This window comes from Haliotis rubra, unplaced genomic scaffold (assembly GCF_003918875.1).
Source record: "Haliotis rubra isolate DU_JTF1 unplaced genomic scaffold, ASM391887v1 Scf361, whole genome shotgun sequence".
Lineage (NCBI taxonomy): Eukaryota > Metazoa > Mollusca > Gastropoda > Lepetellida > Haliotidae > Haliotis > Haliotis rubra.
Genome location: NW_025767037.1, coordinates 816,022 through 947,330, shown reverse-complemented (window position 1 = coordinate 947,330; position 131,309 = coordinate 816,022). Strand labels below are relative to the sequence as shown.

At 40.3% G+C, this 131,309-nt stretch overlaps 5 protein-coding genes and 1 pseudogene across 5 annotated transcripts; 4 read left to right on the top strand and 2 right to left on the bottom strand.

The window, feature by feature from the left end:
- Positions 1–20,536: 20,536 nt before the first annotated feature.
- Positions 20,537–22,219, bottom strand: LOC124285530 (polyunsaturated fatty acid lipoxygenase ALOX12-like). The gene is made up of 2 exons (XM_046721772.1): positions 22,060–22,219; positions 20,537–20,821 (listed from the first exon to the last, which is right to left on the bottom strand). Exons 1-2 carry the CDS (start codon positions 22,209–22,211, stop codon positions 20,707–20,709), a joined length of 267 nt encoding a protein of 88 aa, XP_046577728.1. The 5' UTR covers positions 22,212–22,219; the 3' UTR covers positions 20,537–20,706.
- Positions 22,220–30,495: 8,276 nt separating this feature from the next.
- Positions 30,496–41,418, bottom strand: LOC124285520 (allene oxide synthase-lipoxygenase protein-like). The gene is made up of 15 exons (XM_046721761.1): positions 40,939–41,418; positions 37,683–37,727; positions 37,244–37,372; positions 36,842–36,939; positions 36,523–36,658; positions 36,225–36,320; positions 35,187–35,283; positions 34,915–35,032; positions 34,304–34,396; positions 33,950–34,010; positions 33,364–33,469; positions 32,965–33,056; positions 32,342–32,515; positions 31,307–31,470; positions 30,496–30,877 (listed from the first exon to the last, which is right to left on the bottom strand). The coding sequence occupies exons 1-15, from the start codon at positions 41,410–41,412 to the stop codon at positions 30,763–30,765; spliced, it is 1,998 nt and encodes a 665-aa protein (XP_046577717.1). The 5' UTR covers positions 41,413–41,418; the 3' UTR covers positions 30,496–30,762.
- Positions 41,419–67,006: 25,588 nt separating this feature from the next.
- LOC124285533 lies at positions 67,007–67,095 on the top strand (annotated as a pseudogene).
- A 3,494-nt stretch (positions 67,096–70,589) lies between these two features.
- Positions 70,590–77,620, top strand: LOC124285516 (serine/threonine-protein kinase PRP4 homolog). The gene is made up of 5 exons (XM_046721757.1): positions 70,590–70,613; positions 71,998–72,230; positions 73,111–73,571; positions 73,897–75,900; positions 77,124–77,620. The coding sequence occupies exons 1-5, from the start codon at positions 70,590–70,592 to the stop codon at positions 77,618–77,620; spliced, it is 3,219 nt and encodes a 1,072-aa protein (XP_046577713.1).
- Positions 77,621–78,805: 1,185 nt separating this feature from the next.
- On the top strand, positions 78,806–80,266 carry LOC124285515 (micronuclear linker histone polyprotein-like). The gene has a single exon (XM_046721756.1). It carries the CDS (start codon positions 78,806–78,808, stop codon positions 80,264–80,266), a length of 1,461 nt encoding a protein of 486 aa, XP_046577712.1.
- A 12,676-nt stretch (positions 80,267–92,942) lies between these two features.
- Positions 92,943–131,064, top strand: LOC124285526. The gene is made up of 12 exons (XM_046721766.1): positions 92,943–93,024; positions 119,171–119,231; positions 119,637–120,871; positions 123,468–123,555; positions 123,751–123,786; positions 123,917–124,078; positions 124,374–125,476; positions 125,765–125,861; positions 128,642–128,692; positions 129,023–129,094; positions 130,061–130,237; positions 130,454–131,064. The coding sequence occupies exons 2-12, from the start codon at positions 119,174–119,176 to the stop codon at positions 130,876–130,878; spliced, it is 3,504 nt and encodes a 1,167-aa protein (XP_046577722.1). The 5' UTR covers positions 92,943–93,024; positions 119,171–119,173; the 3' UTR covers positions 130,879–131,064.
- Positions 131,065–131,309: the final 245 nt, after the last annotated feature.

Sequence of the window (131,309 nt, the reverse complement as noted above, 5' to 3'; positions counted from 1 at the left end):
AGAATTCAGTCAGGAGTTGGAATTGATCACAAGACAGGGGCGGGGAGACCAAGGAAGTGTTGTACTAAGGATCGCCGGTGACTTTGTCAGGTTGTGAGTAGGGGAAAATTGCTAAGCATTGCTAAACATTGTTAGAAGTTTACGGGGGAGCATTGGGATTCCTGGGGAGGATCGGGATTCCTGGGAGAGGATTGGGATTCCTGGGAGAGGATTGGGATTCCCATATAGACATATAAGAAGTATGGGTGTATATATTCCCCGGAAAAAACCAACCATGCCACCAAAAAGAGATTTGTCTTCGGACAAGATCCAAGAAATATGCTCCCTTCGGGGGGTGCTCCAATCAAGCGAGGTCAAAAAGCGCTTCGGTATTGGGTCCACAAGACTCTACGACATATGGCGAGATCCGATCGAGGAAACCATACCACCAGTCGAAGAAGAAGTATCATTGCCGGTCGACGAACCACAAAAGGTGACTCAGGATAGATCGAAAGTAGCAATACCCGGTAGTACGTTACCAACCATCCAGGACTTCTACGATCGCCTGGGGAGTCTCGAGACTCGTGTGGAGCAAACCACGAATACGTCGTCGACTACCACGAATTTGTTGGTCGAAATCCTGTCGAGGTTGGACAAGGACGATGATGACAATGACGAAGTCCTGGAGGAAATAGAAGAGGAACAAGAAGACACCCCGTCTGGATATTCAGAAGGTGCGGCAGATGGTAGAATCAGTCCGAAGGTTAACCTATGTTTCGATAGCTACCGTGTTACTCTGGAAGGTCATGTACAAGACCTGGAAGCACAGCAGAGCAGTTTCCTCCTTTAACACACCAGCCGACAAGCCAGCAACCCCCAAGCCCAAAACCCCGAACCCCTTCCACATGTAGTAACATTCATTTAGACATTTGACTTCACATAAGGTATACAACATGTGGCCCGTGGGAGACCTCAAACTCCGAGCTAAAGTAGGGGGATTGAAGGGTTATTCCCGCATGAGAAGAGCCGAGCTGATCACCTTGCTGGAAGACACCAGGCCAGTCGAGTTGAGATTCGTGCCGACGGAGCACGCCGTGGGTAAGTTTCTCCGGGGCTGGAAAATGACGGTTGATTCCAATATCGATACCGATACAGTCAAACCCCCCATCGCCAGTAAACTCCGCGAAGAACTAGGCGACTTGAAAAGCATCAAGTACCAACTGACGATGAAAATGGAGCTCCAAAAACAGCAGACGGACGGCAGTACCGAGTCCGTTGTACCTTATTTCAGAGGCAAACAGGAAGCCCTAACCCAACCAGAATTGATTGAATCCTCCATCGACGCGTCGTTGCAGAAAATACAAGAGTCGTTGATATACCCACATGCGCTCTGGATGGGTGGTAGACAAAATCAACACCGTTTATCTCGACATAGCGAACTACATGCCGCTCAGAGGTGGGTCTCACATACCGGTGCCCAAGCATTTCAGGACCAAAAAGGCCCTTGTTAACCCCGAAACCAAAGGCGACGATGTTAACGATTACTGTGCGGTGGTGGAAGTCATAGCTGCTACGCATGAACCAATGGGTAATCCGTGGAGGCGTTCCAGCTATCCATTGATCGAAGAATCTGGGTTCGACTTCACGGGTGTAGAACGCTTAACACCCATCTCCTACTGGGCACGATTCGAAAAGCAAAACAAGGTGGCCGTCAACGTGTTCGGTCACGAAGGCGACAAAACCATCGTGCATAGGATAAGCCCTGTGGGTGATAAAACCGTGCGTAGAACCAATATATTCCTCATCTAAAAAGACGGCCAGAATCACTACAAAGCAATAAAAAATCTGAGCCGGTTGTTGCACGATCAATCGATGCATAGAGAAAAGAAACACTTCTGCGAGCTGACCTGCAAGCGCACCGGGGGGATTGCCTAGGTGTGGGAGAGACGGCGATCCGAATCGACATGCCTAAGTAAGGCGACAACATCTTGAAATTCACCAACCACAAACATCTGATGCCTGTGCCTTACATGATCTATGCGGACTTCGAAGCCCTCATCAAACGGGTCGACCACGACGTGCCCAACACGACTGAGCAAAGTTTTACGTGCAAGACCCAAGAACACCAAGCCTGCGGGTTCGGGTACGTGGTGGTCCGATGCGATGGACAAATGAACGCTCCAGTCATCTACCAAGGCCCTAGCGCGGCCGAACGATTCCTCATGTGTTTGAAACAGGAAGAGAAAATCATTAGGAAAAGGCTGTACACCTCCGCCCCCATGCGCATGACGCCGAAGGACAAAGTCGCTCACAAGCATGCTGAGAATTGCCACGTATGCCAGGGACCCCTGAACGGGGATGTCGTGAGAGATCACTGCCACATCACCAGCCGATACCGAGGTGCCACCCATAACGCGTGCAACCTCCAGCTTAGAATCAACCCTAAAACAATCAACATCCCCGTGGTCTTCCACAATCTGAGAGGGTACGATGCCCACCTGATCATGCAGGCCATCTCGAAGGTCGGTGGTGATATCAAGTGCATCCCCAACAACATGGAAAAATACATCTCGTTCTCGCTCAACGGTCTGAGATTCATGGACAGCGCTCAGTTCCTCCTGTCGTCGCTCGATAGTTTGATTAAGGCCAACGACACCTTCCCCATCACTGATCGATACACCGACGCCGAGACTCAGCCCCTGCTGATGAGGAAGGGTGTGTACCCATACGAGTACATGGATGATTGGTCTAAGTTCGACGAGACCCGCTTACCTCCCATCGGTCGATTTTACAGCAACCTGACCGAATCCCATATCTCCCAAGACGATTACGACCACGCTCAGAACGTGTGGGAAAAACTAGGATAGCCGACGTGTTCGAGACGTTCAGGACGATGTGTTTGAAACAGTATCAGCTCGACCCTGCATGGTACTACACCAGCCCCGGTCTATCGTGGGATGCGCTGCTGAAGAAAACCGGAGTTAAGCTGGAACTCCTCACCGATTACGACATGCACCTGTTCATCGAGAAAGGATTGCGAGGTGGGATTTCCATGGCCGCCAAACGGTACGCAAGAGCCAACAACAAGTACGTGGAAGGCTACGACTCTAGCAAGCCCACCAATCATCTCCTTTATCTCGACACCAACAACCTGTACGGCTGGGCTATGAGTCAGTGTCTGCCTACGGGTGGGTTTGAGTGGTTGGACGATGAGATCGATATCACGAGCATCGTGCCGGATTCGGGGAAGGGTTACATCCTCGAAGTGGATCTGGAGTATCCCGAGGCATTACACGCTACCCACAACAGCTACCCGCTGGCCCCCGAACGGTTGATGGTCTGCCGAGACTGGATGTCCGACTATCAGCGGGACTTGTTGGGTGAGAACACCCTGGCTCGGGTGGAAAAACTTGTCCCGAACTTGATGAACAAGACCAAGTACGTCGTGCACTATCGCAACCTGCAGCTGTACCTATCGTTGGGTATGAAGCTGAACAAAATTCATAGGGTGCTCAAGTTCAACCAAAGTCCTTGGATGGAGCCCTACATCAGAATGAACACGGACCTGCGAAAGGTGGCCACCAGTGACTTCGAGAAGAACTTGTATAAGCTCATGAACAACTCGGTGTTTGGTAAGACAATGGAGAACTTGAGGAAACGGGTGACGATCAAACTCAGGAAACTGATCGCTAGCCCGGCCTTCAACCGGAGCAGGTTATTCGATAACGACTTTGCGGCGCTGCACATGAAGAAAAGTCACACCAAGCTCAACCGGCCCGTCTATGTGGGGATGAGCATCCTCGACCTGTCCAAACATCTCATGTATGATTTCTGCTACAACCGGCTCAAGAAGCAATACGGTGATCGATGCGGGCTGCTGTACACGGACTCCTTGTTGCTGGATATACGCACCGAGGACGTGTACGAGTACATGAAGAAACACATACACCTGTACGACACCAGCGATTACCCTAAAGACCATGCCCTACACAGCACGGCCAACAAAAAGGTCCTCGGCAAGATGAAGGACGAATGCGCAGGCACACCCATCGCCGAATACGTCGGCTTGAGGCCTAAGATGTACTCCATCCTGAAAGCTGACAAGGGTGAGATCCGAAAGGCATAGGGGGTCAAGAAATACGTGGTGAAACAACACATCAAGCACGCCCTCTTCAAAAAAGCTCTGTTCAAGAATAAGACATTCAAACACCGAATGAATGCGCTGAGAAGCGACAAACACAACATCTACGGCATCACCCTCAACAAGACATCGCTGTCGCCCATGGACACCAAACGGTGGATCGCCACCGACGGCGTCACGACTTACGCGTACGGGCACACGCTCATAAACCACTGAAACGGCCACACCCCACTGGGTGGGAGTTTCTGAGGCCCACCAGGTGGCTGTACATTGAGTGACGAAATCGTTAATTTTTACTTGGAATTGGCATATAATGACGCTCTTAGTTGGCCTGTAACAGAACCCCACACTTGGGGGAGTTTCTAAGGCGCATGTCGGGGTCTGGTCTGTGCATCGAATGATGTCTTTGCTCGAAATCGTTAATTTATACTTGGGGCTCGACCCTCGTCGAGGGTACAGCTACTAAAAATCGCAGTTAATAATCATATACTACCTAGCTATAAAATAACACTATGTACACCAAAAATGTGTCACTCGGTTTCATTCCTTTTTAAATATTTCATTATTAAATGATAACTAATATTATTAAAAGGTTGACGACTTGAATTATTTATCCCTTTTGATGGAAAGGTAAAAACAGTCGCACTTACACATGCGCATTCAAATTAATTCCATAACACAATTGTTAATTTATGATTAGTCTTTATAAGTCGACATGGAACACACTCAAACGCACATAAACACAAGTACATAAATACACAAAGCCTATCAAACAAGGCACGTGGGAAGACGACCCTCTTTGCTACAGCGGTAGTATAGATAGAAGCGACAAACCCATTTCCACATTCACAAGAAACCTCTGCCAAAAGCAGGGTCGATTGTACAATCATGACTATACAGAGGTAGTGTAGACAAAGAATGGTATCATAACACGTTAAATTGATTAACTGTATCATGACATGTTTCCAATTTTACCGTGGCCAAAGATATCAAGTTCTATCGACAACGGCTACTGGCGTCACGTCAAAATCAGTTGAACATTTCAGTTAAAAGTTAATGTAAAAAAAGATAATTATGTTTAGTAGCCTGGAGGCACGAAAGCTAATTTGAAAATATTACGAAATACATCAGCAATATCTTGTTCAGTGTCATAAACTATGTTATTGGAGACAATTGATGGAAACGACGATTTAATAGAATTTGTTTTGATGTAATTCGTACCTAATCGCCACCACATTGTAGTACCAGGAGTGATAGGTATAGATTCATCAACACTTGCATCAAAAGCACGTTTTGCATCAAAATTGTTGATATTACTTTGCTACGAAACGTTCTGAACTTAGTCCCAATCATTAGGAAGATCTCTTTGTTTTCGCAATCTTATGTACACGATACAGTTTCCTTATCAATGATCTGATTTCGTTATTCATCCATGCCGCATCTTTGGTTGTAATTGTTACAGTTTTATTTAGAATATTTTCATTCACGATATTCAAGAATGTAAGGTTTTTAGTGATATTATCTACGTTCTGCGGCGAGAAAAATATATCTGAGTTTAACTCTTTGATAGTTTCATTCATACCATTAACGTCCATTAACAGCGTAACTTGTTCAAAATACCCCCAAGCCATACTTTGTCGAATGGCTTACTTATATCTCCGAACACTACCGAAACCTATTTATAACCATTGATAGGAGCATAGACCTTATTGTACAAGCACTTTGCACAGCTGCCTCAGGTATGAAAAAACGAAATGGTAAGAGAGGAAACAGAGCTCAAACTTGGCATGATGCAGAGTGTGATAAACTGAAAAAAGAAAGATGCAAATATTTAAATAGGTTTCGTAAATCTTAGGATGTTCGAGCTCTAGAGGATTACCATTGCATTAGAAATAAGTATAATACAGTTTGTAAACAAAAACGAAGTGACTATTTGAAACTGAAACAACAACAATTAGAAAATAGTGTTAACAATTCTAAACAGTTTTGGTCTTCGCTGAAAAAATTGAATGGGAAAGCAAGACAAACAAATGATATTGAGATCAATGGATGGTATTCCTATTTTAAAGAATTGTTTTCTACATCTGAAATTAATGATGCCATGAATAACTATACAGCCAGTCAGGGCGATAAATATAATTGTCAAAGATGAGATATAAATAACTCAATGACAAATGACATACTTGACGCTCCAATAACTCGAGAAGAAATCATAAATAGTATTAGACAATTGAAGCTGAACAAATCGCCAGGAATAGATGATACTATCTCCGATTTTTTTTACACTCATCTGATATTCTACTCCCATATCTTGAATTATTGTTTAATGTCATTCTGGAAAATGGGTTTTTTCCACATTCATGGTCGATTGGTATCATTGTACCTATTCATAAGCATGGCGATAAAAATCAAACTGAAAACTATAGAGGGATTACTCTTCTAAGTGTCTTTAGTAAAATATTCATTGCCATCATCAATAAACGTTTAGTATTCTGGGCAGAATCCTTTGATAAGATAAGCAAACAACAACGTCAATAAGAACATAATAGAGTCCCTGCATCAATACATCTTTAAGTCTAAACGATTTGACAAATTATACTAACAATTATATGCAATCAATTAATGAAGTGTAGCTGCAAGCTCAATGTATATAAGCACCTACAACGCACATATATGATTTAATTTGTCGGGTTTTTTTATCCAGTTCTTGTGTATTTGTTTAAATGATATATGTACTGGTGAGGTATTGATATAAGCAGATTTCTGCTTGTTTACCAAACCAGATTCTCTAGGAATAAAAATATGTTTAAACCATAAGATAAGCGAATCCCAAGCTGGCTTTAAAAGAGGATATACTACTACTGACAACATATTTGTTTTACATTCACTTATACGGAAAGACTTAAATAAGAAAGGTACCAAATTCTATGTTCTCTTTGTAGATTTTGCAAAGGCTTTCGACTCTGTTCAAAGAGAAAAGTTATGGAATCTTCTAGATAATCATTCCTTAAGCAGTAAAATTAGTAAACTTTTAAGAAGTATTTATGATAACGTAAAGATGTGTGTGAGAAACAATAATGAATATCTGAAACCTTTGAGAGCCAAATAGGAGTAAGACAAGGTTGTATCTTGAGTCCAGTTCTATTTTCTTTCTTTATCAATGAACTAGCAATACAGATTCATGAAAACTGTTCAAATGGTATTCAGCTACATCCAGATATAGCACAGCTATTTCTTCTATTATTTGCTGATGATATCATACTTCTCTCTAGCACTATTCGCGGATTACAAGCAGAAATAAATGAATTAGAAACATACTGTCATGAATGGATACTTACCGTAAATAGAGATAAAACTATAATAATTGTGTTCAAGAATGGAGGTAAACTTGCTGCAAAAGAGAAATGGTATTATCAAGGTGAAATGATAGAAACAACTACGTCTTACAAATACTTAGGAGTTTACTTTACAAACCACCTATCGTGGTCCTTACATGTCAGAAATGCATCGATGCAAGCAAAGAAAATACTAATTGGTATTATTAGATATATTTATATTCTAGGTGACTCACACAAATGATATTTTAGAATCTTTGATGCTAAGATTAGTCCTATACTTCTATATGGTTCTGAGGTTTGGGGACTACAAACATTTGATACACTAGAAAAAGTACATTTATATGCAATCAAAAGGTTTCTTGGGGTTAAAGTTCAAAGATAATGGTTTATGGTGAATGTGGTAGGTTTCCAGTATTTGCTGGATCTAAAATGAAAGTAGTAAAATATTGGTTAAAAATCTTAAATATGCCATCTTAAAGATTATCCAAAAAATGTTACAATATGATGATTTTGTACGATAGAAATGGAAAACGTAATTGGGTCACAGATGTCAAAAATTTACTATTTTCTACTGGTTTCGGTAATATATGGCTACAACAGTGCATAGACTCGCATCCAAATTTTCTCATATCCATTAAACAAAGGTTACAAGATATATATCTCCAGACTTAGCTTGACCAATTTTCTGTATCAAATAAATGTTTCTATTACAGAATGTTTAAGCAATCTATATACAATCAAACCTATCTATCATATTTGAATATAAGGAAATATAGAATCACGCTTACACAATTTCGTTGCTCCTCCCATGATTTGTAAATAGAAACAGGTAGATATACTGGAATAAAAAAAGACGATAGAATATGTGAAATGTGTGACTCGAATCTAAGTGCAAACAAATAAAGATTATTTACCTTTATCTACAAGTGTATCAATCCATCCATTGATACTCTACACCCTGATTGCATCTAACTTATTTTACTGCCGTCTTTGAAAAGGTTATATGCAAAATGCATATACTCACAATCACTTTGATTTAAATTTTGGGACTAGATGTTGCCAGATCATGGATTGTCGCCTCAAGCACGGCTGTAATGATGTAAACGCAGAGAGATATAATCGACATTAATCGGAAACAGCCAAATGTCCATGTTGTCAATATAACGAAGACGTCATTCACTACCTTTTTACATGTCGGAACTATAAAAAAATTAATCATTTTTATATTCAAGAATACGATGTTAAAACTACGGCGCAATGAATAATTCAACTAATAGTGATATTCCGAACTCATTAGGTGCCTGACTCTGAGGGTGTGGCCTGGAACTTACTGACTTGAGTTGAAGTATTTCTCAGCGTGTGCTGATCTTAATGCTGCTTTTTTCCGAATGGACGTTTGAAACGAACGTGTTATGAAGTTTGCGTGAATGAGCTGGTCTAGTTAACCGACATATGAGGCTTTTAGGGGCGCTTTGTTGGATTAGTAACTGAAAGTTTTGAGTGCTGTGGTTTATAACAAAAATTATAACGATTACAGAAATTGAAGGGCAGTATACTAATATGAGGTAGTGTTTATACAGTTGAGTGGATTGTGGTGGCGTTACAATGGCGTGGAGAAGGCTGTTAAGTACACAAAGAGGTTGATCTTGGGACAGAAGAATATAAACGGCTTAATGGGATAAGGCAGTAGTATAAACACATTGGTAAACAAAGGGATTTTGAATCTTTGACAGATACATTGCATTACAGAAATAACATATCACAAGAATTCAAGAAGATGTTATTCTACGAATTGCTAATTATCGTGGCTTCCTCATTTAAACTAATCTCCAAAGCAAACCGCTCTTGTCAATCTTTTGGCAACAAACATTACCCGACAAAAGGCTATTTGTCCGCGTGCGTTGGTCACATTCAACCGTTCACGTTTAATCTCTTTGACAATGGGCGTCTTCCAAAATCATCCGTAAGCCAAACTGCAGTTGAATTGATTGACTGAACTCAATCAACACCCGTCACCTCCAATAAGGTATAAAAGACGTGAGTATATCTCACCTCCCATCAGATACCATCACATACACAATACTAAATAAACTACCTCCCAACATGCTTAACCTCACACTCACCCTCTTCAACCATATCTGGACCACAGGAACTATCCCCAACAGCTGGAAAACAGCCAGAGTGGTACCAATCCTCAAACCAGGGAAACCCAAGAACGAGCCTGATTCATACCGCCCGATCTCACTTACCTCCCACCTCTGTAAAACTCTTGAAACAATTATAAACAACAGGCTCAAACACCTTATTTTAACCAACAACTTACTTAAGGAGGACCAGAGCGGCTTTACTCCAAATCGACAAACTTTAGACCACATTTTACATTTAGAACAAGATGTTAAAGTAGCACAAGCACAGAAACAATACACTATGGCCATTTTTATTGACTTCAGCAAGGCATTCGACATGGTTTGGCATAACGGCCTTCTACAAAAAACTTCAAAAACATGCCATTCACGGTCGAATACTAAATTTCATTCACTCTTTTCTAAACGAGAGACAAATAACAATCAAATCTCACAACACCATCTCGGACCCATACCCTCTAGAAAATGGAACCCCCCAGGGGAGCATATTATCCCCAACTTTATTCAACTTTATGATTAATGACATTTTTCCAGATAAATGGCCTGAAATCACTACAGCCAAATTCGCAGACGATATTTCATTTTGGACTTCCTCAACCTCAGTTAAACAGGCATCACTCAAAATTCAAAAAATGCTAAATTCCATTCAAAATTGGGCCCAAAAATGGGGGTTCCACATCAACGTTAAAAAAAACGTGGGCATATTATTCAAACGACAGCATATGCAAAATTATACCCCCAAACTACACTTAAACAACCAAGAAATTGAATTAAAAAAAGAAGCGAAATTTCTAGGAGTGACTTTCGACCACCACATGACATGGACACCCCACATTAATAACTTGGTCAATTCATGTCAAAAAGATCTTAACTTAATGCGAGCCATCAGCGGCACAAATTGGGGTGCCGACAAACATACCCTCATCAATATATACAAAACTCTCATATTATCGAGATTGGACTACGCCGCACCGGTTCTCCACTACCTCCCCTCCCACAATCTTCAAAAACTTAATTCCATCCAATTTAAAGCCCTTAAACTAGCCCTCGGCGCGAGGAGTGGTACCTCTCTTAACACTACTTCTTCTCACAGGCACCTCTTCAATCACACAAAGAATAAACCAAACCACACTCACTTACTGGGCTGGGGCCCAACACAACCCCATATTTAAATTAATCACAAACAAATATAAAAACATTAAAAAAATCTACACTTAAAAAATTCAAATCAAACCCACTTAAAGCATCATGCCTTACCCACCTATACAGTCTGCTACATGCACAACAGCTAATCACCTTACAACACACACCTCCCATTACAAGCTACATTCACGACAAACCCCCACCCATCACAGACATGTCCCTTGACACAATCCTCAAACAACTACCTAAAAACACCCGTCAAACCACCATAACTAATATCACAAACAACTACTTAAATACAAACTACCCCAATCACACACACATATATACAGATGCACCAGTCAGCACTAACAAATCCACAGGCCTAGCATACACGTTCAACAAACCCCTCCCATCACAACAAATTTTCACTACACCAACTACACCACAATAAACACTGCCGAATTAACTGCCATTCTCACTGCACTACACCTAATACCCTCCCTTCCCCAAACAAACTTCCTTATACTATCCGATTCACTCAATTCTATCAAACAACTTCACAACATGCATTCTAAATCGCGCCCAGACCTCATACACAATGTAATAATCCAAACAGACTCACTCACACGCTCAAACAAAAATATCACATTCACATGGATCCCCAGCCACTGAAAAACATCACAGGAAATGACACCGCCGATACAGCAGCCAAACTCGCCACATCCCATATATCACCAAACCTCAACTTCCACACATCCAAATCAGAAATAAAAAAACTCATTAAAACAAACATATCAAATTCCAACTTTCAACACAACATCAGCACAAACAAATCAACCTGGGTCACATCCATTATTAAATCCCCAATAAGAAAAATTCCCACATATTCAAACATCAAAAACATTGACACGGCAATAACCAGACTAATCACAGGCATCACTAACTTAAACTACACACTCTATAAACAAAACAGACATCCAGACGGATTATGCACACACTGCAACACTCAGAAAGACATAAACCACATATTCACACACTGCCAGCTGCAACAAACAAACATTAAGCAATTACACAACAACATTCCCACAAAATACCACAATAACATACCCCTCCTTCTCAACCCCCACAACCCACCCATTATATTCCATGCCATAGCCACCTTCCTTGAAAACTCTAACTTACTCCAAAAAATTTAGAACCTCCCAAACAAACCCTCTCATTACCACTCACTTCTAGCTTATATATTTAGATCAGGCGTCAAAATTCAATTTACCCATACTATCACTCTATCACCAGCACGTGCCTACACATTTAGACCTGGGAGTCAATTTCATTCATCTATAGTGCTCTAAACCCGCTGCGAGGTCCGCGCCCATCCCCTAGCCAATCACAGTCCACTAAAACGTAAACAAAGCAGCCCAACCCCTCTAACGCAAGGTCAATGCCATCCACCCAAGCCAGCTTACCTGCAATCTTTACCGACAGCCACGGCCCCTTACCCACAGCCTTCTTCGCTCCCTTACCCCCAATCCCCACCCCCCACCAACTTAACCCATTTTTCTTTCCTTATTAAATCCCCTTATATTAATCATGCAGCTTACCTGCATTCCTATACATGCCCCACTATGCTATACTTCCTTATCACCTCCTCCCCCCACTACCCCCACCCCACCACCATAGGCCCAACATTTTCACCATTACTATTTAGTTATAACTCTATCTCTTACCACTTATAAATTCAAGTGTATTGCTTTTTCTTTTTCTCTCCCTTTCCCTTCATAATATCGGCTTTTTATTTACTTTTTCTCATGTTTTTAAAGTTTTTCACTTCAAAATCCCACTTAGGTTAATGCCCCATCATTTATATTTTTTTGGGTACGGTGGTTTACTCCTTATTTTAAACCTATTTCTTATTATCCTACCCACCACCTACCCCGTCGGCGACATTGGCTACAGCTAAAAGCCGACGTTAAACCCCAAATCATCATCATCACCTCCCATCACCCATGAATCAGCAACCCTTGCCCCTTGACTCGTTTTCAAAGATGGCAAAATCATACTCCGACCACTCGATCAGCACAATCCTTGGCTTGCACAAAGGTGAGTATTCACTCATAGTAAATTAAGGATTAAATCGTCAAATTGAGTTCAGTGGGATTTCAAATCATGACAGCATCTGATATTAAGACAGATGTAGTTCACTGAACGTGTGGGAACAATACCCTGATGTTACTTGATCCCCGTGAATTTCTATTATGTACTTTTTTCATTCAGAGTTCCCACGAACATCCAGTACAACAAGATGCCGGACGGTCCCAGAAAGACGACGTACCATGTACAGTCAACATGCGCTTGATAAGATGGAGGCGATCTTTGAAAAGAATCCCTACCCAGATCTTGACATCAGAGAGAATCTTTCACAAGAGTTCGAGGTCCCCGAGTCGAAAATACAGGTGCGTAGTTATGACGTAATTAATAATTGTGTAAATCAACTTAGAAATTGAATTCAATTGCACTGAAGAAGATGCTTTACTGAGTGATGCTCACCAAATTCTTTTTTTATATTTCCAGGTGTGGTTTCAGAATCGTCGTACTCGCCGAGGACGTACCAAGACCCGACGTGGACCCTGTAGCACCAAACAGACGACCAGTAAACCGCCATACTCTCATCCCATACAGCCTCTCCCCTACTGCAACCCCCTATCATGCTTCCACGCTCCATCACCCTTGCTGCCAGATCTTCTACCCGTTATTCCCCAACAGCTGACCACTTTATCACGTCTCACTCCGGAGCCCAACACTTGAAATCACAGCAACAAGACCATCTGAGAGAACTGTTGATTGGAGAGTTGAGGGCCTACGAGGTCAAAGCTTCCAGCTCCACGGTATCTGATGGTGATTCCAACTTAACTTTAGATATTTGCTGACCTCACAAGCGAAGTATCATTATAGTGCTATCCGTTGCCGAGAGAACGATCTGTGGGTTAGTGCTACAAACAATGAAAACCCAGTCAATGTTCAGGCGTTTATGGTGCTACTCCTGGGACAACTGCCTATATTCGAACCGCCTTCTTGAAATCTGTAATAAAGAGTCTCCATTCCACGGATTTTCATGTCGTTTGTTTGTGGCATGTCTCTCATTTGTTGATAATGTAAATGATCACTAGACGATCACCATGTAATAAAGACAAGGGCGTCATGCTGGGACTATAATTGGATGGGGTATAGGTACTGTTCAGAGCTTTCAAGACGTAATAGGGTCTTGCGATACATATCTTAAAACTGCCTGACTTAAGAATATATTTCAACATAAAACTTGTGAAACATTGTAATGAAGTACTGCGTTGTCGCATACATTTAGAGTGCACCATAACAAAGTAGACGTATATATTGCAACATCACACCAGTATTTATTTGGCAACATATTTGTTTAACCATGTAATTATCAATGGCAGTCTGACTGCGATACAGGGATGAGATTTTGGGCATCATGTGCAGCCGTTCATTCAAGAGACGTAACAGCACGCTTCAGCAAGATAATGCCCGTCCACATGTCGCTCGTGTTGTGATAGATTTCCTGAGACAGCATTCTGGTACTCCTCTGGCCATTTGTCTCCTATCGAGAACGCTTGGGATGAAATGGAGCGACAGTTATGTAAGGCCCAGAATCAGCCATTGACGTTAGCTGAATTGGGACAAGCGTTGGTTCAGACATGGAATAATATACCCCTTCTTCCATTGCTTAGTGTTGCTTGTGCGTCTTCGTTGTCAAGTCTACATCGACGCCAATGGTGGACACACACGATACTGAATTTGTGAACTGAATTTTGGCACCACATCTCTTCAAGGGCGTGTCACGATGCCTCATGTAAAATCATACAGATTTCGATATTATCCTGTCAGCGGTTAAACAGTGATTAATGAAAACACCACAAATCATGTTCATATCTTTTTGCAGTAAAAATGGCATAATATCAAATAAGACGACTCCAAAATCCTTGTTCCATTTCCTGTCTTCTGTACAATTTTAACTTTGTGTATGTACACAGTCTTAGAATGTTATCATGTATGTCACATATATATTTGACATATCCGAGTTACATAACAATATCTTTCTTCAAAGGATCTTATTTGAGCTACGTATATGGTATTTGTGATAGAAAACCCCGCCTCGGTGTCACAGAGGAGGTCAGTTGATGATCAAAAGCCTTTAGGCATTCGAAAGATGTTTTATTTTGCAATTTCAGGTGATATTCAGAATATATAATCCCATATCTTGCTGCGTACATGAGATGTACTAATTATTCCATACATAACGATGATACTAACAATGTAATAATACTGGAACTACGAATAGAATAGAATAGAATGATACAATTGCCTTTTCATGAATTTGTCTTGCATCAACAGAGCTACTGACACATCAGAGAGATACGAATACATAACATATTTGGTTTAAACATATTTTTATTTCGTCAATGCAGAAATCTGGATAGGCGAACAAGCCTAGTGGCTTATATAAACGCCGCTCCAGTACACGGTTCCAATATAGCTGGATACATATTTGAAATAGACGGACAAGAAAAGAATTATATTGAGACAAAATTACACTCAGAAAAATGATTGAATAATAAATATTTGGTTATGGTGTTGGTTGTGCCTAGCAACGAAAAGAGCTGCCGCAGAAAATCAAGTTATATAAATCTTGTCTTGCATTGAATATACATGTATATGTAGAGATGATAATCACTGGAAGCGCTTACTTTTAGAAATGAACTGGTGTAATGAGTTTAGAATGTCACAATTTGTTGAGTTATCCAATGTGTCGTTACCGTATAATGTAGTTTTCACATCGTATCCTTGAATATAAAAATACACCGTTGTTCTTAAATTTTGATAGTTCCGACATGTAAAAAGGTAGTGAATGACGTCTTCGTTATAATGACCACATGAACACTTAGCTGTTTCTGATATATGTCGATTATATCTGTCTGCGTTCAGATCACTACAGCCGAGCTTGAGGCGACAATGGATGATTTGACAAAATCTAGTCCAAAAATTTAAATCAAAGTAGTTGTCAGTTTCTGTTGGATTTATCATGGTTTTAAACTGCCTCACAGAAATAGCGTTAACAGCTCCATCGGGCAATGAATTCCACGACATAATCGCGCTCGGTAAGAATGATTGTGAATATCTTTGTGTTCTACAGTTAATAGTTTGAATGGAAGTACTATCTCTAAGATTATAGTTGCTTTGTTGAAATACTCTACCTGGTACAAGATCATTCAGATAATCAGGAGTCAGACCATGATACATTTTATAGAAAATTATAAGTTTAGAGCGATATCGTCTTTGTTTCAGTGTGCTGTAATTGGTTTCCTTGTATATTTTATCATGACTGGTGCCACGAACCGCACCGCATATAGTTCTTAATGCGTCTAAGTGTAAATTTTCCAGTAAAATCGCCTGTTCAATCGTACAATTATCCCATATATGACCACAGTAATCAAAAAGTGGTAAGATAAAGGAGTTATATAAAGTATTTAGCGTTTTCCGAGATAAACGATATTTCAAACTTCTCAGACAATTGATCATTGGACTTATTTTCTTTACCATGTCACCTATATGAACTTTCCAAGAACAATCGCTTTGAAGTGTTATACCTAAGTGTTTATGGTTATCAACTTCTTTAATAGTCTCGCCATTCATTAGTAAGTTCGGCCTGGCATAATTTTTCGTTTTACGAGTGAATGTTATACTCTCAGTCTTACTAGGATTAAAACTTACCTGCCACTTTCTGGCCCAGTCTGAAATTTTTGCCAAATCATTGTTTATAATTGCGGCTGCTGTAATATGATCATCTATTATAGCATATATTGATGTATCATCAGCAAAAAGGCGAATGTTACTGTCTATACCATCTACAATGTCATTAATATAAATGATAAACAGAAGTGGTCCTTATACGGAACCCTGGGGTACACCAGCTTCCACAGATTTGATACCTGAACTATATCCATTTATTACCACTTTCTGCATTCTACTATCTAAATAACTTACAAACCACTCCAAAAGTTCTCCCTGTATACCATAAGCATAAAGTTTATGAATAATACCTTTGTGCCAAACTTTGTCAAAGGCTTTACTTACATCGCAGAATACCGCTCTGATTTCCTTTCCTTGGTCTACGGCACTTGCGATAAAATTATAGAGATAAGTTAGTTGATTTACTGTAGAATCACCAGGCATAAATCCAGATTGTAAGTTTGATAAAATATTGTTATCCCTGAGGAAGTTGAAGACGTATTTAAAAATGCATTTTTCAAAAACTTTAGCGACACAGCTTGTTAACGCTACAGGTCTATAGTTTGAGCAATCGTGTTCATCACCTTTCTTATGAAGCGGAATCACCGAAGCTAGTTTCCAAGAAGTAGGATACGTTTTATTACGAAGGGAGATGTTGAACAACTTAGCTAACAACGGGGTTAAAGAGGTTGCAGTTAGTTTCAGTATTATGTTTCCAATGCCATCAGGCCCCGTGGCTTTCGATGTATCTAGACTCAGAAGAATATCGCGAACATCTACATTACTTATTGTGATAGATGACATAGGATGATCGATTTCACGCAATGCGAAATCAGTCAGATCGGCGTTAGGGTCAGCAACTTGGGATTGTTCTGAGAAAAATGAGTTGAGTACATCAGCAATATCTTGTTCATTGTCATAAACTATGTTATTGCTGACAATTGATGGAAAGGACGATTTTATCGAATTTGTTTTAACATAATTCTTAACTAATCGCCACCACATTTTAGTACCATGAGTGTTATTTATAGATTCATCAACTCTTGCATCAAAAGCACGTTTTGCATTTCTAACTGTTGCTATTACTTTGTTCCGAAGTGTTCTGAACTTAGTCCAATCTTTAGGAAGGTTTCTGTTTTTTGCAATCTTATGAACACGATTTCGTTTTCTTATTAAGGATCGGATTTCGTTATTCATCCACGCGGGATCTTTGGTTCTAATTGTTACAGTTTTATTTGGAATATGTTCATTCATGATATTCAATGACAAGGATGTAAGGTTTTCAGTGTTATTATCAACGTTCCCCGAAGAGAAAAATATATCTGAGTTTATCTCTTTGATAGTTTCATTCATACCATTAACATCCATTGAAGAATAATCATAGATTGTCCTTTTGAATGAATTCTTGTGCTGCATCATTTCTGTTATGTTAACAAATACGGGGCAGTGATCGCTGCATATGGGATCTAATACACCAGAATCTTTGACAACGTCGACGCGAGAAACAAATATCAAATCGATCAAAGTTTTACTACTTGCGGTTATTCTAGTAGCATCCGTGATTATTTGTCGAAGGCCGTAGTAACTTTGTATAAAGTCTATCTTTTGATTATTGCCATGAAGAACGTCAATATTGAAATCACCGGTTATAATTGTCTGCATATTAAGATCAACTGCGTTACCTATTGATTCGTCGATCAAATTCCAATATTCGGAGCTCTTTTCGGCGCGATAAACAGTTCCAATCAGGTAGTTTCTTGTTTTACATTTAGTCTGTATCCATATCGCCTCAAGTCCGACTATGTCTAAATCAGACATCAACAACGCACAAATAGTATCTTTTACATAGACTGCTACACCGCCACCGCGAGTTTGTCTGTCTTTACGGAAAGGTAGATGGAAGCCAGGAATTTTTATATCAATGTTATTTGTATGGGAAGTTAACCAAGTTTCGGTTAGACATATCACATCATAACATCCAAGTTCAACTCTTAAAATATCTAATTTCTCCTTAAGACTACGTACATTTAGATGGACTATCCTTAAAGCATTTGTGCATTTAGGTCCTGGATTAGGATGAATATCTCCACAGCACATTAACAAAAGTGAAATCATTATGGAAACACAACTGCCATACAGACAACGAAATTTGAATAGATGTTGATAAAGAGCAAATTTACCTGAGTGTTTAGAATGAAGTGCTGCAGCAAATGTACCCACTGCCTGTCTATACTGTGATATTTCAACCGACATCGAAAATTAGAAACTGGTGACAAATATAGTAGACAGTGGGTCTTGAGGATGCAAAACTTCATAGGCACACACCAACATCATAACTTAATGATATAATACGTAAACAAAACAAGGGCATTCTTTTCTTGTCACATTCATAACAGAAATAATCAAACAAACAGAAGAGGAAAGGGTAAAAAAGGAAAGACAAAAACATTTGTCTAGTTAGTGAAAGGAAAATTCGAGAAAATTTCATATATATAATGTTTTCAAATTGCCTATAAATGAAAGTCATATCAATTGCCCAAAATATCTACATCAAAACATAGTTAACATAACATATTTACATACATTCATGAATTTAAGCATTTTCACATTTGTTTGAAAGAGATATGGTACTTGGATGTACGTGCTCTCTCAGTTTTCACAATTGGAACTTTATAGCGGCTCCCTGAATTTTGACAGCTTGATTCACGACTTTTGCCATCATATATTGATGATAAACATTCAAATCCGACTCCAGCTATTTTACTTGCAGTGTTAACAATTTTTGTCTATTTTAGATTTCAGAGCACTGAGAGAGACCCGTACCAACAATGGAAGGAACATGTTATAATGCTACAACCCAACCTTTCAACCTGTAAAACATATGCGCTATATGACCGTTACATAAATAAATAACAATACGCACATCGGTGTATATAAAACGTATATTTTATGGTTGCGTTCCTTTTTAAAATTGGATTGACATATCAAAACAAATAAATTTATAACGGTTACAGAAGTGGAACTGGACTGATTGACATACATGTGTTGGCATATATGGCCATATTTCTCATTTTGAACTTACAACATATATCGAAATTAGTCAGAGGTTGACTTTTATCGTGTGTTGTTTTTGAAAACAATGAAAATATCGTCTCGATTCACGATGAAGTTTTCCGAAGTTTGAGGTCTTTTACTTGTGTGTATATGTTGTCCACCCTGACAGAAACTCAAAATGAATGACATCAGTAATACATGCCAGAAAGTTACACATTGCGATACTGAAATATATCATACTGAATAATATGGTAATCTAAACATAGCGCCATCAGGCAAAGCTTTGAGACAAAGACAAACGGCAAATGTACACCTTCGCCAAAACGCTTCTATGTGCAAACCATGTACTCACTGTACATGCGCTATAAACACAAGAGAGATTTATATATCTCGTGTGCAAGATTTGCAAGATTTGTGTGCAAGATTTTCGTTTATTCTGCCGCAGACGACTCTGCCATATCTTTCACCACAGGCCGTGTGGCAGCCATTCCCCAGTGTCCGAGTCCTACCCTCTTGCTTCCATGGCCAAGACATATCAGGCAGCGCCGCTTATCTGCAATGTCTGCACTTCCGACTTTCGTCATTCAGCTGCTTTCAAGTGACGCATTAAAGTGACGCATCCTTCAAATGTCACCAGCAAAGTTTGCGCTTCTGTGCTTCTTTTTTTTATTCACTTGATGTACACTTCGTGTTGTTGTAAGGCCAAAACTCACAAACGTTAAAAAGACGAAACGCTTTTCTTCGTGCATACCCATGTCCTTCTCATGTCCCAACCATTGTCATGTTGAACGACACTGAGGCAGTTGGCTCACCAACAGTGCAATGCATGAAATGATATAATGGTTTCTTCCAATGCATACCTAACCTGACTACGTGTTTAAAATGATTTCCACTGGTGTGTATGCACTTTCAAAAGTTTACAAAATATCCAAACTGTGTATTTTGTTAAATAGTGCGTAGAACCTAGTGTTAGTGATCTCACATCAGGGTACATTTCCATTACATCTAACGTAGTGCTTACTCTGTGCTCGTCGGTACACTACATTACCTTCTGCCATTTGAAGTAAATGCTAATTGTTCAAACTAGTTCACATATTCATGAACAGTAATACCGGGACGGCTAGATACTGATAGAATTTGGGATAGCGTCGGGATGAAGATAGTCATAGGTCGGGTTCCGTGTCTTATTTCGCTCCTCAATCACCCTCCCGACTTCTTTAAGATCTGCCCGGAATCTGTAAGAGAATAATTAATCAAATGACACGTGTTAGACACGACAGATAAAGAATTAAACCTGTTGGAGAAATTCAATATGCCGACACCATTTATACACTACTGGCGCTGGTGTACACTGTAACAGAATCATCAACAAGGCGACACCATTTAGACATTACTGACCGGATGGTGTACACTTAAACAGACCCATCAACAAGTCGACACCATTGACACATTACTGACCGGATGGTGTAAACTGTATCAGAATCATCAACAAGGCGACACCATTGAGACATTACTGACCGGATGGTGTAAACTGTAACAGAATCATCAACAAGTGGATACCATTTAGACATTACTGACCGGATGGTGTAAACTGTATCAGAATCATCAACAAGGCGACACCATTTAGACATTACTGACCGGATGGTGTAAACTGTAACAGAATCATCAACAAGGCGACACCAAACATTACTGACCATCAACAAGTCGACACCATTTAGACATTACTGACCGGATGGTGTAAACTGTAACAGAACCATCAACAAGTGGACACCATTTAGACATTACTGACCGGATGGTGTAAACTGTAACAGAATCATCAACAAGGCGACACCATTTAGACATTACTGACCGGATGGTGTAAACTGTAACAGAATCATCAACAAGGCGACACCATTTAGACATTACTACTGGGATGGTGTAAACTGTAACAGAATCATCAACAAGTCGACACCATTTTGACATTACTGACCGGATGGTGTAAACTGTAACAGAATCATCAACAAGGCGACACCATTTAGACATTACTGACCGGATGGTGTAAACTGTAACAGAATCATCAACAAGGCGACACCATTTAGACATTACTGACCGGATGGTGTAAACTGTAACAGAATCATCAACAAGGCGACACCATTTAGACATTACTGACCGGATGGTGTAAACTGTACCAGAATCATCAACAAGGCGACACCATTTAGACATTACTGACCGGATGGTGTAAACTGTAACAGAATCATCAACAAGGCGACACCATTTAGACATTACTGACCGGATGGTGTAAACTGTATCAGAATCATCAACAAGGCGACACCATTTAGACATTACTGACCGGATGGTGTAAACTGTAACAGAATCATCAACAAGGCGACACCATTTAGACATTACTGACCGGATGGTGTAAACTGTAACAGAATCATCAACAAGTCGACACCATTTAGACATTACTGACCGGATGATCTCATCCAATACTCACTCCTCTTGAACAACAGTCGCTTTTGGATCAAACACATATTGAACCTCGAAGTCCCCCAGACTCTTGACACCCTTGCTGCTGAGCAGTTTGGTGACAACCATAATATCAAAGGTTGTTTTCTTGTCTGGCAGAGCGTGCAGGACATCAGGCATCTTCAGTGGGGACTGGAAGAACAGACTAAATGGTAATCTGTAGGCAAATCAGTAATTAAACACCTGGGAAAACGTGAAATTTCAAAATGTTAACCTATCAATTCATTATAACTGTGAATATCATAATATTCGTTGTCCTGCCACATTCAGTTGCTGTACATACCGGATGTGGTCAGGAGAATAATTAATAACTGAAAAGCATGTACCTTCTGAAATACTTTCTATCTCGCTATGCCACGGTTGTTCTCAGTGGACATTTATCAACTATGTTTTTGAATAGTAAACGAGCTCTGTTCTTGGTCTTGGATTCAACATGGTCCGAGCGAACATCTTGGAATTTGTTTCTGATGTAACTTCGTTACTTTTCAAAACAAATGATTGAAATTGGGCACTATGCAGCGACTTGGCATGCTAGACATTTGTGATATGTTTGGTGGCCAAAATTGATTTCTAGTAATTTCTATTTATAATGCTACATCTCTATGGCATGTCTCTGCAAACGTGAAAGGGTCACTCGTTTAACGACAATACACACTAACAATAACGCGTCATAATGTCAAATACAGACAGGGCTGTCGTTTCCGCATCATCAAAGTTTGTTGTAAATAGATGACTACATTTCCCTTTGTTAGATACCGATTCCATTATTTCAAAACGTATATACAGCACAAATGAATTGAACGGTATCCAACGGGGACGTAGTGGACTTGAATAATCTATACTGGAGCGGAAAGGCATAGTAGTCGTACTGGGGGAAATTGACGGCAGCGTGCTGGACGCTGCAGGTGAAGATGACCGACGTCAATGTCTGGATGAGGTCATTCAGGTATCGGAATTCACTACTGCCGGGAACACCCTGTGTACAAACAGACCAAACTATACCTGTACATTGTGAGCCGATGATAATGCTGCTGATGATGATTTAATGAGCGCCCGTCCACATAGACTACGCTATTTATCAACGTTTTACCGATCGGTATCCATGGTATGTCAGCATGTCAATTCAAATTGAACAATACACAATTTACATGAAAAAAACTGAAATAAATTTCCAGTGCTATCTAATGTTTCCCGATGCTTTGTAGAACTATCTAGTGCCTAAAGTTTCAACAGATTTCCAATTTAGGAAATATCAGTGAAAACAAAACACGTTTTTCCCTGGTTTAGAAATGTTGGACAGATCAGACTTTCCATGATTATTCCAAACTTGGGAATTTATTTTTTTCTATGTATGATACCGTTGTTTCACTATTCAGTGATTATTCAGTTTTGAATGATAATATTAGTGATACATATACTGATCATATCTGAAAAAGATATTACAAACAGCCGCTTACCATTTTGACGTTATCTATATCTGTCACAATAACGTGAACATTTACCCTGTCTTGGTCCACCGATGTCGTCGTGGTTCCAGTTCGCCTTCTAGGTTTCCATCTAGTTCATTTCTTCTTCTCTTCAGGATTATGTATGTGTGCCCATTCACGCAGAAGTATCTTAGATCTCAAAATGTCGGAAGAAATTTGTAATCTAACTGTACGTTTGCCATGGCGAAAGTGATGCATTGACCTCCATTTGTCAGATTTATGTGGTACATTTCTTGACACCGATTAATTTACTCACCTATCGGTGTATAGTTATCAGAATGAACATATTTTATGAAACCAATCAACACTGAAAACAATTTCTGAGTGAACTCACCCACCTATCATAGTCTCATGCTTACCAGAGTGAACAGCTAGAGTTCATGAAACCTTAACAATTCCGGTTAAAAGTTCACATTTAAACACTTCCCGACCAGTTAATCTCTTACAAAAACAACAGACCACATCAAGTTACACCGTCTGTCCACGTCCTGCGAGTGCAAAATGTCAGGTTGTCCACGTCCTGAGAATGAACCGTTCGCCTATCCAGGTTTCAGTTGTGGTGAAATCTAAATATGTTTAAACCAATATATAACAATTTCATTCTTTTACACTGACCTTTTATGTATAGGAATAACTGATTTTTATTCACATCGATAGCATGAAGACACGGGCTGAAAATCTAGAGGGGACACTATGCTTTTCGCAACACATTACCAATTCTATATGAACCAGTGACGTTATTTACGTCAAACGAGAGTAGAATATCTATGGAGAAGTAATGGGTTTTTAGAAGGGACTTGAAAGAGTTCAGTGATTCGGCACATTTGATGTCAACTGGCAGTGAATTCCAAAGCAATGCTGCAATGTAGGCAAAGGTCCTCTGACCATAGGAGACAAGTCAGTAAGTGTTGATTCTGGGATCTTAGACATCGTGCAGGGGTATACAGTGTGAGAAGTTCAGATAGATACTCTGGAGCTTGACTGTGGAGACATGTATATACTAGGCACAGGATTTTGAAGTTGACACGGTACTTAACAGGGAGCCAATGTAGGAAAATGAGTGATGGAGTAATGTGATCTCGCTTAGATTTCAGACATACAATACGGGCAGCAGTATTTTGAATTGTTTGGAGTTTCTGTACTTGCATAGAGTTCAATCCAGAGTGAAGGCTATTGCAATAGTCAAGTCTAGAAAGCACAAGAGATCTTACTAAGGCATGGGCACAGTCTGTGGTGATGTATCGTCAGATTGAGCTAATGATTCTGGGATGGTGATGGCAGACTTTACGTAGATGGTTAATGTGGACATCGAGTGAGAGATTAGAGTCTATGTACACACCACGGTCCTTGGCAACAGAGCAAGGTTGAATGACAGAGGATGTCACCTTGACACCAGAGACTGATACTCCCTGCAGCTGCCTGTGGCTGCCGGCTATCAACAGTGCAGTACCATCATTGAGCTGCAGCATTCTAGATGTCATCCATCTCTTTATGTCAGACACACTGTCATCCACAATCTGAAGGTCTGCCAGAAGTGAGCTCCGTGTCAAGATGGTAGTGAGCTGGGTGTCATCTGCATATCCATAGTTGCTGCAACCATGCTTGTTGATAACTGCTGGTAGTGAAAAGGTTATTAAGAACTATTGCTATAGATATAGGATCATCTTATACTTTATTTTTGGAAGTACATGTAATAGGTAGGAGGAATACACGTTTCTTTGCTCTTTAGGTAATTTATTTATCAAATGCCATGGTTCTCGCTAATCTTGGAATCTATTTTTGAGCAGTAAGTTTCTATAGTTATAACATATACTGCTATATTTCTCAACTTTCTTTCCAATTTATAGTTACTTGCTTTGGTTTAAATATATATATTTCCACAAGAGGAACCGGTTTGGTAAACAAGCAGTATGTTGCTAAGTTTATGTTTACGATTATGTTTACGAATTGATTTACGAATGTCAATGTCAAGGTTTAACTTTGCTTCAAATCTTGATAATCTTGTTTGGAATAAATATCTCATAAATATTGATAAACACACGAGTAAACCTAATACTACTAAGTTATATTATATGTATCATATAATGATGAAGTATGTTTTCAGCAGTCGCATGCCATTTGTTACGTTTTTAAATGAGTCTCTGTGTCTCAGGTGTTATGAAGTTTGTGTGAATATGTTGGTCTTGTTTACCGGGATATGAAGCTTTTAGGGGCGCTTTGTTGGATTTTTAAGTGAAAGTTTTGAGTGCTGTGGTTTACAACAAAAATTATAACGATTACAGAAATTGAAGGGCATTACACTAAGATGAGGTAGTGTTTATACAGTTAAGTGGATTGTGGTGGTGTTACAATGACGTCGAGATGGCTGTTAAGTACACAAAGAGGTTGATCTTGGGACAGAAGAATATAAACGGCTTAATGGGATAAGGCAGTAGTATAAACGAATTGGTAAACAAAGGGATTTTGAATCTTTGACAGATACATTGCATTACAGAAATAACATATCACAAGAATTCAAGAAGATGTTATTCTACGAATTGCTAATTATCGTGGCTTCCTCATTTAAACTAATCCCCAAAGCAAACCAGCTCATGTCAATCTTTTGGCAACAAACATTGCCCGACAAAAGGCTATTTGTTCGCGTGCGTTGGTCTCATTCAACCCGTTCACTTTTAATCTCTTTGATATCGAGCGTCTTCCAAAACCATCTGTAAGCCAAACTGCAGTGGAATTGATTGACTGAACTCAATCAACACCCGTCACCTCTAATATGGTATAAAAGACGTGAGTGTATCTCACCTCAAATCACCCATGAATCAGCAACCTTTGAACTTGACTCGTTCTCAAAGATGGCAAAATCATACTCCGACCACTCGATCAGCACAATCCTTGGTTTGCAGAAAGGTTAGTATTCACGCATAGCAAATTAAGGATTAAATCGATTGAATCGTCAAATTGAGTTCAGTGGGATTTCAAATCATGACAGCATTTGATATTAAGATAGATGTAGTTCGCTGAAGGTGTGGGAATAATATCCTGATGTTACTTGATCCCAGTAAATTTCTATTATGTACTTTTTTCATTCAGAGTTCCCACGAACATCCAGTTCAACAAGATGCCGGACGGTCCCAGAAAGACGACGTACCATGTACAGTCAACATGCGCTTGATAAGATGGAGGCGATCTTTGAAAGAATCCCTACCCAAATCTTGACATCAGAGAGAATCTTTCACAAGAGTTCGAGGTCCCTGAGTCGAAAATACAGGTGTGTAGTTAAGATGTAATTAATAATTGTGTAAATCAACTTAGAAATTGAATTCAATTGCACTGAAGAAGATGTTTAACTGAATGATGCTCACCAAATTCTTTTGTTATATTTCCAGGTGTGGTTTCAGAATCGTCGTACTCGCCGAGGACGTACCAAGACCCGACGTGGACCCTGTAGCACCAAACAGACGACCAGTAAACCGCCATACTCTCATCCCATACAGCCTCTCCCCTACTGCAACCCCCTATCATGGTTCCACGCTCCGTCACCCTTGCTGCCAGATCTTCTACCCCGTTGTTCCCCAACAGCTGACCACTTGATCACGTCTCACTCCGGAGCCCAACACTTGAAATCACAGCAACAAGACCATCTGAGAGAACTGTTGATTGGAGAGTTGAGGGCCTACGAGGTCAAAGCTTCCAGCTCCACGGTATCTGATGGTGATTCCAACTTAACTTCAGATATTTGCTGACCTCACAAGTGAAGTATCATTATAGTGCTATCCGTTGCCGAGAGAACTACTTATGGGTTAGTGCTACATACAATGAAAACCCAGTCAATGTTCAGGCGTTTATGGTGCTACTCCAGGGAAAACTGTCTATGTTCGAACTGTCTTCTTGAATTCTGTAATAAAGAGTCTCCATTCCATGAATATTCATGTCGTTTGTTTGTGGCATGTCTCTCTATTGTTGATGATATAATGATCACTAGACGATCACCATGTAATAAAGACAAGGGCGCCATGCTGGGACTATATTTGGATGGGGTATTGGTACTATTCAGCGCTTTCAAGTCGTAATAGGTCCTTGCGATACACACCATGCAAAGACACAATAAGTCGTATCTCCAAACTGCCTGACTTAGGAATATATTTCACCATAAAACTTGTGAAAGTATATATAACATTGTAATGAAGCATTGCGTGGCCGCATAAATTTAGAGTGCACCATAACAAAGTAGATGTATATATTGCAACATCATACCATCATTCATTGGCAAAATATTTGTTTAACCTTGTCATTGTCAATGGATTTCCTGAGACAGCATTCTGGTACTCCTCTGGCCATTTGTTTCTCGGGACCAGTCTCCCTTCGAGCACGCTTGAGATGAAATGGAGAAACGTTTACGTAAGGCCCAGAATCAGCCAATGACGTTAGCAGAATTGGGACAAGCGTTGGTTCAGACATGGAATAACATACCCCAAGCTTTCTTCAATTGCTAAGTGTCGTCTATGCGTCTTCGTTGTCAAGCCCGCATCGACGCCAATGGTGGACACACACGATACTGAATTTGTGAACTGAATTTTGACACCACATCTCTTCAAGGGCGTGTCACGATGCCTCATGTAAAATCATACAGATTTCGATATTATCCTGTCAGCGGTTAAACAATGAGTAATGACAACACCACAAATCATGTTCATATCTTTTTGCAGTAAAAATGGTATAATATCAAATAAGACGACTCCAAAATCCTTGTTCCATTTCCTGTCTTCTGTACAATTTTAACTTTGTGTATGTACACAGTCTTAGAATGTAATCATGTATGTCATATATATATGGACATATCCGAGTTACATAACAATATCTTTCTTCAAATGATCTTATTTTTCTACGTATATGGTATTTGTGATAGAAACACCACGCCTCGGTGTCACAGAGGAGGTCAATTGATGATCAAAAGCCTTTAGGCATTCGAAAGATGTTTTATTTTGCAATTTCAGAAATATTCAGAATATAAAATCCCATACCTTGCTGCGTGCACATAAAACTCGAAGAAAACATGAGATGTACTAATTTGTTCATACATAACGATGATACTAATAATGTAATAGTACTGGATCTACGAATAGAATAGAATAGAATAGAATAGAATGATACAATTGCCTTTTCATGAAATTGTCTTACATCAACAGAGCTACTGACACATCAGAGAGATACGAATACATAACATATTTACATACATTCATGAATTTAATCATTTTCACATTTGTTTAAAACATATATGGTACTTGGAATAAAGGATGTGCGGGCTCTCTTAGTTTTCACAACTGGAACTTTGTAGCGGCAGTCTGAAGGGAGGAGGTTGTATTCCGAATTTAAGTAGTGAGTTGGGTCAGATATAATTTTGACAGCTTGATTCACGATTTGCCGTCATATATTGATGATAAACATTCAAATTTGACTCCAGCTATTTTACTTGCAGTGTTAACAATTTTGTCTATTTTAGATTTGAAATGAACTGAGAGAGACCCGTACCAACAATGGGAGGAATATGTTAAAATACTCTGATAAAAAAATGTTGTATAAAAAGATGACATCACAGATGGTTAATATTAAAAGATCTGAGTTTACGCATGGGATGAAACTGTTGCTGACATTCGTTGTATAGAGCTTCAGTGTTAGAGATCCAGTTCAGCTTAGAGTCAATGAAGGTTCCCAGATACTTATACTCCTACACTGTCTCAACACATTCACCGTTCATTATCACTGGAGGCATTTCTGTGGGCTTGCTCCGAAAGTATATATAAATAGTGCTAATACTATTGCAAATACAAAACACTAATAACAATGTGTCAGGACCACCCAACCTTTCAATCCTGTAAAACATATGCGCAACTTGACCGTTACATCAATAAATAACAATACGCACATTGGTGTATATAAAACGTATATTTTATGGTTGCGTTCCTTTTTAAAACTTGGATTGACATATCAAAACAAATATATTTATAACGGTTACAGAAGTGGAAATGGACTGATTGACATACATGTGTTGGCATATATGGCCATATTTCTCATTTTGAACTTGCAACATATATCGAAATTATCCAGAGGTTGACTTTTATCGTGTGGTGTGTGACGTTTGAAAACAATGAAAATATCGTCTCGATTCATGATAAAGTTTACCGAAGTTTGAGGTCTTTTACTTGTGTATACTTGTTGTCCACCCTGACAGAAACTCAAAATGAACAACATCAGTAATACATGCCAGAAAGTTACACATTGCGATACTGAAATATATCATACTGAATAATATGGTAATCTAAACATTGCGCCATCAGGCAAAGCTTTGAGACAAAGATAGACGGCAAATGTATACCTTCGCCAAAACGTTTCTATGTGCAAACCATGTACTCACTGTACATGCGCTATAAACACGATTTGTGTGCAAGATTTTCGTTTATTCTGCCGCAGACGACTCTTCCATCACAGGTCGTGAGGCAGCCATTCCCCAGGGTCTGATTCCTACCCTCTTGCTTCCATGCCCAAGACATATCAGGCAGCGCCGAGTATCTGCAATGTCTGCACTTCCGACTTTCGTCATTCAGCTTCTTTCAAGTGACGCATTAAAGTGACGCATCCTTCAAATGTCACCAGGAAAGTTAGCGCTTCTGTGCTTCTTCTTTTTTAATCAGTTGATGTACACTTCGTGTTGTTGTAAGGCCAAAACTCGCAAAACGTTAAAAGACGAAACGGTTAGTAACGCAATCGAACTTCCCTTATCCTTCATGACACGAATTCTTTTTCATTTTCTTCGTGCACAACCATGTCCTCCTCATGTCCCAACCATTGTCATGTTGAACGACACTGAGGCAGTTGGCTCACCAACAGTGCAATGCATGAAATGATATAATGGTTTCTTCCAGTGTATACCTAACCTGACTACGTGTTTAAAATGATTTGCACTGGTGAGTATGCACTTTCAAAAGTTTACAAAATATCCAAACTGTGTATTTTGTTAAATAGTGCGTAGAACCTAGTGTTAGTGATCTCACATCAGGGTACATTTCCATTACATCTAACGTAGTGCTTACTCTGTGCTCGTCGGTACACTACATTACCTTCTGCCATTTGAAGTAAATGCTAATTGTTCAAACTAGTTCACATATTCATGAACAGTAATACCGGGACGGCTAGATACTGATAGAATTTGGGATAGCGTCGGGATGAAGATAGTCATAGGTCGGGTTCCGTGTCTTATTTCGCTCCTCAATCACCCTCCCGACTTCTTTAAGATCTGCCCGGAATCTGTAAGAGAATCATTAATCAAATGACACGTGTTAGACACGACCTATAAAGAGTTAAACCTGTTGGAGAAATTCAATATGTCGACACCATTTAAACACTACTGAGGCGCTGGTGTACACTGTAACAGAATAATCGATATATCGATACCATTTAGACATTACTGACCGGATGGTGTAAACTGTAACAGAATCATCAACAAGGCGACACCATTTAGACATTACTGACCGGATGGTGTAAACTGTAACAGAATCATCAACAAGGCGACACCATTTAGACATTACTGACCGGATGGTGTAAACTGTAACAGACCCATCAACAAGTCGACACCATTTAGACATTACTGACCGGATGGTGTAAACTGTAACAGACCCATCAACAAGTCGACACCATTTAGACATTACTGACCGGATGATCTCATCCAATACTCACTCCTCTTGAACAACAGTCGCTTTTGGATCAAACACATATTGAACCTCGAAGTCCCCCAGACTCTTGACACCCTTGCTGCTGAGCAGTTTGGTGACAACCATAATATCAAAGGTTGTTTTCTTGTCTGGCAGAGCGTGCAGGACATCAGGCATCTTCAGTGGGGACTGGAAGAACAGACTTAATGGTAATCTGTAGGCAAATCAGTAATTAAACACCTGGGCAAAACGAAACATGAAATTTCAAAATGTTAACATATCAATTCATTATAACTGTGAATATCATAATATTCGTTGTCCTGCCACACAGAGTTCAGTTGCTGTACATTCCGCAGTCTGTGGTGGTAGTACAGGAGTAAATATATGTTGTAAAACGGCGTAAAACCATACCCACTCACTCACTCTGCAGGTAGATGGTGATTACATGTTCTTAATGGTAATACTAGATAGGTCAGGAGAATAATTAATAACTGAAAAGCATGTACCTTCTGAAATACTTTCTATCTCGCTATGCCACGGTTGTTCTCAGTGGGCACTTATCAACTAACGAACTTGAAGAAGCTGGATCAGATGTTTTTGAATAGTAAACAAGCTCTGTTCTTGGTCTTGGATTCAACATGGTCCGAGCGAACATCTTGGAATTTGTTTCTGATGTAACTTCGTTACTTTTCAAAACAAATGATTGAAATTGGGCACTATGCAGCGACTTGGCATGCTAGACATTTGTGATATGTTTGGTGGCCAAAATTGATTTCTAGTAATTTCTATTTATAATGCTACATCTCTATGGCATGTCTCTGCAAACGTGAAAGGGTCACTCGTTTAACGACAATACACACTTACAACAACGTGTAATAATGTCAAATACAGACAGTTTGTTGTAAATAGATGACTACATGTCCCTTTGTTAGATACCGATTCCATTATTTCAAAACGTATATACAGCACAAATGAATTTAACGGTATCCAACGGGGACTTAGTGGACTTGAGTAATCTATACTGGAGCATCATGAGCTGGGGTATCAGTGGAAAATCTACCTTCCGAGATGGTGGTGACCCGTTCAGACCAGCGGGATAGGCTGGCGGAAAGGCATAGTAGTCGTACTGGGGGAAATTGACGGCAGCGTGCTGGACGCTGCAGGTGAAGATGACCGACGTCAATGTCTGGATGAGGTCTTTCAAGTATCGGAATTCACCACTGCCGGGAACACCCTGTGTACAAACAGACCAAACTATACCTGTACATTGTGAGCCGATGACAATGCTGCTGCTGCTGATGATGATTTAGAGATTTAATGGGCGCCCGTCCACACAGACTACGATATTTATTAACTTTTTACCGATCGGTATCCATGGTATGTCAGCATGTCAGTTCAAATTGAACAATACACAATTTACATTCATTTTGAAGCAAGGGTACGATCGAAAAACCATCGGCCTATTCCTAGACACACAATCGTGCACACACGCCATGAACGTACAAAATCACCATGTGAAATCCTCCCCCCCAAAAAGCCCAGCGGTAACTGTGCCGCTGTCTTGAAATGCATGTTCATAACAAGTATGATTGGTGACGTAAACCCATTTCATTCTATATTTGTTGATAACAAACTGACCCGGAAGGTTCCATAGCTCTGATGTTGCTCTGATGTTCCACTCACCTTCATCCCAATGCCACCATGTTCTCTCGGCGCCACCAGCTCCTTGGCCCAGGCCTGGATCTCCCAGTCAGCAAGCAGAACATCGTCCGTCTCTGGAGTAGACGTTGCATATTTTGTCACAAAGTAGATGCCAAGTGTAAATTCCATGTGATTCTCACAGTTTCTGGATTCACGATCCATATAACATGTTAGGTTTGGCTTGAGGAGATTAACATTTAGCGATTTGCATTTGATGCTGTTAACGTTGATGTGATTAGAAGGCAGCAGTATGGTGTCGTAACGACAGTCCCATAGGTTTCCAGTTGAGCTTCTAACAGATTTGAAAACGGGAGGTGTCCTTTCTCTCACTAGTAGAAAGATTATTTATGTTTGTGACAGTAAACATCCAGTGGAACTTACCATAGTACAAGTGGGCATACTTGGTGACGTACTTGTTGATTGTGTCATACAAGAGTAATCCATCATCCCGATAGTGGAAGTTAGGCAGTACATCCTTGTCGTACACCTGCAACACCAGGTCCTTGAACTACACAGGCGCGACCAATATTATCAAGGCTTTTTAAAACACAGAAAAAAGTGTTTGTAAATTACCCATACAGAAAGTATAAAGAGTAAAACACGCACGTAGACGTTGAATAGAATCATGTTCCTTATGTCGAGGCCACATCAGCTGCATACAATCATGCAGGCAGATTGCTGTTGTGAGGTCAATTTACTATTTGATATCCTTAACTCTACACATAATTTACATACAATATGTTGGCTTACTGACAAAGGTGCAAATGGGCGGACATTTGTCTTTCGTCACTCTTGCGATACCCAACCTGCTATCCTTTGCTGCTTTTCTCAAGGAAACCATGTCGATTCGAAGTTTTGCTATGTTCGTAGATGTGTGTTTAACCTGCTTTGTGTTGGCCCAATTCATTCATATAGGCACCCACTACAGGTCTTGGGCCCCTGGGCTCCCTGCTAGCCGCTCACTCACCCCTCTCTTTTTTAGGTCCTCCGGGAGATTTCCGTCCTCATCTAGCCGCCATTGTGATACTCTGAACAACACAGGTATAAGTCATGATTCACATTAGACACACGTAGTGTACCGACCATGCTAGTTCTAAAACAGGTACGTGGTCAAGAGATGCTGGAATTAGGGTGGGCCACGATGCACTACCAGTATTTCCGAGATTATATTTAATTATATAGTACATATAGGTGTTGAGTATGCTGGTTATTCAAGTTATACACATACGTAATACAGCTAACGAAACTGACTGTGAGATAACAAATACCATGAAGTATGTTTAATTCAGTTTATGTTGTAATGACACAATTCATATCTTACCCGAGTTTCACAAGGTTCAGAACTCCATTTCTGCCAACAGTCATAGTGTTTTGAATCCACCCGTCCTGAGCCAACAACTTCTCTATAGCGCGACTGGAGGAGAAAAAGTGACTTCATACACATTTGGCTAAATTGAATACAATTTTAGTGGTCACACAAGATGATTCCCCGCGTCTCATAACAGTTAAAATTGGAATACATAAGCTGTAACAGCCAGTCTAATTGATCAGGAGGTCAAGCTTGGTGACTTGACCGTGTGCCATTTTCGAAAAAAGTTAAACTATCTCGCATCAAGTATCATCACAAATATTTGTATAAGCTTGTAGCGTTATTATAAGAAACGGATATTGCCTCCTTCATGTTTCAGGTGTTTGAAATATTTACATTCAGCGTGTATTCATCTTGAAAATGGTGGAGTGCGGAAATGAACGTCAAACCAAGATAAGACAATCCTGTCGTACCAACCTCATTCCATGTCATGTTATAATGTAATTACCAACAAGTATGATATAGTTTAAGTAATGGTACTCCTTAATTGGCCAGGATAAATATATGTGCTATAAATTCTATTTCAAAACGGGGAGACTTTGCACACCACTTGACTGAAGTACCTGTTAATAGCTAGGATGTAGAGCAGGTGCGGCGCCAGGAGTTTGTAGATTGGGTGGGAGACGGACAGACACCTGTTGATACTCAGACTTACTCCTTCCATCGCGAGATGTGTGAACCCTGACATATGAAAACGGCTTTGTTAATCTAATGCTTGAAAATCAGTTAATACTATGATATAATATCAGCGTGTTTAAGACAGTTCTGCAAAGATACTCTACACGAATGCTGTTGGTTTAAACTGACTGTGAGGATGTACAAGATAGGAACCTACCAAGGTGAACCAAGGACTGGTGGTATGATGTCTCTGCATGGTTGTACCACATTTTCACCAGCAGCCATAAGTACTGGTCATCTGACGGCAGGAACACCTGGTGGAAGGAAACACCTGTCATGGGTTTGGCATTTATGGCAAATGTATTTAGGTTTACTTGTGGTCATGGAACACCGATGGATGGGAAGATAGATGTATTACAAACATACAACCTATATCAGCACCGACACTGGTGTGTCGACTAATCCGGCATTTCGGTAAAAACGTTTTATTTCGGTTCCGTGGGGTGCCGGTTTAGACAAGTTTCACTGTATGTTACAATACATTTTAGGTCATATATGAGTGTATTTGATACGTTTGTCAATAACTGGGTGTGGCTAACAGAATCTTATTATTACACCATAGTAATATAAATGAGTTCATGTTTGAAAATTATATAACTAAACAAATCCGCCTTGGTAGACGACCTTTCCCAAATGTCACGTTGAATGTTAGAAATAACAGCTGTCAAATACAACTGTGAAAATGCCATAGATGTAAAAGGCTCACTGCTGATTGCCGCTAGCGAGGCTTCCGCCACATGTATAGCTTGTTCACATATATCGTGGTCTTTCATGCAGCAACAGACACATTACACTGACCCAGGTTAGAATGTAATTCATCTTAATGATGCTCACATGCCATTACATATCACTGTTTGAGTACGTTAAGTTGAGATGTTTTAGAAAGTGCAACCAACACCACGCACATTCCTCCTGATAGATTTAAGTTAGTTTATGCGATGTATGGTCGTGGTGGAATTCAGAGACACGCGTTCACCCATTGCTTGTCTTCCACCATTGCACTACGCAGTAACTGCTGGCCTTGTCGTACAATATATATATGTCGACAGCTCGGCTCAAATTGTCGGCTACTTAACTGCAGTAACGAGAGCACGTTACTGTCTGTTACATAGCTGCGTTTAGTCGTAATCGTCGAGTACAGCTTGCAATAATAAACTCGTCTGATGTGATATCTGTTAGAAGGTGGTCACATTACCGGGTTGTCTGACCCTGGTTCCTGGAACAGCTGGATGGCGACTGGAAGGAGCTGGCCACTGTTGGTTTGGTACAGCAACAGGATCGGGGCACATACCTACACAGGCGGTAAAAATAACGGTATATATGGAACTTGTTTGCCTGGATTAAGGGCATATTGTCATTCATCTATACATTGTCAAATGTGTCATTAATAGGAAAATTCAACCCTGTTCAGTGTACAAACAGTTTCTCTTTACAAGACAACCTGCACACGAGTCATATAATGAAGGCCATGAACTTCTGACACAGTAACAAACCCTGAGTTCTTTGCTTTTTGCGGGGAAGTTGTGCAAAATGGCAAGGTCACAGCAGAACAGCCTCTTGTTGGTCAGAGCCTCTTTCATAGTTTGTCCCTCTAGGAATGGCAGCAAGTCTCCCTCGACAATGCCTAATCTGAAAAGAGCAATAATAAAAACCCTGTGATAAACGACAGTTAAGAGGTCTACACTGCCTTTAGTAGTTACTCCGCAAGACTGGGGTCTGTAACACTGATAAGCTCAAAAGTAATATTCTCCTTCACAAAATGGGTGAGTTAGGGTGAGGAACAATCTCACGTTACCAATTAGTGGAACTTACTTTTCCGGAACGCATGTGCAGAGATGGATCAGGGAAGGGCAAAGTCCAGCAATCCTTTGGTGGCCGAAAAACCAGTCCTCTTGCCACACCCTGCTGCTCTGTTGATGATATTTAAGAGTAAAGCAGTTCATTTAATTGCTATGCATGTGTCGTACCAGAAATTTACCCCCTAGGGAATCGAATTAAGGTATCAGGATCACCCTGTCGATTCTTAGGAATTGTTTTAGTATGTAGGCTGGAGTAACTTAGTATTTTGAGTGGTTTTTAGTCTTGATGAGATGGCATATTATATGGGAATTACCACACCAGCAGAGAGGTGGTATATATAGTAGCATAGTTGCTGGCTTATACAGCTCAATAACCTGAATAACGCCAGCTATGACTTATTCCCTTCCACATTACTTTTGGTTCGTTGAAGATGTCCATGACGTAGACGTTTCTTATGTCGTCCAGAGTTTTCCATCTTCCTGATGTAATCATGGTTATTTTGCTTTGAATTATCAGGTTCAGTTTCAGTTTCTGCAAGTCCCACTAGAACGAACAGCAAAGCATGGTTGAGTGCATTGGTAGGTTGACGACATATACAAAGTACTCATTACATTAGTATTCAGTGGTTACATTAATGAAGCAATAATATCATTATCCTATTATTTCCTGAGAGGCTTCACCATTCGTATACGAAAACCTTAGAACACAGTGCGATATCCCTTACAAATACCAGAAGCAACTGGAAAAATCTCAGTTCATGAAAATTCCCTCACATCGCCAAATGAGATATTAACAAATATTGGCAAGACACCCATCATTATAAGGAGAACCACAAAACTGTTAGCATACGTACACGATACTGGCCTGAAAACATTTCATCCACAGGCAGGCTTGTAATCTGAAATAGAACGAGACGCGTTGGCTTTATCAGGACATATAGTAATTTAGTCTTAAATTCAGAATTGACATGATAGGCAATGGTGATTCATTCGTTGGTTAACACCAGCATATTACTGTCTGGGAACACGAAGTCGGGGCCGGGGGCTTTCATAATTATTAGTGTTCGAAACTGCTCTGGGTTCATATTTTTACAAATATATGTGTACGAATAAGGGAGAATATTAACGCCAATTCATTTTTTCATAGACAAAAATTGAACAAAAAGTTTGTGAAATGGCAAAAGTATTCGTATTTCCGCCTGTTACGGAAAGACCAGTTAATGAGCAGAAGCCGGTATCACGTGACATGACGTTATATATGCCTATTGCTGATGGCTTCCTCTTTGATTTTAAGTTTGATGACGCTGCATCCCAAAGCAACACAATACACCATCTTACTATCTTAAGAAAACGACAGAACATAGCGGTTTACATAACTATTATAGGACTTGGTCTTATATCTTGTTAGAAATATGCTCGACTTCAGTCACATATGACGTCACGAGCGGAAAGGTCACGTGGTGCTCAGCGGAATATGCATAATGGGAAACTGTTTTCGCCATTAAAAATATATAGAGAGATACTTTTGCATTAAACTGGGGTTCATGTTTGTGATGACTTTGTCTTTCAAGGGGAACGAAAAAGGAAGGAGGGCTAACTGTAATTGACGCCTGTAACTGATCTCGACTCATATACAACAAGCTTTGAGTCATGAAGGCCTGTTCTAACCAAGAATCACCATGGTGGACGAATGTAAGTAGATAAGTAATCTTATATTCTTTGAATCCACAGATATATACATTTATCATATGCTTAGCAATAACATGGACCATTTTGCACATACAATACTGGCTGTAGACATATGCCCATTTTGACCACCCGGGCCGAAAATGCATATCAGCCATATCAGCCCTTGGGCCGAAAATCCATATCAGCCGTATTGCCCGGCTGCTAAACTGGTACGGAATGAATACACGCAAACGCTCGAAACTTCAACAGACGGGTCCTGGTTTTGTTACGTCCCTTGATGTGGTATATGATTAAAGGGTTATGATATGACAGTTTCTCTTACGCCAGCCATATCAGCCCTCGACTACCATATCAGCCCTCGGGCCGATGTGACTGGCGAAAGAAAACTATCATGTAATAACCTCTTAACATTGCATCGGGCGGAATATCGACAATGCATATTCGACTGTCAGGTATCCACTGTTGATATCGACAGCTAGAAATACCTGGGAGAGTTCATCCTTGACGTATATATCCATTAGCCCAGGTGCTTGTTGTGCCCGGTCAGTTCCCGTGTTGTGTTCTACCGTCGCAATGGCCCCCCTGTCTAGCCACCGTGTGTTAATGTACGCCAGTCAATGATGCGGAAGATAGAATTAAGGTTTGCCCAGTTACATTCAAAACACTTTCTTAGTTGGGACGCTGACGGGTGTTTCTATTACATGGTTTGGAGAGATACGACAGATAAATCTTCAAAAGGAACCATTTGAACATACATGTACTTTAAAAATGATTTCCTAAGTTTTGAAAATTACCTGAATCTGCCAGAAAACGTTTGGCGTGTATTGTTAAAATTCAGAACCAACAATCATAATTTGTCCATTGACTGGCAGATGGATAAATACCAGTATCGGAAGGAAATTGCCCACTTTATAAATTAGGTGATTTAGCTGATTTCATTACCTATTTATCTGTCTAGTTTTTTAAATGAGTAAAACAGCAATTTCACAAATATTTCTACACTAAATTAAATTTCTTTATAATTAATTTACTTCATAATAGACAAAAAGTCCATTACACTAAACTAAACTTCTTTACAATTAATTTACTTCATAATAGTCGAATAGTAGGAACTGAACGAAAATTATCCAAAATGTGAAAAATCTAACACAAACAACATGTTTCGCAACTGAATATTGTACTCTGATAGCTATTGCCCCAGAAGTTGTTGATGCATATTTAATACCTGCACATCAAGATATATTTTATATAAATGTTGTACCTCCAATGCCGCTGAGGGCGGCCTGAGTGTGTATACAGTACAGTTTAGGCAAGACCTGTTATTGAAAAAGCTCAAATGTTTTAGGTGTGTGTGTGCGCGTGTATGTGCACTTGTGCAACGCGACAACTGTACTACATTAAATGTGTTTAGTACTGAATGCTTAATATGCTGCTACATACAACAGTTATTTTTCTGTAGCATATGACCACAGTATACAACTGTTATTTGTTTGTAGTATATGATCACAGTATACAAGTTATTTATTTGTGGTATATGATCACAGTATAAAACAGTTATTTGTTTGTAGCATGTGATCACAGTATACAACAGTTATTTGTTTGTAGCATATGATCACAATATACAACAGTTATTTGTTTGTAGTATATGATCACAATATACAACAGTTATTTGTTTGTAGTATATGATCACAGTATACAACAGTTATTTGGTTGTAGCATATGATCACAGTATACAACAGTTATTTGTTTGAAGTATATGAGCACAGTATACAACAGGTATTTCTTTGTGGTATATGATCACAGTATACAACAGTTATTTGTTTGTAGCATATGATCACAGTATACAACAGTTATTTGTTTGTGGTATATGATCACAGTATACAACAGTTATTTGTCTGTGGTATATGATTACAGTATACAACTGTTATTTGTTTGCAGTATATGATCACAATATACAACTGTTATTTGTTTGTAGCATATGATCACAGTATATTATTTGATATGATCACAGTATACAACAGTTATTTGTTTGTTATGATCACAGTATACAACAGTTATTTGTCTGTGGTATATGATTACAGTATACAACTGTTATTTGTTTGTAGTATATGATCACAATATACAACAGTTATTTGTTTGTAGCATATGATCACAGTATACAACAGTTATTTGTTTGTGGTATATGATCACAGTATACAACAGTTATTTGTCTGTGGTATATGATTACAGTATACAACTGTTATTTGTTTGTAGCATATGATCACAGTATAGAACAGTTATTTGTTTGTGGTATATGATTACAGTATACAGCAGTTATTTGTTTGTAGCATATGATCACAGTATAGAACAGTTATTTGTCTGTGGTATATGATCACAGTATACAACATTTAATGTTTTTTAGCATATGATAACAATACATACCGATGCTGGCAGCTTCAGATCGACGGTTTTAATCATGTACAGTTTGCGTTTCTCCTCCAAGTCCAGCCTCCTCTGCTCCTGTTGGGCATCGTTCTGTGGAAGGAAGGTGTCATTTTCCCGAAACACGTAGTGGTAATGAGGTCGCAGCCACCTGAACACGGGGAAGATGTACACGTCGCCGTTAGACTTGTTCTCAACTGTGATTCTTTCAACGTACCAGGAACTTCCAAATCCAGAATCGTCACGGAACACTTCAATCTTACCGAGCTTGCAAAGCATTTTTGTTTGTGCCCGCTGCAGCTCGAATGTGTCGGTATTTCCTCTCTCAAAATCATCTCTGAAGAAGTGGTTGAGGTTGATTTTGGGCGAAGTCTTGCCCTGAATATCATGGAGGATTAAAGAAACATTGGCGTTGGTCCCAGCACCCTGGATATCCCCTGTTCGGACAGAGACAACGAGAGGGCCGTCAGTCATGTTGACTTTCTGTTTCAGAACTGACTGCCTCAGTGATCAGCAACACAAATGTGACCTCGTTTTTCTTGCATACGGGCTTCGACTCACTTGACCTGCCACACGTGGTATATGATGTTTGTGTGTTATACTCCTGAATCAGTCTTGTTGTGGACTGTTCAAACCTAGAATTATTTCGGGGAATTAGTTCCAGGATGCCCACGCCTTCAAACACAAACAGAGAGGATTTCAGGCAAAACAGGAGTCTATATTAGATATATATGAGTGAGTGAGTGAGTGAGTATGGTTTTTCGCCGCTTTTAGCAATATTCCAGCAATATTACGGCCGGGGACACCAGAAATTGGCTTCACAGATTGTACCCATGTGGGGAATCGAACCCGGGTCTTCGGCGTGACGATCGAACGCTTTAACCACTAGGCTACCCCACCGCCCCAGATATACATGAAGGCACAGACATTCGATTAACTGGTAATTCTGAATAATAATTATAAGACAAATAAATATATTATTAACGCTGAAACTATTCAATAGGAATTACAAACTGTATGACATAGACCGAGATATAGATTCATATAATAAACATGTTGAAGTCAGAATGTAAACGGCATACAAGGTGGATTGGACAAGTGCTTATTGTAAGCAACCACGACCCCCTATACTAAAGGGACCTATATCTTTAAACTGTACAAAATTGGCATACAGGGAACGAACGGTAATTTCGAACAGCATGTTAGATTAAAGTAATATGATTTCATTGTTCAAGTAGAGTAGCACGGTTAGAAGGACTTAAGGCAAATTTTACCAAATGACAAAGTAACAAGTAAAGGTGACTTACCTTCAAATACAAAGAGAGAAGATCTCAGGCAAAACACGCAAAACAGGAATAACTACCCCAGTATTTATACCCATGATCTGTCCGAATTTGTAAGCAAGTTAATGCCTGCATGACGCGCTGGTAATACTAGTATTACGCAAGTTTGACAATGCAATGCAATGCAAGCTGGTTAGGATTTATGCCCCGGAGTGGCCTTTCCCACAGTGGCCCCTGAGTTTTCACGCCTTGTTAACAACTCATCCCAGAGTGGCCCCTGAACACTTAAGTGTTCCCGATCTGTCGATCTGTCGACAAATGAAAAGATGATGTTGCAGAATAAAAAACCCGGAGAGTCGACACCGCGTGGTCAACATACCGTGACGGTGTTAAGTAATTAAAGAGAATGTTTGCTTAGTGATTTGCAAGTGGCTATGGTGGCTATACTCGTATCATGAGTAAATGAATTAAGTTAATTACAGAGAATGTCTTTTTAACAATTTGTAAGAGAATTAAGGTTGCAAACGGACTATTATTTTACGTTATGCGAGTGGAAGGATTACCATTTTGGAGTTTAACATGCAAAAACAACCATTACTACCACCTGGGTTGAAGGTCCATGGACTCTGCCAACATTGGAATCAACTTGGAATCATTCTTTGTAAAGTACAGATTCTAAAACTGTTGTTGGGTTGAGCTTCCACCGGTGGAAGCCGCGGTGGCTGAGCGATCTGGGCGTCTGACTTTGTGTGCTGGCGATTAGGTGTCTGACTCTGAGGATGTGGGTTCGAATCACGGATGGGACTCAACCCAACAAAAGTACTAGAATCTGTACTTTATAAACAAAGTGTAATCCCAAATATAACATAGATATATCGTTTATTCGTTTTTTAGGCCATCGGTCCATGTACATCGTTGAATAATAATATATGATGATATAGTGAAAGTGACAATGATTATACATTGCGGAGAGGCAAACAATGTTTAACATATTTTGCTACATTTAGAATAATTTCATGATCTTTACTGCGAACTAGTAACTTATAAGAATAAGAAGTAGGGTTATCAGAACATCTAGATGGTATATATTTTCTCCTTATCAAATTATACATTGGGCATTCAAACAAAAAGTGTATAACATCTTCAACTACATTATCATTACAATTCTTCCAGAAACACAAACATTTATCTTTACCCTGCCTATGACCAATAGTTGTTTGAATAGATAACTCGTCTAATCTAAGCAAACATAAATATCTCCTCAACTCCCAGTTTCTAATATTCATGATATAATATTCTGTATCAAAACACGATTTTAACTGGAGATAATATTTTAACCTATCAGATGTACTTATGATATTAAAAATTACCTGTAAATTACTTTCACATATGCGTTGCTTAAATAGCATTAAAAACATATCCACATTACCAATATCCTGAAACAGCCACACATCACCAAATCCCAAACTGAAAAGTAATTACCTTACACCACTTGCCCATGTTGTCCTGCCAGATTCATCGAGCTGTTTCATTAAAAGATAACTCTGTCTGGGATACCTACTATTATCCATCCTCAAAAGTTTGCACCAATACTTAATACATTTAACATGATAATCTACATACAATTGATATCTACCACACTCCGCCCAAACAGCATTACTAGAATTATATTTGCTATGTTACATTTGACCACTTTCTAAATGGCACTGTGTATTTAATCATTTGGACGGTTGCCACAACAAAATCAACAAGTATGCCATGAAGACACATCTGAATGTGTTTGAGGTTGTGCGAGGTTTGCTGCAAAAGGAACAGTCAGCACCTGCAGAAATCACTTATTTATAACACACACACACACACACACACACACACACACACACACACACACACACACACACACACACACACACACACACACACACACACACACACACACACACACACACACACACACACACACACACATTGTGTGATATTTAAGAAATATATATACAAATATGTTAACTACACAGACCATGTGTCAGAGTTGCTTCATCTTGGCTGAACATTCAGATTACTTTAGTGCAGATATAAAGGAGTTTTGGCAAGAAGAAATAACTCAACTCATCTTTTATATATTTATTACGTATTTATTACACCTGCAGTAATCACTCATTTATATAATACACAAACACACAAATATACTGTGTGATATTTATGAAATATATATACAAATATGTTATATTGTGTGACATATGATGCATACATGTTGTTATATTGACTAAATAGATATAGTGTCTACTTTTTATATCGCACTCTGTTTTCAATTGGTTTATTAATTTCAAGAACACTGGGCGTGAAGTCACTCATGTAGAATATCAACTCCTTTTCCCCGGAAAAAGGGCAGTTTATTTGTTGTTGTCGACGGTAACCCCCGATTACCCCTACATGCCACTACCCCTACAGCTTATAACAACATAGTTTACGGTCTGTTGCACTGTTAATCCACTGCCTGTTACCTATTCCACACAATGGACTTATCCACTTAAGAGACATAACAACACACAACTAAAAGGTTGAGAGAATGATTTTAATGAAAAGTGATCATCATTTGTCATCAAGATTTTAATAAGAATTAACAATAATTCGTCATCATGATTCTTTGATGGACATTAACAATTAATTGTTAACATTCAGGCTCGTCGTTGTAGATGGTGCGCATCTGTGTTGACTCCTCCCCTGGCTCTCTTCCTCAGGTTGCTGACAAACCGGACCTTCTGACTATCCTCTGGTGGGTGATTATGTTCTGTCGTATTCCTTACAACATTGCCAACAGTTGTGACTCTTCCTCTGCATGTTGACTGAACACACTTCCAGTGTACACAAGACTGTCTCTCGACATTCTTAGTGTGAAGATAACCGTCAAATAGGACTTGGGGGCTACCTCTCCGTGACATAACAAACTCAACATTACGCAGACCAGCCATGTTGATGCCATGTTAGTTTGTTGTCAACAGCTATATACTATACCGAACTATCTCAATTTACTTTCTCGTCTCACCTTCTCATTTCCCTCCACTTCTCAATAATACTGTGTATCTTTTATCATGGCACTAAAACAACTTAATTTCAACATTTAACAACCTACACATTATCCAATTTGTAAAATTGTTCTACTCACTAGAGGTTTATCTTTCATCATGAAACTAAAACAACTTTTAGCTAATCCCAAATTTCCTTGACACAAAACACTAAAGAACAGTTTAATCCCTCCCTTGATCTCATCTGTATACTCTATGCACTAATCTCTCTTTGGGTCAGTTCATTATGCCAGACAGGTAAATGCCGTGTGTTGTTTTAACTAATTGTAGGGGTACTGGGCTGTAGGGGTAGTGGCATGTAGGGGTTTTGGGATACAACCTTGTCGACAGTCCGGGTATAAACCCACTGGCCTCTCTTAATCCAATCTTATTACCAACAGTGTTGGACTAATTACGGAGGCTTTGAGAGAGCTCTGAGTATCACGGTGAAAAAGAAACACAACAAACCAAAGAGTGTTTTTCCATTTAGAGCCATGGCTGATATAACCAACTTTCACCCAAAAGCCTGCTTGTATCAAATGTACAAGAAAGGATAAATTATGACACAAACCCCTTCCTCATCTAACTGAGAAATCTAACCTTCTACTCATCAGCTAACAACAAATTATTACAGACACAATATGTTAGTATTTTGACCCTGTTATAGTACGTATATGGTCATGTGGGGCGCATGGTATCAGATGCACGTGTTGCAGTAAGTGTAGTGATCGCTATCTCTTGTGGACGGTACAAAATGTTTGTGTGATGCAGTATATATATATTCTAATTACGTCTGGTGCGTTGTATACAATGTCTGCGTGTTGCGATACGTACACTAATGGTTATACCTGGTTCATGGTATATAATGTTTGTGTAAACAGTGTATATAAGTTTACCAGACAAATATCTGATAGCCCTAAATGTAACTGCAGGCATCACGCCGAAAATGTGTTTGATTTCTATCTGTCCCACATTTAACGACATAAGATTAAGTGCATACTTCTTTACTAAATAATTCTATATGGTCCTTCTGGCTCATCAGAACAGGTAAATTTGGAACTATTAAAATCTGTACTTAACTATATCATATCTTCCCAGAGATTCTCGTAATTTACCTATCCTAGTTTTATTGTACATGCCGTGCCTTGCTGATATTTTGACATCACAACAACTACTAAATTTTAAAATGAGTTTATTTGCCTTCAACTCACTCTTTGCAAATTGTCACACATTATAGTATTGTCAGTATTGTGCTTGTAGATTCCCATTTTGTTTTGTACCCAGTTCATGTGTACGTCACTATCTGTTATTATCGTTAATACCATTGTATCACTGATGGGGAACTGCAATGATATAAGCATGTTTTATGCTTGTTTGGCAGTCCCACATGAATAAATATGTTTAAACCATACTGTGTGATGCAGTATATATATGTGTGTGTGTGTGTGTGTGTGTGTGTGTGTGTGTGTGTGTGTGTGTGTGTGTGTGTGTATGTATGTATGTGTGTATATATATGTATGTATGTGTGTGTGTATATATATATATATAAAGAAAGTGATGAGAATACCGAGCGTACAGTATAAGAAGAAGTTTCTGAAATAATCACACGACACGGATCTTCTCCAACGTGTGATTATTTCAGAAACGTCTTCTTTATATACATATATATAAATAATCACACGACACGGATCTTCTTCTCCAACATGTTTCACTTTTATCTTCAGGGAGAAGTGATTACAGTTAAACGGATTATGTTATGACGTCAATTTGTCATGACGTCACAATGCAACTGTATACAAATGTTGTGACGCGGCGTTGCCATGACGTCACATTGGCGGCTTTATATTGACAGTACTAGTAGCAAAATGAAAACAAGTATAATTCAGACACATTGCGTTACCTATTTAACGATGGACACAATTCTTTGATGAAAAAGGTTTCTTTAGCAGTTATATATATATATATATACGCACAAAATGTCCAAAATAGTACAGGTGTTCAGTCATAAATATTGCATAGATAAATAAAAACAGAATGCCATTTTCTCCAACATGTTTCTTTCTTTACTCTTCAGGGAGATTGTAGCGGTTACAGTATGACGTCATTACATATATATGTGACGTCATAATAGGACAACATTCTAGAGCGACAAGGTCACAGCTTGCAATGGTTTAACATTGGTTTGTACTTGTCTATGAAGTAGTGTTCTTTTAAAATTCGTTTTACTTTGTCCGAATTTTGAACTTGATAAAAAGGAAATATTGTAAATTTAACATCGTTTCCTTTCGCACAGACATCTAGATGTTCACTCAGTGGGATACATCGGGTTTCAGGACACTTTATTTGTTGTTTGTGGACACGAACCCGGGCTCTTAAATTTTCTGATTGACCAATATACTGTTCATTACAGCCTGTGCATGTTATGACATATATTATGTTTTTGCAAGAGCAGTCAAAATTCTGTTTTACATAGAATTCTCCGTGTCTCGTGAAAGTTACAGAGTGTCCTTCAACAATATGTCGACACGTTCCATAGTTACCTCTGTTGCATCTAGACACAGTAGGATTTGATAAATTCTGTTTCGTCAAAATAAATTTGGCTTTTGTTAGTATCTTTTTAAGATTCTGATTTTGTCTTTTGCTATTTATTATTTTTCTAGATTTCAGCATTGATTTCAGTTTTTCATCTTGTTCTAAGATGCACATATTTGTTTTTATGTTCTGGAACACATTTGGGTTCAACGGATTATAAGTAGATACAAAAGCAATTACTTTTTCCTCTTTGGTTTGTGTCATCGTTCCTGTCAAAAGATCTTCTCTATTAAGCTGTAAAGCTTTATTTATTCCGTCTTCAACAAGAGATTTTGGATATTCCCGTAATAGTAAAAACATCCTAAGTTCATTCAGTCTTTGATTGCCGGTGTCCTGGTTTGAAATTATTGTACATATTCTTCGTGCCAGGTTATATGGAAGACTTCTTTTGGTGTGGCTCGGATGACAAGATTTGAAGTTTAAATATTGTTTCGTATCTGTAGGTTTGTAGAAGATATCTGTGTCCAATTTCCGCCCCGATTTGATCACCATTGTGTCTAAGAAAGCTGTTTTAGTTTCATCTGCCTCCATAGTGACAACAAGATTTTCGTTCATGCTATTTAATAGTTCGTAAAATGTATTTAGTTTCTCCTCAGAAAATGGCCAAATTATGAAGCAGTCGTCTAGAAATCTTTTCCAATTTTCCATGAAATAATGGGCAACATCCTCTCCAAGAATTTGACTGATTTTATGCTTGAACTTTTCCTCCAGATATCCTAAGACAAGCGTCGCATAAGTCGGCGCCATTTTGGTTCCCATGGCTGTTCCTTTAATCTGTTTATAGTACTTTTCGTCAATTTTAAAAAAAAATTTTTTTAAGATGAATTCAACGCTTTCCAAGATGAATGATTTTGAAATTCGCTCAGGTATGTGTTCTTCACAACGGTTTAACCAATAATCCAACGCTTTAATTCCTAGGCTATGTGGGATATTTGAATACAATTTTTTTACATCAAAAGTTACAAGTTTGCTTGTTTCATTAACGTTTTGTGGTAAAGAGGAAAGGAAATGCATGGTGCCACGAGCAAAACTTTTAACATTTGATGAGATTGGTTTCAATAAAATATCAATGAAATTACTGAGTCTATGTGTAGCACACGCTGGGCCTGCAATTATAGGTCGGAGTTTCAAATCTCCCGGGTGTTCCATCTCAACATAGCTGCTTTTAGCACTTTCACAATGTCTTATGATCTTACATTTATGAATTTTGGGTAAGCCATAGAAATTGCTCGATTTGCAGTCAAAATGTGTTATATAATTTAATTCCTTTGATGTGAGCTCTTCTGAGTACTGACTGGTTAGGTTCTTTAATTTCCGAAGTACACTGTCTGACTCTTTTTCACTGCACGGGACATAAGTACCTTTGTCCAGGAGTAAGTCCATTGCCATGTGTTTGTAGTTCGTTGAATCCATTATCACTGTTGCTCCGCCTTTGTCAGCTTCTTTTATTATGATGTTCGGATCCACAAAATTATCCAAATGTTTGTTTTGTCCCTTTTTGGCGCACCAAATACTTTTATTTCTAACAAGGGATTCCTCCCCATTTTCACAATCGAAAAAGTATTCCTCATTTAAGTTTTCTTTCACTTCATTGCAGTTGCTTGATTTTGGGGTAGGTGTAAATTTGAGTCCCTTATTTAATATTGTAATTTCATCTTCTGTTAAAGGGCGCCTGGACAAGTTAAATAGCTTTATGTCTACTGTCTTTGGTTTTTCATTTTCCTTCTTTCTATCTTCACATTCCAAGTGTTGAATAAAAAAGGATCTTCAGTGTTGTAGTATCCGTGGCTTTGTGAGTATATAGAATATATATATTCTAATTACGTTTGGTGCGTGATATACAATGTTTGAGTGTTGCAATACGTACGGTAATGGCTATATCTGGTGCATGGTACATAATGTTTGTGTGTTGCAATACGTATCCTAATCGTTATTCTGGCGCATGGTATATAATATTTGTGTGTTGCAATACGTATGCTAATGGCTATATCTGGTGCATGGTATATAATGTTTGTGTGTTGCAATACGTATGCTAATCGTTATTTCTGGCGCATGGTATATAATGTTTGTGTTTTGCAATGCGTATGCTAATGGCTATATCTGGTGCATGGTATATAATGTTTGTGTGTTGCAATACGTATGCTAATCGTTATTTCTGGCGCATGGTATATAATGTTTGTGTTTTGCAATGCGTGTGCTAATGGTTATATCTGGTGCATGGTACATACATGTACTTCTTGTCACAATGGGTCATAGTCTATGTATGTGTTGAAATATCAACGGCCTTCTTCCATCTTGAGAACATTTGAAAAAGACAACGTAATGCCCGGGTCACCTGATGTACATCCTTTAATGACTGATGAGTGAGAAATGTACAATGTATTGTGTAACTAGGAGAAAATCTGAACCTGTCTCGTTTCAGGATCTCTTTCCACCAAGTAATTTCATTTTTATCAAGGTTTAATTTTCCTCAAACGACAGCAAGATTACATAACAACGTATGGTATGGATTTATAACTTTTATTGGTTACAACATGACGTTTCTGGTCTTTTTCTTGTCCCTTTATCACGTATTCACCTAATGAAGAAGTTGTAAATCCGCACCATACATCGTTGTGTTACCATCCAACTTCTAAATGCCCATCAAGCATCTGACAGTAAGATTAAAGGCATCTATAATGTATCTAACCTTTCTAACTCGAGGATTATCAACATTTCCATGGTTTTGTAGGCTTAAGAGTGAGTGGACAGACGATTCGGTTAACTGCATGCTATACGTCCATATCTATTCCTACGACTGACTGACAGACCGTCACGTTACTACAAAGTGTAGTTGGTGTCAACATTTTCGTATGAATTAAAGTAAACTTTGGACTTCCTTGACAGACACAGCAGAGTTTGGCGTAGACGGAATGGTTTCATGCCGTTTACGTTAGAACAATCGTTTTCGGGGTGGCCCTGTAATTGTGTGGATGGGCTCACACCTTTGCATGGTATTCAAGGACGTGTTGTTGTTTTTCAGTACTGACGTGACAACATCCTTGGAGGCTCACGTTATTTGTGTTTCAGGGCTCGCATTCTTACTGAGTACCTCCAACAGGAGAATATAACCACAGTACCATGTCCAGCACTCAGCCAAGACTTTTTACTCATGAAACATGTGTGGGATATCCTTGGAAGGCACGCATGTCACCATCAATAACCAGCGACCACTCTCGCCGAACTTGGCGCTGCCCTGCAGGAAGAATTAGATGAAATGAACCAAGTTGATTTTGGACGTTTGATTAGGAGTGCGCCTTGTTGATTCCGGTATTGTTTTGAGATGTTAATAAATTTGACTTCCACGGTAAATGACGTGATGAACAGTAGGGCCCTTTGGCCAAACAAAATGTGTCACCTGACATCAACGTCTGATGCAAATCTTAGTCAGATGTCTCTGTACAATATGTGCCTCATTAAAGATACATAATATGAACAGCTGTGGCACGTATTTATTGCATTTCCAATGTATTGTTGAACATTATATATAAGAGAATCTTTCATACATAAAACATTTTTACGTCTATTTGATTAATTCAAACAGGACAGAGAAAGGCATCATATAAGTGGCATGTTTCATGAAGGTGTATTTATTAAGTGTAATCCAAACTCCTCGGACAAAATCACTATGTGGAACTAGAAAAAGGGTGTATTCTCTTTTTGCCTGCACTTTAATTGGCTATAAGCGGATTAGGATTAACAGTCCAGTGCCTGCATAATTATAGTCTGTTCAAGTAAGTGGAGTTCACTACCGGCACCTTGAAGAAAAAATTGACCTTGAGGAACATAGACTCTTAACTGGTCTCACCACATGCTTATGGTGATGCCGTTTCTCATCTTGTGGGATTGTGAATGTGATTATTATGTCATGTGAGTAAGTGAGTTAAGATTTATAGTCACATCGGCAATATTTCAGCAATATCGTGACTTACGAAGTTACAAACTGATATTAAATGGAATTAAATTACAAAAACCTGTCGACGAAGGACAATAATATTATGTCATGTGAAACAAATTATGCAATTATATGTATTTATGTATACTACTCACACTTTGATAAGGATCACAAAAAATCACAACTTTACTTAAAGTAGATATATATTTTGAAATTGGATAAATAATGATATGGTAACCCCTCTTTAGGCAAACAGTCACTTTAATCTAATCTGATATATGCACTTGATACATGAGTAACCTTAGAAATTGTTTTCATGGCACCAATCAATCATTTTGCAAATCATGGAACGAGTCATTGACAAGTACAGAACACCTGTCAATAGCAGGTATGGGATCCACAAGATGCAGTGACATACTGAAACCTGGGGTCCACGCTTACAATAAGCTTAGATATTTAAACCAAATTTGACCCCACATCATAGTTTTCTGTTGAATCAGTGATTTGATCCTTAGCAAAGTGTTAATAGTATAAATACATGTACATAAATATTTATTTCCTGTTGTGACACTTAAAGCTTATTTTGTGTATTTGCTGATTTAAAATTTCATCATATTTCTCAGATAATTCATTTTCGTATATTTGTATATATGCAATATTGTGCATGCATATTATTTATTATATGCTATTTATATAGCGCACATATCCAGGCAACTAGTGCATGCTCAAGGCGCTGGTATTTTCCCCTCGATCATTGGATGTCAGTCTCAACGGCACATTGTGTTATCAATCTCAACACCCTGGGGACCATACAACTCTTGCAGCCACTAGGCGCACCGAGTTATTGTAGCCTTCTCACCCCCAACGAGGAACCCATTCACAGCTGGGTGGACTGGGACACATAGTCACAGTAATTTGTCCATGTTCACTGCACGTTGCTGTACCCGCAACTTGGTGTGTGCACGTATTCATGTGGCCACCATCTGGTCATATTCCAACGGATTCGTGGGTTCTTTTAAGTGCACAGGGATGTGTACTGTATACTAGGGGTTGTGACAACACTGAAAGAGTCTGCACACAAAGTTGACTCCGAGGGTTTTACACCCGGTCACAGGTGGGCTCGATACCTCAAGTTCGCTGGACCTCAAATTGTTATTGCACCCGATGGCCTTGTGTGTGTTGAATCATATTGACGAACAATTATATTATCCGATTGTGTTTCACTCACAATAAAGCAGGCCCGAAATTGTACATGAAATTGCGACCTTAATATTTACTTCAGTTGTTTGCGGAATGGAATCAGTTCCTACATTCAGATGCAATCAGCAAATGCATCCACACTCGATGGAGAAGTAGTTCATCTTGGGATGACTGCTGCTGCTGCCGTCATGATACAACTACATTTAATGACGTACATATGTGAGTTTTGGCGAATCTTATCACTTTATACAAACTGATCTACACGTACAAGTATCAGCAATATTTTTGACATTGTTGTATTTGCAGAAGGTCTTCGTAAATCAAGACTAAATGAGAGTTGAAGTTGGGGAAGTGGATTACCCCGAAAGACACAACGGTTGTATGTCCGCTTTCAATCAGTTCCTTCATTTCAACCAGATGTTTACATTTAGAATGCGACTTTAGTTCCACTCCTGTCCACGTTAAAGCTAGTGGGAGGGTTTGAGACGTCGCCAACGGTGCTTTCCGCTGCTCCACATAGAATTTCGGTGCGAGAGGAGGATAAGTGCGTAAACTTGTTCTCATCTTACCATGTACCACATCATCGACAACTGGATGCATATCCTCGAAATATTCATTTGGAAAACATTTAATATTCTCCCTCGTTAAACATCTAAACATCCACCTTGCTATTCCTTAGGTTTACTTACCCTCCTGCCATAAGCAAGTGGATCTTAGTTATGGGGTTTTTTATTAAAAGGAAATTTAAAGTGAAATTGTTCTGTCGATAAGCGGAAATACGATTACGCCGCTCTAATTATCATATGACGCCATACATTCTAAAATGTATGCTATCCTATATATATATATATATATATATGGGAAATGGAAAAGCCTAGAATACGCCTGTGGTGTCTATGTTTTACATTGCAATTATCAGGATTTAGCTTCCTCCGAGTCTTGATCAGGGATTGTTTGGTCTGGCATTGTTTGATCGTGGATTGTTTGGTCTGCCATTGTTTGATCGTGGATTGTTTGGTCTGGCATTGTTTGATCGGGGATTGTTTGGTCTGGCATTGTTTGGTCTGGCATTGTTTGATCGGGGATTGTTTGGTCGGGGATTGTTTGGTCTGGCGTTTTTTGATCGGGGATTGTTTGGTCTGGCATTGTTTGGTCTGGCGTTTTTTGATCGGGGATTGTTTGGTCTGGCATTGTTTGATCGGGGATTGTTTGGTCTGGCATTGTTTGGTCTGGCATTGTTTGATCGCGGATTGTTTGGTCTGGCATTGTTTGGCCTGGCGTTTTTTGATCGGGGATTGTTTGGTCTGGCATTGTTTGATCGGGGATTCTTTGGTCTGGCATTCTTTGGTCTGGCACTGTTGGATCTTTGTTTGATTGGTCCGGATCTGCTTGCATGGTGAAAACAGATGGTTTAAGAAACGCACATACGTCATAGATGCATAGCTTCAGAACTCGGGTCTCAGAGAGGATGCTGGGGAAAATGTGAATGTTTACCTCGGATGGATAGTTTCCGCTTTCACCATTGTCATTGCATATATGGACACATCACACAAATATCTCATGACTGAATGATCAAGGTAACTGACATATCAGTATTACATGATTTGCAACGCATATCTACAACATGAATAATAATGATAGTTGATTAAATAGTAAATTAAATTTATCCATTATCGGACAGAGACGCAAGCATAATATAATGTACATATATATCACAGTTTAACACATGCTGAAAGTGTCGTCCGTTTAATAAGCTGGCATCGAGTGTTACTGGGGTCTCTTCATTGGAAAATGATCCACTCATAAACTAACAGGAAATTATTCTATTACTGTCTATAACTACCCGTAATCATTGATCGTCGAGAGGTAGCCTTGCAGTGACAAAATGACCACAGTTTGTGCTACTAGTTAGAGACACTCAGCTAAGAATCTCCTTTTTCCTTCATGACCATTTATGGTGGAGAACACATGATTACATGAAGTCGACTGCCTGCAGTGACACGTTAATTATAGTGTGTGAAAATGAATGAAAGATTTATACAAAACATACGTAAAAACGAAACATAAAGATAGTTAAACAATGCTGTGATAATATGCAAAACAACCTCACACATGCGCATCATGCGTATCTGATAGTTCTATACCATTAAACCACCTACACTTCATTGACAACCATAGATGCAAAATAGCTTGAGTGAGTGAGTGAGTTTAAATTTATGCCACACTCAGCAATATTCCAGTTATATGGCGGCGGTCTGTAAATAATCGAGCCTGGACCAGACAATGCAGTCATCAACAGCATGAGCATCGATCTACGCAATTAGGATATGATGACGTGTCAACTAAGTCAGCGATGCTGACCACCCGATCCCGATAGTCGCCTCTTACGACAAGCATGGGTTACTGAAGATGAATTCTAACCAGATCTTCACGGGTCAAACACAGCTTCATAACTTTGTAACAGGTAATACGCAAATGCAATATACAACTTAAGCAGAGACAAGCTATTATTTACGACATAGATTGTTAATTGTCTACCATGAAATGCAAGCATAGGGAACTACGTATACCTATGATCAACACGAACGTCTGTACCATGAGGCTGACTTTCTCAAATGAACCCTTCTCATAGGTTCACGCGTAGAAATCCGGGTTAGGTTTGGCCTTCAGCAAGCCATGATTGCCGTCGTCAGGGTCGCTGACTTGTCGATTCATGTCATCGTATCACATTTGCGAAGATCTTTGTTGTTGATGTACATCAGTTGGTTGTTTGTTACAGTCTCCAATATTTACAGAACGCCGTTATATGACCGCAACCATTGCCGAGCGACCTGTTTTGCAACAAACAGAAGCAAACTTAAACACACATTCGCAGTAAATACGACACGTATGGAATTTATGTTTTAGTGAAAATAGAAGCACGATATTTACAATCTATGTTACTATGTGTGTGTGTGACGAGTATTGTAGATTATGTAGCATATATAGAAACATGGAAGCCTGAGTAGTTTTGTGAATGTTATTAGTAAAACGTGGGGTGTCAATAAAACTAGGCACCAACGACAACTAATTCTCTTAGCATTAAACCTACTATGTTTCTGTGGTAAGAGTTCATGAAATAGGCCACTGCAATAAAATTATAAATACGCTTAGACAAAATCTTCCCCTTGTCCTACTGCCGATAGATATCTTTCATTAGTGAACTTAACAGGGAAACCAGGCTGAGGCGAATTGCCCTTATATTTCCAATATATTTGACATGGTGTGATGCCTGCACATGGCCAGGAAAGAAAATATAATATCACACACACACACACACACACACACACACACACACACACACACACACACACACAGAGATTTGACGTATGTTTCTCTGATTATTCCAAATGAACAGATGACAGTCTTATTTCACATAGGCCAAACGTGGGCTAAACATTTGAAATCGTAAAATTTCCTAACGATTTCTGTATATCTCGAAATTTAATGGAAGGTTTGAAATAGTAAACTGTCTAAATTATTCCAAATGGTACACATGGAAATGTCATAAAAATGGCTTCGTGTCATCACCCTGTGTTGCACGGATATGCACCCTGATGTAAATGACTGCATTTCTATAACATTTCCAATAATACCCAAACTGGCCATAACAAATGATTCGGGATACATTTCCATCAATGTAAATACCATTCCAAATGATTCGGGATACATTTCCATCAATGTAAATACCATTCCAAACGTCCAGAAATCGGCTGTTTCGTGCCACTATTGTTTACAGGCTGTCGTCATAGAGTTCAAACATTGCTTAGTGTGGCGTCAAACAACAAATCTCACCCACATTAAAGAACCGATAGGGACTCCTGCTCAAGTAAATACCACAACACGTAAATGTTTTTAAATATAATATCTTACATATATATGTCTTCGTGCAGATTGAAGTTCCACGCTCGTTTTCTTATGGCTTCTCTTCAACATAGAGTACCTCGGTAACACTTTGTACTAATGTGAATTAATTATGGGAAGTTTATTTTATATACTGTATAATTTACCTTTTCAGGTAATCAATACAGGTCAAGTATGTATTTACCAGGACCAAATGACAAAAGGAAAGGTGAATGAAAGATCGAAATGTCCAGTTGTAACATTTTTTGATGTACATTTCGCTCCGTTCATGTCATAAGGATATGTTGTATTGTACTATTGTTGATAACCAGTTAAAGGATGCTCAGATTATACTGATTTCCCTGCAAACAGCGCAACGCCAACATATACTGTGATCACCAGTCGGTAGAAGCTCGATGCACCTTTGTGTCCAGGTGAGAAGCAGGGCATTTGAAACAGGTTTCACAAGGTCACATAAGCTCTGCCCAGGGGCATAACTAATTTCAAGAAGAAATCGCACAACGTCCCAGTAGAGGTTTAACGAAACTTTAGTTGGTCACGTTCCTGCCAATGGACTGTCAACCCAATCAACACACAATAGAATGGAACACGATTACAAACCTTGAAACCTCTGGGCTAATAAACGTTCACCAAGCCCCCAAGAAGCTTGTTTAGCTGCAGGATGCTCTGCTTCGAACATGTAGCAGATACCAAATTGAAAAACTGATTATACATCGTAAAAAAGACTTAAGCATCATCTCACAAACAAAAGCGGCGTTAGATCTTATATGTATCACAGTGTATTACAGAGAATGTCCAGTGTTCCCTCATCTGAAGACACCAGATAACATAAAGTTTCCGCTAAACTTCTTGACACATGATCTGAATATCAATATCAAGATATCTGACTCAGCGAAGCAAAAATAATCTGTGAATCGTTCAAATAAAGTTTGATGTAATGAGTTACAGATGTCACTAAGGTGAATTTCCAGGTTCATTGGTTAATCATCGCTTGGTCACTACATGTAGCATTCACACTAACCTTCTAGACAGACAGAACGCCCTGTGTTGTTTCATTTTAGGATTACGTTTGTGAAAAAAGGCGTATTTCATCTTTTTTTCTTACAGTTTGTTCAATGCTGCTATTTAACTTCATTCTCAAGTTAACAGTGACAGACTCCATCCTGCTTGCATTAAGTCATATTTTATAGGCGCTTCTGGGGTACCTGAGATTTTCCATGCGAATCAGAAAACACACATTACGTGTTTGTTGAATATTGAAGTACGAAGTTAAAGGAACATCCCACGGTTAGAAACCTCCAAACCGTCCCAAGTAGAAGTATTTTATATGAATTAAAGTCAGGCATTTTTCCATCATATGTCAGAATATATTGACACAATATGTCAATTATCTAGCCAAAACAACAACTTTACTTGTTTGTCTCTTCTACAGAAGTGAACTGGACCCAAATCAGTTTCTCGTGACAGCAAGGAACGCGCGATGGCTGAGGCCAATTAGCCGCTTTGAAGATGTAGTTAGGGTAACAGTGGACAAAGCGTTGGCTCGTCATGCAGGGACCGAGTCCTGAATCCCCACATGGGGACAATGTAAAAGGGTCGTTTCTGGTGTTTCCTGGTTGTAACGTATCAATTACGACATCCCTGCTTGTGTAACGTTTTACGGCGCTTAACGACATTAAACATCACTTACGCCACCCCGTTGTGTTTGTCACACCGGCGTTCTGGTGTACACACCCCTTTCTTTCATCGTCTCTACAATTCACATGTGTTTTAGTACAGGTATCATCTTTAGTACAGCTACCTGTGCTAATGGACCAATCTGGTAGAAAAATTCGTAAAGCTGGGCTTCTGCTGTAGGATGGTGTCTGAGTATCCTGAGTGTTGCAAGTCGAGACAGACTTGTTTTTATCGTTGTCTCTGTGGTGGTTGGCGGGTTTGGATGATGAAATATATGCTCTAAACATGGCTTACAAACACCCCTAAAACCGTACGTCCATTTGACGCTGGTCCTGTTGAGGATAAACATACACTGCCCAACTCAACTGACTACTGGTCACGTTTCCTACTGACTGAGACTCCAGATAAAAATACTGTTAAAGCTGAACCCTTCCAGTATCTTTGGAAATACAAGGTATTGCAGGTGACGTTAAAGAAATGATGCGCTTATTTTCAGGTGCACTGTTCATGAATGCAGTAACAGTCAGCAGACACCTAACCCGATGACACCTTGATCGTTCGTTGGCATTCCGGTCACACTCACTGCTCCCAAAACACTAAACACGAGCAGAGGAACCATACAAGACTTTGATCGATTGCTTGATAACCTATTTTAACTTGACATTGTGCAGATGAAAGATCAATGCATAATTTATGTTAATCGACTGACAATCCAGATAAACAATGAAATTATTTAGATAAATACCTATCTGTTTTCCTTTTTCAAATCTCCAATGTGCTCCATAATCACTTAGGCTACTGTAACATCAATGTCGACACCCAAATTCCAAATCCTCTCAGATGCTTCAGATGCCCAAAGTACAGCCACGGTGTAAGTACTTGCACATTGCCTGTTGTGTCTGCTCACTATGGTGAGATGACACATGCAGTATTTCTTTTAAATGCACCAACTGCGCAGGAGATCACTCATATTTCTCTAAGGACTGTCTTATCTAGAAACAACAAATGAAGCTCAACAAAATATAATTCAAAAGATAGATTATTCCAATAATATTGTACAGTAGAAATGTAGAGGACTATGAACTTATTTGAATTGATAACGGCTAGTACTCCAGGTTTTACACCATCAGCATTCTATCTGCAGGGAACATATATACAACAGATAGATATTTTTGACCCATTTCATTTCAATGTATATAATTATTTTTCACCTTCGGGTGATAGGGCCACTGGAGGATCTTCAGTCCTTGTTAAACAGAATGTTGTCCATAGCCCTGATACACTTACTGATAATCTCCAACCTGTTGCAGTGCAACATCCTTGATACGTTGCTTTAATATTATGCTCTCTGTATATCCCACCTTCTTAAACCACCCAGAAGACTGATTGACAATCTCTATTTGACCAACTCTAGAAACCCAGTATCATTATGGGTAAGAAAGGCTAAGTGGCCTATAACTGAAACATTGTGTTGTAACAGACTTAAACCCTGAAGTATTTATGGACGTTGTTGATGCTATAAAATGATTCTCAAGTGATCTAACTAACATTGCTGATGGCTGTATCCATAAATCCTCTGCAATTGCACACATATATAAAAACATGGTACACGCTAACAAGGCAAGGAGAAACCTGAGTATATTTCTGTCGCCATCCTATGGTCCACTATTTGAATAAATGTTTCGAAAGCAAAGTAAACGCCAATCTTGGCGAATGTATGTAATGCAAAATCATATATGAAAGGTGTGCAATATGATCCAGAAAATCAAAGGTAAGGGCTCTATCTCTATGATTAGCCACCGTAAAGACGGTGACCAGATATTAACTAAGAAATCCGATGTTGCTAATACACACACAATCTTCCTCATCCAATTATGTAGCTCAATTCCAAACATATAGATAAGCAAGAAGACAAAACTATTAATTCCTATGAAGATAATGGGGGAGATTACAATGAAATATTCTCTATTCATGAGATCCATACTGCTCTTGCACAAACTCATGATACTGCTACAGGAGCTGATAGTAGACATTATGAACTTCAAAAGCAATTACCAGAATCATGTTTGGAGACGCATTTAAATATTTGTGTTGACATTTGGACGTCGGGGAAATTTCCTTCTCCGTGGAGTGATGTTAAAATGGCCCCAGTAACTAAACCTGGGCGTGATCACACACTAACACGGTGCGATTGCACAACCATTTAATGATCGATAATCGATCTGTTTGGTACTTGCTTGGAAACCAACAATCTACTTACCGATATACAATGCGGTTTCCGTAACAACAGAAGTACCATTGATCATATAGTATGATTAGACAACATGCAACTACCTTTGTTTAGTGAGAAAAAGCATATACACTACGTTTGAAAGATTTACACGATTTCGGAGGCTGTTTGCCGCAATTTCTATCGAAATGTTTGAATGACAGACAATTTCAAGTCCCTCTGAGTTTTACCCTGTCTGATCATTATTGTCAGGATCAGGGTGTCCCAAAAGGCAGTATTGTGTCTGTCACATTATTTAGCAAAAAGATTAATAAGTTTATGAAAGTTGTGAATGATTCAATTGATGGATCACTGTTTGTGCATGCTTTTAATGTAGTTCTTGTCGTGGTATATATGCATACTATTGAAAAGGCCACTGTAACTATGCTTACATATTATAAATGCTCTTGAGAAAATGGATTAAAATTTTCAAAATAAAAATCTTATCTAAATATTAATTAAAGAAACCTGACACCAATCAACTACAACATCAGCAAGAATATAATCAGTTAAGGAGCACTTATGACACTTTAAATCTATATTTGCAGACGATTCCAAAGATAGTGACGCTGGTGCCAGCGCTACCGTCATTGGATCAAAGATTCTCATCCAAAATAACCGATAACTGTTTCATTTCACCACTGAAGCAAATGCCATTTTTACAACCTAAAGATATAGCATTCTTAACACTTCCAATTTATAACAGTTTCTTACTTTCCTCTTTTAATTAAAATAACTGAATTGCACAGTGAACTTGCTCCTGACCAGTACGACTTCAGAAGCTTATGTATGAGGCATACATGCGACTACTTTGAAGTGAATTCACCAAATTGGTTCAGTGAAGAATGTGAATAACTGGATGCACTCGCAAGTATCATTGCAAGCTTGAAGGAACCTACCACAGCTGAAACATACAACACTGTTTTGACCAGTACTGTACATGCTTGTGTACCATTCAAATGTGAGGAGTGTCTCGTGGACAAGTGGACTTGGCATGCAGTCAATGGCCAAGGGGTCATATCGGTGGATCATGGTGTATCAGCACCATTTGTTTTGCATTCTTCGACCCCTGATCTCAAAGCGCGAAACTGAAGTAGCCTGGCGACATGTGGCCATTTTCTTGATGTTTGGTGCACTCCAGATTCTGCAGAGTGACAACGGAAGTGAGTTCACTGCAGAAGTCATCACTGAACTCAAGTCAATGTGGCCTGATTTGTTGATGGTGCATGGCAAACCACGGCATCCCCAAAGCCTGGGTTCTGTAGAGCGATTGAACTGTGACATCAAAGACATGCTGGTTGCATGTCCCTTGAGTGTCTGCGAGCAAACAATGTCAACCAATGCTATTGTTATCTGTCAATAAAGATGTCCCTTGAGTGTCTGTGTATTTTCTGTTTTTATGCACTAATAATGATAACACACACTGAAACATGTTTCAGTCAATCTGTCAAAAAATCGACTAATGTTTCAGAGTGTGCTACGAGCATCAAGAAAAGGACATTGGTTCCTACACCCGGCAGCCATTCAAGCCATAATACCGTGATATTTTGCCAGAGTTATAGTCGGTAAATACTTTGGTCCTTACACAAAGTGGTTAATCTTCAAATCATTATCCTGAAGCCAATGATCATCTCAGAAGTGATGGTCTTTCTGTTTGGACAGCAAAACCAATTTAGGAAGATTCCAATGCGTCAGACAATTGCAGAAACGGTCATCAAAGACACTCAGACACCTGGAGGCACCAAACGTTTCAGTACATGTAGAGGGGCTATTCCAAGCTACTACATTAGTGCAGACTGCAGGAGTCTCTGGAAATGGTAGATACCAAGAAAGGCACATGTACTCACACAGACATGACAAGCAGCAGAATGAGGCTAACGTCACATCACTTCTGGACATGCTCCAAAGCACTGGTGATTTGCTACATGTCCAACACAGAGGCCCTCGTGACTTTGCGAGGATTACAGATTAATTTTTTTTAGATGACCCCGGCTCGAAATGCTCCACAGTACACTAAATCGTGATGTATTGTACTGTGAAGCATTTCGAGTCGAGGGTCAACTAAAAAAATAATAATTTATAATCCTCGCAAAGACACGAGGGACTGTGATCCAACATGCCTCCACTGATGGCTACAGTGCAGTTGTAATTGCCTGTGATGACACTGATGCCTGTTGAGCCTTTTAAATTGCAGGAAGATGGGGTTTTCTCTCTTTCAGAAACGTGGAACTCAACATTGTATAAGATACAATGACATCAGCAAAGTTCACTCAGTTCTGGAAAAGAATGTGGCAGACACCCATGCTTTTACTGGCTGCGATACTGTTAGTTATTTTGCTGGTCGCGGCAAATAGCATTCCTTGAAAATCATGCAGGGATCTTCACAATTTCAGAACACATTTTGTGAACGCGGAGTTTTGTTTCAGCAGGTCACTATTGTGAATGAATTGAGGTACATTACATATTGTGCAAGGGGAGAACTGGAGTCACAGCCGTTTCATCTCACCGTGACTGTCTTCAAAAACATATATCTCGTGCCAGCTTCCCCCAATGTTTTGGTGAAGTCACAGCGTTGTTGTGGTTCAGCTAATGAGGGGTTAGCTTTTGTAGACCAGTCATCAACGTCTGTTATTGTGAGAGATGAGTTCTTATCTGTTGTTGGTAAAGATGTTGTATCAGCTGAAGGTGACAATCCCACTGTTGAGCCTATTACAATTTTGAGGGCTACTGGTGTTCCTTGATTTTGGATGTTAATATCCCCTTTCTCGAGAAGTTACCAGTCCAATTCTGAGGTTTTGTTAGAGGGCTAATGTGGCTTTACCTCTCCATTTTGTGAATTTGAGGACTGACTTTGTGTCTGGGTTGGTAGGGCTTTTGAAAACTCTCCCTATTGAAGATGTGGACTGATATCGCAGGGGGAAATGTTTGGCTGATACTGTTGTTTGTCATAATAATTTACAGCTCAGCTCATTATCAAGGCTTTGGTGTAGTTTACTATGTTTGGCTTTACTAAGACTATACAGTCTCATCAAGGCTACAATTTCATGTCAGGTGTACCTGTCTGTACAGGATTAGTGTGTCATGATCTAGATGTACGTGATATTGTGCCTGTGAAACAACAGAACTCAAAAAATTATTTCGAAGATCTCGGTTAATTAAAAGAGCAGAATACGACATATGCTTAAACATCTCATGACAAGTCATCTGCTCCTGGAGAGGATAAATTTGTATTTAATATGGCGCATTTATGAGAATTGAGTGTTTAAACCAGAGCAACAGTCAAACATGGCAACAGAAATCTCAGGTAAAAAATGAAATTAACCTCTGTGGTTATCAGAGATAAACTGTGTGTATTCGTCTTCTGAGTGCCAGAAACTGTAAGTGAAGGCAGGCAATCTCTTCAGGAAGTCCTCGCCGATTTCAATCCTTGTCACATTTTCAATTGTAATGAGACTGGCTTATTTTAGACAATTGAGCCGAATTTTACATTGTGCACTGGTCCGGTTTCAGGTAAGAACAGTCTAAAGCTCGCCTGACAGTAATGCTGACAGTAAATGCAACTAGCATCGAAAAGCTGAAACCACTTGTGATTCATAAATTCAATCGGCCAAGATGTTTTGGAAGAATATTTGACCCAACGTCTGTTTGCCACTGGTACGTAAACAAACGAGCATGGATGACATCCTTCATTATCCGGGATTGGCTAGTGAACTTTGACCGACAAATGAGAATGCAGAGACGTCGCGTGATCCTGTTGTTGGATAATGCTGGGATCATCAAAAACTTCAAACTCCTGTACAAGAAACAACAAATGAAGCTTTATCTGGACAATACTCAAAATGAAACTCCGCAAGCTCTGGACGTGAAGCGAGCCCTGCTCTTTATCAGCATAGCTTGGAACGATGTCAAACAACAGACCATTATTTACTGCTGGCGCCACACAAATTCTGCCGTCAACTGAACCAGTGGCCACTGATCTTGTCATCAATGTAGGGGAGACGATTGCCGAAATTTCAACAGCTGTGAATACAGTGTATGAACATGTCAACTGAAGATTTCATCAATGCAGACAGCGATCTGCCATGCGAAGAATCATTATCTGATGAATCGATCATGGACATGGTGCCGATAACCGAGAACAGCGAACTCATTGAGGACGAGATTGATGACAGCGAAGAACCCACCATTCCAAAGGCTTCTACTGTCAAAACTCATTTGACCGAGATTGCAAGCTTTGTTGAGCATCATCTGGACACGTTCAGCGTGGCTGATCTTGAAGCGTTTGAAAATATCCAACAAACTCTTGGGAAAAATCACGAGCAAGGATGAATGTCAGAAAAGCATCAGAGACTTTTTTGTTAGGAAAATAGTGTATCATACGGGCTCCGTCATACGTTTACGGAAGCGTGTACATGTGAGTAAATGGTTTTATTCGTAAAATTTATACATGTGTTTGATATTAAAAATGGGATTTATAAATGTTGTGCATTTTTTATGCTATGTGCTAATAAAATACATGAACTCTGAATTGATTATCGTTTTAGTATTATTTACAGTGACTTCGGGGATATGAATCATGATTGTCCTGTTTTCGACAATGGACGTGATTTGTACTCAGAATTCGATAATCCGACATTCTTGTTAATCCGACATTTTGGTGTGCAACGGACGATGTCGGATTAACGGGACTTGACTGTATTTAGTGCTGTTGTCTGCGCCTAAAACAGGTATAGGACAATGGTTAATATTATATCGCAAAAATGAATCCAAATCCAATCGTTAAGATAACATAAGTGAGACGTCAGTGTTATTAATGTTCATTTGGGTACATATATACATATGAAACACTGGAGACAGCAAAAAATCCACTCCAAATAATAACCTCTGCTTCTTACTGATTAAAACCTTACGTGTTAGCTTTTATTTCTGAAACATGAAATACCAATTCAATCAAAAACAAGCAGTAGATCAGCATTTCAGACAGTTAAAATGATTTAAAATCACTCAACTCAATCTGTCTAAGCCTGTATGGATTACGTCATATTTTGGAGCCCCAGACTGTAACTGAACAAAATGTATCTTCAACTTCAAGTGCAGTAAATTTGTCCGACTTTTTCATTCCTAGGGCATAGTGTTCCAAATTGCAATGGCCACATTTAGAAGAGACCGCCTTGTCAATGATAATCCTGTAGGCATTTTGAAATTCTAAAAAATCAACTAAGTCTTCATAATATCATAATCCGGATTTGGCAGAATGATTAGTGATACCTGGAATTAGAACAACGTTCTGAGAGTAAGTTTTGAGTTACAACTTTTACATTGGTTTGGTCCATTTTCTTATTCACAATTATTTGAGTTCAGAACTCAATCCAGGCTGCGGCAGAAGCCTTGCTTTCTTTTCATTTTAAGAAAAACTTCCTAGATAGCTGTAGTCTTTCGAAGGTGAAGAGAATAATTTGGGAACACCAAACCTGAACGGTGACATTAGAGTTGTTACAATGGCCCCTCTGCAGATTGTCAAAGCTTCAGACTTAATACGGTCAAGCTTATAAAGATGACATTTAGACGCAGACATAAACATCTGGCACTCAAGTCAAGTCTAGATAAGACTTGTAAAGCAATAACATAGTTGACGTATCAGCATCAGCACCCACTTCGTTTATTAAATACACTTTAATAGATTCGTGATCATGTTACATGTGTTATATGGTATGACCATGTTAATCTTTGATCAAAACAAACACTAATAACTGTGAACACTGACCCCATTTCACATTTATGGTGTCCAAGAGTTAGATTTATATTATTGGGGATTCTACGTCTTGTGATCATCATCGCCAACTATTTTGATTGGGAGATCTTATCTCATTATGAACACCAAGCACTGATTTTACTTTTAGCAGTTTTAGATAGATTCCAAGATAAACAGAAAATTACTAAACCGTCTCCAAAACGATCCGTCGTTTCAAGTCTCCACAATTTGCAAAGCAAATTTTGTCTCCAAATCATGTCATTAGCTTTAACGATATTATCAAGAAAGACACACAGCATGTACTCTTGGTTGTACAGCTTGCTGTGCTTCAGTTTCCAGACCACCATACTGATCTGTACATGAACGTCCTTTTCTGAATCCTAACAGTAGTTGGTTAAGAAGATCATACTTTTAGGTATCATGTCTATAGTATGCATCGCCATCACTTCAGGTAAAACTGACAGTCTCCCACACCACGAGCTCAAGGTAATAGTTCAGGCGATTAGCTACTATTCTCTCTGTGATTTTTCATAAACCTGGAAGTGAGAGCCATTGGTCTATGATGCAGGAAGCGATGGATTGTAAGAAGAACTGTCATATGGACAAATTTCCCTTGATTGTTGGCAAAAGTTCAGAGCTTACCCCAGAACAACAGAGATAGCTGACAGATTGAATTCATTTGTGTATATCGCTGTAACGACATACACGTAGTTAGTTATGAGATAGATGGTGTAGCTGTGAAACAACATCCGTATCGCATACACGCGATCAAGCTGGAGCATCCCCGAAAAGAAGTCAAGTATATGTTCGAACAAGGCGTCACTGAACCAAGTGACAGTGGGTAGAGTTCCCGGTGTATCCGGCTACCCATGCCTGACAGCACCAGAGCACCTGTCAATGTCAAGCCAGACTGACTTATTCGCTATATCAAGAATTGAAGACTGTATCAACAGAATTGTTCAAGGTACGTTTGTGAATAGGTTTTACCTTGTAAGGGATAAGATCCCACCAGATGTACTTTATCAGAACATGGTTAGACTATCAATGATGCAACTTGACGCCTACCAGATACAGAGACATATCAACAACCTTAAGAGTATATCAGATGCATTGGACGATCATTTGAAAAATCCGTCTTTCAGAAAGTATGACATCTGACTGTAAATCATAGAAAATGGGAATTTGATAAGCAGCAAGTGTTCATGTTATCTCTGGATCATGTCGGGCGATCCTCACAAATTACAACGTGAGATTACACTCACTCACGTACTACAGCATGAAAGCAAATATATGTTATTGGTTGTGGTGCACTTCGGTGAACAGGAGAATATCCTTCACAACATACATATAACCATGAAACATAGGATTCAATGTACAGCAGACTCTTGTCTTTTGGTTAATTGTTTTCACATGACGTATTCAGGAATGCCAAACAACAGAATCACTGCAAAAAGGGGTTCAAAATGCATTGTGCAAAGCAGGGTTAAACCCATCTTACTCACTCACGCTCTTGCCGTCTTATGCGACATTGTCGTCCCATGTACACTGGCAGGTCTTTGTGCCTGTGTTGTTGGCCATCACAACTGTCAACATTCTCGCTACAACTTCTGTCGCAGATGTCAACTTTAAACAAGATTGCTATGAATTATGGTTGATGGATTACACGTAATAGCCCAATTATGCTATATATCACGTGCCGTTATCGGGCCTGTGTTATCTGTCTTCATCTCTTAGGTGTAATCGGACTGGACGATGGATCTGTCGCAGGATATCAACCAGGGGATTCAGATAACATGTGGAATACCCGCTGTCCTCGCACCAGGGAGTCTGTAGCATGGAAAATGTATTCTTCGTATCTAGCACCAACCTGATCAATATAACGGAGATGTTTACACTATGATTATTGGCAAGTTAGAGTATATTGTACGTCCATTCTCCTTTACCCTACTCGCTATCCTTCTGTCTCTCCAGTTACACAATGATTCAGTCTGTGTCCATACACATGACATTCTTAAATAAACGCCACAGGCCCTAGAGTTATTCAAGGAAAGTGTTTCCCCCACAGTTCAATTAAAGCTTTGTGCTCGCTCTCACGTTCTGTACTTCAGAGATACGGTATTACAGTTGAGATCCTTATCACCAACATGTGGTCGAACTTGTGTTTGTCCGCTCTGTACTGATAGTGTAGCTTGCAGATAAGGTTTTCAAGGCAGAGCAGTGTACATGCAACGAGCTTATCTACCCGACATGGTAATCTAGTGTACAATGTACATGTGCCATAAACTTTGTCGATTACAAACAAAATATCAAAAGGTATCAGAAAGGTAGGACTATTCACATCAACTTCATGACCTTTGACCAAGTGATCGGCACACTCCAAAATACAAATGAACTAAAACAAGACCAATTGCAACAATATCATTGTCAACGAAAAGTTTAGATTACACAAGCTTTAATCGCGAATGCAACATGTGATGTATGAAATCACTATTTTCAATGCCACCTATATACAACTCATCAGCGCACAAAAATTGCTTTGAAGATTAGTATGAGTATATCTCTCGATCATGCGCCAATGAGACTGCTTCGTGTTCCACTGGAACACAATCGGCTATACAAGACGATACACCAGCACCGAACACGCACATCGAGTTCCGGGACTCCTCCAGCCCTGCACTGGACAAAAACCTGGACATTGATCACCTCGTGTTTCATTATTTCCTACTTAACGGTGTACCATGACCACCAATAACGTGTTTAAAGTCGACAATGAATCATCTCAAAGTTATTGATGTTGTTGAGGGATTTGTATTTTATTGATCTCTTATAATGACTTTCGCAAAGCACTCCGTAGGGGTTATATGTTGTCCTAAAGCAAAAGTTAATGTTGCAGAGTGGTGAACATATACCCGTCAATCAACTTGATTCAGTCAATATTGTAGGCCACAGACTTATCATACAATGGCGATGCAGTTTGTTTCTTATTCTCTATAATTTATGTATGATAGGCAGACAGTGGGGAATGTTTTTATTTCAGGAAAAAATACGAGAACATTCGTCGATGCCTAGCGGTGAAAGAAAGTGATTTAAGTGGCAAGAACATCTTTGAAGAAGTCAAGCTCCCAAACACAACATGAAGCACGTCACCGCGGACAGAACGCGGAATGCCAAATTTACCCTGTGACCCAGACTCGTGTATCAGCAGACGCTTTTTTTCTGGCGACAAACGGACACTTATATATTCAAGACATTTAATCACTAGGGAAGTTTTGATCATACTCCGTTTGCAAGGTGTTGAACGTTTACGTGCCTTTAGCAGATTGCGGGCGGGCACACGCCAGAATAGGTTTGCCCAAACGCTGCATGTGTCAGCATCTGTCAGCAGTTGAGTGTGAGCCAGATACCAACAAACACATAACACCGATGATCGCTCTCGACTCCCAGCCGGCAACTGGTGTTGGAGTACATGTTTGTGTTCAGATTGTGTGAAATCTTGCACACATGGCATGTGTGTGTCCACTTGTCATCCATTTGAGTGGAACAATATAAGTAAAAATGACATTGATCGACACATCAGAAGCATACATCGAGGAATTCTTGCTATCGGAAATTACTGACTTTGGTTGATAAATGCTTTTCTCTTTTACGACCTAATGCGCCACCATCTCATTAAACGACCCATTAGAAGCCATTAGATGTGATCTTCTTCTCCCCAGCAGATATGATCATATGGATGAGAAGTTATGTCTTAATGGTGCCCCCTACGGTTGTGAACATAAATTATTCGGGGATAGCGTATCACTTTTTCTATGTAATGGAATAATTATGCCAGTAAACAACGAAGCTGGAAAATAACATGCACTAAACAGTGTTTTAAATACAATCTGCATATACGGTACAAATGTATCTTCCTCACTATATATATCCCACCACAATATTCCGTTATATAATCAATACCTATTTATTGTATTTCATTTCCGCAATGGCTTTAGATATTTCCTCCCTGGTACTTAGAGAGTCAGATATATCTATTAATATGGCTACAGCATGACTGCACGCATCAGATTCGCTGACAAAGACTCCATCGCCGTCATTCTCTTTCAATTACTTTCTGTTACTGCTTTATGATGCAAACCATTTGGAGTCGTTATTGGCGATGTTTGGAAATCTGACACCTTGATTTGTTTTAGAGTGACATAAATACACTGGTGAACATTTTATCATTCATATCTTCTTCTTATTCTTCGAACATTAATAAATGTATGGGTTTTTTGGCACACATTTACAACATTTCATATTAACTATCAGTCAGGTCGTGGGAAATTAATTCCTTTACCTGTCTCAACTGAACCAAGTTATCTCCACACAAAATTACCCAGCACTGAGCAATTATTGTGTACAAACTGCTACAGGAATGTTTAATGTTAACGGTTATTCAATATTCAGTTGCATTAAACAAGCTCAGAATATTTTCTTTCGCCCCTCTGTATATTTATATCTTATGAATATTTGGTTCAGTCTGATGAATCAGCTGTAACGTCTGCGTGTCTACGCCTAGTGTCTCAGCAGTATTGTCCCAGGCAGTTTCACAGTCTCCCAGATACCCACGAAATCAAAGTTTCCAGCACATAAAGAAAAGGTATTGTCAGTTAATTTCGGAAGCAGTCCACTCACATTCAACATTCAACATTCTACAATACCGGTTTGTGTTATCTGACAACCACGGGCTCGGCCACACCGTTATGTCTTTGTTGAGAGTCTTGAAATAAAATCCGTAGTCTCCCAACGGACATTATATAATTGGTGCTGCTCAAACGTGGGCATATTTGCTGGTTGATACAATACGTTGTATAGATAATGTCAAGTTCATGTCTCATGCAACTGTAGATTGTATTAACAATTTTCTGAGTCACAATACAGCTACATCTTATTATGGCGTAACCTGATTATCTCGAGCTATCGTGGAACGCGATCCGACTTGTACCGCCTGTCCGCTGTCAGGATCTGGCTATCAATAGTCATCTGCCCATGGTACAATACCCGTGGTCATGACGTAAAGATCTACTTCCTTCATTATGCTGTCACGCCAGGATATAAGGTAAAATACTGTTCAAACCAGCGTTAATTCCAATTCATTACTTACTCATAATGACTAGGCGATCCTTTTAGGTTGACGCAGATGTTGCGTCCGGGGTAGCCATTGTCAAGTGATAATGATTACCATCATGTAGACCCCTCCAACTGATAATTATTATCGCGATATCTTGAATACCGGTGTTTCTGACGACTGCACTTATAAAAATCATGATTCTGGAAATGATTCAGAAACTGCATGTAACCAAGGAGGTGTTCATGTCCATGGATTTAAGGTATTCTTGTACATGACTTAGTTGAACAGTAGGAGTTGGGAAGTGGGCGTAAGGAAGCGTAGTGGGAACCGAGATCTGAGAAGTGAGAGTTATGAAATCGGAGGTGGGAGCTTGGAATTTGGAGTTGGGAAGTGGAAGTTAGGAATTCGGAGGTGGCAGGGGGAGTTGGGAAGTAGAAGTTGGGACGTGAGAGTTTGCAAGAGGGACTGGGAAGTAGGAAAAGGGAAGGGAAGCTGGGAAGTGGGAGCTGGGACGTGAGAGTTTGTAAGAGGAACTGGTACGTAGGAAACGGGAAGGGAAGCTGAGAAGTGGAAGTTGGGACGTGAGAGTTTGCAAGAGGGAATTGGGAACGGGAGCTGGGAAGTGGAAATTGGGAATGAGAGTTGGGAAGTGGGGGTTGGGAGGTGGGGTTGGGAAGTGGGAGTTGGAAAGTGGGAGGTGGGAAGTGGGAGTTGGGAAGTGGGGGTTGGGAGTTGGGAAGTGGGAGTTGGGAAGTGGGAGTTGGGAAGTGGGAGTTGGAAAGTGGGAGCTGGGAAGTGGGAGTTGGAAAGTGGGAGTTGGGAAGTGGGAGTTGGGAAGTGGGAGTTGGGAAGTGGGAGTTGGGAAGTGGGAACGAGAGCGTTCGGTCGAAAGTCTCGAGGTCGAAAGTGGTCAGAGCAAAATCGAAGCTCGAAAGCTCAGGAAATCGAAAAATCCAAAAGTCGAGTCGAACGAAAATCAAAGGCTCGGAGATCGAAAAGTCAGAGAGTCGGAAATCGGAGTTCAAAAAAATCAGAGATCGGAAAATCAAGTTGGAAATGGGAGGTGGGAAGTCGGAGTAGAGAAAAATCAGAAGTTTCGAACTCAGAGCTCGAAAATCAAAAGTCAGGAAGTCGAGAAAAATGGAAAATCGAAGTCGAAAAAGGTCGAGTCGGAGAAAGTCGAAAATCAGCAGAAATCGAATAATCAGAGGTCGAAAAAATCGAAATCAGAAAATCGAGTCAGAAAATCAGAGAAAATCCGAAGGTCGAAAAAATCAGGTTAGAGTTCACGAAATTAAAATCAAAGAGATCGGCAGAAAATCGAAGATCGAAAAGAAATAAAATCAAAGAAAGGTCGAAAATCAGCATCAGAGGTCAAGAAAATCAATTTCAGAAAATCGAGGAGTCGAAAAGGATCGAAAGTCGAAAACCGAGTCGAAACAAGATCGGCGTCTCGAAAAATCAGAGGTCAGAAAATCCGGAGTCCGAAAATCAGGCTCGAGAAATCAGAAGGTCGAGATCAAGAAAATCAATCAGAGGTCAGAAAAAGTCGAAGGTCGAGAAAAAAAGGTCCAGAAAGTCGGCATCGAGATCGGTCCGGATCCAGAAAATCGAGAGGTCGGCGTCAAACCGAACTCGAAAAATCCGGAAAATCAAAAAAATCGAAAGGTCGAAAATCAGGGTCGAAAATCGAAGACAAAATCGATCGAGATCGGAAATCAGAAAATCGGTCGGAAAATCATGGGTCGAAAGGTCGAGAATCAGTCAGTCAGAAAATCAGAGGAATCGGCATCAAAGGTCGGAAAGTCGAAAAGAAGTCGAAAATAAAGTCGAAAGAAAGTCGGAGGTCAGAAGGTCAGAAATCGACAAAGTCCGAATCGGGGTCGGATCGGAAACAGAGGTCGAAATCGAAATCCGGGTCGAAGAAAAAGTCGAAAAGATCGAAAAATCCGAAAAATCGAAGTCGGCATCAGGTCGATCAGAAAATCAGAAAATCAGGATCCGGTCATCGAAAAGTCGAAATCCGGAAGATCGAAAATCGAAATCAGGTCGAAAATCGGGGAAAGTCGGGGCGTCGAGTTAAAATCGAAAATCGGAAAGTCGGAAAGGTCGAAAAATCGAAAAGGTCAGGGTCGAAAATCGGGAAATCGAAGCTCGAGAAGTCATCGTCGGTCGAAAGTCGGAAAATCGAAAAGATCCGAAGATCGAAAACTCGAAAGTCGGAAAGTCAGAGGTCGGAAAATCAGAGGTCGGCGTCGGAAGTCGGCAATCGAAAGCTCGAAATCGAAGGTCGGGGGAATCGGATCGAAATCGAAGATCGGCGAAGATCGAGAAAATCAAAGGGTCCGGAAAATCCGGAAGGTCGAGAAAACCAGGTCGAAAAATCCGAAGGTCGAAAGAAAATCCGGGGGTCGAAAAGTCGGGAGATTCAAAATCGGTTCGAAAATCCGGAAAATCGGGGATCGCGTCGAAAAGTCAGAGGTCGAAAATCGAAAGTCGAAATCAAAGCTCGAAAAGTCGGAGGTCGAAAATCGGAAGTCGGTCGAAAATCAGGTCGGTCGGGGTCGAAGTCGAAATCGGAGGTCGGAAAATCGAAGGTCGGCGCGGAAAGGTCGAACTTTCGGAAATCGAAGATCCGAAGGTCGAGAAAGTCAGGCTCGGAAAAGTCCGGCGTCGGAAAGTCGAAATTCGGAAAATCGGAAGCTCAGAAGTCGAAGGTCCGGAAAAGGCTCCGGCTCGAAAGTCCGGAAAATCGGCGATCGATCGAAAATCGGAATCGGTCAGGAAAATCCGGGCTCGGCGGTCGGAGGATCAGGAAAGGCGTCGAGGGTCGAAAATCGAAGGAAGTCGAAAATCGGAGGTCCGGAAGTCGAAAGTCGGGATAGTCGAAAATCCGGAAGTCGGAAAAGTGAGAGGTCAAGAAAATCGGGGGTCGAGAAATCGAAGTCCGGAAAATCGAAGGATCGAGAAAATCGAAATCAGAAATCGAGGTCGGAAAATCGAAAGTCGTTCGAAAGTCGAAGTCCGGAAAATCGAAAGGAAAATCAAAGGGTCGAAAATCGAAGGTCAGAAAATCGAGATTCAAGGCGGGATCAGAAAATCGAGGTCGAAAGTCGGAAGTCGAAAAATCCGGAAGTCATCCGTCGGTCAGCGTCGAGAAAAATCCAGGAAGTCGAAATCGAAGTCGAAAGTCGAGGGTCGAAAATCAGAAGTCCGAAAATCAGAGGTCGGCGTCCGGAGATCAGAAAATCGAAAGGTCAGAAATCGAAATCGGCGAGATCGAAAATCGGAAGTCCGAAAAGTCAGAAGATCCGGAAATCGGAAATCGAAATCGGGGTCCGGAAAGTCGGAAACCATCAAATCGAAAATCGAAAATCGAAAATCGGAGAGGTCGAAACTCGAAGGTCCGGCATCGGCGTCGGTCGGCATCAGATCGAGATCTTTCGGCGTCGGTCGAAAATCGAAAAGATCAGAAAAATCCGGTCCGGAAAATCGAGAAGGTCGAAATCCGGGGTCGAAAATCAGAAGCTCAAGAAAATCGGGGTCCGAAAATCGAAATCCGAAAATCCGGCTTCGGCATCGAAAGGTCCGGAAAAATCAGGCTCTCAGAAAATCAGAAAGTCGAAAATCGAAATCAGAAAAATAATCGAAGATCCGTCCAGTCGAAGAAGTCCGGAAAATCGGAGATCGAAAAATCCGGGGGTCGGAAAAATCAAAGTCGAAAAATCAGGATCGAAGGTCGGTCGGCATCAAAGGCTCAGAAAAACTCGGAAGTCAGGAAATCAGGCTCAGAAAATCGAAAGATCGAAATCAAAGTCGAAGAAAATCGAAAGTCGAAATCCGGAAAGTCAGGCTCCAGAAAATCGGGGGTCGAAAGGCTCAGAAAGAAATCGGCGTCGGAAGTCGGCGTCCGAAATCCGAAAATCGAAGTCGAGATCGAGGCTCGAAAATCGAAAGATCGAGAAAATCGAGAGGGTCGAAAATCAAAGGTCGAAAATCAGAGAACTTCGGCAAAGTCGAAGATCGGCAAAATCGAAAAATCAGAAAATCAGAAGGTCGAAAATCGGAAATCAAGAGGATCGGTCAAGATCCGGGGTCCGGAAAATCCGGAGATTCCGGAAAATCGAGGTCGAAAAGTCGAAAGATCGAGAAAATCGGCGGTCCGAGAAAATCCGGAAGTCGAGTCAGAAAATCCGGAAATCAGAAAGTCAAAACTAAAGAAAGTCGAAAATCCGGGTCGAGAAAATCGGAAAATCGGAAGTCGAAAATCGGGCTTCGGAAATCGAAACTCGAAAATCGAGATCGAAAATCGAAAGGTCAGAAAATCGGAGTCAGAAAATCGGAGGTCAGCATCAGAGAGGTCAGAAAATCGGGTCATCGGAAATCGAAATCGAAGCTCAGAAAGGTCGAAAATCGGATTAGAAAATCAAAGGTCGGCTCAAAGTCGAAAATCAGGGATCAGAAAATCAGAACTCGAAAATCGGGATCAGGAATCGAAAAGAGAAAATCCGGGATCGAAAAAATAAAGGGTCGAAAAGTCCGGCGTCGGAAAATCGAAGGTCAGAAAATCGAAGGTCCAGAGAAATCCGGAGGTCAGAAAATCAGAGGTCCGAGAAAATCAGGAGATCGGCATCAGAAGTCGAAAATCGATTCAGAAATCGAAAAGGTCGAGTCAAATCCGAAGCTCGAAGAAATCAGAAAATCCGGAATCCGAAAAATCAGAAGTCGAAAAAATCCGAAATCCGAAAATCGAGATCGAAAATCAGAGGGTCAGAAAATCAGGAAGTCCGAAAAAAATCAAAGGTCGAAAATCGGAAGTCCAGAAAAATCAGAGGTCGGCGGTCCGGCTCATCGAGAAAATCCGAATTTCGAAAATCGGATCGAAAATCGAAGGTCGAAAATCAGGCTCGAAAATCAGAGGTCAGAAATGAAATCAGAAATCGAAACTCGAAGATCGAGGCTCGAAAGGTCGAGAAAATCAAAAAGGCTCAGAAAATCGGGGGTCGAAATCGAAGGGTCGAAAATCAAAGATCCGAAAATCAGAGGGTCGGCGTCAGAGGTCGTCGGAAGTCCGGAAAATCGAAGTCAGGATCGAAATTGTCGTCGGTCGGCATCAGAGGTCAGGAAAAATCCGAAATCGAAGGTCATCGAAATCATCACCGAAAGAATCGAAAATCGAAAATCAGTCATCCGGGGTCAGAATCGAAAATCGAAAGGATCGAGGTCCGAAAATCAATTAAAATCAGCGAAATCAGGTCAGAAAATCAGAGGTCATCAGGGTCGAAACCAATCAGGATCAGGAAAATCAGGATCGAAATCGGGGTCTCAGAAAGTCGAAAATCGCGGAAACTCAGAAAATCCGAAAAGTCGAGAAAATCAATCAGAAAATCAGGCTCGAAAATCAAGGTCGAGGGTCAGAAAATCAGGGGTCGAAAATCGAGAAGTCAAAAATCGGGGATCAGAAAATCGAAAGGGAAGAAAATCGAAGTCCGGAAAGTCGGTCCGAAAATCAAGAAAATCGGAAGTCGGAATCGGAATCGAAAGAAATCGGGTCGAAAATCGGTCAGTTCGAAATCGGAGGGTCAAGAAAATCGGGAGTCGAAAATCAGGCTCGAAGTCGAAATCGAAAATCCGGATCGAAAATCAGAGATCCAGAAAATCGAGAGTCGGCATCGAAGAGGTCAGAAAATCAGGGGTCAGCATCCGGAAATCAGAAAATCCGGAATCAGAAAATCGAAATCGATCATAGAAAATCCGAGGGGTCGGAAAAGGCTCGGAAATCAGGTCCAGAAAATCGAAGGTCAGAAAATCGGAAGGCTTCGAAAGTCGGAAATCGCGAAAAGTCGACTAAGAAAGAAAATCGAAAATCGGAAGTAGAAAATCGGAGGTCGAAAGGAATCTAGGATCATCGGGCTCGAGAAAATCCCGAAAACGAAAATCAGGGAGGTCGAAGTAATCGAGGTCGAAAATCCGAGGTCAGGAAAATCGGGAGATCAGGAAAATCAGAGGTCGGCGTCGGTCGGCATCAGGGCTCCAGAAATCTCGGAAGTCGGAAATCGGGCTCGAAAAAGTCGAAATCAGAAAATCGAAAGGTCGAAAATCGAAGTCGAAAATCGAGGGTCGGCGTCGAAAGATCAGAAAATCAAAGATTCGATCAAATCTCGAAAGGAAAGTCGAAGTCCAGAAAATCGGAGGTCATAAAATCGGAAGGTCCGGCATCGGATCCGGGCGAAAATCGGGAAGTCGGCGTCACGGGGTCGGCATCGGCTCAGAAAATCGGTCGAAAATCCGGTCATCGGAGGTCCGAAAATCAGGCTCGAGAAAATCGACTCGAAAATCCGGATCGGCATCGAAGGTCGAAAATCAGGCTCGAAAATAAAGGTCGGGAAAATCGAACTCGGAAATCGGGAGATCGGCGAAAACTCATCAGAGGATCATCGGAAGTCGAAAATCGAAATCGGCATCAGAGGTCCGGAAAATCGAGGTCGATCTCGAGGTCGGCGTCAGAAACTCGAAAATCAGAAGTCGATGAAATCGAAAAGTAGTCCGAAAGTCGAAAGTCGAAAGGTCGAAAACGCATCCGAGTCAGCGAAATCCGGGATCGAAAACAAGGGTCCGGAGAGGTCGAAATCCGAAAATCCCGAAAAATCGGAGGATCGGCATCAGGCTCAGAAAATCATCAGGTCGAAATCGGGTCATCGAAAGGTCGAAAATCAGGCTCGAAAAATCGAGGTCGGAAAATCGAAGCTCGAGAAAGTCGAAAATCCGGAGTCAAAATTCGAAAGTCAGGCTCGAAAATCGAAAAGGTCGAAAGTCGAAGGGTCGAAAATCAGAAGTCGAAATCCGAAGTCGGAAAATCAGAGGTCAGAAGTCGGAAGTCGGCGTCGGCGGATCGGCATCGAAGCTCAGAAAATCCGAAGTCCGAAAGTCATCAAGAAAATCGAAAAATCGAAAATCGGGGGTCGAAAATCGAAGTCAAGCATCGGAGGTCCGGCATCAGAGGTCAGAAAAATCCGGAGATATCAAGCTTCAAATCCAGGCTCGAAAGTCGAAGATCAGAAAAATAAAAGTCTCAATCGAAGTCGAAAATGTCCAGGCTCGAAAATCGAGTCGAAGAGCTCGGGATCGAAATCGAAGAAATCAGAAAATCCGAGGTCCGGTCGAAAATCAGAAGATCGAAATCGAAGTCGAAAGTCGGTCGGCATCGAAGCGATCGGAAATCGGAAGTCAGAAAATCGAAAGATCGGGTCATCGAAGGTCAGAAATCCGAAGGTCGAAAAATCGGCGTCAGGATCCGGAAAATCAGAAGTCGAAATCAGTCAGAAAATCGAAGATCAGAAAATCGAAGGTCGAAAATCGAAGGTCGAAAGCTCGAAGTCATCGGCATCGAAATTCAATCAGGGGTCTCGTCAGGCTCGAAATCAAAGGTCGGGGTCAAGGAATCAGAGGTCGGCGTCGAAGTCGAAATCGAGGGTCGGAAAGTCGAAGGTCGAAATCAGGCGTCGGAAAGATCGAAGGTCGAAAGAAGCTCGGAAATCGAAAGGTCAGGAAATCGGAAATCAGGATCGAAAATCGAAGAAATCGGCAGTCGAAGTCGAAAATCGAAGGTCCGGAAAATCGAAGTCCGGAAGTCGAAGAAGGTCGAAATCAAAGGATCGAAATCATCGTCAGGTCGAAATCGGGGAATGAAGTCGAGAAACGAAAGGATCAAGGTCGAGCAAAGGTCCGGAAAGTCGAGCGTCCGGTCGAAGAGTCGGAAATCAGGTCGAAATCCGAGGGTCGGAAATCATCGTCAAAGACGAAATCAGGTCCGAAGATCATCTTTCGAAAGTCGAAGTCCAGAGAAATCAGAGAGGTCAGAAGGATCAGAGATCGAAATCGGATCAGAGAAAGTCGAAAGTCGAAAATCAGAAATCGAAGATCGAAATCGAAAGGTCGTCGAAGTCGAGTCCGGAAAGTCGGAAAGTCGAAGGTCGAAATCGGATCAAATCGGAAACAGAAATCAAAGGTCCGGAAGTCGAGAAAATCGAAGTCCGGAATCGGAGGTCGGCGTCGGTCGGCGTCGAAACCGAAAAATCCGAGGTCATCAGAACTCGAAATCGAAAGATCCGGAAAATCGAAGGTCAGAAAGTCGAAGGATCGGAAAAGAGGTCGGCATCCGGAGGTCGAAATCAAAGGTCGGAAGTCGGAATCAGGCTCGAGAAAGTCGAGGTCGAAATCGAAAGGGTCGAAATCGAGGGTCAGGCGGAAAATCAGAGTCCAGGATTGGAAGTCGAAAGGTGGGAGTTGGGAATGGGGCTGGGAAGTGGGGGTTGGGAGTTGGGAAGTGGGAGTTGGGAAGTGGGAGTTGGGAAGTGGGAGTTGGAAAGTTGGAGTTGGAAAGTGGAAGTTGGGAAGTGGGAGTTGGGAATGGGAGCTGGGAAGTGGGGGTTGGGAGTTGGGAAGTGGGAGTTGGAAAGTGGGAGTTGGAAAGTGGGAGTTGGGAAGTGGAAGTTGGGAAGTGGGAGTTGGGAAGTGGGGGTTGGGAAGTGGGAGCTGGGAAGTGGTAGTTGGGAAGTGGGGGGTTGGGAATGGGAGCTGGGAAGTGGGGGTTGGGAAGTGGGAGTTTTAAAGTTGGAGTTGGAGAAAGTGGGAGGTGGGAAGTGGAAGTTGGGAATGGGAGGTGGAAAGTGGGAGCTAGGAAGTGGGATTTTGGAATGGGAGCTGGGAAGTGGGAGTTGGAAAGTGGGAGCTGGTATGTGGGGGTTGGAAAGTGGGAGTTGGGAAATGGGAGGTGAGAGTTGGGAAGTGGAAGTTGGGAAGTGGGAGCTGGGAAGTTGGGGTTGGGAATGAGAGCTGGGAATTCGGAGGTGGTAAGTGGAGCTGGGAAGTGAGAGTTGGGAAGTGGGAGCTGGGAATGGGAGCTGGGAAGTGGGAGGTGGAAAGTATGGTGGCTGATTAGGGCCATCGCTTTCTCGCCATAAAATTCGGAGGCGAGAAGGCGATATCACGAGACGAGAAAGCGATAACACGAGACGAGAAAGCGATAACACGAGACGAGAAAGCGATACCACGAGACGAGAAAGCGATATCATTGCGCGAGAAAGCGATAGAGCGAGAAAGCGATAGAGCGAGAAAGCGATAGAGCCAGAAAGCGATAGAGCGAGAAAGCAATATTACCCATAATTCAGTGCTGTCTGCGCATGATCGACTACAAACGGGAGCTCAGTCGCCATTCGTAATTTCTGGATAGTATTAAATGTTTTCAGTAATGTTTTTGACCATGCATGGCGTTGTATGACTTGACGTTTAGAGAATATCTAATACAGATTTAGACTTTCCTTTGACATGCAATTTGCACGTATGCGATAGTCATATCGTGAAATAACGGAAACGTTCATTTTGTGATGTGACTAAGGGAATTACATATTTTATGACATGACTGGATTCGAATTGTCTGAACCAACTTAATCACACCAACCAATTGAATTATTTCTTTGATGGGCATTTTAGAAGTTGAGTTGATGAAGAATAAAGACAATTATTATGGATATACAACTTCTTTTATTATGTGGAGGCGACGTTTCGACATAGATTCTAATGTCGTTGTCAAGCAAGTGATACATGAGTAACAAATTGAGAGAATATATACATGAGTTGTTATTACAGTAGATAGGGAATCACTTGTTCATACAATAAATGAGGTTGTTTTTTTTTTGTGTTTTTTAAAATCTTTTTATTTGTTCCCATAATTGAGTACAAGCATATAAAGTAAAGCAATAAATGCATAAATACATGATCAAAGTTCATTGGGTTCAACACAAATGTTAGGTCAACTGATAGCATAGAGAGAATATACTCCAGTAACAATTATTCCCCTTTCATTAAAGATTACGTCAGAAATTAAATATTGAGAATAAAGGAAACCATTTGTCTGAAAATTGATCAGATTTATTGTTCCTTCTGGATATGAAATTTTGAACCGTATAAATGTCTTTCAATTTTTTTTAAAAATTATTAACTTTTGGAATTATTTTCTTCAAAGTGCAAGTATATATATATTTTTTAGCAGATAAGATTATATGATTTAGTAATGGCTTATTACCCAAAATTCCAAACCAAACCAAGGTCTTTGTTATTTCAAATTTCTGTATATTTTGGATTATCCAGTTTTCAAGTTCCTTCCAGAAGGTTTGGGCTACAACACATTCCCAATATACATGACATAAAGTTTCACTATCAACATTACAAAGGCTACATACTGCATTGTCAACCAGTTTCATTTTCATAAGTTCTTTTTTTCTATAAATAATTCTGTGCAAAAATTTAAATTGAAAGTCTAAAAGTTTTACATCTTTCACATTCCTTCTGCAAATATTAAAAATCATAAGCCAATCAAAATCAGTATCGTAAAATAAGTTTTCCCATTTTAGGCAAATATGAGGTTTAATATTGTCAGATAAGAGTTTATCATAAAATAATCTTGAACCTTTTTTCAAATCCATAAAATCTTTATAGAGAAAGTTATCATCCAGATCATTGTTATGTATATTTCTGTATTGTTTTATGGTCAATTTCCATGATTCAGGTATGATATAGAAAACATATCGAAGATCCATATATGTACCTCTAATATCAAATTTGAACTTCAGATCTTCAAGAGACATAAAACCATCTTCATTACAAAGGTCCTTAATTGTTAAAATTCCATTTTTAGCCCAATGCCTGATAAAGAGATTTGGGTTTTTGAAATTATTATTCAGCCATAAAGGTTGTGCTAAAATTCCTTTAATGTTGACTGCTTCTATGGTATTCTTATTACAGTATAATTTCCATGCCAATAAAACATCTTTCCAAAAAGGATTATCAATTTCAACAATATTCTGAAAATTTGCTCCATATTTTAGTATATCATTTAATGGAAACTTGCATGGATTACTCATATTTGTTTTTCTCAAATAGAGTCTGAGTGTGGATAATTTCATGGCATTAACAAAGGTTTTAATATCTATCATGCGTAAACCCCCTTCTGTATAATCCTTTTTCAAAGTGCTCCGTTTAATTTTATCATTTTTGTCGTTCCAAATGAATCTGAAAAATAGTCTCTCAAGGGAAGTGATAAATGCATCAGGTGGATTAGGTAAAGAATTGAAAATATGAACCAGTTTTGAAAGAGCCAATGTTTTAATTACAGTGATTTTGCCAATCAGTGTGAGATGTCTTTTTCTCCATGTTGCCAATAATCTATTAATTTCTTCAAGTCTTTTTTTTGCGTTGATTACCCATAAGTCATTCAAATCAGGTGTGAATTTAATACCCAAAACTTCAAATTCCTTTTTTTGCCATTCTATATTCAAATCTTCACAAATCATATCTCTTCTACCTGCATTTGAGCCTATCCAGATTGCTTTAGTCTTATCGATATTTATCCTTAATCCTGACATATTGTAAAAAGTATTAATGATATCAATAGCAGCATACAAACTTTCATCTGAACCATCCAAAAATAATTCAGTATCATCAGCATATTGTCCTAATTTATATTCCTGAACATATACAATACCCTTTATATCATCATTTTGTCTTATCATACATCCAAGGATTTCAGCTACAAAAAGAAACAAATATGGCGATATTGGGTCACCTTGCCTGCAACCCCGCTCATTAGGGAAGAAATCAGAGAGATGTCCATTCTGAATAACACATGATGTTGTATCATAAGTTAATAAATTAATCCAGCGTATAATCTGTGGCCCAAAACCAAATTTTAGTAAAACAGAGTTGATAAATTCTTTAGAAACTGTGTCAAAAGCTTTTTCGAAGTCAATTAAGATCAGAAGACCAGGAATATCTCTTTTCTTTGTTTCAAATATAAGATCATATAATAACCGTGTATTTTCACTAAGAATTCTACCCGGTATGAATCCAGTCTGGTTATTATGTATCAAAGAGTCTAAGGTGATTTTTAACCGGTTAGAGATACATGCACTAATTATTTTATACAAAGCATTTAATAAAGTAATTGGTCTCCAGTTCTTTAATAAGGCTCTATCTTGATTAGCTTTAGGTATACAAGTGATAACTCCTCTCTTCATGGTAAGAGACATCTTATTTCTTTTTGAAACATCATTGATAAATCTAAAAATCCAAATTTTGAGTTCTTTCCAAAAGTACTTGTAGAAATCTATAGGAAATCCATCAATTCCAGGGCTTTTGTTATTCTTCATACTTTTACTGCAAATGATATTTCATTCATATCTATTTCTTTTTCCAAATTGTCTCTAAATTGGTCACTCAAGATTGGAATTATTACATTGTCTAAGTGGTCATCATTTTTATAATTCTTGTCTGAAGAATAAAGTATTTTATAAAATTCTTTCAGTTCATTTAATATTGATTTACTGTCAGTAATTTCCTCATTCTTATCTGTAATAACTCTATTTATTGCTTTGCTGACATAATTTCTATTTTCTAAATGGCAGAAGTATTTTGTTGCTGTTTCTCCTTCCTCATACCATAAGATTCTGTTTCTAAGTTGAATTCCTCTTATCTCCTCTTCTTTAATTTGTTGTAGTTCCAATTTTAATTTTGTAAGGTCAGATAGTAGGGCTTCATTAATATTTTGGAAATCTTTTCTAATATCATCTTCACAGTCTTTGATTTTAATTTCCAATTCACTGGTCTTATTTATTGTTTTCTTTTTGAGAAAAGATGAAAAAGAGATTGATTTTCCTCTTACTTTCATCAGAAAAGTTTCCAAGAATAAGCTATCATCAATCTTCAATTTAATATCCGAATCATCAACATTTTCACCATTATGTTCAGTATCTAAATATTCTTCAATTGTATCCCTCACGATTGATCTTACTAAATCAGCATATTCAGGATGTAAGAGTAAGGAAGTGTTAAATTTCCAATAACCCCTTCCTCTTTCTTGGTTGATAATGTTTGAAAAAGTAAAGCTAATGGCTGAATGATCTGTTTTATAACCAGGTATGATATCAGAATCAAGTGAAATATTAACCAAGTCTTGTGAAATTAAGAAAAAGTCCAACCTTGCTTGTTGTCTAGGCTTTTTTCTCCACCAGGTATACTTTCTTAAATCAGGATTCAGTTCTCTCCAAATGACTATAAGATCAAGGGATTCAATTTTGTCTAATACAATATTAATGCCTGAGGATTGTTGATATTTTTATAATTTTCCAAATCAACTGAAGGATCAATGACCAAATTCCAATCCCCTACAATAGCTATGGATTCATTATCAAAATTACAAATATTGTTGAAAAGTTTTAGATAAAGATTTGGGTCATCATTGTTAGGTCCATATAGATTTGTAAGGGTGAATCTTTTATCGTCAACAGTTATATCAGCAATAACATAATTACCATTTTCATCCTCTAATGTTCTGTGTATGGTAAGATCAATGTCATTATTAAAGAGTATAGCCACCCCTCTAGAGTTAGATCTAAAGGGTGCAATTATACTTTGCAAACCCCATTCATTTTTAATTTTATTTACATCTTCTTTAGCCTCATGGATGTCCTGCAAACAAATTATTGAATATGATTTTTTCCTGTATAGATTCATAACTTCTTTCCTTTTATTAGTGTCAGCTAGGCCTGTACAGTTAGCTGAAACCATTCTAATTTTCTTAATTTTATCCACAGTCAGATGCAAAAAAAACATATTTTTTTTAAATTAAGATGATTTAGAGTAAGATAGTTCATACAGGATATAAAGGGAAAAGCTGGTTGTGAATGATATGTTGGTTCAACTTTCAAACAGTTGGAACAGATTTTTTCTTTTAACATAACTGTAAAGTGGTACAGAACAGACATGTAAAGGAAAGTAAAGTAGTGAACATGCAGGCGGTGCATGTGTTTGGTAGAAAACACAAGAGATAAAAGCCAAAAATATGTACAGAAATAAAAGCCAAAATAGAGGCATTGATGCTCTATTCTCAAACCCAATGTAGAAACTTACAGCAGTCAGTGTGCCAGCTGATAAGAGCATAAACATGACCTCAAGGTCGATGTCGGACATGATTGACAAGAGTCGCATTGCCAGTCTGACTGAGTTAACCTCAAGCAGATGCGTGTCCGCTTAACAAATGACATAGGTTGTACAATAAATGAGGTTGATGTACAACGCTTGTATAAGAGACTGAGTAAGTTGATTGGAAGCCAGAAGGGTGATATACAAGGACTGAATTAGAACTTATAGGAAGCCAGGTGGATGTATATACAATGGATTGGGTTGATGTACATAGTTGAATTGAAACAGATAATGTACGCAAGAAATATTATTGATAACTTTATCAAGTGATGGTAGGCATTGGGAATATAGTATCCTTCATCTCTGTTGAAGGGCGGATCGTATCTTCTTGATGTGTACTGCTTCCAGACTTTTGTAGTCTGACTGGTTCTTTTGTACAGTTTTCTTTGAATTATGATATTGTGTGACAAATGTGTCGGAAGTGCCAGATGAAAGGGAGGGACCTATGACAAATAAGGCACTTTGACGAGTATAGTTTCATGGTGATTTCCACCATGAGTGGCCAGCACTAAGACAATCAACCACATCCAAACCATCATCCTAAAATAAAATCACTGAGTGAGTGTGTGAATTGAAATATATGTCGCCTAAGAGCAATATTCATGTTTTAGGTTCATTGTTGATGGTTTTGTGACGCCATATTGTACGCCATCAGTTCAATTCCTACTTAATTTCAAACAAATTGGAACTTGCGTTTCTTTTGCAGCTTAGTTTATTACATATCCATCACATTCAGAGAGTTTTGAAGTATGTGACACTATAAATGAGCCGTATGTAGACAATTCTATAATAATTATCATTTCTCGCTGTTTGGTTATAGGTGAAGGAATTAGAAATGAGGTATGGGAACTTAACCATTTATGTTTATGTCACTTTATTGTATTTCAGGGTGATCAAAATACAGCTGTAGTTTCTTTGAATTAATATAGACGATGAAATTTATTAACTGAAGAGCTTTACCTACATGAACCTAAATCGCTCCTACCCAAAGATAGAGGAGACGCACGTGACAGTAAAGCTCCTTGGTACCTCAATGTAGTAACAGAACCATTCCACAGTCAATGGTGTAATCTAAGCAAATAAAAGGATGCTGTCAAACGTTCGTCTAATCAAAGCTGAAAATAGTACGCAGTTAAACGCTGGTCTAGCCACATATAGTGAACTTCTTTGGATGGCATTTAGAAGTTGGTGTGCTGAACAACGGGGAAAGTTACATGGATATACAACTTCTTTATTATAATGTTAGCGACATTTTGGTCCGCCAATTTCAAACCCGTTCTGCCATCAAAATATCTATCAAAATCCATCTTTTCCCCCAAGTTGTCTTCTAACAAAAGTTAGATAATAGACATGTTATACCAACAACTGATCATGATTTTCTACAATATATTAATACACTCCGCCGCCATTTTGACTGCATGTAGTAATTGATGTGTGTGATATGTACTCTTATAGCACCATTGGTGGTCTATCAAGAATAAAAGTAAAGTAAAGGCTACAGCTGGACGTGATCGCATAGGTTTGAAAAGCTGATTGGTGTATCCAATTAACCTTTCGTAACATTTTCGTTTCCAGAGGAGGACGTGAAACTCGTTCAATATATGGAACTATCTACCTGTATCATCTTGTTTATAATTTGGTCAACTCATGTCAAAACGATTCAAATCGAATGAGAGCAATAGGTGACATTCACTGGGATGCAGACAAATAAACCCTCCTACACATCTACAAAACATTTATCATGTACACACTGGAGTGAGTCGCTACCGTCCTTCTCTATCCCCAACTAAACTCCTTACAATATATAAAAAAAGCCATAGGTGCAAAGAATAGTACCTACTAGCTAGTAGTTACTAGAAGAAACCAAATTACTCAATAACTACCAGACTGGGTCTGAAAACAAAATATCAAAACACCAAACAAAAAAAGCCCTACTTTTTAACATTTAACCCATATTCATCTATTTAGTAGACTCCTTATTAGCTTATCAGCAACAGTTTAACTGTTCTGCACAATAAGTCACAATATACTTTACACCACTTACTTAGTCGGACTTATACGTAATCAACTTCCCAACCCTCTTACGTCCAACTTCTCAACTCCCAATCTAAGGTAAATTATTTTCAATATACAGGTGTTTTATGATATAGTGCTTTATTCCCCAAGTAATAATTTTATTACGTTTTTGTTAAACACACCTACCACGTCGGCCGATGAATTGTGGCACTGTCTCAAGTCGATAGTTGGGATATGGGGACAGACAGACATATACGTATGTACACAAGCAATTCTTGTAGAAATATGAGAGACTATGGCACATACATTTAGAACAATACCTTTTTCACATAATAGTAGAAATATATATGTGTTAAATATGCACACATAAGAAGACCAGATGAAAGGCACAGGGTGTATAAAATTCCATCACTGATACAATAAAGCCCGACGGGAAGTTGGTTTGGTTGGTCTGTTGTTTAACACCGCACCCGGTAATATTACAGCTATATGGCGGCGGTCTGTAAATAATCGAGTCTGGACCAGACAATACAGTGATCAACATCATGAGCATCGATCTACGCAGTTGGGTTACGATGACATTGTCAACCAAGTCAGCGAGCCTGACCACCCGATCCCGTTAGTCACCTTTTACGACAAGCATGAGTTGCTGAAGACCAAGCTAACCCGGTTTTCACGGGTGACATGGGGAGTAAGCAAATGTGTAGCTTAGCCCAGTGAAAAACAGGGCTCATAAAAGAGGACTCATAAAATACCTAAAGGTATTTAAGAGAATGTATGGATGTCAACTTCTGTATTTGTGGAACTGGAACACGATGTTACGGAGTATATTCTTCGGGTGAATGAAGAGACTAGAAACTAGGAAACAGAAAGCTAAAGACGTACATTTGAAACAACAGTGATAAGATAACAAGGGAAGCCAGTACTAATTAATTAGCGCTTAATTGGTAGGGTGGATGGACAAATGGAAGCCAGGCATTGTTAATCCCGGCATGAATAATGAAATAACAATGGTGGCATTTAACAAGGGAAATGACAATAAAGAAATGTAAGCCAGGAATTAATCCAAGCCTAATTAGTGATGTAACAATAAATTAAATTATTGTTATCCAGCCCTTTTTACAGACTTTTTAAGAGCACTCATTTATTTCAACGAAAACACACTCGGTTTCTGGAGTTATTGTTGGATTATTGTTTGGACAAGTTAAAGGATTAATTACAAAAATGCCACAGAATTTGAAAGCATGTTCATTTTGTTTCTATACGACTAAACCAAATGACTATAAAGCCTCCTATTATACGCAGGCAAGACGTCATGTGCAGACAGGGCAGAATTATGTGAGTTATCGCTTTCTCGCTCTATCGCTTTCTCGCTTTCTCGCTCTATTGCTTTCTCGCTTTCTCGTTCTATCGCTTTCTCGCCTTTGTATATCGCTTTTTCGCTCTATCGCTTTCTCGCCTTGGTATATCGCTTTCTCGCTCTATCACTCTATCGCTTTATCGCTTTCTCGTCTCGTGTTATCGCTTTCTCGTCTCGTGTTATCGCTTTCTCGTCTTGTGTTATCGTTTCTCGTCTCGTGATATCGCTTTCTCGTCTCGTGTTATCGCTTTCTCGTCTCGCGTTATCGCTTTCTCGTCTCGTGTTATCGCTTTCTCGTCTCGTGTTATCGCTTTCTCGTCTCGTGTTATCGCTTTCTCGTCTTGTGTTATCGTTTCTCGTCTCGTGATATCGCTTTCTCGGCTCCGAATTTTAAAGTCCATAAATATTAGGATAGCTACCGGGCTGAGGCATTAAGAAGCTGGATGTACCATCATAATTAAATATAAATAATACATATAATGAAGGTTTGTTATCCTCTGGTGAATGTTTTTTTTCTACTTTTTCTACTTTTTCTCTTTTAGTATTTTTTGTGTTGTTCTTGTGGTGGATGTGGTGTTTGCTGTTGTGTTCGTAATGTCGTGCTGGGTCACCGTGTCCTGCAGCCTGTGTCTGCTAAGTAGATACCATTTCCTCTATAGACGACGGAAGCAGTCACAATGAGCTGACTTTATTCGTTCGGTATTCAACATGGCCATGTCGCCCCAGTAACGTGTTTCATTGAAGGTGGTTAACGTCCACTAAGCTTTGTTCTGTGCATACACACTCGAATCTTTGTGCATGTTCCAATTACAAACTTGCATAATATTGCAACTAGTTTATAGTATCTGCCTGTATCTAGAGTGTCATTAATTCTGCATAAACACAATCAGTCGATTGGTTTAATGTCTCGTCAACTGTTGGTGCCAGACTACTACTTGTGTGGCGACGTTAACGCCCAGACCGGTTAGGCAGCAACACCCTCTGATTGTTCAAGTTGGATGCCAATATAATTATACATACATTCTGTCAGAGCCGTCACGGGGATAACTGTGGGAACTACAATAAAAGCAGTCCGAGGTGACTGTGGGTGAACAAATGTCCACATACATTATAGACGTGGTAGTGTTCTGTTTATCGTACAACATTCTCTACTGGTTGACAATGCCTTTTGACTGCTTTTCTCAATATGCCTCACAGTAGGTAAAAACGACACAGCAATGTTCTAGGTGTGCTTTCGTCACACTCGTTAGGGTCAGATTTCTAAAAAAAACCTATGCACACTGTCGGTATATCTGCATTACATACATTGCCTTGTTATAAACTGATGCCTGTGTGTTAATAGAGGGGACAAAAACCTAGTTGTATATGGTCAGGCAACACTCTCTTTGAGTGCAGGGTATTAACGCCCATCGAACAGAATAATGGATTTCGATTACCGAAAGAAGTTTAGAATTCAGTATTGACGCTTACGTCAAGTCAATCCTCTAACATATGAATATGTGTACAGCACTAAAATAGAACTTCATATCAACAACCCAAAACCACTTTATACCTGGCAAAAAACATAACCAATGGCGGTAAGTTTTTCAATATAATGTAATATCGACTTCAAGCCTACTGGCCCTTCAATTAATCGTGAATAAATACCTTAGATTCGTCATATATCATGCGTTTAGTTCTCCATTATTCATTACCTCCTACGAAAGAGCTCATGATATTAAGAAAAAATGAATAAATTGCGACAGAATAGGGTAAGTTAAGCATCAACTGAACGGGGTATTTGGGGTGAGGCATAATCGTGGTGAGTACATGCAGTCACGGCGCAATAAATAAACTTGAAAGCAAAGATACGTAGCTAGAGATTTAATGGATATGTTGAGTTCATTTACTTCATTTAGACTTAAATGTATTTTTTTATATCTGAGAAATGAGGACTTATACACCTCAACCAAACTGTTACAACTGGCTGTAGTTTTACTGTAAAACACGGACGCCGCAGCACTGTACACAGCGTATTTATTCTACAGCATTCAACTATCAGCACACTCGTGCACGTTCTATGTGGATGCCAGCGTCAGGGTATGTGTATCAGGTATTAATCGTTAAGGACAACTCTCAAGTGGAATGTTTTCAGAGAGTGTCATTCCGGGTATTGCACCAGCTACGTATACAATACTGACCTGGGTGCCGTTGTACAAAACAACCTTAGCGCTAACACTACCTTAAGTCTATGTTAAGGTATGGGAGTTACGGTCACCCTAGCGCTAACATTGCTTTGTACAACGGACTCCAGGGCCTCCTTTCACAAAGCACTAAGGTGATCGTAAGTCACTAAGGTAACCTTAGTGGAAAGAATGGGAGTTAAGGTTAACCTTAGTAAAGTTGCTTTGTGAAAGGAGCCCCAGGGCAACAATTCCAGCAGTGATTGTTATACAAGTTATACATATTGGCCCAACTGCCTCCGTGGTGTAGTGGTTAGAGCGTCCGCCCGGAGAGCGGAAGGTCGTGGGTTCTATCCCCGACCGCATCATACCAAAAGACGCTAAAATATGGTACTTGTTGGTCCCTGCCTGCCGCTCGGCATTAATGGGTACAACAAGGACTGGTCGCCTCGGAGTCAGTATAATGTGTCTGAGTGGGGTATTCATGCTCCACTGCGGCATGGTATCTCAGTGGGCTAGCACTATAAAATCAGCTTTAGTCTGGGCTAGTACAAGCAGCCGCACATACACATACACACGCAAGCACGTCGTCATATGAGCGAAATATTCTCAAGCACGACGTTAAACCCATTTTCACCTCACCTCACATACTGACCCAGGCTGATCCCCGACGTAATTAAATATAGTGACCTTATGTTATCTGGCAGTATAAATTGTTGTCGTTCAAGTCGTAGTGATTGTCAGTGACGGCATGGCTGAATAAGAGCAACTGCCCTTGACGGTTACTCACAAACATGACAGGTTTTATCGTGCGAGAATGTTCTGTGTGGTTCACGTTCTGGAAGGCTGGCTGTACTAATACATGATCTAGTGGTGGGAAGCAGTAGGCCTTTTTCGACCGGAGCTTTGCCTGATCGACTTGCAAAGAAAATAGCCCCGTCTGCTTCTAACGCTATTCGGGGCGGTGGGGTAACCTAGTGGTTATAGCGTTCGCTCGTCACGCCGAAGACCCGGATTCGATTCCCCACATGGGTACAATATGTGAAGCCCATTTCTAGTGTCCCCCACCGTGATATTGCTGGAATATTGATAAAAGCGGCGTAAAACCCAACTCACTCACTCACTCTAACACCATTCCCGATTCAAGAAAGCCGAGGGACGTATTCAAAACATTCGACAGTGACAAAATTGTGGCCAATCAACTTACATTACTTCTATAGCCGGTTACTTCATGTACTTATGTCTGCTGACCCGTTGCATTACCTTGTTACTGTACAACTGAAACTGTATGTCAGAATATAGGTTGTTGATATTCAGCCATCGTGTATTGGCATTTACTGATTTCACATTTTCAGTGCGTACATATTTTCTGACTTCCTTCTTCAATTTGGAAATCACCTTATAACACCTATCCTATATTCAATTCTTAATTCATTTCAAATTCTTTAGAAGGATAATGTGTATTGCCAAGTCTGTGAGAGAAGCAATCAGACAAGATCAATATCGATACTGATATACAGTGAGAGCTGTGTCGCCTACCCGCTGAGCACACGCAGGCAGGAACACTACTAATCAATTAGTGATTTCCACTGACTGCGTAATACAGATTGGACAACACGAACTCCTGCTCTAGTATTTGCTGCCAACTCCCTGAATTCCTGCACAGATGGTAATAAGTAGAAAGGTTTCTCGCCTATGTGACTGGCAGGTTTGAAGTAAATACCAAGTACAGGTAAGGCGTGTTGTTCTAAACTTAACGTTATGTCGCTAATCAGTTCCCACTGAATCAAATATTCTTATTCATATTCTCACTAATTTTAAATGTAAAGACCTTACTAGTATCGAGGAATGGTAAGTGGGATCATGGCGTACTTGATCCCCGTAAGCTAACATGACTTGCACAAATGAGGGTTGACTGATTTGTACTGAGAAAATATTAAACCTCAAAGCCAGAGAATAACCAGTCTCTATTACTGCAACATACTCGATTTGTCGTAAAAGTCTAAATAGCGGCGATAATGATATGAATGAAACAAAGGAAATATTTGATGAAGCTATCGATGATGATGAAGCTATCGATGATGCTGAAGCTATCGATCATGATGAAGCTATCGATCATGATACATCATTAGGGAAGGATTTCCCTTCCAATGCGAAATATTGCTGGTTCAGGGGTCATTTACAAAGAGAGAGTATACTTTTGGAAACTACAACATAAATAGAGGATATTATATGAGTGCCCATGTCATACTATGTTTACGACACGAGTGCCTAAATGTAGGTATTTCCCGAGCGACGGCGAGGGATATACCGATATTTAGGCACGAGTGTCGTAAACACAGTATGATATGGGCACGAATATAATATTCTATTTATTACCGAAGTCGTCAAATTGAGGAAAATAACCCAACTCTACTTTCACACATAGGCTCTCTACCCGCCGTCGCGGCATGTAGAACACAACGTCACAGAAGAAACGTGACGTCATAGCATTGTTCATGACATCACGTCACCATGGCAAAGTTATATTTTGCCCTAGGGCATCGTATGAAAATATGAAGCCCGATATGTTCGCCCTCGTAGGTAATAAATTCTTGATACTAACATCCGCATGGGCAGGTCTAGTGTTCACCTTAAATAATACACAGAAACGCGTGTGCAAATCAAAATAGGGAATTATTTTTGTCACTGATATGTCAACTCAGAAATGTGTGGTATAAACTACAACGGCTTTCGGTTAGAAAGTAGCATTTCTTCTAAGCAAGAATCTATATAGAAGAGAAAAAGTGGTATTCTTATGTCAGGTGAGAAACTAGGACTTTTACTTGTAACATGCAGAAGTACCCAAAACCACTGTCGATAATAAACCAGGTGAAAAAATACATTTTTCGAATTAGTTCCTGAAACCATGTGGTGTAGCCGATATCAAACACATTACGGCACCATGCGCCACCATGTTGTACTACCTGACAATGCCAACATCCCTGCTGCCATTCTTTCTACAGCTAGCGTGGTGGAACAGTGCATGATATATCGACACTATACTGGATTACACACTGCCCACATTAGCACCACAAGCACACGGGTCTGTATAAACCACGGTATTGCAGCGGGTTGGATAGCATGTCACACAACATAAGATAACATAACAATAGAATCTAAAGACGATTATTATATCAGTCATCACTGTCTCACTGTGTATTTTAAGTAAATACCATGCATAACTCCAAATAGGTGAGGTAGTGTTCACCATGAAAAGACCTTGTACTCATACGGGGAATAGAACCCCTGCCGCCTTGTCGTGACGAGCAAGTGCTCCAATCCCCGTAATTCCAGACTTCAATAATATGTGCTTCTAGACACAGCGTTGGCGACTGGTGATTATCCAACGTTGAAGGGCCCACTTGTGGCTGTTCATCCGTCACCAGATATAGTGGGTCGATGATGAGGGTTTAGTTATTATGTCTGTTCTTGGCCAGTGAAATATGTCAAATGCGAGTGATTCTACGAAGACTTACTGCGTGTCGTACATACATACAGGTCCGGGTTAGAGTGAACCTTCAGTAACCCATGCTGTCGTAAGAGGTAACTAACGGGATCGGGTGGTCAGGCTCGCTGGCTTGGTTGACACATGTCATCAGTTCCCAGTCGCGCAGATCGATGCTCATGCTGTTGATCACTGGATTGTCTGGTCCAGACTCGATTATTTACAGACCGCCGCCATATAGCTGGAATATTGCTGAATGCGGCGTAAAACTAAACTCACTCACTCACACAGCTGACTTTATACAGATGGAATGTCTCTTTAACGTGGTGTTAAACCTGAGCAAACGTAGTTTGAAATGAAAACACTTGTATCATGTATAGTGTCATAGAAGTCTCCTACCAGCTCCCATCTCCCTCATTGATAACAAGTGATCGTCTTCATCAGTATTGTTTGCTGGACAACGAATGACCACCTTTATCAGATTTGTAACGGAGAGAACGGTAGAAGTGATCGTCTTTATCAGTATTGTAGGCTGGACAACGAATGACCACCTTTATCAGATTTGTAACGGAGAGAGCGGTGGAAGTGATCGTCTTTATCAGTATTGATTGCTGGACAACGAATGACCACCTTTATCAGATTTGTAACGGAGAAAACGGTAGAAGTGATCGTCTTTATCAGTATTGTAGGCTGGACAACGAATGACCACCTTTATAAGATTTGTAACGGAGAGAACGGTGGAAGTGATCGTCTTCATCAGCAGTGCTGTCAGGAGAATATTGGCTCGTTATCTTCAATGTTGTACTTGTTAGAGGAAGGGTTCGTCTTTTTTAGTATTGTTGCAGATTTTTCTTACAAATGCCCGTGATCTTACGAACAGTTCTGCATTTCTCTAGACTCCATGGGATAACCACTAATTCATAAAGTAAAAGTATTCACACTGACCTCAGGCATGTTGTGACGCCACTGGTAGGCTTTGATGGACATTATCCAAAGTACTTTGTTGTACGGAAAGCTCTTATACAGTCGAACCCCAATGTCTCGAACTCGGTTGATACGAATTCACGGATGTGTCAGGAGATCGTTGTATGTACGTGAACCTGGTAAGGAGATAGTTATATGTATGTGGATGCATGTGGACCTGGAAATGAGATATGTATGCGCGCCTTGAAAGGAGATCGTCATACCTGTGTGATCCTGTGAAATGTTTCTGTTTATGGACCTGGTAGGAAGAATGTATGCGAGCCTGGATGGGGTTTTGCACAGACGCCTGGTAGGAAGGAAGTCAGAAAGTGGATCTGATTAAGCGATTGTGAGGCAGCTACAAGGTTGCTGTTTTAAGTGGGCCTTATAATAATATGGCAGTCATGTTAGAAAATGTTGCCATTGATTACATGTCAGTACAAGACAGAGATTTATGTGTCAGAACACATGGATCAGATATTGATCATGAATCATCTTTCGTAGGTCTGAATATGTTGGGAAATGAAGCATTAGCCCAAGTCGGTCTCGGTTGGTTTGATTCGCTTGGTGCATACATGTCATGAATACTGGCGACATCAATATAATATGCATCGTGGTACCATGAAATGATTAAGTCCAATGTAAAGAAATACAGGCTTTTGTTTCACGCTTCCGACAGGTATCCAAATTCGGTATTATACTGCCAACAAAACAGTGGTGATGAATCGGTTATCAGTGGAAAATTATCAAACATGATTTGTAACAGAGAAATCAGTGCGTTTAAGGTCTACGAGAAGTCTGGAACTACAATACTTCAGCTGTAACCCATATGACAGTCCTTCCTTCAATATTTTAATCACTATTTTTTAAATTTTTATTCATTACATCAGGCACCTATTTTAAATATCTGTGCGCTACGGCCACCGATTACAGACGCTGTCAAAGGAATTTCCAGGCATATTTAAGATCAAATTTAAGCTTCATAATGTCTGCCGCCTAAACATAAATGTGGCATCATGCAGCGTAGACACTACTCATTTCATAATTAACAGACAATTTGTACTGAATGAGAATTCGATAAAATGACGATTGTTGTTCACGTGCGAGATTGTATTTCTGCAGGCCACATTTGATAACACGCCTCCAACTGCACGTCTCACGATTCTCCTACGAAGAGTGTGCTTTGACCTGTATGTTGAGCGCATCATACACGGTGTAATTATGCAGAGTGTCCAAATCGGCCTTCAGGAAGTCATTCTTTATATGGTGTCACTCCCAAAATAGGGCATTGTCGTGTTTGCGCTGTGGTAGAATTATGTATGACAGGAAATCTCTTACTGTTCATTGTTTATTTTTCCTCGGGCCCATAAAGCACGCCTCCAGTACAGACACCTTCCTGTGATACCAATCTCGCCTCAACGTCAACATCTTCAACGACCTCGTCAGTTTCACCATAATTCTGATATTAATTTCAAAACTGCAGAAACAACATGCATTCGCACAATAGCACATACCTGCTCCCAGCGGTTGTCAACTAAACAAACCAAGAATCAATTTCTCTGTGTATGGAATACAATACTACCACCAGGTTGTCCATGACATGAAGGGTATAACACTGCTGGCAACACATCTCAAGTGTTGTGTAATCACCACGAGAAAATATGTCCGCTCTTGTAATAGCATGTGAACGTCGCTGATAAACTGAAGTTACAGTACAACCTGGTTACAGTGCCACCCTTCTGCTGTAACTCCATGTCCACGTCGCTGATAAACTGAAGTTACAATACAACCTGGTTACAGTGCCACCATTCTGGTATAATTGCATGTCCACGTCACTGATAAACTGAAGTTACAGTACAACCTGATAACAGTGCCACCCTTCTGCTGTAACTCCATGTCCACGTCGCTGATAAACTGAAGTTACAGTACAACCTGGTTACAGTGCCACCATTCTGGTATAATTGCATGTCAACGTCACTGATAAACTGAAGTTACAGTACAACCTGGTTACAGTGCCCCCATTCTGGTGTAATTGCATGTGAACGATAGACTGAAGTTACAGTACGTCACTGATAGACTGAAGTTACAGTACAACCTGGTTACAGTGCCACCATTTTGGTGTAATTGCATGTCCACGTCACTGATAAACTGGAGTTACGGTACAACCTGGTTACAGTGCCACCATTTTGGTGGTGTAATTGCGTCACTGATAAACGACGTCACTGATAAACTGAAGTTACTGATAAACTGAAGTACAACCCTGGTTACAGTGCCACCATTTTGGTGTAATTGCATGTGAACGTCACTGATAAACTGAAGTGTACAGTACAACCTGGTTACAGTGCCACCATTTTGGTGTAATTGCATGTCCACGTCACTGATAAACTGAAGTGTACAGTACAACCTGGTTACAGTGCCACCATTTTGGTGTAATTGCATGTCCACGTCACTGATAAACTGAAGTTACAGTACAACCTGGTTACAGTGCCACCATTTTGGTGTAATTGCATGTCCACGTCACTGATAAACTGAAGTTACAGTACAACCTGGTTACAGTGCCACCATTTTGGTGTAATTGCATGTCAACGTCACTGATAAACTGAAGTTACAGTACAACCTGGTTACAGTGCCACCATTCTGGTGTAATTGCATGTCCACGTCACTGATAAACTGAAGATACAGTACAACCTGGTTACAGTGCCACCATTTTGGTGTAATTGCATGTGAACGTCACTGATAAACTGAAGTTACAGTACAACCTGGTTACAGTGCCACCATTTTGGTGTAATTGCATGTCCACGTCACTGATAAACTGAAGATACAGTACAACCTGGTTACAGTGCCACCATTTTGGTGTAATTGCATGTCGACGTCACTGATAAACTGAAGTTACATAAACTACAACCTGGTTACAGTGCCACCATTTTGGTGTAATTGCATGTCAACGTCACTGATAAACTGAAGTTACAGTACAACCTGGTTACAGTGCCACCATTTTGGTGTAATTGCATGTCCACGTCACTGATAAACTGAAGTTACAGTACAACCTGGTTACAGTGCCACCATTCTGGTGTAATTGCATGTCGACGTCACTGATAAACTGAAGTGTACAGTACAACCTGGTTACAGTGCCACCATTCTGGTGTAATTGCATGTGAACGTCACTGATAAACTGAAGTTACAGTACAACCTGGTTACAGTGCCACCATTCTGGTGTAATTGCATGTCGACGTCACTGATAAACTGAAGTTACAGTACAACCTGGTTACAGTGCCACCACTGTGGTGTAATTGCATGTGAACGTCACTGATAAACTGAAGTTACAGTACAACCTGGTTACAGTGCCACCCTTCTGCTGTATCTCCATGTCAACGTCACTGATAAACTGAAGTTACTGTACAACCTGGTTGCACCTTTTGTACATCGATAAAAGCAAATGTAAACAAGTAGGGAGAGAGACTTCAAGGACATAATGTAAAATGGTATCAGTAATGCCATCAGTAATGTCTGACCATTGCTCTGAAGTCCAAGATTGTTCTGAAGACTGAGGCATCCCGTGACCTCAAGCAGACATACACTGACACGACCTTTATGTCAAATTATAAGTCTTATCAATCAAATCAAATTCAACTAAGCATATGAACAAGATATTGTAATCAACTTCAAACTAATGAGTTTGTGATTTAGGAAAGTGAGTGCAAAGGAAAGTGTCGCATGAGAAATACTAAAAGAGAATTAGCTCTAGAAACTGCACGGAAGAAAAGACACTGCCACTGGCATTTTATGGGCGGCATTCTAACCAGGTTTTACTGTATAAACAAAACAGCAATAGTATATTGAATACAAGAAGCATATCAGGGTTGGGCTTGCAGCTCAGAGCTACACATACGTACAAAGTGGAAGAAAGGCAGACCAAAGGACGGTTCGGAAGTTATGTCGCAAGTGCAACCAATCCCCATGTAAACAAACTTGTTGGTTTTAGGCCAACACTGAGAACCGTCCTATGGTAGCAAATCGTAACTCGAGCTCGGTTCAGGAAACACTAACTGATAGGTTACACCATTTCTATACCTTAAATTAACCAGTACAAATTCAGGAAATACTGTTGTGACGGTTCATAACTGTTTATTCCATATTGTGTTCTGTTGTTCCGATTGATCAGAGGGGTTTTGCATTAGGTGCGACTCATTCCACGCCAAGACAAACAGAATATTGATCAGCTTCTGTAAACAACATGACCGCCAAACATCAATACACGGGGACAAATTGCTCCTGTTTTAAATAAATGATGGTATCACACGATACAGTAGACAGTATAACGACCACTGGTGATGGATGAAGGGTTTTTCAATACTAACTAGCTCCTTCACGCTGGTGAAATATACGTTTGAATTTCTCGCTGCTGCTGTCGTATTGGAGAAAATATATGTTTCATGAACACAACTCAAAAAATAACTTTAAAGTGGTTTTAAATCCATATCTTCCAAAATATCTGCCCTTTTCACATTAGCACTTTTATTCTCTCTCATACAGCAATTCTATATAATGCAACTTTTGTTCATCATCCTTGTAGTTTTCCTTAAGCATCAAGTTTGTCACTGCTAGTGCACGTAGACGGTATACCCAGAACTTTGTGCTTGTTTTGCAGTGCAATATTCGATTAGGTGCGTGTCTGTATAACGCAATATGTGATTATATGCGTGTCTGTATAACGCAATATGTGATTAGATGCATATTGTACAGTAGTATATGCTATGATAGGCGTGACTGTTCAACGCAGTATACGACGAATTGAATTTTACGGCAGAACCTGTGACTATCAATCAGTCATCAATTTGAATGATTGATTGATTGATGGAAATATGCTATTTAAAATAGTGTGCTCAGTCAAATCAGTCTTCACTACAGAAAAAAATCCCCAGAAATATTCATGACGAACATTTTTGTTCAGTACATGACAAGCTGAGCGGGAACACAGAAACTACATTTCAGATAAACACATGTACCTTGAGATGATAGCCCCTGTCAAAATCAACCTGGGCAGTACCTAAAACGATTGCGGAAGGGGTTGCGGAGACTTAAATGTTTTACGTTTCACAGAAATATTTCCATTTATTCAAAATTGTGAAGTTACAGAATATGTTGCAGTACGAGTTACATATTAAGACTTTCATAATGTATATGTGCGTGTTTGTTTAACGTCCTCAGCAATATTCCAGCTATGCTACGATTGGTCGAATTTAAATCGTGGGCAATGGCTGTGTATTGTAGTGGCTTAAAGATTGCACTTACATCAGTGACTAAAGTCTACTTCTGTTAGATATATGAAGAACGCGCTTAGCGACATGGAAGTTCCCCTTGGTGTACACAGAGAAACAGTGCTATATAGCGACATGGCAGTTCCCCTTGGTGTACACAGTTAAACAGTGCTATATAGCGACATGACAATTCCCTTGGTGTACACAGAGAAACAGTGCTATATAGCGACATGGCAGTTCCCTTGGTGTACACAGTTAAACAGTGCTGTATAGAGTGACATGGCCATTCCCTTGGTGTACATAGATAAACAGTGTTGCACAATGTTGTGCTCGAATAACACATAAAGGACGAGTGGCTTCAGTAGTTTATTGAGTATTCAGGTCTCATGGTCTTCTTTCACGCGATAGCATGGAAGTTACTTAATATATGCAAGATTGTTTCAACATTAGCTATGGTGACACGTTATATACTATCCCCAAAAAGAAACGCATAGGCGTTTTGTATTTTTACAAATCTATTAAATCCCTTTTGTGTTAAAACAATCATCAAAATATGTGACAAGGGTGTTGATAACATGATTTTACACAATTACACAAGTAAAAAATAGAATTTACCTGAAAATCTTGAATTTGATGAGACTTCTTACAAGGATTAAAAGGCCATCGCCACAACGCAACAGAAATTACCTTGAAATTGTGCAGCAAAGAGCATGCACTGTCTGGCTATACAAATCCAGATTACTTTCGGAAATGTGCATTCGTTTTGAAGATTTTCAAGGTCAAATGACTACGCCACGTCTTGACGCTGCGACGCGGAACATCGCCATTGAAAGAATGCACGCTGGAGATTAGCAACCTTCTGTTGCCAGGCGTCTCAATGTTAGTCTGAGCACGATATCACGGCTTGCAGCTCGTTACAACCAAACAGGTATAACAAATGACCGCCCCCGTAATGGCAGACCTCGAGTCACCACTGCAGCCCAAGATCGGTACATCCGGGTACTGCATTTGCGTGATCGTACTGCCACAGGTGAGAGCACAGCAGCCAGGGTACCTGGACTTCGGAGGATATCCGGTCAAACTGTACGGAACAAGTTGAGAGAGATTGGACTGAGAGACAGGAGACCCGACGTCGGGACCGTGCTACGTCGTCACCATTGTGCTCTAAAATTATTCACTTGGTTGCATAGACATTTCCTTCTTCTAAACTGATGTACTAAAGTCTATTTGTGGACGAGTTATACATGTTTGAAAATACAACAATTTCGCAACAGATTTCTTGGTTATTCGTTTGTTTGTTTTGAATAGTATACATTACTGAATCTTGCCAATCACATTGCTGTCTAAAGGGACAGAAAATTCACTGATATAAATAAATTCATTGACTTTATCAAACAGGACAAGATCAGGTTTGTTGGCAGGAATTCTTCTGAGGCTGCATATTGGCCTATTCCACAAAAGTTTAAAAGCCTCATTTTCCATGACGCCCTGGACATGTTCAGGGTCGTACCATGGATGGACCTCGGAATCAAAGCCACAGGCATGGCGAAGACGATAGTAAAAGCAACGGGCCATGTTATCATGTCGTTTAAGAAATGCTGTTTGTGCCAAGGAAGGGCATCCACTGATACGGTGTTGGACAGTCTCTATATTCATTACACAGTCGGCATTTGATATTGATATTTTGTTTAAGAATCACATTTTGGCGATTACGAGTGGGAAGTGACTGGTCCTGAGCAGCAAAAAGGAAGCCCTCAGTTTCACATTTAACGGACTGACTGAATGGGTTTGGTTTTACGCCGCTTTTAGCAATATTCCAGTAACATCACGGCTGGGGACACCAGAAATGGGCTTCACACATTTTACCGATGTGGGGATTCGAACTCGGGTCTTCGGCGTGACGAGCCAAAGCTTTAACCACTAGGCTACCCCACCGCCCCTGTTTCACAGTTAAGACCAGCCGACTTCATCCAGGCGAAGGAGTAGGTGGGATTGCTATTCCGTTCCACACACTGCATGTACACACGATGCAATGGCTTCTCAGAAAGCTTCTCCACAAAAGACCGACTCTGGGCAGACTTGGTGAATAACTTTACTTGGTTTACTCCCATCGCTGTAGCGTCCATCAACCTCAAATTTCAGATTCTGTCCAACAACCTGTGGAATTCCTTGCTTTCATCATGATTCTTGACATACATCACCAGAGGATTATCCGATGAATAAATATGTGCAAAAGTACACAATAAAATTCTATCATGAAGAGCCTCCACATTAATCAAACCCTCCAGAATTGATTGGCATGTATAAATGGTTAAGAGAGGAACGAGGGTGGTGGGCTCTGTTATCAGACATGATCCTTCTGGTCAGGCGGTCAAGACTCTGGATGTCTTGTTTTGTCCATAAAACTACTCCAAAGGAACAGGAAAGGACTGGCACAGCCAAAGTATTGGTGGCTTTGACCTTGTTTCGAGCATTTAGCTCTGAGCTCCAGATTTTCTTTAAGCGAGATTTGTACTCGGCCCGAAGTTTATCTTGATTTTGGGCACTCTGGAGCTTGTCTCTAACTTGCATTCCAAGATAGGTGTAGGCCCGATCTTCCACAAGATGCTCAATAACTCCTCCCCCTGTATCTTGACCGATCCACTATTAACTACCTTGCCACGTTTCAAATGAATAGTATTACATTTGTCGAGCCCAAATGTCATGCCAATATCATTAGAAAAAGACTCGACAAGGATAACATGTTCTTTCAAATTGGTATTTCCTTTGGCAAGGAGCTCGATGTCATCCATGTAAAGAAGATGATTAAGCGTTGTTGGGGATCTGTGCTGAGGAGGTCCGGGATGGTAACGCTCCTCTCTATTAAGCAGAAAGCTCAAAGGATATAGAGACAAACAAAAAGCAAAGGACTGAAGGAGTCCCCCTGGAAAATTGCCCTTCTGATTGGAATAGATTCCGAAGTCTGCACCTGCCCTTGCGAGTACATCTCAAGTTGAGTCGACCAGCAACTCATTAAAGACTTCAGTAAATCAAGTAGTCGCTCCGGCTGGTTAATACAACGAAGAGACTTCAGAATCCATTCGTGAGGGACAGAGTCGTGTGCCTTTTTGTGATCAATCCAGCACATGGAGAGGTTGCGATGATATGTTTTAGCCTCTTCCAAAATCATTTTTTTGTACAAGAAGTTGATCCTTGCACCCCCAACATCCCTTTCCTCCAACGTTCGAGCGGCAGCATAGACACAACAATTAACTTCATGTAACGAACAGTCCGCGGAAAGTGTCATAGAAATAATATCATTTAATAAATTAATTTCATTTTTCAATTAATTTCAGTTGTTTGTTTAACTGGCCTCCGTTTTACTAAAGGTAAATCAGATATTTCATCATAAATAGAATGAAACAAAATACACACAGCATTTTTCCGAATTTTTTTTCTTCTTATTATTATTATCATTATTAAAGAAACCTTCAAGATTTGGCTATCATATAATCAATAAGGTTAAGTATATACCTGGATATATGGATCTCTGCTAACCATCTCATTATGCTATGCAGCCTTTGGTGAGTAAAGTTATGTGTAGACAACTTAGATGTGCCATCGTTTAGTGACTTGTTTGAGTACACTTCATTAAATCAATCAATAAATCATAAAAGGATCAGGATTCCTAAAGCACATTGTTTCTAGCATTATTTACTTACTTTGATCGTAAAGGGGGCAAGTAAAACCGGTCCAGAAGTTGTAAGTGGGAATAGAAATCAATGTAGACCGCCATAATCCAATAATTAACAACAATAAAGTATTTAGCGAGGTCATGCTACCGTCCATGGCCACAGGAAAACAATACCCAATACCCAATACCCCGTAGCAGCACCAATTTCAAATGTGCTGATTCTTAAACAACACATATACAATAATACAATAATACAAAAATAGAACTAAATACCAACCAAGCATACTATGAAATATTGCAATTACTGCACGATGCTATTGTCACTAGTGAATGTCTGGTATTGCATGGAATTAACCAGCACTGGTTGAAAATACAGAGATTGCAGCTGCAATCTGTCCCAGTGATGGTTATATCAATATGTATATGGGTGTATTGATAAACAAATGACCAAAGTTTGCAATAAAGCTACAAATGACACTTTTGGATAGTTAGAGCCATATATCAGTGCAGCTGAAAATGTGGTATTTAAGCGTGTTGGTGGTTTTGGTGAATGATTTGATCAAACCCATTAGTCACCCGTAGGATTTTTATCAAGAGGTAAATTATGAGATATTCAGCCGGTGTTATCAGGACAATCTGTGTCACGTAGTTCTCTATCCCGCTAGGTGGGACCATTGACAAAGTTTACCGATTTTTTTCACGCTTGAAAAGCTTTCAGTGGCAAAATCAATAACCCCTTCTCCTAAGCCGCCGCATCGAATATTTGATATCCGTCGGTGATGGCTTCTGTTAACACTGGACGCATCTATGATTGATACCTCTGTTTATTGCTTCGCCGCACCAAGAAGGATTTATTGTGGAAAACTTGACAGAAGTTTACAACTTTGAATCCACTGGGCCGCAGGGTGGTGAGGTGCGATGCGTCGCGTACTCTCCGAGTCTCATATCCGTCACGGCGATTGAAAACATACTGGACAGTTTAAGGAAGAGATAGCGTCTGTTATAAAGCCAATCCATATTGTTCCTGACAAGTTTCTTGTGGAGAAGGCTGTGAGAAGTATTTCTGTACCACCACATCTTCAGCTGGGAGGTAAGCAACCCTTCATACATGAGTGTCTCTCTCTTGGGTGCACTCAATGACTTTCATAACTTCATATCAAAATTGTATTGAGAAATTACTATGTGGGGCAAATTATACCCAAAACATCTTTTAACAGATTCGGTTTCTTAAAACATGGATTCCAGGCAAGTCATCACGTTTTCGTAAATGGCGTCACTAAGTCGTCATCAAAATTAATGACTGCATTATTTCATTCATTCAAACATTTTATACGAGTGGTGAAATACAAGTTCAGAATCTATTTATTACCAAAACATTGATGTAGTTAATCCAAACTAATGCCGACCGCGTGACGAGAACACTTACTGAACAGGGTTGTGGAACAAAGCGTCCGTGGATTAACACCACGACCCGCTCCACCGGTAGTCATAAAATCAACACACTTTGATGTCGAGTTGTTAGGATTAGTGACGTCATAGATCAACCGATATGTATAATGAGATAATGCCTTAATGTATAGCTGATTGTAAATCACTTTGTATGAAGAATGACTGTTTTAAACAATTTACTGGATCGAGTTTTTCATGTTGAGTTTTTTAAACAAATAAAAAAGACCATGATAATTTTAATTTGAGGGAGGAATCTTTACTGAACTTAATACGTAATGTCACATGTTTAGATTCTGGCTACGAGTTGAGAACAGTGATATTTTCCGTCTACTGACCATGGGCTGTAGCTTGTAATGCCATTGGTCGAATATAATGTGTTTGATGCAGTAAGATTGCATCGTATCAAAGTATTGTTCAAGGAAACCTGAAAGAAAAGATGTGGTATTAAAGATCCATGAGCATTTGTACTGCCTTGAAGCCAACCCCTAGATATGATTCCAAGTGTAAGATTTTACGTGATCGTTCTTGTCGACTACATCGAAATTTAAGGGATGAAGGAAATTTGCGCCACATCCTGAACTCACTTGCAGCTTTGAGTTAAATAATCTCTCTGTACAGATGGTAAAACTTCTGTCTGGTATGAAGGACAATAACAACAGTGTAGTGACTCCTTCAATGACATACCAAACATCCAATTTAATTTTCGTGAGAGAGCATGGCACATGTTGTACACAAGTAGAGTACCCAGAACACTAGTGTATATGTTAATGTGCATGTATACCACTCTGTAAAAAAGGTAAGTTGGCAAATGTGTACACGATGTTTGTTATGTTTGTTCATCCCTCCATCCGAGAACAATGAAGCTTCAGCGGCTGGACCTGTGTCCGCCTGCCTCCCACGTACAGCTGAAGCCTCGTATCAAATGGCTACACCTGCATCGCGTACAGTTACAAATAATACAACCGCCGTAGGACAGAGGAAAACAGTGCCGGACACCGAATATTTGTTTCCAAGTCGGATGAAATCGTTTATAGATTTTGTGTCAGTGTGCTCTGAACACTCAATACTCAGCAAGACGCTGGTCTGTAAATACTGCAGTTGTTTAAAACATGCACGGGTGGCCATCGCTGGTTATTGAAACGACTTTCGATAAATAACTGATCAATATGAATGCATATATTCCGGAATATGTCCAGGGCAAGAGTAACCACAGGACGTTACACAGTGTCAGTCCTATATGGACATTGATCCGGATCTAGGGAGAACCTTCAGCAGTTAATCGAAATTATATGAAATGTTTAAACCAACTTTTGATTCTACCATGTTTGGTATGTTCTTCTACTCACAAAATGATAATTTATACTGTTTCAAGCCTGTAGAATGATAATTTATACTGTTTCAAGTCTGTAGAAATATGGTCAACTCCCTTGTGCGTAAGTCCAAATTGTCTCATTAAACGAAACAGATAGTCGACAACAAAAAAGACACTAAAAAGCTGTACAGGATTGTTAAGTCTCTCACAGAAACAAAGGCTGATACACACAAACATGCAACTAAGGTTGTGTCTATGAAGCGGGCGAATGATATAGCTACCTTCTTTATAGACAAAGTGGACAGGATTGTGGACAACATTACTTCTTCCGGTCCCGGCCACAATGCCTTGAAATACGACACCGGATTCCATGGCATAGTACTCTCCACTGCTCCTGCAACTGAGTGTAGTGTGAGCAAGGTGATTCAGGCAGCACCAAACAAGACAACTTCACAAGATCCCATCCCAACATGGATACTTAAGCATTGTCTCCCAGCGGTCGCCTCTCCAGCATCCTCAGTGATCAACTCGACTTTAGAATCTTGCGTTTTCCCGCAATGCTTCAAGGAAGCAATTGTGACTCCCATTCTAAAGAAACAATCACTGGATTCGGATGTTTTTAAGAACCTACGCCCAGTTTCCAACCTCAGTTTCCTTTAAAAAATCATGGAAAAGGTTGTTCTCTCCCAACTGCAATCACACATCAATGATCACGGACTAACTGAAATATTTCAGTCGGCCTATAAGCGATCACACAGCACTGAATCATCACTGAAAGCATTTGTTGATGTGTATGATTTAAATCCAGAATGTCAAGCTGGATTCCGCTCAGGCTATTCAACTGTTGATAATGTTTTTACTTTACAGGCTTTAATTCAAAAATACTTGTCCAAGTCTAAGGGTCGATTTTATTGTTTATTTGTTGATTTTCATAAAGCATTTGATTGTGTAAACAGAGATCTATTATGGTATGTTCTTTCTCAAAACAATATCCGTGGTAAAATGCTTTCAATAGTGCGTGATATGAACAATAAATCAATTTCAGCTGTAAAACTATCAAATTCTAGCATTTCAGAATATTTCAATTCCTTGAGTGGTGTACGACAAGGATGTATACTCAGTCCATTAATATTTAGTATGTTTGTAAAACAACTTGAAGAGGATCTTACATCGTATGACGAAAGACGTATTTTTGTTGGAGCAGAATTTCTAGAGCTCTTTTTATTATTCTATGCTGATGATTTATGTACATTTTATGACACAGTTATAGGTTTACAAAGAAAGATTAATATTTTATCCAAATTTTGCACAAAATGGGGCTTAAAGGTTAATTTTACAAAAACAGAGATAATTGCTTTTCGCAACGGAGGTATAGTGAAGAAGACCGAAAAGTGGATGTTTAACCATGTGAAGTTGAAAACTACATGCTATTACAGCTATCTGGATATTTTATTTTCCAGCAGACTATCTTGGTCAAAAGCAGTCCAGACTCTCGTTCAGAAAGCTAATAAAGCCCTTTTTCCAATTAAACAGCTTCATCATAAATGAAAAATCTTTCTCCTACTGTCTTATTTCAAATGTTTGATACACAAATTAAGCCTATCTTATTATATTGCTCAGAAATATGGGGTTTTCAAGAGCGGCTAATTCTAGAAAGATTTCATGTAAAATACTGTAAATATGTTCTTGGTGTTGGTATTACCACAACAAATGCAGCTGTTTTATCTGAATGCGGTCGTCATCATATATGTTGTGATTCTATAATAAGATGTGTTAAGAACTGGTGTAAATTATTAATTATGGAAGAGACTAGATATCCAAAACAAACCTATATTATGTTAAAAAGAATGGACGATATTTACCGCAAGTCATGGGTAACTGAAGCGAGGAAATTAATTTATATTTATGGTTTCAGCTATGCGTGGGAGTTTCAAAATATTGTTAACACTGATTTATTTTTTAAACAGTTCTCTCAACGAGTTAAATATTGTAGCATCCAGTGTATATTTTCTATGTTAAATGAATATTCTAATTTAGAGTTCTATTCATGTGTGAAAAGTACGTTTAATATGGAATCATACTTGTCAACATTATATAACAAAGATTTAAGAAGATTTTTATCACTTTTAAGATTCGGTGAATTAAATATTATGAAGAATACAGGCCGAAGAAATAATATCCCAAGAGAATTAAGATTTTGTCCATTTTGTAAGAACATTTTAGAAGATGAAGTTCATTTTATGTTTATTTGCCCACAATATGATGATTTAAGAACAGGATACATGTTAAATATTGACTGTAAAGATAGAAACTCTCTCATTCGCCTTCTTCAAAATGAAAATAGCAATTATTTATATATGTATGCAAATTATATTTAGGAAGCGTTTATGCGACGTAGCGCATTATTATTGTGAATATATAAAATATGTTCTAGTTATTGTGCACATCATACCTTTTGTATTGTAATATATATTGTACATGGGCCTGTGGCCTTTCTGCTGAATAAAGTTATATATAATCATCCCTTATGAGAATACAAAATGATGTACTCCGAGCCATGGACCTCAAGGAGATTGTTCTTCTCGTCCTCTTAGACCTCTCCGCGGCCTTTGACTCCATATGTCACAACATCCTTCTGTCAAGGCTGAAACACACTCGACATCTCTGGCAAGGTGTTTGCCTGGATCGAGGCTTACTTGCGAAACCGATCCATGGATGTGCAAGTGGACGGTGTAACATCGGCCGCGAAAATCACCAAACACGGTGTCCCGCAAGGATCCGTGTTAGGTCCTGTTTCATTCACGTGCTATATCCAGCCACTGGGGAACACCATCAAAGGTCACGCATTGGACTTCCATGGATACGCCGACGATCAGCAGTTGTATGTGGCGGTTAGACCATCGAATGTTAGCACAAGAATCCATAGCATACAAGACTGCATCAGCGACGTTCATGATTGGATGTCTGCTAATTACCTGCAACTTAACAGAATTTATTATGTTTGGTACTCTACAACAGCTCGTCAAAATTCCAGATACCATCAGTGGACAAGGTCTGTGTTGCTCCAGCTACAACTGTCAAGAACCTGGGCGTTGTCATGGCTAGAACTATGTCAGGTAAACATCAGGCACTCAACTCAGCCAAAGCAGCAAACTTTCAAATCGCTAACACCGGAAACCTTGTTAACGAAACTTGCAAAGTTCTGATTCAGTCTCAAGTAACAAACAGACTTGATTACTGTAACTCTCTAGTGTTTGGATCTGGCGTAATCTCTCACTTACAGAGAGTTTAGAACAAGGCTGCTAGTGTTGTCACCCGCACCAGAAAGGATTCTTACATTACGCCATTTCTCAGAGATATTCACTGGTTGCCCATTAAACATCGGGCCAGTTTCAATGTACTCGTCACGCGTGAAGGTCCGGGTTAGAATTGACCTTCAGTAACCCATGCTTGTCGTAAGAGGCGACTAACGGGATCGGGTGGTCCGGCTCGCTGACTGGGTTGACACATGTCATCGTATCCCAATTGCGTAGATTGATGTTCATGCTGTTGATCCCTGGACTGTCTGGTCCAGACTCGATTATTTACAGACCGCCGCCATATAGCTGGAATATTGCTGAGTGCAGCGTAACACTAAACTCACTCACTCACTCCCTCAAGTTACTCGTCTTGACGTACAATGCTCTCTATGTTGAGTCATCGCCTGTTTATTTAATGGACCTGCTATCGGTCTACCACCCATCTAGAACCTTACGTTCTGCCCAGGAGCAACTTTTTGTTCCATCAACATCAAAAACGGCTGGAGATAGTGCCTTCTCAGTGGCAGCTCCCGCCCTGTGGAACGCGGTCCCCCTTGACATCCGGAACAGTGACTCACTCCCAACTTTTAAGAGAAAACTCAAAACATTTTTTTCTCATCTACTGGTTGAGCTGTAATAAAGTGACTTCTAACATGTAAAGCACCATTGATCTGCTGCATATAGCTGGAAATAGGGGCCATGCAAAGCACTTATTATTATGTTTTACAGATTAAAGATGAAAATGCAGCAGAGAGGGTTCGGGTGATCCTGGTACAGTCAGGATGGTAACACTCGTCATCAGCTCAGGGCCCTTGCCCCCACTACACGCCGCCCAGACAGCGAATGGGACTTCTCCCAGTAAACACTGCCTAGTCGAACCCACCAAGAACTTTCCGGAGAATATGTAGACTCCCCAACACTGCAGCCTTCTGTATTACCCAGAGTGTCAGAAGGGCTGTACTCCCGGTGGAGAACCCGGACACTCTCCTAATCTGCGCCAAGAGATCAGGAGGTACCAAACCAAGGGCACCGAGAACAATGGGGAGCCTGACGACAGTGTACTTTGGATGCAAGTGAGACATTTCAAAGGCGAGGTCCACATACTTAGCATGCTTTTCCTGAATCTTGCCAATCACATTGCTGTCAAAAGGGACAAAAACTTCAATGACATAAATAAATTCATTGGCTTTATCAAAAAGGACAAGATCAGGTTTGTTGGCAGGAATTCTTCTGAGGCTGTATATGGGCCTATTCCACAAAAGTTTAAAAGCCTCATTTTCCATGACGCCCTGAACATGTTCAGGGTCGTACCATGGATGGACCTCGGAATCAAAGCCACAGGCATGGCGAAGACGGTAATAAAAGCAGCGAACCATGCCATCATGTCTCTTAAGATATGCTGTTTGTGCCAAGGAAGGGCATCCACTGACACGGTGTTGGACAGTCTCTGTAAATTCATTACACAGTCGGCATTTCATGTTAATATTTTCTTTAAGAATCACATTTTGGCGATTACGAGTGGGAAGTGACTGGTCCTGAGCAGCAAAAAGGAAGCCCTCAGTTTCACATTTAAGCCCAGCCGACTTCATCCAGGCGAAGGAGTCGGAGGGATTGCTATTCTGTTCCACACACTGCATGTACACACGATGCAATGGTTTCTCAGAAAGTTTCTCCACAAATGACCGACTCTGGGTAGACTTGGTGAAGGACTTCACCTGGTTTACTCCCATCGCTGTACCGTCCAGCAGTACATCGCCATCAACAAAATCAACCTCAAATTTCAGATTCTGTCCAACAACCTTAGCACGCCTAAAATAGCTGTGGAATTGCTTGCTTTCTATTATTATTATTTTTATTATTATTATAAAGTATTTTATGTAATTTTTTTTCCTTCATGACACTATATTTCAGTTGAGAATATTCTTCAATTCCTGTTTCTGGTCTGTAGTGACGATATAGGTTTGATTCTGGAGATCCAGCTTTTGCGGGTGAATCAACCACATATGCATCCGGGTGAGTCAAAAGTGCGTTTGGTGCATATGAAACTGCAAATAAATATACATTAGAAAGCAACAAATTGTGTTAAATGGAAAGAGAGCTAATCATTTGTTCCTACCAAATCGTCACTATAATTTCAGACATTGGCATGAAGAAAGAGAAATGTTGTCTAACAAACGATCATGTAAATGTTGGTGGAAATGTATGTTTACTTTTAAGCGGCGGTACAATAGCTGGAATATTGCTGAGTTCACAGCCTTCATTTAATCGCTCTTGTTATTGAAACTTACGCATCCAATGATGCACGGCTTTGCTTCCTGCAACTCAATATGTTGCAGTGATAGTTGTGTCACGTCAGTTGCAATAATTTCCTTATTTCAATGCATTATTCTTTTTCGAAAATGCAAATTCCTTTTTACGATATTTTCAGATTTAATATAAATGTAAACCAGCGCTTATAATTAACTTGCACTGTTTCCAATACCACATACTGAGCTTGTAATAAACCGAAGGGACAAGCACGTTAATGAATCTAGTTATGTGATTGATCAGTCGCATTCTTGCAGAAACCTCTCATGGTATGTTGCAATAGACTGTTTGATCGTCACCACGAGAACTGTTTCGAGATATACCAGTCAGCGTACAAAACAAATCCGTGAGAAAGCACATTGTTTGTGCGCCTGGACCCAACAGGAGCTGATAATTCCATCGACCGCACACAACTCGGAGGACTACGGTTAACATGAACTCGTCTCACGGAAACTGCACTCCACTGGATGCTGTCATACCTCACCAACTGAACACACTCAGTCGATATAGTCCACAGTGTCTTCATCAGATCAATATGGGGTATTAGATTCACGTCTCGGTTCACTGATGTTCAGTCTCTATATTTCGCCTATCGGAAGCACTGCGAGGAATCATTACTTACCGTTCCACCTCTACACTGATGTATGCCTCCATTGTACCTTCAGAAACAACATACGGCGTGAAACGAAATCGAATTTTACATCAAAGAAATCAAGGTGTTAATAGCAGTCAACTGGATGAAGCCAAACGGAAACAGGATTAAATTCCTCACAACAAAACAACAGCTGCCGAAGACTGCATCAGGAGATTTATAAACAATAGTAACAACAACATTAAAGAATCTGCCTCAGCATTACTCTAAGATGTTACCTCTATTCAACGTGTCACTTGAGAAATACGCCAAATATGTTTGCAAATCATTTTGTAATCAGTCACCTGCTGAACAACCAACCAAGCTATTGACGCCAACATTCCTAACATCAAGATTTTGCTTCAACACTTGTAGATCACGATTCAACGTCCAGAGAAACACCAGTTGTTTTCAGCAAAACCGTCTAAACTGTTATAGAACGTCTCTCTAGAGGCCACCCAACAGTAACTACCCAGTGTCGGGCGATGGATTCGAACCACACACATCCGACACAGGTTCCAGTGAGCAACCCTTACAGCCTGTACAATACCTTGCAACAGGGATGGATCTGCATGAACAGTTAGACGACGTCTACGTGTATACGGCATCCTGACATGGGAGAGGAGAAGAGTTCTCTTCACCAATGAGTCACGTTTCCTTCTTCACCGACGGCAGGACAAGTGTCAACAGGTGTCTACGTCAGGCCATGCGTTCTGGAATAGGGATCTTTTTGGAGGTTGGTGCATTACGATCTGTGGTGGGATAATAGCTGCAGCAAGGACGTCAATGATGGTGACTGGGTGGAACTGAATGCTATGAGGTACACAGACGAAATTTTGCAAATGGCCCTGGAGTGACATTTCAATACAATTACGAAACCTCAAAGGACATAAGTTCCATCCTACCATGGCCAGTCTTGCCACCCATCGAACATGTCTGACACACACCAACCACCCTCAACGAATGTGTGGCTGCCCTTCAGGACGAATGAGATGGGATGAACCGAGTTGACATTGGACGTTTGATTAGAAGTATACCTTGTCGAATCCGCTCGTGTCATTAGAGTAGAGGCGGATTCAGGTGATATTAATTACCTTTACCTTTCATTGTGAATGGTGCGATGGACAACAGGGCGGTTTGGTCAATCATTTAAGAAAAGTTATTCTCATCTGACGCTCAATAAAATATATCTGATTCAGATGTCCCCTTTAAACTCTTTATCTCATGAAAGATACGTTTAGTGAAAATTTTATAAACTTGTAGTTGTTGGGATGGCAGTCTGATACTATGGCTACCTAGGAGTGTTAACCTTCAAAAGTGTCAATGTGGTTGACGTTCACCACCTTCCACCCACGTTCTATCATATCGCCAGCGATTTATCACACGTTGGTGCTCTCGTGCAGTGTCCTCATCATCACAGTCCGTCAAGTGGAACAGCAACAGCACGGTGCAAGAAGAGTCTAAAAGGCAGCTTGGAGATGGCATGCTTGAACGTTCTTCCACATGGATTGGATATTGAATTGGTAACTTTTCTGAAGCTCTGAAATACAATAGGAGTGGCATGCAGCAGTCTCATAAATAAAAACAGTAATGTTTGCAAGTTGATCTCAGAAATTGTCTGAAGAAATCCATGTATGACGTCTGCTTCTTCTCGGGTAGTAAAGCATAGAGGGAACATCTTTCAATAGCCAAATGCATGGATTGTACAAATCTGGTAAAACAGTACAAGTCACGTGTTGAAGGTACCATCTCCAAAAGAGGAAGAGTCAAGATTGTGGAGGCTCCTCATTAGTTACAGATATCAGGAACTTGCTGTCGTCGGCAGCATGCAGCATGTCTTTGGTAGGCATCCTGGTATATATTTGTCGATTACTTGCCGATTGGCGGGTTACTGGTGAAATATCTGTCAGACGTACAGAGGTCGGAGTGGACAGAATGTAAGAACTAGACGGGAAGCAGACTCAGAAATATCTGATGAGAGCTGTGTAAGTAAAACACACAAAAGAGCAACCTGTTAAAAGATTAACAATTAGACCATCCATACGGAAATCTATGTTGATATGATAGCAAAAACATGAATTTAAACAGATGTATAACATGGTATGAATAGATTATATAGTATATGGTTGAGTTATAAATAATCAATCTCTTAAGTTCTTCAAGGTATCTGTCAGTATTAGTATTTATGGTCAAACAATCTGAGTTCATTAACTCTCACATATTCTCATCCATTATATTCTCATGTTTTCAGTTGATTGTTTTGTGAGTAAGATCTGAATTAATTATATTTATTCACGTCATGATAATACCATTCAAAAGCTATTTTATTGCAGTCTACGCACTGACTCCGTTAAAACAACCTACAACAGGGCATTTACTGTAACATTTAATGTTTTCAGTAGCAAGGTGGGAAGCCAAGCGCTGTCTACTACTAGCTCCAGCTATCTCAGGAGTACAGTGGTGGGTCGGCCTCAGCGCCCAATCACACCAATCAGTGTAGACAGGGCTGGGCATCCTAGCATGTTGCACAGTGTGGCAGTATGATTGAGCTTATTTTCTACCTGATAATGTCGTTTACTTCAGCTTACAGCAAAGTTCTGTTGCGAGGTTTTAAATTATTAATGTCGTTAGGGTTTATGTTGAAAGAACAGTGGAATAATGTACAAACCAGAAGCCCTATTGCAACCTATGCTTGTAGGAGGCTAGCAACGATCTGTGGTGGGGATCGGGGATTGAGTTGTTTGCCTGACACAGATCGTTGCTCACAATGTCGATCATGGGATTGCTAATGAAGCCGTTATGCACAGGCCCCGGTCATATATATGGATTATTGCTGAGTGCGAACACAGTCAATTTGGAAAACACTTTAAACATGGTTATCAGATCCTGGATTACTTCTGTACTATGGATACAAAAACATTATGAAAAGCAGAACCATACTTTGCACTTTCTGTTAATAAGATTACGTTTACAAATCCTCTCGCTTTGTGAGTACTTCTGCTTGAGCAGGTGAGGTTTTAATGGTAAACATGAGCGGGTTGTCGGAACCAGAAACCTGGCTCTGCTTAACTATGACCAGATTCGTCCCTGGATATTCTTCATGACACAAAACAGGAACGTATTGATCACAGCTGTTGTCGTTGTATGGTGGGACGGTAAATTACCATTATTCGACGATTGATTGAATAAAAAGGACCCTGTGTCAATCGACAATGTATTCACGGCAAATTAATCAAGATTGGTTTTATGAGGTTTGATTCGATTAAAGGTCACAAAAATATGGACTACAAATATACACACGACCGGAAACCTATTATAATCCGCATGAAGCCCTTATCACGCATAATTAAACCTTGTTCTTGTTTCAACACGGGGAAATCTCTCTCTGAATTGGATCCATCATTAGAGTGACAGTGTACCCACCCTAACATGACTGTCACACGGGGTCTGTGTGGTAATGTGGTAATAGGAACCACGAATAGAGTTATCTGTCCTTGTGTGCATGAACCTGACAGGCTAATTCCTTCTAGAGGCCCCTGGAATTGACAGTTTCTAAAAGGCTGATTCAAGACAAGAAAGGCGTTCCCATGTCTTTTAGAACCGGGGTAGAGGTTGTGTGCAGCAACCTAAATGTATGGTTGTCGTATAGGGGTGACTAAGGTCTGGACCGAAAGTTCTGGCTCGCAGACTTTGTTGATGCATGTAATGGTATCACAGTTATGTCAGCCACTGAACTGACCATACGAGACAGGGGCGGTGGGATATCCTAGTGGCCAAAGCGCTCACTCGTCACGCCGAAGGCCCTGGTTCGATTCTCCACATGGGTACAATGTGTGAAGCCCATTTCTGGTGTCCCCCGCCGTGATATTGCTGGACTATTGCTAAAAGCGGCGTAAAACCCAACTCACTCACTCACTCCCAACGAGACCTCAACAATCACATGCTGCCGTCTCATTGCTGTAATAATGCTGAGTGCAGCGTTAAACAACAAACAAAACCCATTTTCAAGACACTCAACAGTGAGAATATTCTGTGAGTGCATTAACATTTAGCCCAAGACCTCTTACCTATTGCTGCTGCAACATTTGACCAGTAGAATTGTCTTGTCATTGTAAACCTGAACCGATGATTCAGTATAACCTAGGGATTACTTATGTGTCGTCATTTACAAGTATCACAATTTAGTTCTGTGCGAATAGATGTCTGTGTAAACCACTGAGTTTCAGTTTAGAAATCAGCTCTCAACAGTATTATTTACACGGTAACAACGTTTTTCCAGTGTTAAAACACTACTGACAGGAACCGATGATTTTAGAGGGGATAATGTTGAGTTGTACATGAACAATAGTGTGGCGTTACAGAGAACCCAGAGGCTTATCTCAATGATATTTCTCGTCATGCACGAATAGCACGTGATGTACGTGCACACAGGGGCCAAGTGTAAAGCACTTTTGGAATGAGTGAGTGAGTGAGTGAGTTTAGTTTTACGCCGCACTCAGCAATAGTCCAGCTATATGGCGACGGTCTGTAAATAATCGAGTCTGGACCAGACATTCCAGTGATCAACAGCATGGGCATCGATCTGCGCAATTGGAAACCGATGACCCTGTGTCAACCAAGTCAGCGAGCCTGACCACCCGATCCCGTTAGTCGCCTCTTACGACAAGAATAGTGTCGCCTTTTGTGGCAAGCATGGGTTGCTGAAGACCTATTCTACCCCGGATCTTCACGGGTCACTTTTGGAATGACGTTAGAAAGCATAACAAGCCCAACTTATGTTGATAATAGCAATTGTGGAGATTACTTTAAACATTTGTCCAAATGGTTGTGGAATTTGGGGCTTTATTGCCAATTCTATTAAAAGGGCACATTTAAATTTATGAAACATGTTATACGTGAAAATGACAACCCCTTCACCCTTTGTTTGTGGTAAATTGCGTCCCTATCCTTTGATAATTGTACGACTTCTAAGGAAAGTATATTTGATTAACATTTTGAGAAGTAAACCGAATAGATATATGGGTTTAATATAGCATTCTTTATTAGTTAGTTTTTTAAACAAACTGATTTATCAACAAGTTTATTAAGAGATAAAAGGTTTGGCTTTGAATGTGGTTGGGTTTCACAGTATGTTGCTAATGGCACTAGTTTTGTGAGAGCATTTACCATCAACTTTCTTCCTGAAGTGAGCCTAGATTACATCTTCAAATAAAGGAAACGCTAGGTTTAGAAACATATTTAGGTTTAGAAATATTCAGATGCAGTCACTTCAGCACATATGTACCCAACTAATACCTGTGACGCTATGTCAGATGCAGTCACTTCAACAGGTGTGTTCCAAACTACTTCCTGTGACGCGATGTCAGATGCAGTCACTTCAACAGGTGTGCTCCAAACTACTTCCTGGGACGCGATGTCAGATGCAGTCACTTTTACTATTTACTTTGTTAGTTGTTGCTGATCATAGACGGTAGATGACCAGGTTTGTTGCTGTTTCAGAACATGTCCACAATGGGAGCGATTCTACATCTTGTATTTCTTCTACCTCTGCTACGATTAGGTAAGTTGCCAAACAGAGATGTTAAACTTGTACATTCAGAATTATTGAAACCCTGATCAACAATCATGGATGCAGTGAATTATACTCACAGTTAGGATTCATATTGTTAATCCGGTGCCATGGCTTGTGTGGAACTTTTCTTCTCTGGTAAAAATGTGGTTAATATAGTAAAATATAATCAGTTGGTAGAAGGTCTTACTTTTCTGAAATGGAAGCGGATATGTATTCTCTTGAATATTACCATCTCCTTTTTATAACTGATTTCCTTAAACACAGATACACAAACATACGTCTATGTTACAGAGGCTATATTGACAGAACTGCCATAGATAGTAAATATCAAACAGGGACACTACCTATACCAATTATTTCTATTATTAACTATATCCGTACGGTATGTTTCAGGTGCCACCTCCAGTGTCGGCAAGGAGTTTGTGCTGATCTATCCTGAAATGAAAGGATATAACGGTTCTTTGTCCCTGAGCCCCTACGTGGTTGGCCCTGGGTCCATGACATTGACAGTGTACGAGTCAGGGTCAGCTGGCACGTCCAAACTGCTGATGATGAATGATGAAATATTATTAGGGAATACCAATATCATATACGGAAGTGGTACTAGTTTTAAAATGGCTCGCCTGACTTCGGATAAAAATGTCAATATATTTGGACGGTACACTGGTAGTGACAGAGGGGAACTGTACCAGGCTCTCCCCACCACGTCCTTAGGAAGCGAGTATTATGTGGTTACGTACTGTGAGACGGCGGGGCAGTTTTGTTACCTGCAGATAGCTACTTTGGACATTGGCACGACTGCTGAAGTTGTTTTGGCAAATGGTGGAAGCAGTGGTGTGACCGTTGAGTTCCTGGGAGTCACCTACTACGGCGGAGATACGATAAGCATTACCTTGAACCAGTACCAGGTGATTCACTTGGAGAGCACTGGTGATCTTACAGGAACACGAATCTCAGCCAACACTAACATCGCCGTGTACAGCGGAAGTAGTGCTACGACGATTCAGGGTGTTGGGGACGGTTTCCTCCTGAAGCCTATGCCCCCGGTCTCCACGTGGGGAAAACAATATGTTGCTGTCAGGACTCCAGGAAGGATTACAACTGGAGATTATTTTCGACTTATTACCTGTGAGTCCAATACCATTGTAACGATATCTGGCGAGAGTCCAATAATTCTACCTAACAAAGGACAGTGGGTTCAGAGGAACTTCAGCGGCAGTGACGTGAGAATCCTAAGTTCCAACAAGCCGGTAATGGTGGTGAGATTATCGCCGGGACAGAGGGAGGCCACGGAGCCTGGACTTCCTACAATGGTGGTGCTAGTACCAAATGAACAGTTCGTGACTGAAACCAACATGATTGTGCCTAAAGTGCCCGGACTGACAAACAACACAGTAACGGTTGTAACTAAAGAACAGTACACCAGCAACGTGATGGTTGAATCTAGTCGCGTCACCAACTGGGCTACAGTTGGCAATTCTAACTACATGGTAGCAGATGTTGCTGTCACGTTCGACTTCATCACTGTATCGTCTGTTCCTCAAGCCAGATTTGCTGTCTATGTTCACGGTCATGGATCTCTCTCGCTCGCATATTCTGGCGAAAGAAACTTCGCGAATATCAATCCGGTAATTGTAAATTACAAATGCATGTGGTATCGTACGCCTGTTCTCGTTTTTATGTTGATGTTGGTCAAAACGTTAGGTTGTATAAACACGCCATAATATATTTGTTTCAGATTACTCACTCACATCGTTAAAAACGGTATATAAAATGACACCGTAATTGTTATCAGCCATAATACACCTGATCATAATTAAGCACCAGTCACTTGTTTATAGCATACATACGAAAACGCTACTTCTTGTTGTTTATGCTTTGAAAACCACATTGCGGGTATCAATATGGTAAATGTAACATATGGATTATTCTCTGATTAAACTAAAACTGAAACTGAAATTTTGTGACAATTTGCTTGCAATCTCAGTTGAATACACTAAAACGTGAATATCAACACTGCTGGAAAATAGGGCCACCATGACAATTTGCTTGCAATCTCAGTTGAATACACTAAAACGTGAATATCAACACTGCTGGAAAATAGGGCCACCATGACAATTTGCTTGCAATCTCAGTTGAATACACTAAAACGTGAATATCAACACTGCTGGAAAATAGGGCCACCATGACAAAGCACACTTCAATAGTAATGACTGTTGAGATTGTTTGAACCACTATTTGAGACTACATCACTACCTTCTTTAGCCACCCCTTGCACGGATAACTTCTAGTCTGCTAGTCTGGTCCTCATACTGCCAATAAAGCGTCGAATCCTTAGCATCTGCCTGCACTAATCCCTGCTGGTTTTCAACAGGGGGATGTCTAGGTCGAAATTGACGTCCAAGATGTTCCATGAGATTCATACCTGGGCTCCTTGCGGGACGCGGTTATGTTTCGGTGGCGTTGTTCTGAAAATGGGTGATGACGACTCAAGAACTGTGAGCCAGCCATGAATATCGGACGATGGGAGGGGATGGTTATCAAAACGTGGGTTGACGACGGTGTCCAGGACGTCCTGTTGATAGCAGTGGCCAATTTACAGTGTAATGAGATCCAACTTGCCCTACAGCTGTACGACGTGTCCCCACACCAGCAGTCCTCCTCCTGATGGTACTGGTGGAGAGTTGGACGACGTGTCCCCACACCAGCAGTCCTCCTCCTGATGGTACTGGTGGAGAGTTGGACAACGTGTCCCCACACCAGCAGTCCTCCTCCTGATGGTACTGGTGGAGAGTTGGACGACGTGTCCCCACACCAGCAGTCCTCCTCCTGATGGTACTGGTGGAGAGTTGGATGACGTGTCCCCACACCAGCAGTCCTCCTCCTGATGGTGCTGGTGGAGAGTTGGACAATGTGTCCCCACACCAGCAGTCCTCCTCCTGATGGTAGTGGTGGAGAGTTGGACAACGTGTCCTCACACTAGCAGTCCACAGTCCTCCTCCTGATGGTACTGGTGGAGAGTTGGACAACGTGTCCTCACACTAGCAGACCACAGTCCTCCTCCTGATGGTACTGGTGGAGAGTTGGACGACGTATCCCCAGGCTAGCAGTCCGCAGCCCTCCTCCTGATGGTCCTGGTGGAGAGTTGGACAACGTGTCCTCACACCAGCAGTCCACAGTCCTCCTCCTGATGGTACTGTTGGAGAGTTGGACGACGTATCCCCAGGCCAGCAGTCCGCAGCCCTCCTCCTGATGGTTCTGGTGGAGAGTTGGACAACGTGTCCTCACACCAGCAGTCCGCAGCCCTCCTCCTGATTGTCCTGGTGGAGAGTTGGACAACGTGTCCTCACACCAGCAGTCCGCAGTCCTCCTCCTGATGGTACTGGTGGAGAGTTGAACGACGTATCCCCAGGCCAGCAGTCCGCAGCCCTCCTCCTGATGGTATTGGTGGAGAGTTGGACAACGTGTCCCCAGGCCAGCAGTCCGCAGCCCTCCTCCTGATGGTACTGGTGGAGAGTTGGACGACGTGTCCCCAGGCCAGCAGTCCGCAGCCCTCCTCCTGATGGTACTGGTGGAGAGTTGGACGACGTGTCCCCAGGCCAGCAGTCCGCAGCCCTCCTCCTGATGGTACTGGTGGAGAGTTGGACGACGTATCCCCAGGCTAGCAGTCCGCAGCCCTCCTCCTGATGGTACTGGTGGGGAGTTGGACAACGTGTTCCAACACCAGCAGTCCTCCTCCTGATGGTACTGGTGGAGAGTTGGAATCCCACTCTTCACTGCAGGCACAATACTTCTGGGTTGTGAGATTGCATCTTGCCAGACGAATTAGGAGTCGGTCCCCCAGATCATGGATGATCCTTTGCTCCACAAATTAAAGTGCACACACTGCAGTTATGAAAAACATATCCCAAATGTGGTTAGCGCATCAAGTGGACTTGTGGCCATAGCTTTAGAGACACTGTGTGAAGCACATGCTTTACATGTGTATTACAGTATGTCATCATGTGATTGCCTGTTTGGACTAAATGTTTAAAAAATGCTATTGTGCTCAGATGGTGCTTAATAATGCTCATGTCTATGTATAGTTGATACATAATTTTCCATACCAAGAGGAAATCATCAACGATAAGTTGACAAATAGAGACACGGCCTGTTGGGTACATTTACGTTATAAAGTGATTCACTGAATCAGTATTGCCTCCTCACCCTGCCTATATTCCACAGCCGTGCACCCCGACAGTGATGTCAATAGGAGACGAGGTAGATAATGACTGCGACGGTCAGGCCGACGAAGACAGCTGCACGCTGACGGGTGCGTGGTAAACTGCTGTTTACTGTTTTTTACTGCTTTGTATGAAAACCCCACACTGCATATTATATATGTACGTCCCATTAGATCTGTATCGCACACTGTGTCTGTATCCCGCATTAGCTATGTATATATATTGACTACTATGTTTATATACCGGCCGACAAGTTACGACTGTATCTATCACTTACCTTACAGATTATGCTGGGAAAGATTGTTCTGTCATTGTGTCAGGTAAGTGAGTTTGTATACATATATCTTGGATGATATATTCTTGGAAAGGTTTATGCTTAATCGTAAATATTTGAAACGATGGCCAGGTCTGTCTTCCAAATGATCTTGTTGTAACGTTGTGTTTGTGCAGGTGAGAGAGATGTCCATGGAACCAGGTTTGTGTTCGTGTTTCCCTACCACACCCCTGATCCTGCTCTGACTGTGGCAGTGTACTTCTCTCAACCCAGTGTCGTCGTCACGTTGCAGACACCCAATCTACCAGGACAAATCAACATCACACAGACTCTATCAGGTTCGTTGTCATACACTCCCGGGTAAAGTGAGCTTGAGTCGGCAGCATATGACGCTTAATATGTTGGTGAACAACTGTGTAGATTGTTATGTGTTTAAATAGAGAGTTTTAACTATTTAAACCTCATATAATAGTTATTATATAAGTTTGCTTGTATTGACTCTACTTACCTCGTTTTTCAATGATGACCTGATGAAAGGCACAACGCTATCGTCAGAGTTAATGGTGGTTTTCAGCATTTCAGTTACTCTGCATTCGTTGTCAATATCCATCAAACCATGGCGTTGTGTTGCAGGGAACACCCGCAGCTTTGACGTCCCTTACTCCTTGCAAGTGAATGAATCAAGTGCATCCAATAACACCATGCTACTGGAAGCATCGGAAGAAGTATCACTGATGATTCTGTCGGCAGACCCATCTCCAGATTTGTCTGGGGGTGCCTTCAGAGCTCTGCCCACCGACGGGCTTGGTAGAGAGTACATTGCTGTAACTTATTGCGAAGACAACATGTGCTTCATTGACATCTCTGCAGTTCATCCAGACACTACCGTTACAGTTCGACTAAAGCTTGTGAACGTCAGTCACGCTATTATGTATGGTGGAGCGGAATATAGACATGGGGATACTATTGTTATCGGTCTGGCTCTATACGAATCCGCTCAAGTTCTCAGTACAGTCGACATGACTGGAACGAAGATTACAGCAAGCAAGCCAGTAGCCATTATAACAGGGGGCCAGTTTACCAAGGTGATGGGACCTTCAAATAAAGACATGGTCGTGGAGCAACTGATGCCTCTTCAAGCTCTTGGGAAGTCAGTGGCGGTTGTCCAAACGCCTGGTCGGCTGACTGTATGTCCCAAGTGTAGAGATAACATTAGAATCATTGCGTCACAAGACGATACGCTGGTTACTGTAGACATGGATGGGGCCTCCACTCCTTATGGCTTTACATTTGAAGGGATGTTCCAGGACATTCAGCTGCTGGATAAAGGCACTATACAAAGTGACAAACCAATCATGGTCATACAATTTATGGTTGAAAATAGCATTACGATCGACGGAGGGATGGTGCTAGTCGTCCCAGTGGAGCAATACTCGAATGGCGACCATCTGTTCATACCTTCAACGAATGTTGACACTGTAAACATCCTGGTGATCACCAACCAGTCACATACTTCTACTGTCACATACAACGACAATGCCTTTACAAGCTGGGAAAACCTTCCCGGAACTATAATGTTAGCCACTTCCTCTGCGGAGTTTGTCAAAGGAGATACATATAATATTACTGGGTCAACTAATTCCACCATAGGCGGTCATATTGGTACCAGAATGGCTAAATTTGCACCCGGGACCTTCTCATTCCCCCTGGCCTTCAGACTTGATGCAATCAATCAGGTATTTGCTTAGTGTTTCTCATACACAGCTTGCAACCATCGCTGTACTACAGAACTAGTCTACAAACCAGTTACTTGTAACACATATGTTCCATTTACAGGGGTCGAATATAGAACGTATCCAACAGCATCTAGGATGAACCTGGGTTTGGATCTAATCCAATCCAATTTCAGCAAGGCATTATTGAGTGACCACCTTAACAGATATAATCTAAACTGGGCACATCTGAACTACACTTGTACCGCTTCAAATAGGTTCTATAGTTATACACACTCTGTTATGTTTTAGCCGTGTGTATTGACGCAGTCGGTTCCTGGAGACAGCATCGACAACGACTGTGACGGATTAGTTGACGAAGAGAACTGCACAGTTGGCATCTCAGAGGGTATGTTGCCATAGTAACAATAGGGGCATATGTGTATTATAACATCCACATGTTTACATGCTGGCCTGTGTGAGGAACAGGGATTATGACTTGATGTAGCATCAAACACTGATGATGTAACAACACTGATGAGTTGATGTAGCATCAAACAATGATAATATAACAACACTGATGACTTAACAACACTGATGTAACATGATGAGTAAACACTGATGATGTAACAACACTGATGAGTTGATGTAGCATCAAACACTGATGATGTAACAACACTGATGAGTTGATGTAGCATCAAACACTGATGATGTAACAACACTGATGAGTTGATGTAGCATCAAACACTGATGATGTAACAACACTGATGAGTTGATGTAGCATCAAACACTGATGATGTAACAACACTGATGAGTTGATGTAGCATCAAACACTGATGAGTTGTAGCATCAACACACTGATGAGTTGATGTAGCATCAAACACTGATGATATAACAACACTGATGAGTTGATGTAGCATCAAACACTGATGATGATGTAACAACACCGATGAGTTGATGTAGCATCAAACACTGATGACGTAACAACACCGATGAGCTGATGTAGCATCAAACACTGATGACGTAACAACACTGATGAGTTGATGTAGCATCAAACACTGATGATGTAACAACACTGATGAGTTGATGTAGCATCAAACACTGATGATGTAACAACACTGATGAGTTGATGTAGCATCAAACACTGATGACGTAACAACACTGATGAGTTGATGTAGCATCAAACACTGATGACGTAACAACACTGATGAGCTGATGTAGCATCAAACACTGATGATGTAACAACACTGATGAGCTGATGTAGCATCAAACACTGATGATGTAACAACACCGATGAGTTGATGTAGCATCAAACACTGATGATGTAACAACACTGATGAGTTGATGTAGCATCAAACACTGATGATGTAACAACACTGATGAGTTGATGTAGCATCAAACACTGATATAACAACACTGATGAGTTGATGTAGCATCAAACACTGATGATGTAACAACACCGATGAGTTGATGTAGCATCAAACACTGATGATGTAACAACACTGATGAGTTGATGTAGCATCAAACACTGATGATGTAACAACACTGATGACTTGATGTAGCATCAAACACTGATGACGTAACAACACTGATGATTGATGTAGCATCAAACACTGATGACGTAACAACACCGATCAGTTGATATAGCATCAAACACTGATGACGTAACAACACCGATCAGTTGATATAGCATCAAACACTGATGACGTAACAACACCGATGAGTTGATGATAGCATCAAACACTGATGACGTAACAACACCGATGAGTTGATGTAGCATCAAACACTGATGACGTAACAACACTGATGAGTTGATGTAGCATCAAACACTGATGACGTAACAACACCGATCAGTTGATATAGCATCAAACACTGATGACGTAACAACACCGATGAGTTGATGAGTTGAGCATCAAACACTGATGACGTAACAACACACTGATGATGAGTTGATGTAGCATCAAACACTGATGACGTAACAACACCGATCAGTTGATATAGCATCAAACACTGATGACGTAACAACACCGATCAGTTGATATAGCATCAAACACTGATGATGTAACAACACTGATGACTTGATGTAGCATCAAACATTGATGATGTAACAACACTGATGATTGATGTAGCATCAAACACTGATGATGTAACAACACCGATGAGTTGATGTAGCATCAAACACTGAAGATGTAACAACACTGATGAGTTGATGTAACATCGACTATCTGGTACATCAGGAAAACAACTATAAGTGTGACATACTATCATTTATTACCCACGTGGTCAACGTATGGGTAGATGCATACTAATCTCGTACGTCACACGAGTGTCGTATCGCGTTGACCTGTGTCGTAACGACTTGACCTGAGATTATAACAATTTGATTGGATAACCGATGACCTCTCAATTAGGTCACATTCTGACGTAACTATTTTTTCATTCTTAACAAACACGTGAATTTATTCATTCTACAATTTAAATGAATTGTGGGAATGTAAACATTGCGAGCGTTGCCGTGTCGCTGTTTAATTGTGAGTCGAACTGAGACATTATATCCGTCGAAAAACATAAACGCAATGTTTCCACCTGTGATGTTAGCCGAATGATGCCATTGCAAACCAAGAAACGGGGTGCTACGGAGTAGTTTACTGTAGAAGATGGTACGAGGCGATGACAACTGACGTGCATCGTGACGTCGGTTGCCAAGACAGTGACGTCATTACAACGTGACGTCATGCAAATATTGTACTACAGTACAAAATTCTTCCACAACCTCTTTATGAAACCGGTTTCGGTTTGAAACCAAAAAATAACGAAATTACGCTATTTTGTCAATTTAATGCATCTAAGAAGTGGGTAATAAATAAAATACCACACTCGGTCTCATTACATGCGAATTATACGAAACTCGTGACCTTCCTATGTTATCTGACCTCGCTTTCGCTCGGTCAGATACCATAGGAAGGACACTCGCTTTCGCTCGGTCAGATACCATAGGAAGGACACTCGTTTCGTATAATTCGTATGTAATGTAGTAGTATTCTCTATTTATCTATCCATACACGTGATACATCTTACATCATAAAGCGTTATAAATGTATACTTGATATTTCCATATGAATTATCCCTTTAACCCACAGTTAAGGGTAATGGTTCAGCAAAGGTTAGTGTATGTACGTTTACCTGCAGATGGAGACTATGATGGGATGTTTGACGAGGACTGTAAGGAGGCTGCTGTCGGTACGTGAAGTGTGTCTGTCTATGTCAATGTCTCTCTACAAAACTGCATGCTGTATTTACATATCCAGAACCAGTAAGAGTCGAAAAGTAATGACGTGAATAGACTTGCATCATCATAAAAGAAGCAATAGTTTCTACAGCCGTACAGATAAAACGTGACTGTTAACTGTCTTATCTGTGTTGTTGTGTGACTCGTCGGTGATATGAACCCCACAATAACAAGACACTTTAGTAGAAAACGGTTTTCATGTAATGTTTGTCTCTGTATATCTAGAAGCATTTAGAGGAATGAAAGTTAAAATAACAGTGTTTCCAATAATTACGTTGTAGCATCATCATCGATAATGCCAACGTCCGTCATAGCTGGGGCATCTGTGGATCTCCCAGTGACAAGTCTGGAAGGTGGGTAGGGCGGACCTTCAGTGACTTTGCGGCCATAGGTTTCGCTGACCATTGGTTAGAATCACAGCATCGTACACATATATATGTCAACTGGTTTGTCAGAATCACCGTCACGATGAACGTCCTGCTTCATCATTGCTGGACTAATTCAGATTGCGTAAAACAGTTGATTTATTCCTGCTAACAATATAATTGATGAGGTTTCATCAAAGTAAAACAAATGTGACAAACTATTCAGTATCGTTCAGTGCAGTTCATGTTGTCAAGGTACATGGCGTATCTAGCAAGGGAACCGTAGTGCATGTATGTTATCAAGATACAGGGAGTACCTAACCAGGAAATCTATACAGTAGGCACATGTTGTCAAGGCACACGAAGTATCTAACTAGGGATCTAAATTGCTTATATGCTTCCAATGTATAGATATGGAAGAAGAGAAGAGTTGGCACACAGGGACAACTGTTAGGAAGTAGCATCAGTTGCGAGCATATACTTGGGATTGTTACGTAATAAACTCAACATACGGAATGTAACATGCTCAGTGCTGGATGGAGAACCGTGATGATGCCAATCTTGGGATGTTAAGCACTTCTGGTGAAACCCACGAGCACGGGCGTGGTGCTGACAAACCTAGAAACATGATCACCAGGGATTCAAACCCACCACCATAGGTTCCCGGCGTCCCAGGGGTAGCACCGTGGCACAACAACATTACACGAGATAATGTAGAAACATTGTCATCCCGGGGAGAATAAACAAAGTTTGGTAGTCATGTGAATTGCCTCACTTCTAAAATAGATTCATCGTTGCACACATACTACACTAGTTATTTGTTTGGTGAACTGTGAACAAGTATCAAGTTGATGTGTGTAGTCTGTGTACTGAAAACCTTACATGTTTTGTAAGTGACACTCTTCTGCCTAGGTAAATGAAACATACCTTATACTATTTATATTTTTCTTTCAGAGTACTCATCTCAACTCGTAATACAATCCACCTCAGAAGATATAATCACATCAACCTTCATGAACCCGTCTGCTTCCTCTGTAGACCATTTGGTGCCCTCCGTCTCCTCCGCAGATATTGCCACATCAATTGTCATGAACCCGTCTGCTTCTTTTGTAACCCCTATTTCCACCGAAGGTATTGCCACATCTACCCTAACGAACCCATCTGTTTCCTCTGAGGAGCAATTTGTTTTATCCACCTTCACAGATCCGCCTACATCCTCTGTCGATATAATGCCGCCCACCTCCTCTCTTGGTAGTTCTCCCAGCGAGTCTCCTGTATCCCCTAACTCTTCAAGTGTAGAAGTATCCATGTTAACATCGCCGTCAACGTTTCTTCCCTATGCTTCAGCACAACTAGAGACGTCGAGCACCCTCTACTGGTCTACAGAAACACCCGAGTCATCTCATGCTAATGTTGCAGTTGCACCATCTACCCCTGTTATAAGTCATTCCGAGCAAACGATAGAGGAGCGTTGTACATGTAAGTGTTCTCCGTGGAAGACTGACATCGCCTCGGAGAGCCTGACACAGGTCGTTGAGAGCATCAAGAAAGAACTGACTGTGGACAAGGACACAGTTTCACAAGCCATCAGGAAGAAAACCAGTGCGCCCGACCATCGGCAGTCGGCAGTCAGTATGGGTTATGTTGGTATAGCGGTCATCTCAAGCCTGTTTGTCGGGATATTTGTGTTAGATGCGGGATCTTTGTATAGAGATCTCCTGTCTCTATTTAAGACACTGAAGGACAATTGTAAAAGCAAACAAGCAATGTGAAGACAGCGCCGACAGTAGGTAACACACTCTATCTTCATTCCACCTGCATGGACAGTCACCCATCATTGTTCATTATATTGCAAATCTTACATCACAAACATATGCGAACTATTGGATACAGAGATGCGAAACATCAGTCCAACATTTAGAATGTTAATGATTACAATGAAACTCACCCCAAGCATACCCTTCTGTCCGTCACTCCGAGTGTAGTCCTGGTGGGTGTTTTATTATCAGTACAAGTTTCATCCCAGACATGTTCTGTGGGAGAAGGTCTGGAAAGGCATGCAGCCATGATGAGTCTCCTACAGCACCCTACCAAATACCGTTCCAGTCTTGTCTGAATCCCAGATGCGGTGCATACAAAGATGGGCGTGTCTGATAGTGACTTGGAAACAAAACCGTTGGGAACGCATGCTCTCTCACGCAGT

Bases quoted from the DNA above. Each gene is read 5' to 3' on its own strand.
- LOC124285530 (XM_046721772.1), bottom strand. From the start codon at position 22,211: ATGCCTGATGTCCTGCACGCTCTGCCAGACAAGAAAACAACCTTTGAT. The intron at 20,822-22,059 runs GTGAGTATTGGA...ATTCTCTTACAG, and splicing joins GCGACTGTTGTTCAAGAGGA to ATTCCGGGCAGATCTTAAAG.
- LOC124285520 (XM_046721761.1), bottom strand. From the start codon at position 41,412: ATGACTGACGGCCCTCTCGTTGTCTCTGTCCGAACAGGGGATATCCAG. The intron at 36,940-37,243 runs GTAATGTGGAAG...TATCATCAACAG, and splicing joins ACATCTTCAACGAACCAAAA to AGCAGCAGGGTGTGGCAAGA. The intron at 33,057-33,363 runs GTAAGTTCCACT...CGTCTACTCCAG, and splicing joins GTATGCCCACTTGTACTATG to AGACGGACGATGTTCTGCTT.
- LOC124285516 (XM_046721757.1), top strand. From the start codon at position 70,590: ATGGCTTTAGATATTTCCTCCCTG. The intron at 70,614-71,997 runs GTACTTAGAGAG...TACATGACTTAG, and splicing joins CTTTAGATATTTCCTCCCTG to TTGAACAGTAGGAGTTGGGA. The intron at 72,231-73,110 runs GTGAGAGTTTGT...AATCAATTTCAG, and splicing joins TGGGAAGTGGGAGCTGGGAC to AAAATCGAGGAGTCGAAAAG.
- LOC124285515 (XM_046721756.1), top strand. From the start codon at position 78,806: ATGTCCAGGCTCGAAAATCGAGTCGAAGAGCTCGGGATCGAAATCGAA.
- LOC124285526 (XM_046721766.1), top strand. From the start codon at position 119,174: ATGTCCACAATGGGAGCGATTCTACATCTTGTATTTCTTCTACCTCTG. The intron at 124,079-124,373 runs GTTCGTTGTCAT...GTTGTGTTGCAG, and splicing joins CATCACACAGACTCTATCAG to GGAACACCCGCAGCTTTGAC. The intron at 129,095-130,060 runs GTGGGTAGGGCG...TTTTTCTTTCAG, and splicing joins CCCAGTGACAAGTCTGGAAG to AGTACTCATCTCAACTCGTA.